We start from the raw sequence: 144,179 nt of genomic DNA on the forward strand, positions 1-144,179 counted from the left end.
CCAGGCACTCTGAGTCTCGGGGACCTCTCCAGATGAAGACCCAGCCACTGCACCAGAGCTCGACACCCCAGAAGAAGGTAGACCATACATCCGTAGTCGTTCCTCTGAATCCGTGAAGAAGAGCTATGCATCCAAGGCAGCATCCTGCTCTGTAGTGCCCAAGAGATCAACACCTGGGACAGAGGGACCAGTGGAGGGGGAGGCCTGAAAATAAAGAAACAAAACCAATAAAAATACAGGCAGAGATATATACAGAATATGCAGGGAAATGAACAACTAAAATGGAAATGCTTACCCTAGGAGGTGTCGGAGGGCGTGCAATCTCAGGCTGAAAAGATCATAGAAGAACCAATCAAAATAGAATACCTATGAACATACCATCTCAGCCTGAAAAAGAAAGGAAATAGAAATAACATACCATCTCAGCCTGAAGTCGAGACTCTCGCAAGGCCATCTCAAGCTCTAGCTCTTGGATGCGAGCGACCTATGCCTCAAGGCGAGCCTCCTGCTCCTCCACCTCAGCTCTAGAGGCCCTCCACCTATTCTCCATCTCCATTGCCTTCGCTGCTTGAGCCTCAAGCACATCGTAGCCCTCACAGAGACGATGAAGATCATCGGCCTGAAAGTAAAAAACCGACCAAGTGAGAATGATAAGAAGCAGGGAGTTCTAAGGAAAAAGAGACAACAATAGAATATGTACCGTTATAGCATGCTCCTGTAACATGACCCTTCTGATCTCAGTAATCCTGGCCCAAGTAGTGACTGCAGGCATGATGCACCCAATAGAGGCCTTTCGGAACCAAGCTTGATAATCACCGCCTCTCACCAGCCCAGCAACATCTACACCCCTCACCTGGGTAAGATACTCATCCACTGTCATAGCCCCCGAGATGGGCTCAAGTGGAGTGACAGGAATATGAAGACTCACATCGTGCTGAAAGAACAGGCGCTCCCTTAGATAAAAGGTGTACCTCTGTTTTCCGATAAAATAGGGGTAGCGCTGTCGTCTGGTGTTACGCCTGTAGGTATTCCTCACCTCCTGCCTCCCGCTGAAAGGGCAGGGAAGGTCTCGAAGCGTAACAAAGAAGATCTGCAAAAGAGACAATCAGATGACAGATACAGATAGCTTCAAAGTCGAATAAAGAGAAAAAGTTCAAGTACTCACGTCTCGGAGACGACATCAATCGATGTGGGCCCGGGTACTCCTAGGGCTGCTCCTAATAGCCCTAGCATCTCTAGTGGCCCAGAAGGCACCCAATAGATAACCCTCATCAGGGTGGCGACGAGTGGGTAGATAAAATGGGAAGTAGACATGAACAAATATCTGGAAGAAAGTGCAAAGTGTCAAACAATGAACGAGATATTAGGGAAGAAACAACTGAAGAGTAAAGTCAGGATCTAATTTACTTCAATAAACAGCCAGAAGAATCGAGTGGAGATACCAGCTCCACGAGGTGCAATGATGCCCTCCACTACCCGATCAAGTCCAGCAAGAATGGTGCCATAGATAAGACTCCCCCAATCAAAGTCACTAATGTGGTCAATATCGTGCATCACTGAAAGGAAGGTGGTAGAAACAGAAGAGTCGTCCTCAAGAAAGAAGTAGCTACCGATAAGGAGAAGGAAGCAAATACGGAAGACTGTGTCAAAATCCTGATCTCCAAAATGGGCCGATCTCTTCCTATAAGTATGGGGAACCCCATCCTCCCCCTCTATCAGCAACAGTCCCATTAGCACCTCTGTACTAATCCTGCCCATCTTCCCTACCATAGAGGCAGGGACTCTAGTAATGCCCAACAAATCTCCCACCTTCCGTATAGTCAACATAGCTAAGGGCAGAGGCTCTCCATCCATCGTTATACCCGTGATCGCAACAAAATCAAAAGGCCTGATGCCTATCTCCACCTCCGACATATGAAACGAATGCGTCACTGGGAACTATCTCTCCACCATGGCTAAAAACAGAGGTCGATCTGCTCTAAGAGCCGGTATCTAAAGAAAAGTCCTAAAGCTCACTGTAGCAAACTGCGTCCAGATGTCATCAGAAAATAGGGCATCAGTAGAAAGAAACGAAACTGGCTGAAGGATAGGGAGTAGGAATATCTAATCGTACTAGGATCGACACATGCCTCCTTAGTTCACGAAGAAGAGAGGTATCCGGAACCCTCTCACTTTCCTCTCCAGGGATCTCGACCCTGGGAACATCTTGGCCCACTCTGCCCGCTCCTATGGCCTTATCTGCCTGACCTCGGCCACCACGACCACCTATCCCACCACTACCACTGGGAAGGTCCTCAGCTGGACCATTTTGAGAAGTACTAGCCTCATCTGCCCTGCTCCCAGAAGAAGAACCAGCAACAAAAGAAGAATCAAGCCTCCGCAAAGGCCGTCTCGACCTACCGTACTCGGTCTCTACACCGGACCCCAAAGCAAAGCGGGTCTGGGTCCTAGGTCTGGCCTCTTCCTCCTCTTCTGAAGAATATCATGCCATTCGAGTTCGTCGCTCTCTACCCATCTACAAGTCGCCAATCGATCAAATCGACAATGCAAAATCCTATGATCATGTATCTCGGTGAAGCCAACCCTACCTATCCATTTAGCACATTCAAAACCTAGTCAACTTAGTCAAACCCAGTCCAACTCAGTCAAAACCCAGTCAACCCTAATCAACCAAGTCAAACCAGTCAACCTAATCAATCCAGTCAACTTAGTCAAAACCTAGTCAACCCAGTCAAAATCTAGTTAACTCAGTCAAACCTAGTCAACCTAGCCGATCCAGTCAACCAAGTCAAAATCCCGTCAATTCGATCAAAATCTAGTCAACTCAGTCAAACTAGTTAAAACCTAGTCAACAGTCACAATCTAGTTAACTCAGTCAAACCTAGTCAACCAAGTCAAAACCCTGTCAATTCGATCAAAATCTAGTCAGCATAGTCAAACCCAGTCAAACCCAGTCAATCTAGTCAAACCTAGTTAACCCAGTCAAAACCCAGTCAAACCTAACAAACCTAGCAAACCCATCAATCTAGTCAAACCCAGTCAATCTAGTCAAACCAGTCAATCTAGTCAACCCAGTCAATCTAGTCAAACCCAGTCAAAACCCAATCAAACTTAACAAACCTAGCAAAACCAATCAATCTAGTCAAACCCAATCAATCTAGTCAACCCAGTCAACCCAATCAACCTAGTCAAACCTAGTCGACCTAGTCAAAACCCAGTTCAAACACAAGTAATACCCGCCCCACCTAATCAAACTCATACCCATGCACCATCACAATCATGTCAAGATATTATTTGAAAAGAAGCAGAAGCGTGGGTGCCCAGAGCAAGTCCAAATGTTCATAATTTAAACAAGCAAAACGAAACTATGACCTTCCAACAAGCCCATCCTCGTTCATATGCCACCAAAACAACAATCATCAACCACCTTAAAAGCCACACCAAATAGCCATCTTCCATCTTCGCAATTTCCAACCAATCGCAAAACATCGTCTATCAATCCACACCTATGACCTTAAAACCCCAAACTCACAAACCAATCCACACCCAAAGTTCCCAAACGTCCTTGGAAATTCTCACCCAAATCCACCACCAACCAATCAACCATTCATATACCCATATACAATAAAAAATGAGAAATAAAAATACAAAGGTCAAAACAAGGCAGTCAAAAAATGGTAAGAATAAGGGACAACAATGTACATTTCAAAAGGGGAAATCTGAGGTAAGTACGTTTATCTCAGATGATCATAAAATCACAAAAGCATCATGATATAAATAAATCCAAGTGAAAGCAACAAAATGATAAAAAGAGGTGTCTATGTCCAGGGAAGATTCAAAATATTCGTTATCATTCCAATAGGCAAATAAAAGCAAGGAAAAGAAAAATGAAACGAATATAAAACTCGCCTCAAGCATGTATAATCGTGAGCACCCACACAAAAGCTTTCCGAAACTTTAAGTTGCTTCCACGAACGCCCAAGTACTTACTAAAAACACTTCAAATCTTTCGGAGCAATCCACCAAATGCCCAAATCAATGAAAGCAAGAAGAAGATGAAGAAAAGGGGAGGAAAAATCGACAGAGAGAGAAAATAAATCGAAGAAGACGAAGAAGAAATGAAAATGGAAGGGCGCGCAGGCTTTAACGTTTGAAAATCGTATTGGTCCGTGTTACCAGTACGGGTGAAGCAAGGTTTTCTCTATTTGTGTCACCAGCACGGATAAATAAGATTTTGTCATATCCGTGCCCCAAATATGGATGAAAGAAACAAAGGTGCTATCCATTTTTCAAATACGGATAAAATGCAATCAAAATCCATCCGTGTCTCAAGCACGGATCAATAAAAAAAAAAAACCAAAAATAATTTTAAAAACCCTTTTCGAGTTGAACTCAACTCATATTTGTCAAAAGCACGACTGAAGAAACATCCAATTTTCAAAACTCATCAAATTTTCACTAAAATCCAAGGTCTCACACGAGATCAAGGAATTAATAAGGCAAAACTCTGTCAGATCCCATGCTTGAGTAGCCATTTTCTACACAAATCATCAATTCAATCGATAATCCGAAGTCGCGTTTTACAAAATTTTCTAGCCCGTACAAATAGGGGTTTAGTCTATTCTTTGTAGTGCAAGCAATTCCTGCAAAGAAAGGCAGCTGTAGACACCCCAATTTAAACGGGCCCATACTTGAAAGGGGTCCAAAAATAATAGTTTTTCAACAAAATGTGCCAACGGGCCTCAAAGGCTCAAATCACAAAAAAATTGACATTTTGATTGAATCGAGGCCCCTAAGACCTCCCTACGGTTTAGTAGGCCCACCAAAAGGATTCGGCAAGCTCCCATCTACCCCATTCCACTCAAAATATCGATTTTTTGACAAAGTTGGTCAACGGGCCTCGAAATTCCGAATCACTAAGAAGTGACATGTCGATCGAACTGATGCCCCTAAAATCTCCTAATGGTCTAGGAGACCGACAAAAGGGGTTTGACTTATCCTACACTTTTCCAATCCTCACCGCTCTGCCCTTGCTTCCAAGGATACCCGAATGCTCGATAAAATTCTCCAACAGGCCTAAAAAAGCCCGATTTACCAACACGTGACATTTTTTTTTATCAAACCAATGATTGCAAAAATCTCAAAAAATTAGTAAATTAAAAAAAGTGAGACTTGGGATGCCTACCCTTCCTCTACCTTCACCGCTCCATCCTCCAAACTCACAAATACCTTAAACCCGTTTAAAGCCCATGAACCCTCAATTTTTCAAAAACCAATTTGCCACCTTACCCCCTAACCTAAAATTAATCCCATATCACCTAAATCCTAAAACCTACCCACCCTAAAAAATCCCACCCAAAACATAACCCTACCCAATCCAAAATAACTTACAAATAATCTCTAAAACCCAAGCCCAACACTACAAAGCCCACAAGACATTATCTATATCCAATTCATTATCCAACCCACAACCGTAACTCATAAACCATCATCCACATCAAACTAATCACCAATTTATCATCAAAAGGTGACACATGTTATCATCCCCTTTCACCTCCCTCATCTAATTACCTACCCCCATCACCTTTCTTTAAACAATTCATCTAACCTATCACTTCTCTCCAAAATTACCTCAACCCATACCTTACTGTAGACACCCCATTTTCGCATTTGCCTAGTTAATTAATTCGTCAACCCGATCGCGATGATTCCCAATAATGGTTGATTATTTCAATGCTTTATTTGTTATTAGATATGTTTCAAAAATTCGGATGAGGTATATCAAATTAATAAAACTGTAGAAACCACGCTACGCTAGGAAAATATAACTCCAAAAATAAAGAAATCATCATCTTACAAACAAAAAGAAGTTTTACGATAAAAATCACTAAAAAATGATCAAATTACCAAAATACCCCTAACCTCGAAAACATCCCTAGAGCCTACATTACGCATAGGAAAATCTTTTCAAATACATAAAATAACAAATCAAAATCAAATAAATCATTTTGCTAATTTTCACTAAATTTAATAAAATTATGAAAATACCCCTCATAAAGTTCACTACCATTTCGCACAAAAAATGTCATATATGACACAAACTAATATTCCCATTGAATTCCTTACGAAAAAATCATTTCAAAACATCCTGGAACATCTAAAAATGACTTAAAACGTAAAAAGTCCTCTCCGAGGATAAAATGGTAATTTTACAATTTTAATAATTAAAAATTCTGAAATTAATAATTAAAACATTCATTAATGTAAAGTAAAATCCTAATTAAAATTAAATTTTTTTAAATCTAGTCAATCAAGTAAGACTTAAGTCAAAATCCTAAAATCAAGTCAATCTAATAAGACTAAAGTCAAACCTTAATCAATCTAATAAGACCAAAGTCAAATCCTAACCCTAAAAGAATTTTTATTAAACTCTAAAACTACCTAATGAAATTCGAATTAAACTCTAAAACTATCTAAAAAAATTCTAATTAACATTTAAAATTACCTAATGGAATTCTAATTAAACTCTAAAACTATCTAAAAGAAACATAATTAAACTCTAAACTTTCTAAAATAAATATAATTAAATACTAACTCTATCTAAAAAGTACCTAAAAAAATCTTTAAATAAGGGTCTCTACAACCTATTTTCGTATCAAAAAGAAAATCCTAGAAAAAGTAGGTCAAGAAGCCTCCCCAACCTTCCCAAAACCCTAATTTTGAAGTCCTAACTCCTTACCTAACATCCATACCCCAACGCCCAAAAATCATTCTAAAACACCTTGAAATCTATAAAAAAAATGAAAAAATTCATAGATCTAAGAAGAAGATACCTCAATTTGGAGATCTGAAATCAGATCCAGTGACGGAAACGTAACAATGTATCACAAACAAAGAATCTCTCCGCCAGTTCTGAGGAAAACATTGTTGCGATCATCAGGGTAAACTTTTTATTTTATTTTATTTATTTATTTTTGGTCTACTGTACAATGTAATCATTTTTGAGAATTAGTAGAGATCGGCGTTTACCGGACGGAGTTGATGCCTAACACCTTCTAATCCCGTAATGTGATCCCCGGACCCGTATTTTCTTCCGTAAATTAGTATTATTTGCATTTTAGAGTCAATATTCAATTTCTAGACCGTAATAACTAGGTGGCGACTCCCAAACCTCAAAAATCAAAAGTGGATCCGCGTACCCCGCGGATCGAGGACACTTTCAGTGGCGACTCCACTGGGGATTATTGAGGATCAAACTTGAAAACCCCTAAGTATGGAAACATTGCCATTTAGACCTAGTTTTTTTTATATGTTTGTTTTGTTTATTTTTAGTTTATTTTTGGGATTGTATTATATTCTTTCGGCATCATTTTTAGCGTATTATTATGGAATATTATTTGCTATGATTTAATTTAGGGTCATTTGGGATGACCCTAAATAATGTAGGATATTGAGAGGATGATGATGTGAAAAAATGGGTGTTGACCCATTTTTATTTAGATTCTTTTTTAGGTTTGCATTATCCTTTATTGATATCCTTTGGTTCAATTTTGGTTACTTTGATTCATATAATTTTTTTTATGATTTAATTTAGGGTCATTTGGGACCCTAAATAATGAAATATTCAAATTGACATATGAATTGAGGATGGGATGATGCTGAAATTGGCTATAAAAGTTTGAAGAACATATTCTTGGATGTTTTTTTGTAGTCCCAATTATAGGTTGATTTGGGAGACTCCCAAATAATCTAATGATTTAAAGGAAAATAATGAGGTAAAATGGAATAAAGGTTGTTGGATCATAAAGATTTTTTTTTAAATAATAAAAAAAACTTTTTATTTATTTATTTTTATTTTTATTTTTTAGCTTTTTTAAAACGTTTAAAAAAAAAAAAAAAAAAGTTAAAAAAAACATTTTTTAAAAAAATAAAAAAAAAAATGTTTAAAAAAAATAAAAAATAAACATTTAAAAAAAAAAATAAACAAAAAAGTAAAATAAAAGTTTTTAAAAAAAATAAAAAAAAATAATTTTTTTTCTTTGTTTCAAATTTTTTTATTTTAAACAATATTCAATTTTTCTCTTAAAAAAAGGAATAATTTAAAAAAAAAAAACTAAATTCAGTTTTTCTTTATTTATTTTAAAAAAAAATTCAAAACTCTTTATCTCTAACAATTATCATTTCATACTTAGTTCAATATTTTTTGGAATCTCAATTCGGTTAGGGTCACCCAAAATAATTCTTGATTGGACCAAAAATATATATATATTTGGTTTGGACTAAGAATTGTATGCTTGTTCAAACAATCGAATCCGATGATTAGTCTTTGTGTTGAATGCTTATCTAATATTGCCATGATCTTGATATATGTGCTTATTTTTTATCTTAATGATGTGATTGGATTGATATATATTCACGTGGTATCAATATTGTGATGATTGATCAGGCCTATGGGCCTATTTGTTTGAAAAATGCCCCGGGCTCACCCTACCCTGTTTTGCACACCATTGGCATGTTTATTGCTTTGCACTCTTGCATGTCCCATATAGCCAACGTGACACTAGTGCGTGGCCCGGTCTCTTCGGAGATGCGACGTCATTCATGGAAACCACAACTCCAATCACGTACCTTAGGGTATATTAAATTGGGGAATCAGTACCGTCTGATCAGGTGACTCTGAAAGGTATATCGATGCACCCAGGCTGGAGTGACCTGAGCCTTTGACCTATTGTAAGCAGCACAGCCACATATCCCGTTTGCAAATGTAGTACTAGTACGTGGTTGGTCCCCTCATGGGATGCCAAACCATTTATGAAAGCTACAACTCTTGACTCGTACCCATAGGTATATCAAAGATAATATAAGAACATCAATTGTACTTCTTGGTCAAAATCAGTGCCTAAGCGAGATCCTGCTCCAATGTACTACGGTACTAAGAGGATAGACTATGTTTATTCTAGAAAAGAAGTGATTTAAGAGTGCCTTTGCTCAAGCAACGCGCGCCACCTCTGATATGGGGATTAAACTGGCTGCTTTTGACTTCAGAGAAGTGAGTTGGAGTTTTATATTATCACTTATACGGTATATCAAACCAAGTCACCACTTACTGTCTGATTGAGTACGCTCGAGAGGTATATAGGTGTACTTGGGCAATGGTGACCAGATAAAAATGCATTGCACGTAGTAAGCCTAGAGTCTAGAAACCTCCCCTATAGGTCATGACTTGACCTTATCGTGGGTGTTCCTAGGTTGTTTATTAAAATTGGGCCTTATGAATGATGAGATCAGGAATGTGCGGGTTTATCCTCAAGGATAATTTTTTTTTGTTTAACCTGATTTGAAATTACAGTATCACTGGGTGCACAAACCCAATAAAAAATCCATTTTAAACTTGACCCAGTCCATCTTAATCCAACGATCATTATGGGCCAAGTCATTTAAATCAAAATGAAATTCAAACTTTTTTCTAATTTGGATTTTTAACCCATTTTAAAAGAAGAAAAATGTTTTCTAGAAATAAAATATTTTCCAGAAGAGAAATGCTTTCCAAAGTAAAATGTTTTCCAGAAGAATAAGATTTTCCAAAAGGAAATGCTTTCCCAAAAATTTTTTTCTAAAAGAAAATGTTTTCCAAAGAAAAGAAAAGGAAGAAAAATATTTTAAAAAAATGATTTATAAAAGTTCTATTTTTGCATGAAAATTACTGAAATATATTTGTTGGAAGTTGTTATTCAATGAAAACATTATTTGTCAATATTTTTCAAGAGTGCAATAAAATTAGTTTCCTTCTGAATAATCATTACATTAATGAATTGTTTAATGGATTGGTGCACAAAATTTAATAAAATCTCTAAGTTTATTTAAAATGTTATTACGGGATAACACTGAAGTTGATTAAATCTACATTCGATTAGATTTAAGGGTTATCATTGCACCTAAGCTCAATCGTCCACCGCCTAGTTAGGATTGGAAGTCCAGTCAGTTAGAATAAACATACCAAGTCAATAGTTAAAATGGCCTTAAAATTTATCAACATTGCCCAGTTGTTCCCTGAACATCACAGTGCTTCAGTCTTGCCGGTTGTAAGCAATGTCTCGAGTCCTCAGTCCATAATCAAGTTCGTTGTGATTACTTGTCTTGAGTTTTCATAAGTCATTTGGGTTAGCTCGAGTCCATTTTTTTTATCAATCCATCAAGGTCATGTTTCCTTTATATCGAGTCAACTTTTTTTCTGTTGAGTCAGGTTAATTTGTCAAGTTTATATAGGTGTCTATCGCTCCATCTGAATAAATGCAATTTTTTAATACCTCGAGCGTATTAACGAATTAACTAATAATCTGGCTTCAAGGATAGATTCCTCTCCTGAACAAAAAGATAAGAGTCAGGCTCAAGCTTTAATCGAGAAATCAAAGGTCATTGACCTCGGAACAAAAAAATAATTCTCAAGAAATTCGGATTAAAACTATTCTATCCTCAAAAGAACACGAGGGGGTAATGAATTACTCAGAAATTTCAAAAGACTTGAGGTGCAAGCTTGGGTATTGTTCAACACGGAATAGATACTCGTCCATATCGATGAAATCATAGAAGATGTTAGAAAATATATCAGTGCTATCCTCACGGCATCTTGAGTTGTAAAGTTCATTCAAGCACATATTCTCAGTCGATATGGAGGTACCTTTTGAGCTGATCTTTGATAATGGGTCGTACTTCAAAGCTTAGGTTATTCTTCCGTGTTCAAAGTTTAAAATCTTGCACCACAAATCATCTCCTTACTGTCTTCAGACCAATGGGGCAGTTGAAGCAGCCAATAAGAATCTGAAGACAATCATCATGAAAATGTGTCAATCACATCGAGATTGGTCAGAAAAATTGTCATTTGCACACTATGGGGGTGTCGTACTTCAAATACAGTCTTCTACTATAACTATTCCCTACTCTCTAGTATATGATATGGAAGCAATCTTACCAGTTGAAATGGAAATCCCGTATCTCAAAGTCTTGACGGAAAGTCAATTGCTAAAAACAAACTGAGTCCGACATCAGTACACCGAACTGAACCTGACTGAAGAAAATAACTTAAAAGTTCTGTACCACGTGTAAACTTATCAGAAAAGAGTCACTCACACGTTTGACAAAAAGGTCAAAGTTTGTTATTCACAAGTCGAGGATTTAACCATCAGACTTCAAAGAAAATTAAACACCCCTCTTTGACCATAGGAGGAAGTCTGAACCCAATTGTAAATATTCATACTTCAAGATCATGATAGAATTGAACTACCAGAGTCAACCAACCTTGACAAAATCAAGTGGTACTACATTTAAAGAGGCCATCTTTGGTCGAATCAATTTTTCTTGCTACCCAATTCAACATTTCCTTTCTTAGCCCTTTGCAGTCTTTTTAAAAAAAAAAGACATTTTTTTTCTCAGCCCGATTACCTAACTTAGGGGAGGGAAAAATTCGAACTACGTTTTGGTCTGATCCCAAAATTCTGGGGTACATAGGCAAGCTGAGAAGTTACTTTAGGCCCGACCACATCAAAATAAAAAAAATAGATTCCCCTAAAAATATCCAAAAAAAGAAATATTGTCAAAGTGGAGAAGAAAATTAAAAAAAAAAAAATTTAAAAAGAAGTTCCACACAAGGGACATTTGAGTTTTTGAGCTTCAAAATTCCTTTCTTTTTATGCCCAGTCCTAAGCCTACCTATAAAAGTCCTCCTAAGTACTATGTGAAAAAGTCAAGGTAGGAAAGCATGATCAGCCAGTAACTCCAGAAGTTCAAAAAGGAAAGAAAAAGAAAAAATGGGGTCTACTAGGTTGAAAACCCAAAAGGGCGATTTAGGCAAAAATTAAGGTAAGCTCATAATGTGGAAAATCCGAAAGGACGGCCTTGGCAACAATTAGAGTAAATAAAAAAGCCTAGGTTGAAAATCCTGAAAGGGCGATTTAGGCAAAAATTAAGGCAAACTCGCAAGATTGAAAATTTGAAAGGATGACTTTGGCAACAATCAAAGCAAAGTAAAAAAGAAAAAGGCTCGCTAAATCGAAAACCTGAAAAGGCAATCTAGACAAAAGCTAGAACATGCTCGCTAAATTGAAAATCTGAAAGGGCAATCTAGACAAAAGTTAAAGCAACAAAGAAAAACGGAAGGAAATCTCCATTTAGTTGAAAAGCTAAAAAGACAGTCCAAACTCAAATATCAGAAGTACAAATAACCAAATTCAGTACTCAGCTTAAATCAAACAAAGTCTCAAAAGCCACAAATATATTGTCTACGATTGATCTGAAAATTTCTTGCTTCCCTAAGTGAACCAAAGGGAGAAGGGTGAATTCTATGATGAATCTCAAAAGGAAATGTTTTGTTCTCTTGAGCTTGACTTAAAATCTTCAATATAAAAAAATCAAAATTAAAAGTTGAATCTTTATTGCGCTTGTGGTAATCAAATATTTAAAACAAGGGGTATTTTTTTATAGCATGTAGCTTTCCCATTTACATTAGGGGCATTTATTTTTCGAGTTGTGTTCAATTATCTCCAGTGCAATGTTTCTTATTAAACTATGGGCATTTTGTTTCCAAAGTTGATCAATGATAATCTTAAAGGATAATGGGAACCTTGAATTCAAGGTTACCCTCTTGATAGTAAATTTTTGGAGAACCCCTGAGGTTCAAAGGAAGTTAAAATTTAGATTTTAAATTTATAAAATTTTTGAAAAAACCCTTGAGGTTCAAACAAAAGCATTTCTGATCTCATATTTATTGTGCCCAGAGTTTAACTCATTACCTTTTCACCTAGAATAAGAGATAGGGCATTCTTTCTTTCCCAGATTCAAACATTCTTTCTCTGATCTATTCACTCCCAGATTCAATCATTCATTTTCAAACATTCTTTCTCAGATCTATTCATTCCCAGATTCAATCATTCTTTTCCAGATTCATTTTCAGAGTTATTCATTCCCAAATTCAATAACTCTTTTCCAGATTCATTTTCAATCATTCTTTCCCAAATTCATTTCTTCATTCGCAGTTTTACTCAATCAGATGCCGCCGAGGGTTTTCTCGGAATTATGCTCAGATACCGCCGAGGGTTTCTTAGAATTATGCTCAGATGCCGCCAAGGGTTTTCTTGAAATTATGCTTAGATACCGCCGAGGGTTTCTTGGAATTATGTTCAGATGCCGCCGAGGGTTTTCTCAGAATTATGATCAGATATCACCGAGGGTTTTTTTAAAATTATGCTCAGATACCGTCGAGGGTTTTCTAGAAATTATGCTCAGATACCGCCGAGGTTTTCTCGGAATTATTCTCAGATGCCGCCGAGGGTTTTCTCGGAATTATGCTCAAATACCATCGAGGGTTTCTCGGAATTATGCTCAGATGTCGCCGAGGGTTCTTTCTGAATTACGCTCAGATGCCGTCGAGGGTTTTCTTGGAATTATGCTCAGATACCGCCGAGGGTTTTCTCGGAATTATGCTCAGTTATGCTCAGATTTTGCTTAGATTTTACTCAAATTATGCTCAGTTTTTACTCAAATCACATGAGATTTATCTCAAATACACACGTGCACATTTGTTCCATTAGTCAAGAAGAATTTTCTAAAATTCAAGGATCTAACACTGTCAGTGAGAGCTCATGCTCGAAGACCTAACAACTTTTAGTTCGAGGAGAGTTTTACACTCAAGGATCCGAACGCCCCGACGAATTGCTAAATCAGGCTATAAAATGAACTATCACTAGTTTTGGCATTTGGATATCACATTATCTACCAAAATAGATTTGCTATCTTTTTTGCTTCAACCCTCTGCCAAAGAGGGGCATCTGTAGACACCCCATTTTCGCATTTGCCTGATTAATTAATTCATCAACCCGATCGCGACAATTCCCAATGATGGATGATTATTTCAATTCTTTATTTGTTACTAGATATGTTTTAGAAATTCGGATGAGGTATATCAAATTAACAAAACTGTAGAAACCACGCTACGCTAGGAAAATATAACTCCAAAAACATAGAAATCATCATCTTACAAACAAAAAGAAGTTTTACGATAAAAATCACTAAAAAATGACATAATTACCAAAATACCCCTAACCTCGAAAACATCCCTAGAGCTTACATTACGCTTAGGAAAATTCTTTCAAACACATAAGACAACAAATCGAAATCAAATAAATCATTTTGCTAATTTTCACCAAATTTGATAAAATTATGAAAATGCCCCTCATAAAGTTCACGACCATTTTGCACAAAAAATATCATAAATGACACAAACTAATATTTCCATTGAATTCCGTACGAAAAATCGATTTCAAAACATCCTGAAACATCGAAAAATGACTTAAAACGCAAAAAGTCCTCTTTGAGGGTAAAACAATAATTTTACAATTTTAATAATTAAAAATTCTGAAATTAATAATTAAAACATTCGTTAATGTAAAGTGAAATCCTAATTAAAATTAAAAAATTTCAAATCTAGTCAATCAAGTAACATGTAAGTCAAAATCCTAAAATCAGGTCAATCTAATAAGACCAAAGTCAAACCCTAACCCTAAAAGAATTCTAATTAAACTCTAAAACTACCTAATGAAATTCTAATTAAACTCTAAAACTATCTAAAAGAATTCTAATTAAACTCTAAAACTATCTAAAAGAATTCTAATTAAACTTTAAAACTACCTTATGGAATTCTAATTAAACTCTAAAATTATCTAAAAGAAACATAATTAAACACTAACTCTATCTAAAAATCACCTAAAAAAATCTATAAATAGGGGGTATCAAAAAGAAAATCCTAAAAAATGTAGGTTAAGAAGCCTCCCCAACCTTCCCAAAAGTCTAATTTTGAAGTCCTAACTCCTTACCTAACATCCATACCTCAACTTTAGCTAAGAAAACACCCAAAAACCCTTCTAAAACACCTTGAAATACATAAAAAAATCAGAAAATTCATAGATCTAAGAAGAAGATACCTCAATTTGGAGATCCAAAATCAGATCCAGTGACGGAAACGTAGCAATGTATCACAAACAATGAATCTCTCCGCCAGTTCTGAGGAAACCATTGTTGCGATCATCAAGGTAAATTTTTTTTTATTTTTTTATTTTATTTATTTGTTTTTGGTCTACTGTGCAATGTAATCATTTTTGGGAATTAGTATAGACCGACGTTTGCCAGACGGGGTTGATGCCTAACACCTTCCAACCCAGTAACATGATCCCCGGACCCATAGTTTTTTTCGTAAATTAGTGTTATTTGCATTTTAGAGTCAATATTCGATTCCTAGACCGTAATAACTTGGTGGCGACTCCCAAACCTCAAAAATCAAATGCGGATCTGTGCACCCCGCGGATCGAGGGTGCTTTTACTTACCCTAACCTAATTTATCACCATTCTCTAACACCATCAACTACCCATATCTCCTACACCCTAACCCATTACTTTTCCTAAAACACTCCAACTAAATCACCTCAACCCATACCTCCCATCATCATTAACAAACTAACCCATACCCTTCTCTCTAATCAAACAACCACCCTTACCAATCAACCAATATAAAAACCTCTCCATTTGTCACATGTCATCATCTCCTCAATTCTCTCAAAATCCAACCAACCAACCTCTTACACTACGCATACCTTCAAATCTAAACACCTTACTTCTTCCATCAACCCAACACTCAATCAAATACCTAACACCTTATACCCCTATTCTCTCCATCAACCATTACTCATCTCATCTCACCAAACACTCTACCCAAATGGATTTGGGTAAGATCCAAATCACTTGGGTCAAAATACAACCCATTTCCATTCACACAATTACCCTCTCTTCATCCTATTATACCCTCAAGGTATTCTCCAAATACTATAAATACCCCCCTCCTTTTATCAAAATGGGTGACAAAGTCTGTGGCACCCCGCCAAACCTTAACACAAATCCCAAGGCCACCTCGAGGCATTAGGTGGCGCCTCAAAATTTTGGCATGGTTTCCTCTGTTTATGTTAGCATTCAACGGAACACAAAACCTGATAATCTAAGTTATAATAAAACCTGTATATAAAGATGTAGATACAGAAAAATAACAGTGAAAGACTAATTACATCTAACATGTAAATAGATCAGAGTGCGGAAGTTTAGCGATATACATGATTACAAAAATTTAGCCTCACTCTAACACAACCCTAACACTCAACTTCAAAATATGTATACACCTGGACGAAACTGACTACACAAAAGGGTATGGCCCTAGTGTTCATCGTGCAACAAATTCTGATCGTCGATCTGACCGACCAGGTACTCCTCACTTATTGACTCTACGCCTGCTTCCATAACTGCAAGTGCTGAAGCTAAAAAAAATAGGAAGGAAAGGGTGGGTAACAATGGTTACCCAGTAGGTCCACAAACAATTCCTACTAATAACCTCACCTAACGTGATCGAATAATCATTCTGCATCGTTTCAAAACATGCAAGTTTTACAATTGAAACTACGATTAACTGGTAAATACGGCCAGAGATAAGCAACTAAACAGTTTAAAAGTTACACATAACATCAATGATTCATACTCATTATACATTTGTCCTTTTATACAAATACAGTTGACAACATTGAAATTATAGACATGCTCTGCAGTTTATAATTCGAAATATAACAACAAATACATAATACAAGTGGTGGAGTAAAGGAATTTGAGCGTTGGGATTCACGACTGGATCGGTCCCAGTCGGGATATGATGCTACTACGTAAGTCTGTCTTTTAGTTCCTGATTTTGTGGCTGGTCGTGTCTACCATGCTTGCGAGACCATTTATCTGGTTCAGACTGGCCGTTTGATGTGACCGTAAGCAATGGGTGTCTTTTCGATGTGTCAGAACGTTCGACTACTACTAGAGTATTAGTGATCACTGACCAATCATCTTCGTCTATGCCTATCAGGCGTGCATGTGATTCCCAAAATAGTACTCCACTCGTATACGACCACCTTTACAATACACGTTCACTGGTAAAGATAAGAAAGGAATGGACCCGGATTCCAGTTGTGACTCCACTCTCATACATGTCCCATACCACGTATGAGCTTGGTGGTCCCTACCGTACATCCCAAGATAGTGCACCCCTCCGGATGATGTGACGTACTATCCCTTCAGGCATTCACAAACCCTTTAACAGCTCACAAAATAGTTACATATATATATATATATATATATATATTATTTTTCATTTGAAATAAAAGAGAAATTAACAGAATAGGGTTGAGAATGGATATCCAGTCCTACCATGCAACCGTGGCCACCTGGCCTAAAAATAAATAATAGTACTCAGCGCACGCGCTAACATAATCGTAAATAAACATGCAATCCTTTCATTAATAACCTGGATATCCTTTCACCAACCTACATACAACATACAATGTAAAATACAGACGTCACCGTTTGGGTGTGATTCTGACATTTTTTCGATTCATCCCTTTTCCCATTCACTCGACATTTTCACTTTTCGTCTCTTCAAATCAAATCATCAATTTCCAATCTTTCAAAGTCATTTTTGGTCTTTTTATCAAAAACCATCAAAGTTTATTCAAAATAAGGTCCCGACAATGCACGAGACCAAAGCTGTTAAAAATAAGGAAAGCTGGTGAAAATTTGGCCAAGTGTCGGAAACTCAATTTTTCAAAATTCTTAAAATTGAAAATGGGTTTTTTGAAATGAAAGTCTTGATCACGAGATTCGACACCATATAATTTTTGTAATCTGATTTAAAGAAATACGAAAGTTATTACATTCTGAAAATTTATCGAAAACGTCGAAAACTACGTTTTGTTCTTGAAACCAAAATTTGGATTTTGATCCTTTGAGATTCGGATCTCGAAATCATTCCCATTGTTCCGAAATGGGGGGTAAAACCTTAATTTCATTAAAGAAATTAAAGTAAATGGACATTTACTTAAATGTTTTTAATTAAATGAAGGGTGGGAAATCAAGTTTAGGCAATGGGGAGGTCAATGCAAAAATCAGAACTCAGTTCTAAAGAGAACTGTTTCTGTCTGTAGCAGAATCAGGATGCTGTCGGTGGAATCGACAGAATACTCATCGACAGGTGTTGGTGGGACCGATGGCATCTGTCGACAGAATAAAATTTCTCGTGGTTCTTGATTTTGTCGGTGGCAGAAGCCTCATTCTGTCGGTGGCACCGACCCTTCCCGCCTACATCCTGAACCTCATTCGAACCTTCGAGTTTTTAATCCCTTTTTCGATTTCTTCTTCCATTCTTCGAACCATTCGACCCACCCACGAGTTTGTAGTTAGAACTTGATAAAACATCATCAAAACATCTACTTCTACTATGAATTTGAAATCAAAAACAAATTTCTACGATTTAAATGCAAACAATAAGTTTTGTTTCAAAACCTAAATGCACATTTCGAAAATCTAAAGTTACCAATAGGAATTGAAAGTCCCCTACTTGTTTGTGGACACCAAAGGTGATGAACTCGTACAAGGATCAAGGTTGGTGGCAAGAGACTCAACATTGGGTTGAGTTTGATGCAAAGTAAGCGAGGGTTTGCACCTCCCTTGACGACGGCACTCTCCTTTACTTCTACACTTGAAGACGAGTCCCTACTAACAAGGTGAAGCTCCAAGTGGGCAAAATCAAAACCCCTATTGCTGATTTTTAGTGGGAACCTAAGAGAAAAGAAAAGCAAATGGAGGTTGGATGGGGTGAGGACGTAGAGCTTGACAACGCCGACAATATTGCCTTTTTCGTCGAGGTTCAACTCGGTTCCGTTAGCGCTAGAACTTGATGGAAACGAGTTCAAACCCTTTGGTTGGAAAGTGGCTGCCGTTTGGTTCTTTGGAGAAGAAGAGAAGGAATGAAATAAAAGAAAATCAGATTTCTTTTATAACAAAGCTGAGGGCATACTTGAAATTTTCCCATCATTTCTAGTTTCGATCATAACTTAACTATTCGGACTCGAAAATTGACAAGTGAGTATACCATTTCGAATAATTTTTCGTTACAGACCTAATGGTCTCGTCAAATCTTTCTGATTCTTTCTCCAACGAATCTTTACTATTTTGGGTCCCACTTAACGTAAAATTCGAGGATTTGTTAACTTTTTCCTCCGAACTCGAATTCGAACTTGCTTACAGGCTAATGTATAAATTCCGATCCTTTTGAATCTAATGGCGAAGTCGGTTTTCTTCGAAATTAATCATAGCAATAGTCGAGTATTTTACTCTAAGTCTCTCATTCGACATTTTCCTCCAAATCTCACCATTTAATTTCCTCGAGATATGAGTTGAAAATTCGGGGTGTTACAAAGTCTTACTAGTTCTCACTCACCAACTCTCACTAAAAAATTTCACCAAGTCTTACTAATTCTCACTCACCACTTCTCATTTACCAATTCTCCACCAAGTTTCACATAAAAAATCACTCTATTCTCTACTCTTAACTCTCTACTCATCACTTCACTACTCTCTCACACTAATCTCAAAAGAGTTATATTCTCATAACTCATTAAGGACTCAACTCAAAAAGACATAGAAGAAGAAGAAAGAAGAAAAAAAAATAAAAAAAAGAAAAGAAAACCTTGAAGCTTCAAGGTGGGTTCAACAAAACACCCCCCCTTCTCTTTTGCTCTATCCTCTACATTCCCCTCTTCTGTTATCCCCTTCATTTATTTAGTTTTGTTTTAGCATGCCTCTAGGATGTGATGCTACCATCCCTTATCTTCAATAGATTGGACTTCGGTCCAATTGAAAGTATAAGGATTGTAATTCAGATCCTTCTCTATCCATGAGAATGGACCCCTATCCATTAGCCATTACTTTTTAAAAGTATGTCATGTGAAGGCTAAACTTCTATATGGCTCATCCCCTTCGATGAGATGTTCCCTATAGTCTAAGCTGACATTAAATCCTACTTAGGATATATATGCACGACACATGACATTTTATTTTTTTCACTTTTTAATTGAAATGACCGAGTCTTTGAGGTTATCACCACTTGGCAGGGAGAAAAGGGTGCCTAACACCTTCCCTTTTCTCCAATCGAGCCGCTTACCCCAATCTCGAGGTTGATCGGTACCTTATTCGTTGAGAGTCACTACGTGCTAAAAATGACATTTTTTTCCTGAAAAATGGACATCGAGTGACCATTCACACCCATTTACAATATGAATGGTGACGACTCCAAACCTTAGTAGATGTGGCCATCGTAATCGCGAAACCATGTATCTATAACATGTAAATAGTGAGAGTACACACTCTCGTTTATAACATAAAGGACATTGCATCTACAATGTGCTCCTTTAAAGTGGGCACATGGTCAATCATTTTTACAAAATTTTCAAAATTTTTAAAATTATAAATTTCTTAACAAAATTTTTCATTTGGTTTTTTTTTTTTTTGCAATAAAGGGGATCAAAAGAATCAAAGTGTCAAAACTCAAAGGCCAAGGTGGCACCTTCACCGTACCATGGAAAACTCCCACCACGGCATGGTAAATCTGGTATCAAAGGTCATGAAATTTTGTGGGTAGGCTTAGCAAAGCCTCTAAGTTGTAAAGGTGCTAAAAATTATTAAAAATTTACAAAATATTTTCTATTGGTAGAAAGGTTAAAAAATTGAACTTTTTGAAATGTCTAGGCAAAACAATGACTATTTTCAGGAAACACACACACACACACAACACACATACACTGCCTCTGCAATCCACTAGATCTCAGGGCATCCCAAAAATTTGAAAAACACATAGAGGATTCAGGTTCACCATACAACGATCAAATTGGAAAGTTGAATCTTCGGGTTTTGATTGAGGTTTTCTGATCAACCTTTTATTGTAATAGACTAGTATGTTTTTCATTTTTATTGTTAAAATTATTTTGTTCAACAAAAAAAATCATGAAAAGTAAGCTCGATATGCAAGATAAATAATTGAAATTGTTATATTAAACATGGATTTTGAAAGAAGTATCATCTTTACCTAATTTAACATAAAAGTATTAGGTTTTTTGATTAAAAAACTATATGCACAAAAAACTACAATTATCAGAAGGATCTAGAGGTTCCCTACTATAGATCTAAGCCAAACAATCACGAAGAACGTAGAAACTGTGTTGTTCCAAAGCTTTCCTCTACGGTGTAATTGAAAATCCTAGTTTTTCAGTTGTTCTTGAAGCTTAAGACGAATTGAACAACTTTTTTCTCCTACGACGAACCCTATCTATAAATTTTTCTTTAAGTTGTATTTATAGAGTCCTAGGGATGTAACGATCATTAATAGTTTTGTTTTCTTTTGTTTAATAAGTCTATGTTCTGAACTTCGATTTGCGCGATCTTATAGTCTATCTTAGTTAATTTTTTGGTACGAATCTAATGGTATAGTCGGATTTGTCAGAATCAAATTCTAGAAAACTTTCTATTTGTTTGACCTATGGATTTTCTCGAGATATACATAAAATCTGGGACATTACATTATTTCCCCTTAAAAAAATTTTTATCTTTAAAATTTAAAGTCGTACCTTAAACCGTGAATAGTTCAAGGTATCGCACTCGTATGTCTGACTCCTTCTCCCTTGTCGCTTCTTCGATGTTGTGGTATTTCCACAATACCTTGACTAAAGGAATGAAGCGAGATCTCAGCTTCTTTTCCCATCTATCAAAAATCTGAGTGAGCTTTCCTCATATGATATATCCTCATCAATTTTAAATGACTTTAAGTCGACCATGCATGAAAGCGCCCTTGGCTATATATAAGTAAGTATAGATCCAGGTATTTTTAAGAGTTGCCACCTAGTTTAGGTTTAGGAACCAAAAGTTGACTTCGAATGGAATTTGGATTTTTCTATGGAAAAAATAATGGGTAAGGGATCAAATTACGAAATCCGGAAGGTGTTAGGCACCGATTTTGCCCTATCGAGGTGATGATTCTCTATTATAATCCAAGACTATTCTACGGTCAGCGAGTGAGACTAAAGTCGAAATTAAAGGTCAAAGCCACCTAAAGTCAAAGTTCTAAGGGGATTCATCACCATGTTAGGCCAAATTAGCCAATCAAATCTAATGGCCTAGATTCTTTAAAAAATTGAATTTAGCAAATTTTCCAACTTATATGCCTTAATGAATCTTAGAAAAAGCCTTAATGCTCACGATCAATGTTACAAGACTTACGTGGCACAAGACAATACATTGATTCAATATGCAAAAAAAATTGAAGAAATTTCAGGTTTTTGCTTAGCACAACCCAAAATCAATGCATTAATTTGTTAAAACAAATTAATCTTGTAGCCCAACAAATTGATAAGTTAATTCAAAAAAGAAAGTTGATCGATCTAATAACTATGAAAGAATGAGTCAACTCGTTAATTTTGTGATGTAAATCCAAATCTAAACAATCTAATACCCACCCAAAAAATCAGTGGATCAACTCATCAAACCTTACGAGAGTTTTTCAATTCATTTGATCTAAAAATCAGTAAGTTAACTCATATGACATGCTTTATAAGAAAAATCAATTTTTGCTTATTTATAAACATGAAAAATTAGTGAGTCACCCATGCATATTTTATAAATCAAAACATTACTCAACATGTAAAAGAAATCACTGAGTAGATTTGGCATCCTCGAAACATTAACAAAAAGTCCCATGACAAATCTCGAGGTACTAGGTGGTGCCTCGAGATTTCAACATGGTTTCCTCTATTTATATTAGCATTCCAAGGCACTAAATACTTATTTCACCTAATAAACAACATACATAATATCCTGCATATACATACAAAATAAAATAATAGTGAAAACCTATATACATCTAATAACGTACGTTAGATCAGAGTGCGAAAGAAGAAATTAATATATATGATTATACAAAAACTTCTCACTCTAGCAAAATCCTAACGCTCAACTAAAATTTATAATATAACCTGGATGAAACTGACACAACTAGTGGCTATAGCCCTAATACTCACCAAATAAAGGACCCTAGTAGTCTATCTGACCTACTAAATAATCTTTGTTGAAACTGTTCTATATCGACCTCGTCAAGTATAGAACTTGAAACTAAAAAAAATAAGAAGGAAAGGGTAAGTAACAATGATTACCTGGTAGGGAAGAAAATAATTCCTACCAATAACTTCATCCTAGCATGAACGAGTAAGCATTCTAAATTATTTCAATGCAGTTTTATAAAATAAACTAAGGTTAACTGGTATATATAGCTAGGGATGAGCAACTAAATATTTTAAAACTCATATTACATCAATCAGTAGTACTCATTATAGCATTTTATTTTTATACAAATCTAATTGGTAAAATTGAAATAGTAAACATGTTTTTCATTTTATAATCCAGAATAAAGTAATAGATACATAATACACAATGGTGGAGTAGTAGAATTAGAGAGTTAGGATTCACGATTGGATCACTCTTAGTCGAGACATGATGTTACAATACTTTACTAGTTTTTAGTTATTGATTTTGTGGTCGTTTGATGCAACGTACCACGTTTGATTAATCATTTATCTGGCTCAAACTGGTCATTTTACATGACCGTAAGTAATGGGCCTCTTTTTAATGTGTTAAAATATTTGACTACTATAGATTGTTAATAATCATTGACCAATCATCTTCGTATATGCCTATCAGTCATGCATGTGATTCCCAAATATACAATCCCATTCGTAGACGACCACTTCTATATTGTGACTCTATTCTCATACACGTCTCATACCACGTATGAGTTTGGTTGTCCCTACCGTACATCCCAAGATAGTATATCACTCTAGATGATATGATGGACTATCATTTCAGGTATTCACAAGCTATTTAACAATTTACAAAATAACTATATATATATATGTATAAGAAATTAACATTACAGAGTTGAGAATGAATATCCAGTTTCTTACCATGCAATTGTGGTTCACCGGCTTAAAATAAATAATGATACAAAAAAGTAAATAAACATACACGTCACTGCATGACAATAGAAAGTAAATTAACCCTGGATATCCGTTCATCAACCCATACATGACATCACAATGTAAAATGCAAACATCACCTCTCGGTTATGATTCTAACATTTTACTATTTCATCTATTTTTTTCATTTTTCAGATTTTTGTAGTTTTCAATCTTTCGAACACAACATTTATTTTGCGATATTCATCAACTTAATATAAACTTTGAAATTTATTTTTATCAATTAAATTAAAAAATTATAAATCTTGAATCAAAACAGGATCTAAATAGTGCACATGACCCAACTGACGGAACTAACTTGATGAAATGTCTTACTTACATATAATTTGTTATAAAACATAATTAAATCCATCAAACATGAAGATCTTAGCATGAATTTGAACTAATGAAAAGAATTATACATTTTTTTAAATACATTACAAATTTTCGTTAAAAATCCTAAATGCAATTTTCACAATCTACAATTACTAATAAAAATTGAGAGTCCCTTACCAATCTCTATGCGGTAGGATTGAAGAGTATGAGCGGAAATCGAGGTGATTAATATGGAAATCGAGGCGAATCTAATGTCGAGGCGGCTGATTTTTGAATCGGATCGATGGTTTTGAAGATTTCAATGACGTTGTCCTTTTTCTCTTCTACGACGGAGGACGATTTAGACTCAAAGTAGATAAAATTTGAGGTTGAATGGTCGAAACTCTCGTTGTATTTTTGACAATTTTTCAATGAAACGAGAAAAAATGAAGAGAAAAAGAAAATAAAATGGTTGGGTTTGTAAAGTTTGATGCTGCAGACATTTTTCTCTTCTTCGTTAAGCGTCAATGGTGTCCCGTTTGTGACGTATCGACAATGACAAGACGTTGAAAATTAACATTTTCTTTTTTAAAATGTCGGCTGATTTTTATGCATTGGAGAGATAATGAATAGTGATTTTCATTTAAATTTGTTTTTATAAGTTGACAGGACGAAATCGGTATTTTTGACAATATTTTATTTGACGATAACTCGACCGTTCGGACTCCAAAAGTGATAGTGACGAGTGAATACTCTATTTTCTAAAAAAATTCATTACGGATCTAATGACATGATCAAATTTTACAAATTTTGTCTCTAACAAAAATTTACCTTTTTAGTTTGGTCAAATCCGAAAATTGACGTTGCTTTCGTGTTTTTACTATAATTAGACTTTCTAGGCTTCAAAAATGACGAGTAAATACTCCATTTTCTATAATTTTGTTTTGAGGATCCAATGGTGTAATTAAAATTTTAAAATTCTTTCTCTAGAAAAAATTAATTTTTTTAGCCTGGTCCATCTAAAAAATCAAGGATTTTGCAACTTTTTCGTTTGGACTTGTATTTAAGCGTGCTTATAGGCTAAAATATGTTTTTCAACTATTTTGAATCCAATGAGGTTAGGTTTCATTAAAAATGATAATTTTTTTTAAGTTTTACCTTAAATCTCACTTTTAGAATTTTCTCAAAATTCCACTATTTGTTTTTCATCGAGAAACGAATAAAAAACTCGAGATTTTACAGTCGACTTGATAGGTAAAATTTTTTTTTGAATAAAAATTAGTTTAATCCATCCTAAATAAACTCATAACTAAAACTAGGAAATAAATAATAAAAGAAGGGTGATTGACTCACCTTAATAAATAAAAAATTGTTTGCCGAGCGTCCATTTAGAATTCGAGTGAAAAGTTGTGACGGATTGGGCACAAAACCGAGAGTACGAGTACTGTAGGTTACTAGAACATGAATTTGCATGACTAATGGTTGCTACCAAAGAGTGCTAAAAATGAAGGTGATTAATTATGTGGGTTGTTATAAACAAAGGTAAAGATGTGGATGTTTTGAGCTATTGTAGGGTCTTTTAACAAAAAGTTAGATAAGTTGTTTGGGGATATTTTAATGGAGGTGAAAGGGATGGTTTAAGGACTGTGAAGAGGACAAGTGGAGTTTAATGGTTGAGGCGATGGTGAGACTCAATTTAAGTGGCAGGACCAAGGGTGAGGCTCGGTTTGAGTAGAAGGATCAAATGCGAGGCTCGATGGAGGTTTGTACACATAAATAGAGGAGAAACAATGGGACTGATGGGTCGACAACAAGGATAAGGTCTTCTAGTTTGGTTTTAATGGTGAAGACAAAGTGGTCTGGTTTTGTTTTGAGAAAGAAAGGCTAATGAAGTTCGATTGAGTTTTGGTAGGTTGAAGTGTTAGTTCAATGGCATAAACAACAAGGAAAAGGGTCTAGTGTCGAGGTCAGTGACTCTCCCTCTGTCCTCTCCTTATTTTTTTGTATGTTTTTTTGTTTGCCGTGTTTTCTGTTTGTTTTCTTCTTCTTTGATTTGATGCAGCTTTTTTGGTTGACCTTATTGTTCCCTCTAGCCTTTTTATTTGATTCTTTTCCACGTCTTGGGAGAATGTTCTATATATAAAAGAACAAGAAAGGAGTCCTAGAAGAACTTTTCTTTATTTTCATGTTTCAGTCAAACTGAGATGATGATGATAGATTGAGTTCTTATTGGACTTTCTCTCTTATTCTTTGCTTCAAACGAACCTAAATGGGATGAGATTAACTTGGAATTCAAGTTCCCTCTTCTTATAGAATTCAGACTTGGTCGAACCAAACGTGGGAGTATTCCTTTATAATTGAAATAAATGGACCATGATACCATGTATCTTAAGTGCATAGTAATAATTCCCTCCTATAATTTGATCAGTTAATTATTGCATCGAGAGGTGGATTTTTTGATTGGATTATCATAATTGGTTGATTGATAGGTTGATTTATGATTGGTTATAATTTTGATGATCGACTTAATTTTTTAAGATCGATTGGCTCAATGGGCCAATTTATGATATTTAGAATTGATGATCGGTTTAATTGGTAAAATCTTGGAATTTTGTTTGGGATTTAAATTTTTTAGTTTCTTTTTATTTCAATATTTTACTTTTTAAATTTAATTTGAATTCTAATTTCCTGATCGTGGGTTAATTTTCACCATTTTATGTGATTGAGGGTCGTTATTCCATGTACCTAGAAAACATCATTTTATGTGAGAATTTAGTTATTTTACGTGAATTTTTCTCATTTTATGTGAAAAATTCACATCATTTCATGTGGATATTTTTAGTCGTCCTAAGCACAGGATCTCTAAATTTTCTTGAAGTGCATGAGTATTGTTGAAAATTTAATTTTCAATCACGTTTTCCTAGGAATCAAGGTTTCTAAGTAAAAGTTAACGTTTAGAGGCATTTTGATAATTTTTACAATTCTTTGGAAACTTCTCTATTTTAGTCTCGTTAGACTTAAAATCACATTCCAAGAGTTATGACGGTACTCTAGAGACATTTAAGAGGTGTAGAGTCTGCAAGGTGTATTTTCATCATTTTTTTAGTTTTTCTGAAATTTGACAAACAATTTCATTTGATAGTAATGTGATTCTTTCTAAGTTTAAATGTTGATTTTCCTAGCGTTGCGACGTTTTTGGGTTATCGACAAATGTAGTGATCATGAACGTACGTACGTCTCTATGTCAAGTATAAAATGTATGACGATCCTAAGGTGCGTACTTTCTAAATTGCAAGTTAAGAGAAAAGATAAAATAGAGTAGGACAAGTAAGGGATTAAAGAAAAGAAAAAATTGAAGGATGACCTCTCACAAGCTTTCGACTCTTGCATATATCATGTTCTCATCATTAGAGATCCTCAACTACCAGGGTGATGAGTTGTCGGATCAGGCAATCACAAAAAAATGATAAATCCGCTCCAACTATGAGGGCAATACTAATATGTAAGCTACCAGCTCGATCCTCTCAGATATCTCAAATGGCCCTACATATCGTGGCTACAGCTTCCCCTTCATACCAAATCTAAATAACCATTTTTTGGATAATATCTTCAGGAATACTATGTCTCCTACCTCGACCTCCAAAGGTTTTTGCCTCTTGTTTGCATAACTTTTCTGTCTGCTCTGGGCCGTCTTCAATTTCTCCCTAATTGTTTTAACCTTCTTTGTTATCTCTTCAATCAATTCTAGACCCATAATAACTGTGTCTCCAACCTCTATCCAACATATCGACGATCTACATAGCCTACCATACAGTACTTCGAATGGAGCCATGCCTACCTATGCTAGCTTGATAACTATTGTTGTAAGAGAATTCTACATAGGGTAAGTACGTCTTCCAACCGCCTCCAAAATCTAAAACATACATTCAAAGCATGCCTTCTAGTAATCTATATTACCCTCTCTACTGTCCATTTGACAGAAGATGAAATGTAGTACTAAAACTTAAATAAGTACCAAGAGTTGTGTAAAGGCTCTTTTAGAAATGTGAAGTAAATTTGGGGTCTTTGTCAGATATCGTGGATGCTAGTACTCTGTGAAGTCTAACTACCTTCATAATGTAGATCATACTTAGTTTGTAAATCGTTTATGTAATACTGATCGGTGTAAAGTGAGACGTCTTCATCAATCTGTCTACACACCCAAATCGTATCAAGACTGCCACTAGTCTTTGGTAACCCAACAACGAAGTTTATGGTTACGTGTTCTCACTTCCCTTTCGTTATAGGCAATGGCTTTGACTTGTTGACAGTCAAACACATGTTCACAAAATTTACAATGTATATTTTCATCCCTGGCCAACAAAAATGCCTCCAATGGTTCTTATACATCTTTGTACCACCTGGGTGGATCGAATGCCTTGATTGATGGGCCTCACTCAGCATGTCTGCATTAACTGATCATCTGAAGGTATCCAATATCTGTCATGAAATCTAGGGCTCCCATTGGTGTCTACTTTCCACTTTTGGTTTCCTGTGTTGTCCACTCACAATTGATATTTTGTCGAATTCACATCTATTATTTGAAGTTATATAATAACCAACGAATTCTAAATCCTCATCGTGACCATATAACTGTATTGTTCCCTCTAGTGCCTCAAACCCAAACTTTACTATTGTCTCCAACTTCTACCAATCCTGTATCATTATATGAGTTAACATGTTCCCATCCTTTCGACTAAGTGCATTGATTACCACATTCACCTTTCCCGTGTGATATTCTAAAATAAAATCGTAATATTTCAAATACTCATCCAACGCCTATGTCTCATATTCAGCTCATTTTGTGAAAAGTTGTACTTGAAACAAAAAGTGCCCTCGATCCCCAGCGTGCGTGGATCCACTTTTGACTTTGAGGTTTGGGAGTCGCCACCTAGTTATTACGGTCTAGGAACCGAATATCGACTCGAAACACATAAACAAATAACTAATCTACTAAAAAAAAATACTGAGTCCGGGGATCACGTTACGGGATTGGAAGGTATTAGGCACCAACCCCGCCTGGCAAACGTCGGTTTCTACTAAATCTCAAATAAAACTACATTGCTAAAAAGACCTAAATAATAAAAAATAAAAAAAATAAAAAATTACCTTCACAAGCACAATGGTTTTGTTCCTTTAGATCTGATAGAACAGCTCCTTATGCAGCACTCCTCGTTTCGTTTTGTCACCGGATTTACTTCAGATCTCCAAAATGAGGTACTTTCTTCTTAGATCTGAATTTTCTGACTTTTTCTGAATTTTTGGGTGTTTTTGAAGAGTTTCTAGGTGTTTTTTGATCTAAAGTTGGGGTATGAATGTTAGGTAAGGAGTTAGGACGCCAAAATTAGGGTTTATGGGAGGTTAGGAAAGCTTTTCAACCTACTTTTCTTAGGATTTATTTTTTCATACTAAAATAGGTTATAGAGACCCTTATTTATAGATTTTTTTAAGTGCTTGTTTCAATAGAATTAGTGTTTAATTAGAATTATTTTTGGTGAAGTTACTGTTTAATTATAATTGTTTTAAATGGAGTTATAGTTTAATTAGAATTGTTTTAAATAGAGTTATTGTTTAATTAGAATTGTTTTAGAATTTTGACTTTTAGTCTCACTTGATTGACTTTAAGATTTTGACTTCAGTCTTACTTGATTGACTTTAATTTTGACTTTAGTCTTACTTGATTGATTTTTATTTTAATTAGGATTTCACTTTACATTAATTAATATTTTAATTATTAATTTCAAAAATTTTAATTATTAAAATTATAAAATTATCGTTTTGCCCTCGGAGAAGACTTTTTGCATTTTACGTCATTTTTCAATGTTCAAGGATGTTTTGAAATCGATTTTTCATAAGGAATTCAATGGGAATATTGGTTTGTGTCATTTATGAAATTTTTTATGCGGAATGGTCGTGAACTTTTATTTGGGGCATTTTCGTAATTTTGTCAAATTTTGTGAAAATTGGCGAAATGATTTATTTGGTTTCGATTTGTTGTTTTATGTGTTTAAAAGGGTTTTCCTAAGCGTAATGTAGGCTCTAAGGATGTTTTGAGGTTAGGGGTATTTTGATAATTTGGTAATTTTTTAGTGATTTTTACCGTGAAGCTTCTTTTTGTCTGTAAGATGATAATTTCTATGTTTTTGGGGTTATATTTTCCTAGCGTAGCGTAGTTTCTACAGTTTTGTTAGTTTGAGATATCTCATCCGAATTTTTGAAACACATCTAGTAACAAATAAAGCATTGGAATGAACATCATCATTAGGAACCGTTGTAATCGGGTTGACGAGTTGATTAATTAGGTGAATGCAAAAATGGGGTGTCTACAGATGCCCCTCTTTGGCAGAGGGTTGAAGTAAACTAAATAGCAAATCTATTTCGGTAGATAATGCGATATCCGAATGTCAAAACTAGTGACAATTCATTTTGCAGCCTGATTTAGCAATTCGTCAGAGCGTTCGGATCTTTGAGGGTAAAATTCTTCTCCACCTAAAAAGTTGTCAGGTCCTCGAGCACAAGCTCTCAGTGGAAGTGTCAGATCCTTGAATTTTAGAAAATTCTCCTTATCTAATAAAATAAATGTGCAAGTGTGTACACTTAAAATCTGAGATAAATCTCTGTAGGTCTAAGTGAAAACTGAGTAAAATCCGATAAAACCCTAGGCGACAACTGGCTGAGCATACTCTGAGCAAACCCTCGATGGCATGTGGCTGAGCATAGTCCGAGCAAACTCTCGGTGATAACTAGCTTAGCATAATCCGAGTAAACCCTCGGCAGCATCTAGCTGAGCATAATCCAAGTAAACCCTCAGCGGTAACTGGCTGAGTATAATCCGAGCAAACCCTCGGCGGCAACTGAGCAAAATCAAAGTTCACCCTTGGCCGCATCTGAGCAAAATTCAAGTTAACCCTTGACGGCAACTAAGAAAAATTCAAGAAATTGGTGGTAACTGAGCAATATAAATCTATGAGAGAATGGATGAATCTAAGAAAGAATGAATAAGGAAAAGAAGGATTGTATCTGGAAATGAATAGATCTGGGAAAGAATGATTGAATCTAGGAATGAATAAATCTGGAAAATAATTAATGAATCTAAAAAGAATTAGGAAATAATGAATGAATCTGGGAATAAATCTAAGAAATAATAAATTAGGGAAATAATGAATGAATTTGGAAAAATTTTGAGTAGAATAAAACTTGAAGGTTGAGAAAACCTCTAGGAAAAGATCTGAGTTATCAACAAGTTTGACGATACTTTTATCCCAAAACAAAAAAAATGAATAAATACTAATGAAAAGAAAGTTTAAAAAGAAAAACCTTGAAAACTTCTGTTCAAAACATATTAGGCATCTCATTCTCTTTGGGCATATGTTCCAAATCGATCTTTAAATCAGAATTTCTTTCTTTTTAATAAACCTGGTTTGACAATATCTGGATTTATTGAGATGGTCAATTTTTATTAGGTCAAGATTGCTCAATGGACAACTTGAACACATGAAACATAACAAGAACTTCTACAACTGAGATAAAAAATGCCCTTATTTAGAGATGACAAAGAATAGACGAACATGCTTGACTCAAATGACCCCATCCTTTGAAATTCTGAGACTCTTAAGAGCATCATATGTACAACTTTGAATAAATGAACATTGTTTGAAAAATTCAAAATTTGATGAACATTGAAAGTTTGGATTTTTCTTTTGAAGTTTGAAATTAATCTGTCTTTCTTCCTTTCAGATCATTTAATCAGATGAACATTCCTTCGAAAAGATGATTTTGATGTCTTTTGAGTTTTTAGCAACTTTGACTTTGATATTGTCCTTCATCTGATCTTTCTACTGCAGCATGAACCTTGAAGGAAGTTTCTTAGATTCTCCTCTCGGACTCTTCTTTGATGGTACCTTAACTTTTGCCTAGATAGTCCTTCTAGGTTTTCAATCTTGCAAGCTAGGAATTTTTTTATTTTTTTATATGCTCTTCTTTTTGCTTAAATCGCCCTTTCGAATTTTCAACCTAACGAGCTTTGATTTTTTTTCTTTTTGCCTTGACTTTTGCCTAAGCGCCCTTTGGGGTTTTCAACCTAGCAGACTTTTACTTTTCTTCATTAAGAGATCCTTATTGGCGATATCACGAACTTCCCTTGACAATTTTGCGTAATACCCAAGAGGACTTTTTAGGTGGGCTTAGGAGGGTTTAGAAAGAAATGATATATGGTTCAAAATCCTAAAAAAATGCCCCTAGTCTAATGTACTATCCATTTCTAAGTATATTTTTTCCTTCTTTGATTTTTTTATTTTATTTTTAAAAAAATGCCCCTAGTTTGGCATTTTTGATTTTTTTTCTTCTATACTTTGGATGAAAGATTTTTCTTTGAAAAATACTCCCTTCTTTATTCATTTTTTCTTTGTGTTTATACTGGGAGTAGAGATCTTTTTTTTTTTTATTTATTTAAACCAGGCCTGAAGTAACTTCTCAGGTTGCCTACGTACCCCAATTTAGTTTGGGATCAGGTCTAAACGTAGTTTGAAATACCCTCCCCTAGATTGGTTGGTTGGTGTGGTTTAGAAAAAAAAATGGTTATCTTTTCATATTGGATAGAGGGGCTGGCAAAGGAAAATATATATATATATATTGAAAAAGATCGGAAAAAGTGCATCGGTCAAAGAAAAGCCTCCTTAAATGGGATATCACATAATTTGATTGAGGTTAGTTAATACTTTGCCTTGTAAGGTCTCTTTAATGATAACTGATCTGCCTTAGTTGGGCTCAAACTTTCTTTGGTGGAACTCTACAAGTGATTTCATTTTCAACGTTGAGTACTTGAGCTGGTCTTCTCTTATAGTGTTGACTTTCAATTCTGACTCTTAGAAATAGTAAAGGAAAAAATCCTTACCCCTTATTTGATGTCCCCTTTTTGGCATCCATTATATAATGTTCCTTTCCTTGATACCTGGGATGATAAATTTTGAACATTATAATGGAAAATTCATTATCTTGAAGTGTTTAATCCACTTTGATGGATTACTTTGAGTATTTGAACTCATTGGTGACATTCAATTATTCTGAGTGTAATTCATGCTCTGAATTTCTATCTCTTGATTGTGACTCCCTCGAGGTGTTATATGTCTTCGAACTGTCAGAATAACCTTCAATTCTAGAGATATATGCCTTGCCCATATCATTAGACCAAAGATTCATTGTTGAAAAATATTAGTGCTCACATTAGGCGTATCCTCATAAGATCATGTGAAAACATCTCTGAACTCCTGAAGTAAGTCCATTATTTTCTCATGTTCCTCTAGGGATTGGACAGTTTTAATTCACACTTCTCAAGAATTATCTTTATATTCAATTTTTAATCAAATTCATTTTCAAAAATTTGAAGAATCTTTTTATTTCATTGGAATGGAAGGATTCCATTATTAACCTAGAACAATGACTTTTGCAAAAAGAAATACTCTTTGAAGCTTGACACTACTTGAAAAATAATGGAAAAACTAAGATAATTAGATGGTGTTTTATCCAACAGACTCAACATTTCACTTAAAGGTTATCTTTCCTGCGTCGATGAGGTCTTGAATAGCATGGCGGAGAGATATACATTTGTCGGTGTAATGACTTGTAACTTGGTGAAACTCGCAGAACTGGTAACTTTCGGCATTACTTTGAAGGGCATTGGGTACAGACTTAGGCCGTAATAATCCTTTCTTTGTTAACATCCTCAAGGCGATGCTCAAGGTCATCCCGAGATTATCAAATTTTCTTCTAGGCTTGGATCACTTAACAACATTAACTGTCGATTGTGTTGGATTTGAGTTAGCGACCTTCAGACTAAAATGCTTCATAAACTCTTCCATGATTTCTTCCCAAGTATAAAGTCGAGACTGTATTAGTAATGTAAGCTATTCAAGAGCGGGTCCTTTGAGAGTAGTGCAAAATAATTGTGCCATTTGTTCACTCTCTAAACCTCGAAAATGCATGTCCCCGACATACGAGCATAGGTGAGTTCTTGGACAGGAAGTTCCGTCATATTTAGGCATGCTTAGTAATTCATATTTTTCTGAAGTATTGATTCTAGTCGTTGAATCCCCTTTATGTCTGTCTTCGTTATCTTGGCATGCCCCGATCGGATGGCATTGGCAAGCATGATTCATCTGATTCACAAAATCTTGTATGATTTGACGTAGATTAGTTGTGTTGAAGATTGATGATCCTTCGAAAATAAATTAGAGATCACGATCAACAAGGGCAAATGATTTGACCAAACAATAGAGACCATGCTTAGACTATAAGTTAGATACCTTGATAGAATGACCGGGGTAAAGACACAAAATAGGATGATCTAGAATGTCTTAGAGCAATTTCGACCAAATAAAATATTTTCTTCTTTATTGAATTCGGATCCATCCTTTATCATTACCAGGTTTATCAAAATAAGAAATTAATATAATGACTTACAGTCCGATGGGCAAAGTGATGTGACCAATTTAATTCATTTGATCAGATACAATAATAGAAACCCGTTGATTTAACTGGTTCCATGAATGAAACCACGCGTCCAATCAAGTTGTTAGTTCTATTTAGACTGATCTAGTTTAATGGACTAAATTAGACTTTTCCTTGCTTATAATCAATTGATCCATTTGATTTTGTAAAAGTTGATCAAATTGCTTGTTCCAAATGGGCCAATTGATTAGTTACGAACTATTCAGATCCATTGGGAGGAATGGAGTAGTTTATTACCAAGAACCAATCGGTCTAATTGATTCGATGTAATTCAATAAGACCTATTTTCAATTGGGCTGACTAGTTGGTTTGATGCAAACTAAGTTCAACCCAATGGACCGGCATAGTTAATCGATTAAGTTGATTTTATTGGGTCGGACCGATATTGCAGGTTTAGTTTGAACAGTCCGGATCGGTTCGCCCACTTACCTGTTGGTTGGATTGAATAGAACAACCCGGAAACACCAATGATAAGTTCGAGTTGTGACTTATGAGGAGGTTTTCTAGACTCTAGGTTTACTATGTGCAATACAATTCATTTGGCCACCCTTGCCCCAAGTGCACCTATATACCTCTCGAGCGTACTCAATCAAACGGTACGTGGTGACTTGGTTTGATATACCGTATAAGTGATAATCTAAAACTTTAACCTACTTCTCTGAAGCCAAAAGCAACCAGTTTAATCCCTAGATCAGAGGTGGCGAGCGATGCTTGAGCAAAGGCACTCTTAAATCACCTCTTTTCTAGAATAGACGTAGTCTATCCTCTTAGTACCGTAGTACATCGGAGCATGATCTCGCTTAGGCACTGATTTTGACCAAGAAGTGTAATTGATGTACTTGGATCATCTTTGATATACCTATGGGTACAAGTCAAGAGTTGTAGCTTTTATAAATGGTTTGGCATCCCATGAGGAGATCAACCACGTACTAGTACTACGTTGGCAAACGAGACATGTGACTGTGCAGCTTACAATAAGTCAAAAGCTCAAGTCACTCCAACCTGGGTGCATCGATATACCTTTTAGAGTCACCTACGGTATTGATGTCCCAGTTTAATATACCCTAAGGTACGTGACTGGAGCTGTGGTTTTCATGAATGACGTCGCATCTTCGAAGAGATCGGGTCACGCACTAATGTCATGTTGGCTATATGGGAACATGCAAGCGTGCAAAACAATAAACGTGCAAGTGGTGTGTGCAAAACAGGGTGGGGTGTGCCCGGGGCCTTTTCAAACAAATGGGCCCCTGGGTCTGATCATATTATCTCAACATGGGTACTACATGAATATCAATCAAAATAATACAAAACCCATCACATCGAAATTAAGATAAAAGCAAACATATCAAAAATATATATGTAGAGATCATGGCATAATAGATAGGCAATCAATCAGGATATAAAAAATAATCAATCATATCCACCATTGAAACAGGCATAATATATATATTTTTCATGGTCCAATCAAGGATCGCTTTTGGGTGATCCAAAATAAATCGACACTTTCATGAATATTAAATCGATAATAGGATGATAGTTGTTGAGATGGGGAGATGACTCTTTTTTTTTTTTTTTTTTGAGAAACATGCAAAGAAAATCCTTTGAGAACATAGGCTAACTTGACAAACTCATAAGATTTCAAATTTAACTAAGAGTCATTAAGCCAACGTGGTTCGTTGCATCGATAATCCAATAACATGGTCCTTTTAGAAGAGTTTGGATCTAAAAGTGAAATTCACATTTTTTTATTTTTACTTTTTACTTTGATCCAACGTTTTGAAAATGAGCGGCTATAAAATCAAATTTAAAATCAAAATGAAGATTAATTTGTATGAATTTTCTTTTAAATTTTTATTTATTTATTTATTTTTAAATATTCTTAAAAATTTTTCCAGCATTGGACCATGCTCTTGGATGCCACGTGGAGAGGTCAAAATTCCAAAACATGATCCGATGGCACATGGTTATAACGCACAAAATTATGAGATTTTAGAAATATAAAAGTTAATTTTTCGTCGTTGAATTTCAATTTTAAGTTTGGGGGATCGTAGCCATCCATTTTTTTATACCCGTGATCAAAATCAAAATAGTTTTTTTTTTTTCTAAATTTTGCTTTTAAATTGGAGATTTTCCATGAAATAAAGAAATAGTGGTATTGGATTTTTAATTTGATAATCCCAATGGACCTAATGACACTTAGAAAGATTTAATATTTTACTAAATTAGTCATGAAAGCATGACCCATAAAGTGGATTCTATCTCAAATTTTTATTTTATTTTTTTATTTTTTATTTTATTTTATTTTATTGTTGAGGTTGCTAACAGCACATACAATTTCTTTCTTTCATATGTGTTGTTGCCAGCAACACATAATTCACTTTTTTTTTCGTTTCATATATGTTACTACCACAACTCACAGCAAAAAAAAAAAGAAAAAAAACTGTCTTTTTTATATGTTGTTGCCCGCGCACCCAGCCCACGTGTCACGGCCCTATTCTTTCGAAGCGGGGTCGTGCGGCGCAAGGGGGTCAAATCCACTTGCAAGCCTGTAAAATGATCGTACACCACACACACGTAGCTAGCAAACAAGTAAACGAGGCAACACGAGATAAAGCCCGAAGGCAACTTTGTTGATATAATATTGATTACACGGTGTAACGCGGTATAAAAGCAAATAGATGCGTTACAAGCAATTGATGATCCTATGACACGCGGGACCTCCACGGAGCTGGGCTTCAAGGGCTTCAACAACGTGGGTGTAGGCCGGGGATTGGGACAGCACTGACACCCTTCCTACAAAGTGTATGCTAAGTCTTTACTAGATTTCCAGAAGGGAACATCAAAAGTAGAGGCCGGTCATACTCCCTTATTACGAAAATGCCACTAAGCTGACAAGGATGCCCTGGCACGGGGCTGACACGTACCCTAAGCTAACAGATATGCCCTGGTACGGGGGCTGACATGGCTTCATAACGAGCCTTACATAGTGTTACATAGGGGCTCCCGGGTGACTCCGGGGCGAGCTACACCGAAACTCTAGGTGTCAGAGTACATGGCCGTTACAGTCTCCCCCACCTATTCTGCAGACGTCCTCGTCGCATTGTCCCTGACAAACTCTTCAATCTTCTGCTTGAATGGTTGTAGGTTCTCTGCTCTTTCCCAGGTGGCTTCACATTCTGGCAAGTTCTTCCAAGTGACAAAGTACTCCATGTGCTGCTGCTTGCTTGAACTGCTGCTGACTTGACGCTCGACGAGAACTTGGTCGACAACACGTTCCGGCTGGATTGTTGAACGAGAAGGTGAACGTGTTGGAATGTTGCGTGCTGGATCTGCATGGAATGGCTTGAGACAGCTGGCATGGAAGACAGGGTGGATGTTGCGTAACCAGTGCGGTAACTTCAGCTTGTAGGAGACCTTGCCGACTCGAGAGAGGATGAGCATTGGACCTTCATAACGCTGTAGTAGACCCCTGTGTGCTCGCTGTACTCGGTTGAACCTTCTCAACTGATCTGTCTTGAGTAGAACTAAGTCACCAACTTTGAAACGATCTGGTCGACGATGTCCATCAGCCCATTTCTTCATCCGCTTTGACGCTTTTTCAAGGTAAGATCTGGCAATTTCATTGTTGTCCTGCCAAAACTTAGCAAACTTGTACGCCCTTGGACACTGTCCCTGATATCCTGAAACAATAGTATGAGGAGTTAAAGGTTGTTGGCCAGTAATAAGTTCAAAAGGACTCTTGTTGGAGGAAGAGCTCTTCTGAAGGTTGAAACAGAACTGTGCGACATCAAGTAGATTCGCCCAATCCTTTTGGTTGGCAGTGACAAAATGCCTGAGATACTCCTCCAACATGGCATTAAATCTTTCAGTCTGCCCATCTGTTTGTGGATGTCCACTGGTCGAAAAGTCAAGCTGAGACCCAAGTAATCTGAACAATTCGGTCCAGAATCTCCCGGTAAATCTTGAATCTCTATCACTGACAATGTTCTTGGGCACACCCCAATACTTGATGACATGCTTGAGGAACAAGTGCGCTGTTTCTTCTGCTGAGCAATATGTCGAGGTCGGTATAAATGTAGCATATTTGGAGAAACGGTCCACAACCACAAGGATGGATCCATACTCTGCAACCTTCGGCAAACCTGTGACAAAGTCCATAGAAACACTTTCCCAAGGCCTTTGGGGGACTGGAAGCGGTTCCAGCAGCCCGATAGGTTTGTCGCGCTCGATCTTGTCTTGCTGGCAAATGAGGCAGGTCCTCACATAGTCTAACACATCATCACGGATGTTCGGCCAGTAGTATCCTCGTTCCAAGAGAGCTAATGTGCGGCGCCAGCCCGGATGGCCAGTCCATGGAGTATCGTGACACTCCCTCATCAGTTCTCGTCTTAGCCCGTCTGCACGTGGAACAAACATGCGGCTCTTGGTGGTATATAACAACCCATCCCGAAGCCAGAAACGGCGTGCTTTCCCCTTCTGCACCATATCCACTATGGCCTTCGCCTGGGGATCACTGTTCAAACCATTCTGAATTCTCTGCTGTAAAGTGCTGGTAACTTGAGAAACTTTTCGCTGAAGTGCTGCTAGCTCTGCTTTGCGACTCAAGGCATCGGCCACGTTATTGTTCTTTCCTGGCTTGTAATCCAAGGCCAAGTCGAACTCTGCGAGGAATTCTTGCCAACGAGCCTGTTTTAGTGTCAACTTCTTCTGAGTCAGGAAATGGCTCACTGCCACATTATCAGTCTTCACATGAACTTGTGATCCTAACAAATAATGTCTCCAAACTCTCAAACAGTGGACGACGGCTAACAACTCTTTCTCCTGTGCGGTATAGCGTCTCTCAGCATCATTGAGCTTCCGACTTTCATAAGCAAGCGGATGCCCATCCTGTAACAACACTCCTCCAATAGCAAAGTCAGATGCATCTGTCTGAACTTCAAACGGCTTGGTGATGTCGGGTAGAGCTAAGACTGGGTCTTGACACTTGTCAGGACACTTGCAACAGGTCTGTGAGGTCTTCGAAACGCCTTTGACCTGAGTTCCATGTTCCATTCATCAATAGCTCGCACTTTCTCCATGTCCATCCGGATCTGTCCATTCCCACAACGTGGCCAAGAAACATAATCTGCTCTTGAGCGAATGAACACTTCTCTAGCTTGACATACAACTGATTGTCCCGAAGCACTTGGAATACCTTGCGTAAATGTTGAACGTGCTCTTCTAAGGTAGAACTGTATACTACGATATCATCAAGATATACCACAACAAACTTGTCGAGGTATGGTCTGAAGAGGTCGTTCATCAAGGTGCAGAATGTCGCAGGTGCGTTCGTAAGGCCGAAGGGCATGACTAAGAACTCATAAGCACCATACCTGGTAGAACAGGTAGTTTTCGGCTCATCACCATCTGCAACCCGTACTTGATAGTACCCTGATCTCAAATCCAACTTGGAAAAGTACTTGGCTGCCCCAAGTTGATCAAACAAATCGGCAATCAGTGGAATCGGATACTTATTCTTGACGGTAACCTTGTTCAGCGCTCGGTAGTCTACACAAAGTCGCAATGACCCATCGTGCTTCTTCTGGAATAAAACAGGCGCCCCATAAGGTGCCTTCGAAGGTCTGATAAATCCAGACTCCAGAAGTCCATCAAGTTGCTTGCGTAGCTCAGCTAGTTCCGGAGGACTCATCCTGTATGGCCCCTTTGCAGGAGGCTTGGTACCAGGTACTAGTTCGATTTGATGATCAATCGGCCTACGTGGCGGTAGGGTCTTCGGAAGCTCTTCCGGCATAACATCATCAAATTCAGTCAAAACCTGTTTAACCAATGGGGGAGTTGAACTATGGTCCTGATCATCAGGTTCAACTCGTAAGGTAGCAAGAAACGTTTGCTCACCTTTCTTCAACCCTTTCTTCAGCTGAAGGGCTGAGATCATCTTTCCCTCTTCTTTACCTGTAGAGAGAGGAATGAAGCTTGGACTTTCACCTAGCAAGCCCAAAGTGTTGGCAAATGGCATCGGCACGGCCCTGTTCTGTCGTAGAAAGTCCATCCCAATGATAACTCGGAACTCATCGAGTGGAACTGCGAGAAGATCTAGCTTACCCTTCCATGGACCTATCTTGATGGCCACGGACTTGGCCGACCCTTGTATAGGAGTGGCCTCGGAGTTAACAGCTTTCATACGGCTTGAATCCTTTTCGAGCCGGATATTGAGGCGCTTTTCCTCTGCAGGGGAAATGAAGCTATGCGTAGCTCCCGTATCTACCATTGCCTGGGTGGTCTTACCACCAATCTCCATATCAACATACATGAGACCCTTACGCTGACGGATTGTCTTAGTCTCAGAGGTCTGTTTCATTGCATTCAACAGATGCATAGCTCCCATATAAGAAGATTCATCCTCATCTTTCTCACTTGAACTCTCGTGACTAGGGTCACTCTGGGAAGCTAACAGTGCATTCAACTTGCTTCTCTGCGGGCAATTGAACGTCTTATGAGGACCACCACACAAGTAACACTGGATCTTGTTGCGGTGATTGTTGGACTGGGTACCGGTGTTCTTCGAAGGGGAGGAATCCCGATGGGATCTCCTGCTTGGACTGTGTCTAGATCCTCCATTTTTAACCTTTGGAAGACCCATGGGTGCGTTCACTCTGCTGAGAGTACCCTTTCGACTGATTGGATACCTTCTTCTTATTCCCATCCACGGGAGAATAATCCGTCAACCGCTCAGCTGCGGCGATAGCAGTCGTGAGGTCTTGCACACGTTGCCTCTGTAGTTCTGTCTGAACCCAAGGCTTAAGCCCTTCTGTAAACGAGAACAGCTTGTCTTTCTCTGACATATCACGGATATCAAGCATCAATGCGGAAAATTGCTTGACGTAGTCGTGCACGGTACCAGTATGTTGGAGTTGCCTCAACTTCCTGCGGGCAATGAACTCCACATTCTCGGGTAGAACTGATTCTTCAGCTCCCTTTTGAGGTCTTCCCATGTATCGATGGAGCATTGGCCACTCTCCATCTCGGTGTACTTTGTTCGCCACCATAGCTTAGCGTCACCTGCAAGATACATAGAAGCAGTTGTTACTTTTACCTCTTCTGAATCCGGTCGAGCTGCACGGAAGTACTGTTCCATATCAAACAGGAAGTTCTCGAGCTCTTTCGCATCGCGTGCACCACTGAAAGTGCGTGGCTCGGGGACTCGCAAGCGCGAGGGAGGAGCATCACCACCGGTAGGCCGCTCGTTACCAACGGCTCTTACCAGGAGGCCTACCTTAGTAGTGAGCTCCGTGATCTGTTCCTGTAATGTAGCTATGGATCCTCGAGTATCTTCCTCGAGGTCAGTCACTCTGGCTCGGAATGTCTCGGATCTTTCCTCCAGCGTGTTCTGTCGATCATCCAATTGCGCAATACCATCAACTATCCCGGATAGCATACCTACCTTTTCCTCTAATACCTCAATGCGTTCCTTGTTTGTACGTGGTGCTGGTGTGTTTGGAGCGGGTTGATCCGCGGTACTAGTAGTTCCTCTTACCATTGTTCGCGTGAACCAAATGGAATCTCGGGGGAATAACTAGGGGGAATACCTACTGTGCTCAAACAACTGCTGCTCTGATACCAACTGTCACGGCCCTATTCTTTCGAAGCGGGGTCGTGCGGCGCAAGGGGGTCAAATCCACTTGCAAGCCTGTAAAATGATCGTACACCACACACACGTAGCTAGCAAACAAGTAAACGAGGCAACACGAGATAAAGCCCGAAGGCAACTTTGTTGATATAATATTGATTACACGGTGTAACGCGGTATAAAAGCAAATAGATGCGTTACAAGCAATTGATGATCCTATGACACGCGGGACCTCCACGGAGCTGGGCTTCAAGGGCTTCAACAACGTGGGTGTAGGCCGGGGATTGGGACAGCACTGACACCCTTCCTACAAAGTGTATGCTAAGTCTTTACTAGATTTCCAGAAGGGAACATCAAAAGTAGAGGCCGGTCATACTCCCTTATTACGAAAATGCCACTAAGCTGACAAGGATGCCCTGGCACGGGGCTGACACGTACCCTAAGCTAACAGATATGCCCTGGTACGGGGGCTGACATGGCTTCATAACGAGCCTTACATAGTGTTACATAGGGGCTCCCGGGTGACTCCGGGGCGAGCTACACCGAAACTCTAGGTGTCAGAGTACATGGCCGTTACACCACGGCACCCTCTATATTGTTTGCTCCAAAGATTAGAAGGTTTGCCACGAGAATACCATGGTGAGCATTAATTGGGAAAAGATGTTGAGCGCACCATGACACTACTGATCTGGGTCCAAAAAATCGATACCAAGTAAAATACGACAAGTAAAAAGCATAAACATATTAATAGCGTAAAATACGAAAAGTAATAAGTATATACATATTAATAGCAGCAACAACAAAACAGATGAGACCAGTTGCCAACATTAAAATTTTTAGTCCAGATTTCCTTTTAATAAACCAAGAACCGCCCAAAATAGATCGGTTGAAGCAACCATTGTCTATAGGAGTCCTTCATGAGTAACTAGATCCTTAAATTTGGGAGCGAAGATCAAAGGTAAGATTTTGTTGGCGAAGTAGACGAGATCACAATGCTTGGTTTGATCTCGAACCGATCTTTAACAAATTGATTTGAAATTGGGGTTGAAGAAGATGATCAAAGAAAGGTTGATGGTTGAGAGGAAATCTAAAAAAAAAAAACTCCTAAAGTCTCTGCAACCTGAGGTCTGCAATCTGGGTTTTTGGAGATTCAAAATCAGAAAATCGAAATGTTTCACTTTTGATTTCGTTTCTTTTCTTTCTCCTTTTTTGCTTTTATGCTTTTTTTTGTTGCTTTTCTTATCGATTTCGATTAAGAGGGAGAGAGAGAGATAGAGAAAGAGAGAAACATCTCTCTCTGTTTGCTGATTTTCGTCCTCTTCTTTGTGGAGAAGAAGATAGAAATCAACAAAAATGGATTTCTGCTAATGGCACACCACGTGTAAAATTTTTTTGTTCTTGAAGTTTTCTCCTTATCACAAACAACATTAAAAAAGGCAATTTTTTTTTTATTTCCTGCACACATCACTCACAAATAATTTATTTTCACAACTTGCCACTTATGCCTAGTAAAGCACTAAAAAAATTCATGAAAATTAATTTTAAAAATAAAAAAATAAAAAAATCAAAAAATAACTCTCATCCCAACCACCATCATTCCATCATCAATTTATATCAATTTGAATCTTTCATTATTTAGGGTCATCCCAAAATGATCCTAGATTGAATCATAAAAAGTGATACTCCGAAATGACATACCCAAAATCAATCCAAATAATGTCAAGAAAAGATAATACAACTCAAAAATATAAAATAAACCAAAAAATGAAAATGGTTCAATAACCATTTTTTTAGACTATTATCCTCTTGACATCTTGCATTATTTAGGGTCATTCCGAATGATCCTAGATTGAACCATAAAAATGTGCCAAAACAAAGTATTCAGAATCCAAACAAATGATCAATAATCGAGCCATAAAAAATAAATAAATAAAATAAAATAAATCGAACTAAATAAAAAAAAACTAGGTCATCCTGACAATGTTTCCATACTTGGGGTTTTTCAATTCTGATCCTCAATAGTCCCTAGTGGAGTTGCCACTGAAAGCGCCCTCGCTCCGTGGGGTGCGCGGATCCGCTTTTGCCTTTGAGGTTTGGGAGTCGCCACCTAGTTATTACGGTCTAGGAACCGAACATCGACTCGAAATGGATAAATAAACAACTAATCTACTAAAAAAATAACTGAGTCCGGGGATCACGTTACGGGATTGCCGTCAAACGTCGGTCTCTATTAATTCCCAAATAAAAATACATTGTTAAAAAGACCTAAATAATAAAATAATAAAAATAAAAATAAAAAATTACCTTCACAAACACAACGATTTTGTTCCCTCAGATTTGATAGAACAGTTCCTTGTGCAGTATTCCACGCTTCGTTCTGTCACCGAATTTACTTCAGATCTCCAAGATGATGTATTTTCTTCTTAGATCTAAATTTTCTAACTTTTTCTGAATTTCTGGGTGTTTTTGAAGAGCTTCTAGGTGTTTTTTGAGCGAAAGTTGGGGTATGGATGTTAGGTAAGGAGTTAGGGCTCCAAAATTAGGGTTTATGGGAGGCTAGGGAAGCTTTTCAACCTACTTTTTTAGGATTTATTTTTTCATCCGAAAATATGTTGTAGAGACTCCTATTTATAGATTTTTTTAAGTGCTTGTTTTGATAGAGTTAGTGTTTAATTAGAATTGTTTTAGGTAGAGTTAGTGTTTAATTAGAATTGTTTTAAATAGAGTTATTGTTTAATTAGAATTATTTTAAATAGAGTTATTGTTTTATTAGAATTATTTTAGGATTTTGACTTTTAGTTTCACTTGATTGACTTTAAGATTTTGACTTTAGTCTTATTTGATTGACTTTAAGATTTTGACTTTAGTCTTACTTGATTGACTTTTTAGATGTTGACTTTAATTTTACTTGATTAACTTTAAGATTTTGACTTTAGTATTACTTGATTGACTTTAATTTTGACTTTAGTCTTACTTGATTGACTTTAAGATTTTGACTTTAGTCTTACTTGATTAAATTTAATTTTAATTAGGATTTCACTTTACATTAATTTCAAAAATTTTAATTATTAAAATTATAAAATTATCATTTTACCCTTGGAGAGGACTTTTTGCATTCTAAGTCGTTTTTCAATATTCTAGGATGTTTTGGAATCAATTTTTCATAAGGAATTCAATGAAAATATTGGTTTGTGTCATTTATGAATTTTTTTGTACGAAATGGTCGTGAACTTTATAAGGGGCATTTTCATAATTTTGTAAAAATTGGCTAAATGATTTATTTTATTTTGATTTGTTGTTTTATGTGTTTCAAGGGTTTTCCTAAGTGTAATGTAGGCTCTAGGGATGTTTGAGATTATGGGTATTTTAGTAATTTGATCATTTTTTAGTAATTTTTATCATAAAGCTTATTTTTGTCTATAAGATGATGATTTATATGTTTTTGGGATTATATTTTTCTAGCGTAGCATGGTTTTTACAGTTTTATTAGTTTGAGATACCTCATCCGAATTTCTGAAACGCATCGAGTAACAAATAAAGCATTGTGATGAACATCATCATTAGGAACCGTCGCAATCGGGTTGACGAATTGATTAATCAGGCGAATGCAAAAATGGGGTGTCTACAGAAACTCTTGTGATAAAAAAATATTTCAAATGTTTTGCCATAAAGGTAATGTCTCTAAATCCTTAAGGGAAAATAATAAATGCTAACTCCAAATTGGGAATTGAAAATTTCTTCTTGTGTACCCTCAACTTCTTCGATACATGGGCTACGATATTCTCGTTTTGCATCAACACACATCCCAAATCTATCTCAGATGCAAATGTGTAAATAGTCAACTTCTTCTCAGCAATTGGAGATATCATAATTGATACAACCATCAATCTTTTCTTTAATTTTTAGAATGCTAATTCACACTTGTCGTCCTATTCAAACTTTACGTTCTTCTGAGTCAATTGTGTCAAAACTGCTGCAAGGGTGAAGAAACCCTCAACAAACCTTTTGTAATGCCTAACCATTTGAAGAAAGCTTCCAATCTCTATAACTGTCTTGGGTTATTTCCAATTCCATACTGCTTCTACCTTTGTAGGATCTATTAAAATTTCTTCTTTCGATACCATGTGGCCCAAAAAGTTTACCTCGATTAGTCAAAATTCACATTTGTTGAATTTGACACACAATTGATGTTCTCTCAAAATTTGAAGAATAATCCTCAAATGTTCTTCGTAGTCTTCCTTCGTTTTGGAGTAAATTAGAATGTCATCTATAAACGCGATCATGAACTTGTCGAGATGCTCCTAAAATACATTATGCATATAAAGTCCATAAATGTTATTGGTGCATTCATTAGATAGAAAGGTATCACTAGATACTCAAAGTGTCCTAACCTTGTGTGAAAAATTATCTCTGGAATATATTTCTCCTTTATCCTCAATTGATGGTACCCAGATCTGAGATCGATCTTGGAAAAGTGTTATGCACATTGCAATTGTCTAACAAGTCCTCTATTCAGGAAAAAAGTGTATTTATTCTTGATAGTTACTTGGTTCAATCTCTTGTAGTCAATGCACAATCGTAATAAATCATCATTCTTCTTCACAAATACAATTAGAACTTCCCAAGGTGAGAAACTCAGTTTAATAAAACCAAACTTGTAAGCTCATCAATTTGTGCCTTCAACTCTCGCGTTTCCACTTGTGCCATCCGATATGGTGCAATGGTTATCGGTTATGTGTCGAGTGTCAAGTATATAGAGAACTCTATCTCTCAGTTTGGTGGTAATCCCGGTAACTCTTTTGGAAAGAAATAACTTTGTTAGTGTTATTCACAAGAAGTTACTTTTAAAATAATAATTAAACTTAAATAAATTTGGAGCTTTTGTCGTTGTTCTTGTTGTGTAGGGTGGTTCCGATAGTAATCATTCTTCTTCTCGTCCTCACGTAGAACCTGTTCGATACATCCTGGAGCCACTACGTGTATTCACACCCTCTTGTAATAATAATTTTTATCCAGGTGGATATACTTAATACCAGACTACAAGCGATATTACTTGAGGCATGGCAGGATCGGCTTCTACTAATTTTATTTCAAACGAGTTTTGACTTCCGAATCCTTTTATGTCTTTGATTGGTTTTGTTCTTGAGAAGACTAAGCCAGTATTCAAGTCTCGCTTTGAGTCTACTCACAAAGAGAGAGAGAGAGAGAACTTGATCATGATGATGTCATGCATCTCGGGACTTGATGTGAATATGATTTTAAGGTGGTATTGAGACAAAATTTATAATTTATAATTTATAATTGAAAGCATACCCGATCCGCGTGAAGATATGTTTTTATATTTGGGGGTCGCCACCTAGTTTTACTGTTTAGGAATCGAAACACGATTTAAAATAGATATAAAAAACCTATGAAAAGAATGGGTCCGGAGATCACGTTACGAGATTGGAAGGTGTTAGGCACCAATCCCGCCCGGTGAACGTCGATTTCTACTTTTCTCAATAATTTTACATTGTAAAAATGACCTAAAAATTAAAATAAAAAATAACCTTTTTATTTGGGTGACTACGACAGTCAATTTCCTCCAAACTGGCGGAGAGCGTTCTTCTTGTGAGTTTTCCTACTTTCGTCTCCGTTATTAAATTCGCTTTTAATCTCCGAGATGAGGTATTCTTCTCCTAGATCTGAATATTTTTTTTTAGTTTTTCTAGGTGTTTAGAGGGTTTCTAGGTGTGTTTTAGGTAAAAGAATAAGATTTTGGAGTTAAGTAAGGACTTGGGACTTCAGATTTAGGGTTTTGGGAAGGTTTGGGAGAGTTTTTGGCCTCTCTTTCCTATGATATTTCTTGAGCTGCGAATTTAGGTAGTGGATGCTTCTTTTTATAGAGCTTTTTGGGAGTTTTTGGGTTTAACTAGGTCTTTTAAAGTTGTTTAATTAGGATTTTGAATCTTACGTAGAATGAAAAAATTTAGTTTTTGGAGAAACCCCCTAATGGAGGATTTTTTATTAGATTATATTTTTTGGGACCCCCCGATGGAGGGTTTTTTTAATAAATATCATGTGGGCCCTACTTAAATAAATGGGTCACCACTTAAAATTTGACATGTGGGCTTAATTAATTAATTTTATTCGTTTAAAATTTTAAATTTAATTTATTAAGACTTCACTTTACATTAATTAATGTCTTAATTATTCGTTTGAAAATTTTGATTTTTAGGATTTGAAAAATTACCGTTTTGCCTTCAAAGAGGGCTTTTGAGTTGAAAGGTTGACTTTCGACATTTTGGGATCTTTTGAAATCAATTGATCATAAGAAATTCAATGGGAGTATCAGTTTGTGTCACTTATGGGTTTCTAGCATAAAATGATTGTGTGCCTTATGAGGGTGTTGTAGACACCCAAATTTGATCGAGCCCTTGATCCAAAATGCCCCAAAAATCCTAAAAATTGGAATGGGCCCCAAAGCCCAAACCTTCAAAAATCTTTATTTCTTTCAATAAATAGCCCAAGACTTTTCACGTGGCCCACGGACCAAAAACCCACCCCCACTCCTTTATATTCCTCAATTCATCTTAAACCAAACCCAAGCCCACTCAACTCAACTCTCAAACCCATTCTTATTCTACCTATTACCCAAGCCCATTCAACTCATCCCAAATCAATTCATATTCAACCCAACATATTACCCAATCCCAATATCACAACCAATTACCCAGTATCATCAAGGTATGACACATGTCATCACCCTATCTTACCTCCCTAATCAAACCACCAAACTTCCATTACCTTTCTCTAAAAAATTAACTATCCCATTACTTTTCTCTAAATATCATCTACCCATACCTCCAACCTACACCTCCTCCTTAACCTATCCTATCCATTCTTTCAAATCAAACACTTACAACCTACACCTCCCCCTAATCTACCCTCATCATTCCCTACAAAACCCACATCTACAATCTAATCATACACCCCTCCTCTCAAATCAAGCACTCATCCTCTCCCATCAACTCATCTCAATCTTTCATTTCCACCTATTTTTAACACATGGCATCATCTCCCTCACATTCTTGAACCAAGGGTGAAGAGACTGACATTTTTAGTACAGACAATAAAAAACAACAAAAGGAAAATAGGAAAAAAGAAAGAAAGAAGATTAAAGAGAGGAGTGCCCAGCAACTTGGAGATAACTTTTTTTTTCTCTTCTTTCTTCATCACGTATAGCCACCTTCGTCATCCATAATTCTTTCACCATCACCTTCATCCTGCAGCAACCCATTACTTTCTTCCTCCTCTCTTTTCAGTAGCTACAATCACCCTCCACTTCTTCTCTATTGCTGTCCCATCTTCTTTTCCATGTTGTGCCGTCATCGTCTCCATTAAAACTTGCAACCTCCCCGTCCATTACAACCACTCTTGATATCCCATTTTCTTTTCCATTAAGCAAGCAATAGCCTTGTTGTACCAACGCCCCAATCCCCCCACTGTCTCTGTTGCACCAACGCCTTCACTATCATATCAGCTATAGTAGCCACACTGTCATCATCTCCCTCATAACAACAGTTACACCAACGCCCCCACCATTACAACCCCAACCTTGAGCCATTGATAGCCCCAAACTCCCTTTATAAGCAGCCCCAAACTCCATCCATTAACAACCCCAACCGTAGTCCATTAGCAGTCCCAAACTCCCTCCATTAGCAGCCCTAACCGTGGTCCATTGACAACCCCAAATTCCCTCTATTAACAGCCCCAAACTCCTTCTATAAGCAACCCCAAACTCCCTCCATTAACAGCCCATATAGCAGCACCGTTAACACCCTCTCCTACTCTCCTACTCTCATCTTTTTTCTAAATTCTCTTGACATATCTTTTTTTGACAGCAGCAATTTCATTTTTCTCATGCATTTGGGCAGCGAGTATTCGAGTAATTCTGAAGGAATCCCAAGCAACCCAATTCTTGCACGTGGTATGTGTATTTAGTTATTTTTTTATTTTTTTTTTCCTTCTTCTTCTCTTTTTTAGTCGTTATTTCAATGTAAGGATTTTCTTTGTGTGTTAATTCGGGAATTCATATGTACACTCATTAATTTTTTGTGCACATTGGGAATTCAAAATTGGATTTTTCGATAAAACGGACATTGAATTGATTCACTGATTCGTGTGTGCATAAGAATTTCAAGATCGATTTTTTAATAAAGTGGCCATGTGAGTCAACTCACTGATTTGTGTGAGTATGGGAATTTCAAAATTGATTTTTTAATAAAATTGCCACGTGAATCAACTCACTGATTTCTAAGTAAATCGAAATTTCAAAATTGATTTATTAACAAACTAGACATTGAGTTAACTCACTAATTTGTATGTGTGCATAGGAAACTAAAATCAATTTTTTGATAAAATTGACACGTGAGCCGATTCACTGATTTTTGGTGTACATAGAAATTTCAAAATCAGAGTTTTTGATGAAATGGACATGTGAGTTGACTCACTGATTTTGGTGGACATTGGGAAGTGAAAACTTATTTTACTTTTCAAAATGTTGTCAACGAGTCGACTCGCTGATTTATGTGCACGTGGCATTAAAATCAATTTCTTCTGTTCCAAAGTGCGATCAAATCAATTTAGTTTTTTCTGTGCCATTATCAAACGTGAGATTCTACTATGTAAAATACGAAGAATTCACGTGGTAAAAATGGATTCTTGAAAATTCACAACTTGCTAATTTTGGGGATGTACGGGTTTTTCATTGATTTGGTGATTTTTCTAAAATCATGATTTTCTATTTTTGAAAAATTAATGTTTGTAAATTTCTAATTTGGAAAATCCAATAATGATAATTCTCTAATTTGGAAAATTCTTTTGCAAATTTCTAATTTGGGACTCTCACATTTGAAAATTTCTATTTCGAGAAGATTATGTTTCCAAATTTTCAATTTGGAAGCTTTTCATATTTTTATAAACTCTCAATTTAGGAAATTTCAAATTTTTAATTTAGAAATTTCATGAATTCCCAAATTAGAAGTTTCATATTCCCAATTTTCCATTTTAGAAAGTTTTTACAAATTCCTATTTTTAGTTGATTTGAAAAATCTTCACATATTTGAATTTGTAATTGAAATGTTGCCATGTGGACTTTGGAGCATAGGTCTGAATTAAGATTTTTTCAAATATTTCTATTTTTATGCGAAATTCGAGAAATTATATGATATTTGGAAAATATTGGCCTTGAGATTCGTTTAGCACATTCGATATAATTTGATGATGATGGTGATGATGATGATGATGATGATTGGACCATAATCTTGACTTTAGTCTTTACCCGTTAACCGTAGGATAGTTTGGATCGTAGTAGAGATCGATCATCTCGATCGGGCGGGTTCGATGCCTAACACCTTCCGAAACCCGTAATCTGACCTCTTACCTATTTCTCTGATCCGTGGACCAACCCGATCCATTTCTGAGTCATTTATGATTCCTAAACCTAAACTAAGTGGCGACTCCTTATTCCTTAAAAATCCCCAATTAACCAATCGGACCCCTATCCACTATTTAGTGGAAAAAGGGTCGAGGCGATTTCATCCCCGAACTAAAAGTCTTAGGTCTTTGAGAGCAAGTTCTCACTAACAACATCAGATCCTTGAATTTTAGAAAATTCTCCTTGACTGATGCAAATATAATGAATATGCATGTGTGTGCAATTATGTAATGAAAAACTGAATACGATAAATCTGAGTAAGGTCTGAGTAAATCTAAGTAAGGTCTGAGAAAAATCTCAGAGGGTATAAGCAAAATTTGAGATACATCTCAGTGGGGTCTAAGCAAAATTTGAAAAAATTTCAATAGGGTCTAAGAAAATCCGAGAAGAATCTCAGTGGGGTCTCAGCAAAATTCGAGAAGAATCCTGATGGGTTTGAGCAAAATCCAAGAAGAATCTTGGCGAGTTTGAGCAAAATCCTTAAAGAATTTTAGCGGGCCTGAGCAAAATCCGAGAAGAATCTCGGTGGGTCTGAGCAAAATCAAAGAAAAATCTCGGTGGGGTCTGAGAAAAATTTGAGAAGATTCTCGACGGGTCTGAGCAAAATCTGAACAGAATCTTGGCGGGTCTGATTAAAATCCAAGAAGAATCTCGACGGGATTCGAACAAAATTTGAGAAGAATCTTGACAGGTTTGAGCAAAATCTGAAAAAGAATGAATAAATTTGAGAAAGAAAGAATACCTTACTCTACTATTCTTGGTGGAAGGGTGATGAACTATTCTTTGGGCAAAACTAAAGCTGAGATAAAAAAAACGTTTCTATTTGAACCTCAAGGTTTTTAAAATTTTTTATGAATTAAATCCCAAATTTTAACTTCCTTTGAACCTCATGGATTTTCAAAAAAATTGTTATCAATAGGGTAACCTTAAATTCGGGGTGCTCATTATCCTTTAGGGTTATGATTGATCAAGCTTCAGAACAAAATGCCCCTAGTTTGACAGGAAACATTGCACTGGAGATAATTGAATACAGTTTGAAAAAATAAATGCCCCTAGTGTAAAGGAGAAAACTACATGCTATAGAAAAAGAAAATGCCCCTTGTTATGAAGGTTTGAAATATTTGATTACCACAAGCATAATAAAGATTCAACTTTTAATTTTGATTTTTTATATTAAATATTTTGAGTTAGGCTTAAGAGAACAAAAAATTTCCTTTAGAGATTCATCGTAGAATATAACCCTTCTCCCTTTTGGTTCTCTTAGGGAAGCAATCATAGAGTCTTTGCTTGGTTTAAGTTGGGTATTGAAATATGGTCATTCAGACTTCTGATGTTTTGGCTCGGGCCGCCCTTTTAGCTTTTCAACTCAACAGAGATTTTCTTTTGATTTTTGATTGCTCTAACTTTTGCCTAGATTGCCATTTCAAGTTTTTGATCTAGTGAGTTTACAATTTTTTTTTTTAATTTTTTTTTACTCTGATTGTTGTTAAGACCGTTCTTGCGAATTTTTGCCTAAGTCGACCTTTCGGATTTTTAACCTAATAAGCTTTTTTATTTGCTCTAATTATTGCCAAGGCTGTCCTTTCGGATTTTCAACTTTGCGAGCTTGTCTTAATTTTTGCCTAAGTTGCCCTTTCGAGTTTTCAACCTAGCAAGCCCCATTTTTTTCTTTTTGTTCTCTTTTAAACTTCTGAAATTACTGTCTGATCTTGTTTTGCTACCTTCCTTGATTTTTTCACATGGACTTTCATGGGTAAGCTTAGAACTGGACATAAAAAGAAAGAAAGTTTAAGGCTCAAAAACTTGAATGCCATTTGTGTGGCATTTCTTTTGAATTTTCTTCCTTATTTTGATATCCTTTTTTTCTTTTATCTCTTGGTAAGGGAATATATGTTTTTTTTTTTAATTTTCTTTCCCATTTTGATAATATCCTTTTTTCTTTAGATTTTTGTTTTGTTTATGGGGGATATATATTTTTTATTTCAACGTGGTCGGGCTTGAAATAACTTCTTAGGTTGTCTACATACCCCAGAATTTTGGGATCACACCAAAACGTAGTTCAAGTCATTCCCTCCCTTAGGTTAAGTGATCAGGTTGAGAAAGAAAAAGACATTTCTTTTTTATTTTTTGAAAAGTACTGCAAAGGGCTGAGAAATGTGATGTTGAACTGGGTAGCAGGAAAATTGATTCGACCTAAGATGGCCTCCTTAAATGTAGTATTACTTGATCTGGTCAAGATTTATTGATTCCGATAGTTCAATTCCATCATGATATTGAAGTTTGATGGCTTTTCCAGGTAATATTTCTTTGATAAGGAAAAGACATTTCCAATTAGATTTGAATTTCCTTCTAAGGTCAAAGACAGGTGTTCGATTATCTAAGTCTCAAATCCCCGACTTGCAAGTAGAGAACTTTGACCTTCTTGTCAAATACGTGAACAACTCTTTTCTGACAAGCTTGTACGTGTTACAGAGCTCCAAGTTGTTTTTTTTCAATCAGGTTTAGTTCTTCATACCGTTGACGGACCCAATCTGCTTCTAACAACTGACTTCTCATTAAAATCTTGAGAGACGGGATTTGCATTTCAACTGGTAAGACTACTTCCATACCATACACTAGAGAGTAGGGAATGGGTCCTGTGAAAGATCGTATCGAGGTGTGATAAGCTTATAATGCGAATGATAACTTCTTTGATCAATCCCGGTGTGATTGACACATTTCCTTGATGATTGTTTTGAGAATCTTATTGATTGCTTCAACTATTCCATTGGTTTGAGGATGGTAAGGAGATGATTTATGATGTGTGATCTTGAACTTTGAACATAATGTAATAAACTCGGCTTTGAAGTGTGACTTGTTATTAGAGATCAATTTTGAAGGTACCCCGTATCGACTGATGATATTTACTTGGATGAATTTTGCAACTCGAGATGCAGTAAGGACAACATTGATACATTTTGTAACATCTTATTTGATCTCATCGATATTTTCATTTTATTTGACGAGTATCTATTCCATGTTGGACAACACCCAAGGCTACACCCAACATATCCTCATAAGACCACGTAGACAAGTCTTTTGAAATTTCAGAGTAAATTCATTATCCCTTTGTGTTCCTTTGGGGATAGGATGATTTCTATCTAAATTTCTTAGGAATTGTTTTTTTCTCGAGGTCAATAACTTTTGCTTCCTTGATTAGAAGTTGAGCATGACATTTATCTTCTCATTCAAAAATCTTTCATTGAAGCTAGATTATTAGTTAATTAGTTAATGCATTCAAGGTATTCAAAAAATTTCTTTATTCAATCAAATTTAGATGGGGCGATAGACACCTCTGTAGACTTGACAAACTAGCTTGACTGAACCGAAACAAAAGAGTAGACTCAATCTAAGGAAAACATGACATTAATGAATTGATAAAAAAATTGGACTCATGATTCATGAAAGACAATTACCCACTGAAAGCGCCCTCGATCCGCGGGGTACGCGGATCCGCTTTTGACCCTTGAGGTTTGGGAGTCGCTACCTAGTTATTATGGTCTAGGAACCAAACTGACTCTAAAATGGATAAAAAAATTAATCTACTACAGAAAATCTGAATCCGGGGATCATGTTACGGGGTTGGAAGGTGTTAGGCACCAACCCCGCCCGGCCAATGCCGGTCTCTACTTATCCCAAGTAAGACTACATTGCTAATGACCAAAACCTAGATAAAAAAATAGAAAAATGTTACCTTCGATACGCAAAGGTTTTATTCCCTCAGATCTGGTGAAACTGCTCCTTGTACTGTACTCCTTGCTTTGTTCTATCTCCGGATCTGATTTCTGATCTCCGAGGTAAGGTATCTCCTTCTTGGATCTGGATGCTTTGAATTTATTATGGATTTTTCGGATGTTTTTGAAAGATTTCTAGGTGTTTTTTAGGCTAAAATCAAAGTAGGGGTGTTAGGTAAGGAGTTGGGACTCCAAAATTAGGATTTTGGGGAGGTTGTGGAAGCTTCTTCACCTACTTTTTCTAGGGTTTTTTCTTTGATACGAAAATAGGGTGTGGAGGCTCCTATTTATAAATTTTTTTAGGAGAATTAGGGTTTGATTAGGGTTTCTTTTAGGGTTTCAATTAGGGTTTAGACTTTGGTCTCATGAAATGGACTTAATCTTTAGGGTTTTAATTTAGGATTTTGACTTTTAGTCTTATGAGATTGACTTGATTAGTTTAGATTAGGGTTTTGACTTTAGTCTCATGAGATTGACTTGATTAGTTTAGATTAGGGTTTTGATTTAGGGTTTTGACTTTAGTCTTATGAGATTGACTTTAATATTTTGACTTTAGTCTTTCTTGGTTGGCTTTTAATATCTTGACTTTAGTCTTTCTTGGTTGACTTTTAATATCTTGACTTTAGTCTTACTTGATTGACTTTAATGTTTCAATTTACGTTATATAATGATTTATTTATTAATTTCAAAATTTTTAATTATTAAAGTTGTAAAATTACCGTTTTGCCCTCGGAGAGGATTTTTTACGTTTTAAGTCGTTTTTCAATGGTCCAGGATGTTTTGGAATCAGTTTTTCATAAGGAATTCAATGGGAATGTTGGTTTTTGTCATTTATGAAATTTTTTGTGTGAAATGGTCGTGAATTTTATGAGGGGTATTTTCGTAATTTTGTCAAATTCTGTGAAAATTAGTGAAATGATTTATTTGATTTCGATTTGTTGTTTTATGTGTTTGAATGGGTTTTCCTAAGCGTAATGTAGGCTCTAGGGTTGTTTTGATGTTAGGGGTATTTTGGTAATTTGGTCATTTTTAGTGATTTTTATCGTGAAGCTTCTTTTTGGTCTGCAAAATGATGATTTCTATGTTCCTGGGGTCGTATTTTCCTAGCGTAGCGTGGTTTCTAAGTTTTGTCAGTTCGAGATACCTCATCCGGATTTCTGAAACATATCTGGTAACAAAATAAAGCATTGGAATAAACATCCATCATTGGGAACCATTGCGATCGGGTTGACGAGTTGATTAATCAGGCGAGTGCAAAAATGGGGTGTCTACAGATGCCCCTCTTTGGCAGAGGGTTGAAGCAAACTAGATAGCAAATCTATTTCGGTAGATAGTGCGATATCCGAATGCCAAAGCTAGTGACAGTTCATTTTTGCAGCCTGATTTGGTGGTTCGTCAGGGCATCCAGATCCTTGAAGGTAAGTTCTCCCTGGACTAAAAATGTCAAATCCTCGAATTTTGAAAAATTCTCCTTGACTTCTGCTAACATGCACGTGTGTGCACTGGTGTGATGCTCACGAAATAATCTATCGAATCATTGAGATTAATCCCTCCTCGATAACAACAAATGTCAGGTCCTGGAGATCTTCTCTCGCCGACAATGATGATTCAAATTGGAATGTATATATGCAATGAAATCAATCATACGATATTTGAATTATGACAAGTTTGAAAAAATGAGATAATCATAACACAATCAGAATCAGGTGATGTAGGAACTTCATTAAATCCTATCAAAATTCTTTTTTTTTAGAGTAAGAAAAAGTTTGAGTCTCGTTTATCGGACTCGCGTTAAGGTTGATAGGAACTTAAAAATCCTGTTAAAAATTGGAGTCTCGTTTCTCGGACTCAAACTGAGGTTTATAGGAACTTAAACAATCCTATTTCAAATGGTTGGAGTCTCGTTTTTCGGACTCGAGCTGAGGTTTACAGGAACTTAAACAATCTCGTTAATTCATTCTATGATTCAAACAAAGCTGGGGTCTCGTTTCTCGGACTCTGGCTAAGGTTTATAGGAACTTAAAAAATCCTGTTAATTCACAGTCGGAGTCTCGCTTGTCGGACTCGAACTTGCTGGAGCCACGTTTCTCGGGCTAAGGTTTGCAGGAACTTAAACAATCCTGTTAACTCATTTTATGATTCAAAAACGGTTAGAGTCTCGTTTCTTGGACTCGAACTTGCTGGAGCCACATTTCTCGGGCTTGGGTTCGCAGGAACTTAAACAATCCTATTAACTCATTTTATGATTCAAAGGAGCTGGAGTCTTGTTTCTTGGACTTGAACTCAATGGAACAACGCTTCTCGGGCTTAGATCAATTACAGATTCAGTATTATCGAACTCAACGATTAAGAAATTGTTGGCTTATCATGCATCTGGATTCATAATTATGATTGGGCTTCGCCGAACTTTTAAGCTTTTGAATAAGATTTTTCCTTTTGATCATGGGATCAAGAATACAAATTTCAGAATCGAAGTTAGTCTCAAAAATGCCCCTAGTTTCAAGGTTGACTTACATCTGAAACTTGACTGTGAAACTGATGGGCTGGATTACATTTGAAAAGTATGGAAAAGGGACTACGGATTCCAATAAATGAAAGACAAAAGAATTGACATTCCTTTAAATTTAAGACTCTTGAGATTATCATATGTGCAATAAGGAAATGATCATTCTCTTTCGAATTTCTTTTTGAAAAATGCTTGAGCTGGGCTTTGATAAATATTGAAATATAAGATCTTCCTCTTTAAAGTGGTCAATGAATCTACATTTCCCATTAGCAGACGCTACTAAAGATCTTGCAATGTTCAAAAGAAAGGCTTCTGAGTTTCTTCAACTTCAACATTGTCTTGAACAATTTTCTACATTCTCCAACTTCTGTGTAAGCTTTTATTCTGAATTTTCTTTCTTGGTGGGATCTTTCCTTCGATTTGATGATGCCCTAATTTTTGCCTAGATCGCCTCTTCAGGTTTTCAATCTAGCGGGCTTTGTTTTTCTTTTTTTGAAGATGCCTTGATTTTTGCCTAGATCGCCTTTTCAGGTTTTCAACCTAGCAGTCTTGTTTTTTTTTTGTTATGCCCTAACTTTTGCCTAAGTCGTCCTTTCGGATTTTCAACTTAGCGGGCTTCTTTGTTTTTGATGATCTTGGATACTCAACTTGACAACCTTTGGTTCTCTGGACCTTAACCAAATCAATTAACATTCAGGAGGACTTAGTAGGTGGGCTTAGGACATGGTTTAGAAAGAAAATGTATAAGGCTCAACTTCCCAAAATGCCCCTAGTATGACATTCTCTTTTTTAGACAACTCTCTTAAGTCTCTTTCTTTCTAATGCCCCTAGTTAGGCATTTTTGTCATCATTTTTTTATTCTTTTTTTTTCAATGCCCCTAGTTTGGATTTCTTTTCTTTTCCTTCAATTCTTTGATTCTCTTCTTCTAATACCCCTTTTTTGGTATTATTTTCTTTTGCACATTTCAACAGGGGGTTTTCCCTTTCGATGACACTTTCCTTAAGAGAATGTATATTTTGTTTTTTATTGTGACCGGGCCTGAAGTAACTTCTCAGGTTGCCTACGTACCCCAAATCATCATTTTTTTTCTTTTTGGGATCAGGTCAAAACGTAGTTCATACAAGATTTCCCTCCCAAGGTTAGTTGGTATGGTTTAGAAAGAGAAAGACTATTGAATTTTTTTAGAGGCTGCAAGGGGCTAAAGAGGGTCATTTTTCTTTCTTGGCAAGATAAGAGAATAGTTTGGTCAAAGAAGGCCTCCTTTAGTGAAAGTTACTTGATCTGGTCAAGGTTCTGGGAACTCAATGTCTTGATTACTTTGTCGAGCGAGATCTTCTTTTGAGAATAAACCGCTTTCAATCTTCTTTTGAGAATGAACTGCTTTCAATCTTCTTTTGTAAAATATGATTAAGTTTTCCGCATTCGACTGTTCACTTCTTCTATAACTCCGAGAAAATCCTTTATCCTTTATGAGGGATTCCTTCTTGCAAATCTTGGCATCTTTGTCGACGGTTTCAATTACATCATTCCTGATGATCTTTGGCTTTGATGTTCACTCTTGACAGTAAGTTCTGATCCATTTTGGTGCAATCCGAAAGGTAAAATAGTGTTCGCATTTACCATATCCTCATGAGATCATGCGAAAACACTGTTGAATTTCTTAAATGAATTCATCATTTTCTCATGTTCTTTTGAGGATAATGTAGTACCAATATGCACTTCTTGAGTGTACTCTCCTATTCCAATATTTATCAAGTTCAATTAGTGAGCTCTGAGTCATTCTTCATGTTAGATTTTATGTTCACATTATTATTGCACGCATGATAATCAAAAGCTTCTTTACTTTATTGGAATAAAAAGACATAGACCTACCAACTTGACTAAAAAATAAATCTTAACATAATGGAACTGACCGACTGAATTTAAAGACTGACGCAACTGACACTTAAGGAAAAAAAAATTGAAAATAGGGATATGATTCTGAATGGAAGGACACAGCGCTAGGGTCTATGCCACTTTGGATATCTTCATGAGGGATGATTCAGGCTCGTCCGCTTTTGCCATACCTTCATGTTCTGATTCAAGCTTGTTTGACGCTAAATAACCCATTACTTTCATATTGTCCTTTCTTTTCAGTTCTGTCATTATCTCAGGGCAGATGAGCCCATTCTGGCATGATAAAGATGCACTATCAAGACCAATCAAGCGGATAAAAGAAGCTGGGTCAACTGATTCAGGTTTGGACATGGATATTAGATTCAGAGTAGGAGGGGGTTGATTTTGAAAAGTAGGCAAAGGGTTAGTTTTGACATTAGGCGCGGTAGGAGCAGGTATGGTAACTTTCCCTTGTTCGATAAGGTCTTGGATAGCATGGCGGAGGGTAATGCACCTATCCAGAACATGGCCGGGCATTTGATGGAATTCACAGAATTGCCCATTGTCCAAGTTTGGAGGGAGAGGGTTAGGCAACGGCTTGGGTTGTAACGGTGTCAACAGTCCCCTTTTCATTAGTTTTTGGTAGGCAACACTAAGGGACATCCCGAGATTGGAGAATTGTCTCCTAGGCTTGGCTTGTGAGGATTGAGTGGCTTGAGGAGCTAGGGCAAAAAAGGTGTGGGCCACTTGCAAGGAATTTGTACTGGGTTTGAAGTGTTTGGGTTTTGACTCAGACGAGTTGCCAAAAAGTCCCGAAGAGTAGGCATCCTCGACTTGGTTTCCGGCTTCAAGAAGAGATTGAAATGTAGGCAAGTATTGAGGCATCAAGTACTTGGCATAATTGGGAGTAAGATTCCTGAGGATGATCTTAACTTGCTCTTTTTCTTGAGGTCGGTCCCATAACTGAGCGGCTTTAGCTCTCCATCGAGCAATGAATTCTGTGAAGGTTTCCCCAGGCTTCTGCTTAGTTGTTTATATATCTCTTCTTGTAAGTTCAATGTCTGTGTTAAAGGAGTATCGACCAATGAACTCTTTCATCAATTCATACCATGTTCTTACTCGAGACGAGTCTAGTGACATTAACCAGCGTAAGGCAGGACTTGTAAGGGTTCTCTGAAAAAGTTGGGCCATCTGTTCTTCACTCAGATCTTGAGACTGCATGATGCCGACATATATTTTCAAGTGAGTCCTAGGGCATCCAGTCCCATCAAATTTATCCACATCTTGCATTGTGAACTTTTCTGGCAGACGGACTGTAGGAAATAATGTCATTGCCCCTAATCCAAGGGCGAGATCGTCAGGATCCTTGATATTCTTCAATGCAGTTTCTACCCGAGTTATTCGATGAGCTAATACGGGGTCAAAGGACACTTGATCATCTTCAAAATCTTCCTGAGGTTCTACAACTTTATCTTTTTTCTTTTCAGTCTTTAGGGCCTCAATTTGTATCTGAACAGAAGCAATAATCTACGCTTGAAAGGAGTCCAAAATCTGACGGAGTGTTGCTTCATCCATTGTACTTGTTTCTTCTTGTGGAGAGTGTTGACTACTTGGGCTTGACAAAGGTACTCTGGCGAAATGACTCTTTTCACGGACCCAAAGTGGCACGGTTGGTTTAGAACGGCGAGGAGCAATTATTACCTAATTAGAAGTAAATCAGGATCAACTATTGACTCGGAAGGTTGGATTCTTAACCACATGATAAAAAGAAATTTGACATGATTTAGCCCAAGTCCGGTTGTAAACATTAAGTCCAAATGCATTATAAGTCTATAAAGACCACAAGGGTGAAAGAAGTTAATTACGGGTCTACCCCTGGTTGGGGTTGAACCTTGGGTCAGACTAATTAGTTTGACCTCCTGATTGCATCTTTTCGATATGAGCTAGGTTGAATCTTTGAACCTAAAAACCAATTGGTCTAACCGATTTGATGTTGTTCAGTTAGATCCATTTGTCAATTGGGCCAACTGGTTTAATTGGTTCAAATTGATTGGTGCATTTTACCAATTGGGTCGGACCGATATTGCGGGTTTAATTTGAACGGTGTGGATCGGTCCGCCCACTTACCTTTTGGTTAGATTAAATGGAGCAACCCGGGAACACCCACGATAAGTTCGAGTTGTGGCCTACAGGGAAGGTTTCTAGACTCTAAGCTTACTACGTGCAATGCATTTTATCTGGCCACCCCTGCCCAAATACACCTATATACCTCTCGATACGTGGTGACTTGGTTTGATATACCGTATAGGTGATAATCTAAAACCTCAACTCACTTCTCTGAAGTCAAAAACAGCCAGTTTGATCTCCAGTTGAGAGGTGGCGCACAATGCTGAGCAAAGGCCCACTTAAATACCTCTCGTCTAGAATAGACGTAGTCTATCCCCCTCGTACAGTAGGGTACAGCGGGGCAAGATCTCGCTTAGGCACCGGTTTTGACCAAGAAGTGCAATTGATATACTTATACCTACGGGTACGAGTCAAGAGTTGTAGCTTTCATAAATGGTTTAGCATCCCACGAGGGGACCGACCACGTATTAGTACTACGTTGACAATCGGGACATGTGACTGTGTGGCTTACAATAGGTCAAAGGCTCAGGTCACTCCAGCCTGGGTGCATCAATATATCTCTCAGAATCACCTGATCAGACGGTATTGATGCTCCAGTTTGATATACCCTAAGGTACGTGACTGGAGTTGTGGTTTTCATGAATTACGTCGCATCTCCGAAGAGACCGGGCCACGCACTAGTGCCACGTTGGCTATATGGGACGTGTAAGTGGGTAAAACAGTAAACGTGCATGTGGTGTGTGCAAAGCAGGGTGGGTGTGCCCGGGGCCTTTTCAAATAAATGGGTCCATAGGCCTAATCAAACCATCACAACATGAATATCATATGAATATTACCCACATAATTCATCACATCAAGATTAAGATCAAAGCATGCATATCAAAAAATATCTATCAAGATCATGGCAAATCAATTAATGAGCATGGCATATAATAATTAATCAAACAAACATTGCAATAGGCATAATATTTATAATTTTTAAGGTCCAATCAATGATCACTTTTGGGTGATCCAAAATAAATCGAGATTCCAATAGATGTTACATTGATGATAGAATGACAATGGTTGAGATGAGCTCACTCTTAGGAACATTAATTGTGCTAACATTAGATAAATTCGGATTTTCTGTGAATTAGGAAAATACAATCCGAACTTGCATCGATGATATCTAAGGCTTTCGATAACGAAATCGAGTGAACTCAGGTTCTAAATTAATCTACTCGATGAGATCTACATTTTATTAATAGATGCCTAGACTTAGTTCTCACTAGAATATTCTGTAAAAACGTTTTAACATTGCTGTCCCAACCTTCATTCAGAAACAATTCCAGATTTACAGATTGAACTTGCATCGATGATATCTAAGGCTTCCGATAACGAAATTGAGTGAACTCAGATTCTAAATTAATCTACTCGATGAGATCTACGTTTTATTAAGAGGTTCCCAGACTTAATTATCAGTAAAATATTCTGTAAAAACGTTTTAACATTGCTGTCCCAACCTTCATTCAGCAACAATTCCAGATTTACAGATTGAACTTGCATCGATGATATCTAAGGCTTCCGATAATGAAATTGAGTGAACTCAGATTCTAAATTAATCTACTCGATGAGATCTACGTTTTATTAAGAGGTTCCTAGACTTAATTCTCACTAGAATATTCTGTAAAAACGTTTTAACATTGCTGTCCCAACCTTCATCATTCCATCATTTTCATATGTCAATTTGAATCTTTCATTATTTAAGGGTCATCAAAAAAGTGATCCTTAATTGGAAAAAAAATGCAATACCCAAAATCATCTACAATCAAGTCACAAAAATAAATAAACAGAAAAAATAAATAAAATAAATCGAACTGAATAATAAAAAAAAACTAGGTCATCTTGGCAATGCTCCCATACTTGGGGTTTTTCAAGTTTGATCCTCAATAGTCCCCAGCGGAGTCGCCACTGAAAGCGCCCTCGATCCGCGGGGTACGCGGATCAACTTTTGACCATTGAGGTTTGGGAGTCGCTACCTAGTTATTATGGTCTAGGAACCAAACTGACTCTAAAATGGATAAAAAAATTAATCTACTACAGAAAATCTGAATCCGGGGATCATGTTACGGGGTTGGAAGGTGTTAGGCACCAACCCCGCCCGGCCAATGCCGGTCTCTACTTATCCCAAGTAAGACTACATTGCTAATGACCAAAACCTAGATAAAAAAATAGAAAAATGTTACCTTCGATACGCAAAGGTTCTATTCCCTCAGATCTGGTGAAACTGCTCCTTGTACCGTACTCCTTGCTTTGTTCTATCTCCGGATCTGATTTCTGATCTCCGAGGCAAGGTATCTCCTTCTTGGATCTGGATGCTTTGAATTTATTATAGATTTTTCGGGTGTTTTTGAAAGGTTTCTAGGTGTTTTTTAGGCTAAAATCAAAGTAGGGGTGTTAGGTAAGGAGTTGGGGCTCCAAAATTAGGATTTTGGGGAGGTTGTGGAGGCTTCTTCACCTACTTTTTCTAGGGTTTTTTCTTTGATACGAAACTAGGGTGTGGAGGCTCCTATTTATAAATTTTTTTAGGAGAATTAGGGTTTGATTAGGGTTTCTTTTAGGGTTTCAATTAGGGTTTAGACTTTGGTCTCATGAAATAGACTTAATCTTTACGGTTTTAATTTAGGGTTTTGACTTTTAGTCTTATGAGATTGACTTGATTAGTTTAGATTAGGATTTTGACTTTAGTCTCCTGAGATTGACTTGATTAGTTTATATTAGGGTTTTGATTTAGGGTTTTGACTTTAGTCTTATGAGATTGACTTTAATATTTTGACTTTAGTCTTTCTTGGTTGGCTTTTAATATCTTGACTTTAGTCTTTCTTGGTTGACTTTTAATATCTTGACTTTAGTCTTACTTGATTGACTTTAATGTTTCAATTTACGTTATATAATGATTTATTTATTAATTTCAAAATTTTTAATTATTAAAGTTGTAAAATTACCGTTTTGCCCTTGGAGATGATTTTTTACGTTTTAAGTCGTTTTTCAATGGTCCAGGATGTTTCGAAATCAGTTTTTCATAAGGAATTCAATGGGAATGTTGGTTTTTGTCATTTATGAAATTTTTTGTGTGAAATGGTCGTAAATTTTATGAGGGGTATTTTCGTAATTTTGTCAAATTCTGTGAAAATTAGTGAAATGATTTATTTGATTTGGATTTGTTGTTTTATGTGTTTGAATGGGTTTTCCTAAGCGTAATGTAGGCTCTAGGATTGTTTTGATGTTAGGGGTATTTTGGTAATTTGGTCATTTTTAGTGATTTTTATCGTGAAGCTTCTTTTTGGTCTGCAAAATGATGATTTCTATGTTCCTGGGGTCGTATTTTCCTAGCGTAGCGTGGTTTCTAAGTTTTGTCAGTTCGAGATACCTCATCCGGATTTCTGAAACATATCTGGTAACAAAATAAAGCATTGGAATAAACATCCATCATTGGGAACCATTGCGATCGGGTTGACGAGTTGATTAATCAGGCGAGTGCAAAAATGGGGTGTCTATACCCACACACAACGGGCTTGATTATAGACAGAGAACTTGGGACATTGTTTCCAACCAATAAGACTGAGGCATTCTAATTTTCAAGGAATAACTTGGCAATGTTGAGAGATTTTGAGGTCATTTCTAATGATTCACTTGGTGTTGATGTTCGTTCTAATTGATCGAACTAATGACCCTAACAAGGCAGTGAACGATTGAGCTTAAGTATAATGATAACCCTATAACCCTATCGAAAAGAAATTACTAGTTGTAGACCCGATTATAGGTTTTTAGCAATAAAGGTCCCTCTTAATAACATTGGTTAAGTTAATCCCTTAGATTTAAATTCTTTAATGGATGAAACATTCCGAGTAATAAATATTACATGAAGATGATTTACCGATTGATCAAGAATCTTTAGAAAATTTTGAATCATGATTAAGGGTTGTACGATTTTCTAAAAATAAGATCCAGATTGTGCTAATTGGTACATCCCTTAATATGATTTTTTACTGACCCCAAACTTATTAAATATGAAATATTCAATCCATTAAATTAAACTTGCCGATACATGGTGAGTGGGACTACGTACCTATTTGAGTTTGGGCCGGTTCAATCCAATGGATCTGAATATTCCACTTGAATGACTTCAACTAATATTTTTAAGCCAATTAGTCCAACTAGTCCTTATGTTGATCCATAAGATCTGTTTATCAATTGGGCTAATTGGTTTAACTTGATATTGATTGGTATGTTTCATCGGTTACGTTTATTAGGTTGGATTGGTATTGCGGGTTCAATTTGAGTGGTGTGGACCAGTCCACTCACTTACCTTTTGTATGAATTGAATATAGCAACCCGGGTGCACCCATGGTAAGTTAGGGTCGTGATCTATAGGAAGGTTCCTAGATACTATGTTCACTATGTACAATGCAATTTATTTAGCAACCCTTACCCAAGTGCACCTATATACTTCTCGAGCGTACTCAATCAAACAGTACGTGATGAATTGGTTTGCTATACTGTATAAATATGAGTTTAGGGTTGTAACTTTCATAACCATAAGGGGACTGACCACGTATTAGTATTGCATTGGCAATCGAGACATGTGACTTTACGGCTTACAATAAGACAAAGGCTCAGGTCACTTCAGCATGGGTGCATCGATATACCTTTTAGGGTCACCTGATAAAATGGTAGTGATGCCTCAGTTTTATATATCATAAAGGTACGTGACTGGAATTGTAATTTTCATGAATGACGTCGCGTCTCATGAGGAGATTGGGCGACGCACTAGTGCCACATTGGCTAAAATCTAAAAAAAGACATTATGATCCCAAATTTATGATAATGCAGTTATGAAAACAGTAGAGAAAAAAAACAAAAACCAATTTCTCTTCCTTCTCTTCACATAATAACTTCTGAAATTGAGCACGAGCTCCATGACCACCAAACTTTTTTGGCTAGCAGCATCTTGGATCAACGACAAGGAGAGTTCGACCTCTTTAGTCCAGAACACAGGCGATTCGCAAGAAGTGTTGTTAAATCTTTCTTAAACTCCAGAACAAAAATCAGATCTAAACAAGAGCAGAAACCAAAAAGAAAATTGAGAAATAAGAGAGGAAAAAAGAAAAAAAAAATGAGGAAGAAAGGTAGGTGGACTTGGCGAAGAAGAAGATAAGGTTCAATTGTTAAATTTCTTAACATTGATTCTCAAAAATGTGGAAATAAAACATAATAAAGAGAATCGAAATTTGAAAAAAATGCCTAAAAGTCATACCTCCAGCCATTGATTATCACGTACTTCTTCCCACTAGCGTATCAAACGACTCAACCTCTCTCAGCACTTCCAAAACTTGGATACACTCTTTTAGATGGTGTAAGACTGAAGGAGATTGAGAGAGTATGTGGTTTTGGGGACCAAACAAAGTTTTTTTTATAAACAAACTTGGTCGAAGCGTCCATCAAGCACTCGACCACATCTTGGTTCGTTGCCACAACTCAGATCTATAGTGGGTCACGTTTCCTAACTACAAGAACGTGTTGGAGACAAAGTGGACCACTATAAGGAGCTTCGAAGAAAAGGGGTTTGAGATTTGTTGTTAAAATCGGAGCTAACATTCTCCCACTTGGTCCACAATACAAACGTCTTATCTTAAACCCATCGATAATCTGTAATAAATACATGAATCATGGCGATAAGTCCTTTAATGACGAGTATTACCTTCCATGTATTACAATGTATTTATTTCTTAATATTATACTTTATGTGGTAACATTTCTTAATGAATAAACCCTATGTTTATTCTGGTCCTACACAAATGAAGTTTCTCAAAATTAATTAAGGTGCACATAAATATGAGAAAACATCACAATCATAAGAGTTTCATTAAATAACATTATACATACAATGAAAAATAACATAATAGAACCAAGTCCCATATTCACTACATGATCTTTGAATTTCAACGATGGCATGCCTTTAGTCAAAGGATCAGCGATCATCAATTCAGTGCTAACGTGAATGACCACTTTATTTTCTTTAACACGTTCACTTATGGCTAAATACTTAATATCTATGTGTTTACTTCGACTTCTACTTTTGTTGTTCTTAGCCATGAAAATAGTAGATGAATTGTCGCAATACATTCTCAATGGCCTAGAGATAGAATCAATAATTCTAAGCCCAGATATGAAATTCTTAATCCATGCACCATGCGAAGTAACCTCAAAATAAGAAACGAACTCGACTTCCATAGTGAAAGTGGCAATCAAGGTCTGCTTGGCACTTCTCCATGATACAACTCCACCGGCCATCATAAAAATGTCATCGGATGTTGATTTGTTTGAATCACCACAACTAGCAAAGTCTGAATCTGAGTAGTCAATCACTTTCAGATTATCCGTCCATCTACACATAAGCATGTAGTTCTTAGTTCATTGAAGGTACCTCATCACTTTCTTTGCAGCTCTCTAGTGGTCTAAACTTGGATTACTTTGATATCGTCCCAACATTCCCACAACAAATGCAATGTCAGGTCTTGTGCAGACCTAAGCATACATTAGGCTTCTAACAGTAGAAGCATATGAAATATTTTTCATTTGTTTCTTCTCAAAGTTGTTCTTCGAGCATTAGTTCAAATTGAACCTATCACCCTTTACAGTGGAAGTAACACTTGGTGAACAATCCTTCATCCAAAATCTCTCTAAAACCCTATTGAAATAGTTTTCCTACGACAGACCCAAGATACCTCAAAATCTGTCTCTATGGATCTTAATGCCAATGACATAAGACGGCTCACCCATATCCTTCATATCAAAGTTTTTAGAGAGGAATTGTTTCACCTTATGCAGTAAATCCTAATCATAGGTTGCTAGCAAAATCTCATCCACATATAAAACAAGAAAACAAATTTTACTTCCACTGACCTTCTAGTATATACATGGATCCATAGTATTTTCTACAAAATCAAATGAAGAAATTACATTATGAAATTTTAAATACCATTGGCAGGATGCTTGTTTTAAACCGTATCTGGATTTCGTGAGCTTGCAAACCAATGGCTCACCATCACTAAAGGGGAATCCTTTAGGTTATTTTATGTAAACCTCCTCCTCTAGATCTCCATTAAGAAATATCATTTTCACATCCATTTGTTGCAACTCCAAGCCAAAATGAGTTACTAATGCCAAAACAGCACGCAAGGAATCTTTCTTAGATACAGAAAAAAAGGTCTCCGTGTAATCAATTCCTTTTTTTTTAGTAAACCCCTTAGCAGCAAGTCTTGCCTTGTAACTCTCAATGTTGCCTAATGAGTATTTCTTTTTCTTAAAGACCCATTTACAACCAATGATTTTGTTACTATTAGGCAATTCAACAAGGTTCCAGACTCCGTTACTCTTCATAGAATTCACCTCTTCCTCCATGGCATTGTACCATAATTCTGATTCTTTGCAACTCATGGCTTGTAAAAAAAAACTCGGGATCATTTTCGGTTCCAATGTTGTAGTCAGATTCTTGCAGATACACAACATAATCACCAAAAATTGTTGACCCTTTAGTTCTAACAGATCTTCTTAATGTTGCACCATCATCTTCCTCGAAAGTATGAGGTTCAACTCGTAGTTCAGAAGTCTCGGGCAACTCTTAAACAATCTGATCTACCAGAATATTGTTAACAGCTTGTGGAGCTTCAATGATTAGTTGTTCAACACCAGTTTATGCTTGAGAGGTGCTATGAACAATAACCAATCTATCACTTGAAGTGGAAGGTTGAGACTCTGAGTGATTTTTCTTAAAACCTATAGTCCTGATTTGATCGCTCCCACTGATTAAGTCATTTTTAAGAAACTTTGCATTTCTTGATTCCACAATCCCAGTACTGTAAGATGGATAAAAAAATCTGTAACCTTTATACTTTTCAGCATATCCAATAAAATACCCACTAATGGTCCTTGGGTCCAGCTTTTTTTCTTGTAGATTATAAATTCTTACTTCAGACTAGCATCCCCAAACGCGCATATGTCGCAAACTCGATTTCCAACCTTTCCATAATTCAAATGGCATTTTAGGAACAGTCTTGGTTGGAACTCGGTTTAATATTTACACTACCGTCTTAAGTGCTTCAGCCTACAAGGAATTAGAGAGATTGGAGTTGCTTAGCATACTCCGCATTATATCCAATAATGTTCGATTTTTTTTTTCTACTACACCATTTTGATCCGGTGAACCAGGCATGGTGTAATGGGCAACAATCCCATGCTCTTGAAGAAACTTTATGAATGACCCAAGTGCTTGTCCATCTTCTGTGTATCTACTATAATATTTTTCACCTTTATCTGATCTCACGATCTTAATTTGCTTGTCGCATTGTTTCTCTACTTCAACCTTAAAGATTTTAAAGACGTCTAATGCTTCATTCTTGTTATGAAGTATGTAGAGATATATATATATCGTGAATAATCATCTATAAAAGAGATGAAGTATTTTTGACCATTTGAGTCCATGTCTGGACTACATATATCAGTGTATATGATTTATAATATGACCAAACTCCTTTTAGCACCTTTCTTTGACTTGTTGCTCTGTTTTCCCTTTATGTAGTTCACACAGGTCTCAAAATCAGTAAAATCCAGAGTACTAAGTATCCCATCATTTGCTAATCTTTTAATTATTTCTATGAAGATATGACTTAATCTCCGGTGCCGTAATATAGAGGAATCCTCATTAATAACACATTCTTTAGTACCAGTATTAACATGCATAACATTATGAGTGACATTATTTTGTAAATTAATGCAGTAAAGACCATCAGACAAAATACCATTCCCAACACAATCAAATTTGTAAAATAAACTAAAGGATGTTTTTAAAAAATTAAAGGAATATCCAAAAGGTACAAGTCTTGAAACTGAAGTCAAGTTTCTAAAAAAACTTGGAATATAAAAGGTTTTTTCTAAGTCTAAGACAAAATCACTACTTAAAGTTAAACACCATGTCCCTACAGCTTCCACATGTAAGCCCATCTTGTTTTCGGATAAGATGTTTTGCTCACTTCCCACTGGCTTCCTTAAGTTTTGCAAACTCTACAAGAAGTTCGAAATGTGGATTGTTGATCTAGAATCAATCCACCATGTGTTAATATTTACATTAACTATATTATATTCATAACAAACAAGTGAAATTGAATTACTTATGTCCTCAAGCCATTTCTTAAATTTGGTGCATTCCTTCTTCACGTGTCCCGTCTTTTTACAGAAGAAACACTTAAAATTTTTCTTGATATTAGCTTGGGAAGATATTTTACCTTTTCCTTTCTGATTAACCTGAGATTTACCCTTTTCTCGTGTAGCCAGCATTGCACCCTCACCCAATTCCATCATTAACCTCCCTTTCTCTTGAACACACATGGTCAAAAGTTCATTAATTGACCATTTGTCTTTATGTGCGTTGTAAGAGATTTTGAAGACCCCGTATTGATGCGGAAGGGAATTCAGAATGTAGTGCACCAGAAAGGACTCCGACATTTCAACCTCGAGATTCTTTAATTGAGCCGCAATATCCCTCATATGCATGATGTGCTCGCGCACACCTTTAACACTAGTAAGCCTTAGGGATGAGAACTTCATGATTAGGGTACTTGCGAGTGTCTTATCTGAAGTGGCGAATTGATCATCAATGGCTTTCAACAAATCTCAGACATTATCATACTGATCTACAGAACCACGAATACTAGTAGAAATTTTTATCTTAATGAACATTACGCTGAGGTGATTAGATCGCTCCTATTTTTCATAAAGTGTAATGTCTGCTGTAGAGCTGGTATCGAAAATTGCAGGTAGTTCATCTATCCTAATAGTATAGTCAATGTCCATCCACCCTAAGTGAAGAAGAATTCTCTTTTTTCATATTTTATAATTATCATCCTTTAATTCGGGATTATCACATCAGATATCAGAAAAGTTCATAGTTTGTGAAGCTACATAAATTAAAAATTACATGTTTATGTTAAAATTGATACCTAAATAAAATTTTATGTTTTACTAATGTAAATCATGTTTAAAAATTGAATCGAATGATAAAAAATTACCTGTGGGTTAAATTTTTAATTCAAAAGATTCAATCACTCCTTATGATAGAATTTATCAAATTATTTACTTAATTTGTAATTATAAAGGGTATATAATTTGATATATATATTCTATCTTATATTAAATTTTATGATAAAACTACTAAATTATTAATTCATAATTCCTATGGGTAAGTTATAAATAATTTGATATTTTATCCTAATTAATTATATAAATATAATAGAAATTCTTGTGGGAAAAAATTTATTATATTAAGTATAATTAATTATAATTAATGTCTAAATAATCTTTATGTAATCATAATTAATTATAGTTTTATTTAATTAAAGATGTTGTGGCTATTCTCTAATTAACTGAAATTATATGGATCACTTAGATATTATTCTTTTGTCCTTAAAATTTAAGTTTTATGAGAATATATTGCATAGTTTAACTATAATTAAATGTATATTATGTTAATCTTATGCATTTAATTATTCTTATAATAAAACTTAATAATTTACATAATTAGACATAATATTATGTAAAAATAATATTTTAAACATAAATATTGCATAATTTAGAAACTATATATTATGTATATCACTTAATTACATGCTTTCAAACCATATACACTCATCCAACAATTTGCATTATTAATTCAAACAAAATAAGTAATTCATACAGATATAAATGTGAGCATAATTATAATTAAAATTTGCATATAACTAAATAAACTTAATATCATATGCATAAATAAATAAATAAAATAAATTAAAAGGTAGGCATGTTGCTAAATAAATGCCTAATTTTTTTTAACATTTATTTTATTTTATTTATAGAAATTGGTCTTCTTCAACCTTCAGTTGATCCGATGCAACTCATCAGATAAAACTAGTCCGAAAATCACCATTTTAACGCCAAAAATATAAATATAGGTTAAAATATAGAAAATTTAGAAATCCAATATCCTAATGATTTCTAACCTTAATAAGCATTAAACTAAAAAAATTTAAAAGAAAATTTCAGCTTAAAATAGAGAATCACATATCTCCGAATGCAATAAAATAAATAAAAATAAAAATAAATATCAAGGTAGAGATTATTTAGGCTCTGATACCAAATATTAAATTTCTTAACATCGATTCTCAAAATTGTGAAACTAAAACTTAATAAAGAGAATCAAAATCTGAAAAAAAAAATGCCCGAAAAACGTACCTCCGGCCATTGATTCTCACGTACTTCTTCCTACTAACGTAACAAGTGACTCAACCTCCCTCGACACTTCCAAAACTCGGATACACTCTTTTAGCTAGTGTAAGATTGAAAGAGATTGAGAGAGTGTAGTTTGGGTATCAAACGGAGTTTTTTTTATAACCAAACTTGGTCGAGGCTTCCATCAAGCACTCGACCACGTCTTGGTTCGTTGCCACTACTCAGATCTATAATGGGTCCCATTTCCTATCTACAAGAACATGTTGGAGATGAAGTGGACCACTATAAAGAGCTCCGAAAAAAAGAGGTTTGAGATCTACCGTGAAAATCAAAGCTAACATCGATCTCTTTACTCAACCAAAAAATGGATTTTCTTCAATAATTTCTCTCTGACTCGATCGATCAAAACGCTTTGACTGAAAAAACATATGGGTTTGGTTTCAACAGAGATCATTTTTGTGATTCACAAGGTTATTACAAATGGAGCAGCTCTGATCGTTTGAGCTCATATATAGATTGTTGGATCCTCAAATCTGAAAAAGATATGAAAATAATATAGATCGAGAAGATTTGAAAGCTCCGACTCGATCAATGGTCATTGGAGATTGAACAGGGACAAACTGGATCGATTCAAATGTTCGAACAATTTGCCAATTAGATGAAAAATATCTTATAAGTAGAAAACAAATTCTGATATTTGATTGTGATAGACATGGTGACTGATTTCTGCTTTTGCAGAGAGAGACGTCTCTTTTTTTTTTGCTACCCTTTCAGCACATATGAGAAGAAGAAAAAAAAATTTTTACTAGCAGCACACCACACATAGTAACGCTATTTTTTTAGTGATTTTTTTTTTTGAAATCCCTTCTCATCACGCATAACAGAAAAAATAATTTTTTTTTTCTTTTTGGCTGTTACTAAACACACCAGTCATGCATAAACATAAAAATCCTTTTCATAGCTTACAACCCATGCATTAGTAGCACGCTAACAATTTTTAAAATTTAAAAAAAATAAAAATTTCATGACTCCTTATTTCAATTCTCATCATTTCATCTATAGATGCGTGATTCTCGATTACTAGAACCACATATACTAAGGTTTGGAGTCACCACCATTCATATTGTAAGTGGGTGTGAATGATCATTCAAAATGTACATTTTTTGAAATAATGCCATTTTTGGCCTTTAGTGACTCGATGGATAGGATATCGATCTAACGTTGAGATCGGGATAAGCGGTTTGATTGGAGAAAAGGGAAGGTGTTAGGCACCCTTTTCTCCCCACCAATTGGTGGTAACCTCAACTCAACTCAATCATTTTGATTGATAATGCCGATGAAGTAAAAGTGCCACGTGTTGATGGCTTGTACCCTAAGTAGGGACTCAATATCTACTTAGACTATAGGAAACATCTCATTGAAGGAGATGACCCATATGAAAGTTTAGCCTTCACATGACATACTTTTGAAAAGTGTTGGCTAATGGATAGGGGTTCATTCTCATGGGTTGAGAAGGACTCAAATGCCGATTGCCACAAAATGGTTTGACGGGTTAAAATAGTTTTATTTTGAAAATGGTTACAACCCCTATACTTTCAACCAAACCGAAGTTCGATCTACCAGAGATAAGGGAGGGGAACATTACATCCTATGTCCTTCTAAAAATAAAATTAAAGAGAAAGAGGGGATAGTAGAATAGGGATAGGAAGGGGATTCCTTTGACCCACTTTGAAGCTTCAAAGATTTATTTTCTTTTCTTCTTTCTCAAGCTTCAAAGAATTATGAGAGTAGGAGAATTGAGAGAGGATTTTTTTGTATGAGACTTAGTGGGGGTTTGATTTGAGAAATGAAAGACGTATTTATAGGTGTTGGGAGGATACTTTAAGGATATTATGGGATGAAGTATGGAAGTGTAGAGAATGGCATAGGTTTTGAAGGTGGGGGGTATGAAATTTAGAGTTGAGATAAGGGTAGTTGTGTAATGAGGGTAAATGGGTGATATTTGATCCAAATGATTTTGATCTTATCCAATCCATTCGGATGGAGTGTTTGGTGAGGTGAGATGATGGGTGTTTGGTTTAAAAGAATAGGATGTAAGGGAGTGATGTGTTGATGAAGTGTTAGGTTTGTTGAAGATGTGAGGTGTTTAGATTAGGAGAATGAGTTGTGTAAGGAGTTAGGTGTTTAGATTTTTGGAAAGGTTAAAGAGATGATGACATGTATTAAAAAGACGGGAAGATGAAGTGATTTAGATGGATTGATTGGAGAGAAGGAGTGTTAGATTGGAGATGAGGGTTGTGGGTTTGATTTGTAAAAATGGATTTGTAAGTGATGATGAGGGGAGGTGTGGGTTGTGATATAAGTTGGTGGAGTATTTAGAAAAAGGTGATGGGTTAGGATGTATGGGATATGAGTTGTGATGTGGGTGGTTGGTTGTGTTAGAGCAAGGTAAGGTGGGTAGGTTAGGGAAGGGTATGGGAGGTGAGATGGGGTGATGACATATATCATTTTTGATGATTAAAATGGTGATTGGTTGATGTGGATAATGGTTTGTGAGTTAGGACTATGGGTATGGAGGTAGATTGGATATGGATAATAGTTTGTGGACTTTAGTGTATTGGACTTGAGTTTTAGGAAGGATTTTGAATTATTTGGAATTGGTTAGGGTCATCTTGAAATGAGTTTTTTAGGGTGGGTAAGTTTTAAGTTTTAGGTGGTATGGGATTGGATTTAGGTTAAGGGATAAGGGATAAGGTGAGAAATTAATTTTAGAGAGTTGAGAGTTCGTGGGCTTTAAACAGGCTTGGGGTAATTCAATTTTGAGAGTGGAGTGGTGAAAGGTGGGGAAGATGGGGGGTCCAAGTTTCATTTGGTGAATCCCTTAAAACTTTAGGGGATTTTAGGGACCTTAAATCGATGAAAGTGCCACGTGTTGACAAATTGGGCTTTTTAGGCCCGTTGGTAAGTTTTATTAGAAATTTGGTATTTTTGGTTTTGGGAGCGGAGCAATGAAGGTGGGAGTAGACCAAATCTTTTTGGATGGGCCTATTAGGCCCTGAGGGGGGTCTTAGGAGCCTCAAAACTGATCAAAATGCGCATTTTATTAATTCAGGCTTTTGAGGCCTGTTGGCAAATTTTGTTGAAAATCGATATTTTTGGGCCCTTTTAAGTGGGGGCCCGTTCAAATTTGGATGTTTAAACCATCCTCAATTTTTAAAAATTTAAAATTATTGTGGGTCATCAAACATGACCTCGATTGCACCATAGAAAATAAAATACCCAAAATCCAATCAAATGATCCACAATCGCGCCAAAAGATCAAAAATAATAAAATATAAAAAAATGAATGAATAAATAAACAAAATAAATAAAAAACAACTAGGTCGATTTTGAAATGCACCAATATTCAATATTTTTCAAGTTTATCCTTAAACAATCTCCAACAGAGTCTCCACTGAAAATACCTTCGATCCACGTTTGCAAATCCTTTTTTTTTTAAATATTTGAGAATAGCGACCTAGTTTTACGGTCTAGGAATCGAACATGACTCAAAATAAATAAAAACATATTGATCTATGAAAAGAATGGGTTTGGGGATCACGTTACAAGATTGAAAGGTGTTAGGCACCAATCCCGTCCAATGAACGCTGGTTTCTACTTTTTCCAAAAGTTTTACATTGCAAAAAATGATCTAAAAATTAAAATAAAAAAATACTTGTTTTACCTAGGTGATTACAACGGTCGATTGCCTTAGAACTAGCGGAGAGCGTTCCTCATATGAGTCTTCTTACTTTTGTATCCGTCATTAGATACGCTTCTGATCTTTAAGATGAGGTATTCTCCTCATAAATCTAAATAATTTTTTTGGCTTTTTTAGGTTTTTAAAGGGTTTCTAAGTGTTTTTCAAGTAAAAAAATATGATTTAGGTGTTAGGTAAGGACTTGGGACTTTAGATTTAAGGTTTTGGGAAGGCTTTGAAGAGTTTTTGGCCTCTTTCCTATGATTTTTCTTGACCATCGAATTTAGGTTGTGGAGGCACCTTTTTATAGAGCTTTTTGGGTTTTACTAAGTCTCTTTAAGTTGTTTAGTTAAGATTTTAAATCTTACGTAGAATGAGAATATTTTTTAGCTTTTTGAGAAACACCCCAATGTCGGGTTCTTTATTTAATTATATTTTTTGGAACCACCAGTGGAGGGTTCTTTAATAAATATCATGTGGGCCCCACTTAAATAAATGGGCCACTACTTAAAATTTGACCCTTGAGCTTAATTAATTAAGATTTTACTTTATGTTAATTAATATTTTAATTATTCGTTTTAGGATTTTTTATTTTTAGGATTGAAAAATTATCATTTTGCCCTCAAAGAGGACTTTTGAGTTGAGATGTTGATTTTCAACATTTTGGGATGTTTTGAAATCAATTTTTCGTAAGAAATTCAATAGGAGTATCGATTGTATCACTGGCATGAAATGATTGTGTGCCCTATTATGGTATTTTCGTAATTTTGTTAAATTTTGTGAAAATTGGTGAAACAGTTTATTTGATTTTAATTTGTTCTTTTATGTGTTTGAAAGGATTTTCCTAATCGTAATTTAGGCTCTAGGGATATTTTGATGTTAAGGGTATTTTGGTAATGTGACCATCTTTTAGTGATTTTTCTCGTAAAGTTTCATTTTATCACAAGAATGATGATTTTTACGTTTTTGATCATATTTTCTTAGCGTAATGTGATTTCTAAGGTTTGCTTGTTTGAAATATTTTATTTGAATTTTAGAAACACATCTAGTAACAACAAAAACTTTAGAATATTCATCCATTACTGGGAATCGTTCCAACTGGGTTGACGAGTTGATTAATCGGACGAGTGCACAAATGGGGTATTTACAATAATACCTTAACTTGGTAAGTAAATGTGACATCCCGCCAAACGCTAACACAAAGCCCCATGTCAGATACGGGGGTTTTGTAACTTCGACCTCGGATTTTGCCTATTTTGAGGTTAAACTGTCCTCCGTCGCAAAAGGGAGAAATGACGAAATAGAGTATTTATTTGTCACTTGTAGAGTTCGAATGGTCAAGTTATAGTCAAATGAAACAATAGCTAAAATATCGATTTCGTCCCAAAAACTTATATAAATAAATTTTTTTAGTTTTTTTACTATTCATCGTCATTTTAACTCATCAAAAACCAGCCAATGTAATTCAAACGAAATTTTTTTTTTCTTCAAGACTTCAACTTTAGATTCGCTACAAACGGTCCGCCTTTGACAATCGACGTAGAAGGGAAAAAGGTCCGCAGCCTCGACATCTACAAAACCCATCCAATATCTCTTCATTTCATCTTCTTTTTCGTCTCATATCATCAAAAATCAGTCGTATATATATACGGGGATTTCATAACTTCAACATCGGATTTCGCCTATTTCGGGGTCAACCTGTCCTCCATCGTAGAAGGGAGAAAGGATGACGGCATTGAAATCTTTGAAACCACCAGGTCAAATTCAAAAATTAGCCACCTTAAAGTTCAATCCACTTCAATTTCTGTGTCGATCGTCTCAATTTTCATGCACGTACTTCAATCCTCTTGTACAGAGATTGTAAAGAACTCTTAATTTCTATTAGTAATCGTAGATTGTGAAAATTGCATTTAAGATTTTATCAAAATTTTGTGATATATTTTCAAAAATATAAAATTCAATTGATTATTTCAAATTCACGTCAGAACTTGCATATTTGATATGTTTAATTGTATTTTATAACAAATTATACGTGGGTAGGATATTTCACCCGAGTTTTGTGTTGGCTAATTGGGTTCTGTGCACTTCTCGGACCTCATATTGATATAAGTTTTGTAATTTTTCAGTTTAATTGATAAAAAATAAATTTTAAGATTTGAAAAATGATTTAATATTCAGTGAACTCGTATTGAGTTGATGAATATTAGAAAGTGAATATTTTTTTGAAAGATTGAGACTACAAAAATTGAAAAAAAAAGGGGGATGAAACAGTAAATTGTCAGAATCACACCCAAGGGGTGATGTTTGTATTTTACATATGAAAATATGGGATGTCACACTTCGTACATGTGCCAAACTAGGCCCGTGATTAACTGGGATAGCGGTATGGTAGTAGTGCTACACATGACAGGATCCATGAGCTGACACGTGGTTGCGGACAGGAAATACGACCAATGAGTGATGTCTACATTTTACATTGTATGTTGTATGTAGGTTGGTAAAGGGATATCCAAGGATAATAATTGGTTTCATATTTATTTAAATTCTGTTGGCACAGAGACTCCAAGTTTTGTTATTTATTTTAGGTCGGGTGGACACAATTGCATGGTAAGAAATTGGATATCCATTCACAATCTTGTATTGTTAATTTTTCTTTTGTTTTCAAATGAAAATAATATATATATATATATATATATATATATATATAGTTATTTTATGAGTTGTTGAAGAGTTTGTGAATGTCTGAAAGGATAGTGCGTCATATCATCCGGAGTGGTGTACTATCCTGGGATGTACGGTAGGGACAATCAAACTCATACGCGGTATGGGACGCATATGAGAGTGGAGTCACAACTGGAACCCGAGTTTATTCCTCTCTATCTTTACCAGTGAACTTGTAATGCAAAGGTGGTCGTATACAAATGGTTTGTATATTTGGAAATCGCATGCATGCATGCCTGATAGTCATAAACGAACATGATTAGTCAATGATCACTAACAATCTATAGTAGTCGAATGTTCTGATACATCGAAAAGATATCCATTACTTACGATCACGTTAAACGGCCAGCTTGAACCGGATAAATGGTCAACCAAGCGTGGTAAGTGCAGCGACCAGCCATAAAATCAAGAACTAAATGCTAGTAAGGAATTGTAAGATCATGTCCTGACTAGGAGCGATCTAGTCGTGAATCTCAACTCTCTAACTCCACTACTCTATCATTTCACCATAAAGATCATTCTTACAAAAACTCAGCTCAATCCAAAACTTTTAAGCTAATAGGACAAAAATTTTGTCAATGTTTTGCCATCCTAAGAACACTCCCCTATATATGTAGGGGAATGTAAACATCCAAGACGTTATGGGGATGTTAGAATTCTCCAACACTTTCACTTTCCAAAAATATCTCTACTAATTTTATCTTTTAGTGAAAATATAAAGGCATGTTGGTCTTTTATATAATAAATGTTAAAGACATTTGTGTCGTTAGATTTAAGTACTTTATTTTGTAACTAACACTTTGACAATTAATGTCAATATAATAAATGTATTTATTAAAGAAATAATAAATGTATTTATTATGTAAAAGACTAAGATGCCCCTTGTATTTTCAATAAAAAATAAAAAGGATAAGGGTATGTTTGGAAAGTGAAAGTATTGGAGAATGCTAACGTCCCCATGAAGTCTTGGACGTGAGCATTCTCCCCTCCACATATATATATATTTGTGTGTGTGTGTGTGTGTCACGTGCATACGATTGGAAGCTCAAGATCATTCTCGAAGTCTCAAGGGGTATAAGAATATAAATGTTGGAGAAGAAGGCTGAAGAAAAATAATATCAAAGAGGAGATCACTCAAATATGTTTTGTGAAACCATTCAAAGACATTGACGAAGAGGGACACGTCTTTGATGTTTGCAAGCATTATTGATCGAGATTAATCAAGGATTTCTCTATCTATTATTATTTTCAAATAGCCGATCAAGGTGAGATGTTTATCTAGTTAAATTCTAGATTTCTAATCATGTTAAGATAAGTGAGTTCAAGATCCTGTGCTTTATCGTTAACAGGATTATTTCGATTTATCGATATTTTAAAATTTGATTTTCCTCATTAATCTGAAATAATTTGCCTTAAGTTGGGATCTTTTGTAAGAGTCATAATCCAAAGGAATAAATAGAAAAGAAAAATACCTTATGATATACCAAATCTAGCTCAATTATTGATAGAGTGAATAAATCCACCATTTTGTGAAATCACTTTTTTTATTTAAAATCGTGGTGTAAGGTATATCCCAAATGTAGGCTTGAGGTCTAACTCAAGTAACCCTCCGATTGGGAGGCTAAGTTTAGGAGGATCCAATGAGTAATGGTTCAAATCCTTATCTGAAAAGATAATATAGATGACAACAACTAGTTGTGTCCTAAGAGGCTTAACCTAGATTTAAAGCAATGGTTGAAGTAGATGAAAAGGATAAGATCATTTCATTTAATGATAACAATAGGAAGATAGGGAAAAGCCAACCTAGATGTTGTAGAGTAATCAACATACCTCTTGATGCTTGACAATCCGAAAAAAACCCAAGTTAGAATCGAAAGACATGATTACATACAAAATTAAGCCAGAAGGAATAAAATAAATTTGGTATTGGCACTTGAAAACTTACCCAATATGACAACCAAGTAAGGTTAGTTTACTCGGGTCAATCATGCCCTTAATTTATAACGGACCTAAACATCCTCGCCAATATGTATTGTCCCTTTCTTTATTCAAGCATGCAATTCCAAATGCCTTTTAGCATAATTTTCTTATGAGATCCGTCATAGCAATTTAAAACACGTAAGTGGTGGAGCTCCAAACAATGCAACCACCTCAAATATGAAGAAAACAAGGAGAAATATAGACAAATTAGGGTAAAGAAATGGGATGAACCATCTTTCTTTTCTATTTGGTTCGTAAAACAAGAAAAACTCCCTTGGCAAAGGTTTTTCAAAATATTTTAAAGCCTTAACAACTTAGATCCTATCCATCCAAATGCTACAATATGGACCGTCAAAAATTAAAATACATAGATAAATAAAAAAGAAACAATCGTTGCCCTCCAAAACAAATCAATCTGGACCATCCAATCACTTTGCTTTGTTGCTGGCTAATCTAGCACATTTTGGATCCTCCCATCTTTCCAAGAACCTCTCAATGTTCCCTACTATTGGATTAGTCCCCCCAAATTGAGAGAAATTTGATCTCGAATTGCAATTATCTTTTTTGGTTGAGTGTCCGATATCCAATCTGATCTATAAAAAAAGGATTTGGATCAAGATTTTGGCTGTTCAGATTGGATTTGATTTAAAAATTATAGACCTAATAAAATTTTGGATCAATAGATATCCGAATCGTTAAAAACTCGAACTGAATGTAATTTGCCGTATACATCATATAATCTCCTATGAAATTTAAGGTTTTTCTCCATCATCTCCTCTAACAACACAACTGAAGTAGAAAGCTTACATTACCAAGAAAAAAATTCAGAAAACTAGAAAATCAACTTGCCCCTATTTACAGTGGTGAGATTCTCAGTCCCAAAACCCTAAAATAATTGAATAAGATGAAGATATGTTGATCCAAAACCCTAAAATGTTAGAATAAGATGAAAGTTCTCACCTAAAAACCCTAAAAGGATCATAGAAGAAGAAGACTTGCAGATTCAAAACATTAAAACTATCGGCAAAGAGAAAGAGTTACAAATTTAGAATCTTGAAATGAACAAAGAAGGAAAAGAAAAAGAATAATTGTTATTACAAAATCCTAAAATGATAGTGGAAGATGATGATTTACAGATTGAAAATCATAATTCAGTCCCTGAAGATCTACAGATTCAAAGCCCCAAATTGATCTTAGAAGAAGAAAAAAAAAGGAAAATCTCAACAACCTCAAAACCAAACTCATGATCTCGATCAAGATTGTGATCATCAACCACACCAACAACATGAACTAGAAGAACCAGAACGTATGGATATCTTTCATCAAGACCTTCATTTACCTATTCCTAATGTCTTTAGAAAAGATACCAAAGAGAATCGTCAACCCATCCCTTTTGTTCCTAACATAATCTTAGATTTCTCCAAACACGGGAAGCTCCTCAAGCGTCTAGGGTTATGGGACTTTGTTCACCTTGAATTTGATCTAGAGATCCATAGAAAACTCCATCTAATTGACCATCACCTATAATCAAGACTCCAAACTTTTGTAGCGGATACAAGATAGAAGGTCTCAAGCGAGCTCAGATACAAATAAGAATTCCAAAGACATATTTACCTTTTCTAAACGATTATATCATCTTGATTTCAGGTAAGTTAAACTTTGGACTATCTCTCTCTCTCGTTACAAATTTAGAAAATAAATTTAAGGTTTTGTTTTGGGGAAGAATAAGAGATCTTGAGTTCTCCTCGAGGTGCTTTGATGGGATTGGTTCAGTTTCAAAGTCATTAAATTTTTAATAAAATCGGATTCATTTACAATATTCATTGATCTGATGGGATCTTGATCAGTTGAAATTTTTTTGGATCGGTATTGGGTTTGTAGATACCCTAAAATTGTGCACCAATATTTTCGGTACAAAATGGCAGCATTCTGAGGATGGTTGAAGGTAGAGAAGAAGCCAAAAATCCACTCCTCAAATCCCATCCAAAACTGAAAACCTTAAACTTCAAACACACTCCCAACCCTTCCGGAAGCCCAAAAACCTTTTCCGAACCTTCCCATAATCTTCTTGAATCCGAAATTCCTTATTATTAATTATCGTATTAATTCCCCAAACTTTCCCAGAAAACAGGATTTTCTCGATTTTTTAAAACCTTTCTGAACCATTAAAAGGCCCACCGATAGGCCTAATGGGCCTTGAATACCTTGCTCAACAACCAAGTCAATTGCCCAGCCATTTCTAGGGTCAAATCAATCAAATTTGGCTATTGACTACCCAGACCGACCTACAAGATTGGTTTAGTTAGTCTAGAATTATATCTCAGCCACCCCAAACTACCCCTAGCATGCATGCAAGCATGTTATTGATGGAACAATATTCAAGATCGATTTTTGTTGTGCCCTATAAAATGGGCACTTCTTACTTCATTTCAATCACACAATCTTAACACCCTCAAGCCTACTATTCCCTTAAGCTCACACCTTCTCCCTCGTCATTTTTTATTATCCTGATGACTTGACCCACTAACCCACTCCCCGAACCCCTAAAGCCTCCCAGAAACTTATACTCTCGAATCCCATTTGAAATCGAAAACCTTAAACCCCTCTAGACACACTCCCGACCTTTTCGAAAGCCCAAAAACCCTTTTTGAACCTTTCCATAACTTTTTTGAATCCAAAATACCTTTATCATTAATTATCATATTAATTTCCCAGACTTTCTCAAAAAGCAGGATTTTCCCAATTTTTTAAAACCCTCTTGAAACTTTAAAGGGCCCACCAACAAGCCTATTGGGCCTTTAAAACCTTGCCCAACCACTTCTGGGGTCAAATCAATCAAATTTGATCATTGAATGCTCATACCGATTTGCAAGATTGCTATATTTATTTAAGAATGATATCTAAACCACCCCAAACTATCTCCAATATGCATGCAAGCATGTTATTGATGGGACAATATAGACCGAGATTCAAGGTCGGTTTTTGTTGTGCCCTATAAAATGGGCAGTCTTCACGTCATTTCAAACACACAATTTTAACACCCTTAAGCCTATTACTCCCTAGAGCTTGCACCGTATCCTTCGTCATTTTTTATTATCCCGATGACTCAACTCGTTGACCCAACAACCTAACCCGATAATCTAACGATATTAATCTGATGAATCGATCCATTAAATGGCATTATATTAGAAACTTACATAAATAGTGGAGGTAGTTTTGGGATTGGTTATGATGAAATTTATGTACATGATACTCCTCACGCAACTATGTTGATAGAATATTCTAAACCACCTATTAGATCAAGAAAAGCTTATAAAAAAGCTTGCAATCTAGTAAATAGATTGTGTAGGCCACATCTAGAAGATGTGGTTATCCAAAGAGAAAAAAGAAAAGTTCCCACACAAATCATGTCACGTCCCAAATTCAACACGAATTCCAAGTTTTTCCTCTACTAAAGTTCATATTCTAATTATAAGGCAGTCTAAAAATATATCTAATAATTGTAATCAGCATTGCGGAAGCTAATATCAACCATAATCCATATCCATAAACAAACGTAAAAAGACATAATCCTTCCAAACTACATAAGGACAAAATAAGTAATAGTACCAAATATGATGGCATACAGTGCCATGACATAAGTTTTTCAAAATCAAAACAAAAAGAAACCTAAAACTCTACTATGTCTAAAATGGCAAGAGGTTGCTGCTCGTCAAGATACTCTTTTTTAGAACTTCTTCATAATACTTTTGTAGATACGTGGTTTCACGATTACGATGGCCACATCTACTAAGGTTTGGAGTCGCCACCATTCATGTTGTAAGTGGGTGTGAATGGTCACCCGATGCATATGTTTTAAAAAAATGTGTCGTTTTTGGCACGTAGTGACTCTTGATGGATAAAGTACCGATCAAACCTTGAGATCGGAGTAAGCGGCTTGCTTGGAAAAAAGGGAAGGTGTTAAGCACCCTTTTCTCCCCGTCGAGTGACGGTAACCACAAAGAACTCAATCATTTTGATTTTAAAAAATGAAAAATGAAGTGCCACATGTTGTGCATTTGTACCCTAAATAGGGGTTTGCTTTCGGTTTAATCATAGGATTGTAGACACCTCAATTTGAACGGACCACTTCTCGAAAGGGCCCAAAAATATCGATTTTTCAAATAAATGGGCCGACGGGCCTTAAGGGCCCAAGTCATTGAAAAGTGACATTTTTACCAAACCGAGGCCCCTAAGATCTCTCAATGGTTTAGGAGGCCCACCAAAAGGACTCGGCCTACCTTACGCTTTCCCAATATTCATCGCTCCGGTTCCAAAATAAAAAACGCCAAATTTTCGATCAATTTCACCGACGGGCCTAAAAAAGCCCGATTCGCCAACACGTGGGATTTTTTATCAAACTAATGATTGCAAAAATCTAAAAAAATTAAAAACTTAAAAATGTGAGACTTGGGATGCCTACCCCTTCTCTACTACCACCGCTCCGCCTCCGAATCCGTAAAAACCATAGGCCCACAAGCCCTCAACACTTTCCTAAATCGATTTCTCACCTTACCCCTAGCCTAAAATCAATCCCACATCACCTAAAATCTAAAACCAACCTATACCCTCAAAATCCATTCCAAAATAACCCTCAACTAATCCTTAAAACCCAAAATCATTTCTAAAACCCAAGCCCAATACTACAAAGCCCACAAATCATTAACCATATCCAATTCATTATCCAACCCACAACCCTAACCCATAAACCACAACCCACATCAACCAATCACTCTTTTATCATCAAAAGATGACACATGTCATCACCTCATCTCACCTCCCTCATCCAACCACCTACCCCATTAATTCTCTTTAAACCTCATCTACCCATCACCTTTTCTCTCAAATCAAACACATCAACCCACACCCCTAACCTATACCTCCCCTAATCTACCCTCATCATTCCCTACAAAACCTACATCTACAACCTAAACCTACACCATCCTCTCAAGTCAAACACTCAACCTCTCCCATCAACCTATCTCAACCCTTCATTTCCAACCACTTTGACACATGGCATCATCTCCCTCACCCTCCCAAAATATCATCAACCACCTCTTTAAATCCTCCATTCTCTTAAACCAAATACCATTTAATCTCAACCACCATCTTAAACTCACCTCACCAAACACTCCACCCAAATGGGTTGGGTAGGATCCAAACCATTTGGGTCAAAACTCACCCATTTAACCCCCCTTCCCTAAATACCCTCCAATCTCCTCTAAATTACACCCACTTCTCTCTCAAACTCATAACCATTCTATCATTTTTTTCACTTCACCCCATTATATCCCTAAAATAACTCCTCAACATCTATAAATACCCTCATCCTCTTTCCAAAAATCCCTCCCAACTTTCACTGCAAAATTATCTCCACTCTCACTACTAACAACCATCACCAATCCTCCTCAAGTCTCATATACAAAAAAAAATATTATACTCCACTCATCTCTCTCATCATCTCTTCTCTACTCCTTCAACCATACAAGAATTGTATTTTCATAAAATACTAAGGACTCAAGAAGAAGAAAAGAAGAAAGAAGAAAGAAGATACAAGGTGGGTTCAAGGCAATCCCCCCCCTCTCTCTTCTACACCCTCTCCTCCTCCATCTTCTATCACCCTCTCCCCTTCATTTTATTTTTTAGGATGAATGGACCCCAAGGCTAAAGGTCTATAAGGGTCATTTCCATCAATGGAATGACCCTATGATCAAGCCGAAAATGAACCCCTATATAAGGTACAAATGCACAACACGTGGCACATCATTTTTCGTATTTTTTTTAATCAAAATGACCGAGTTGAGTTGAGGTTACCACTATCTAGTGGAGAGAAAAGGGTGCCTAACACCTTCCCTTTTCTCCAACTGAGCCGCTTACCCGAATCTCAAGGGTTGATTCATCTTTATCCATCGAGAGTCACCAAATACCAAAAATGTCACATTTTCTAAAAAAAATGCACATCGGGTGACCATTCACACCCACTTACAAAAATGAATGGTGGCGACTCCAAACCATTGTAGATGTGGTCATCGTAATGACGAAATCACGTGTCTATAGCTTGGCGACTCCACTGGGGACTAAAGGCTCTACCCTCGTGTCAACTCGATTATTTTGGAAAAAAAAGAAAGGTTTCAATTTTTTTTATTTTTTTTTATTTTGCAAGCTAACAATACTTGTTGTGTTTGTTGTATTTATTTTTTAGGTAGGTTTCCTTTATTTATTTACTCACTTGAAAAAAAAAATAAAAAAATCCGATTTTCAATTTATTTCTCGATTATGTCCTTTTAAGCATGCGTATCATCAAACAAATGAAAAAAAAAATTTCTTTTTTGGCCCAAGCCAAAAACCAGAAAATGGGTATAAAAAATAAAAAAATAAAAAAATAAAAAAAAAGTCGTTTTTCTTCTTTTTTGGCCGAATGAATAGTCGAACTTAAAATGATCATAACTTTCTCGTCCGATCTCCGATTAGCTATTAGTGCATATCGATTTGGGGTAGAACAAAATTTTCTACCAAATGTGACATAGTCAACAACATTTTGACAAGTCAGAATCGATTTTTGAGCTCATTTACTATCGTTTACGCTATCATTTCCGTTTGACGTCTCGTCGCGATACAAAATGAGTAGGAAAAAAGAGCATAAAAAAGGAAAAAATTTGGCCCAAGCCAAAAACCAGAGGCAATGTGCCTCAAAATGAGCACAAAAAAAAAATAATTAAAAATAATAATTAATTAAAAAAATAATAATAATTAAATAAAAAAAAAAAATTTTTTTTGCTCAACTTGTTCATTACATCAGTCTTAGAAACTTTCCTCTTGGAATTTATTTTTATTTTAAGTTTTAAAGCTTCAAAAGATCAAACGGATCATCTTTTTCAAACTCAGGGCGTACCGCTCGCCACTTTTTGATTGATCAAAATGAAAATTCAAAGTGATCATCGGTTGGACTATAAAAAAAAAAGAGAAGTCCTTTTATGATTAGTTCATTCTTAAAATTGAAAAAAATGATTAAAAAAAAAAAATCGATTGGTTGATGCTTAACTATGAATGTGCAACCTTTATGGACAAATTATCTAAAAAGTTATGATCTGGCCAACGGGCCCACTCATCTGGAAAATGCCCCAGGCATACCCTGTCCTATTTGCACACACTACTAGCACGTTTACTTTACTGTATTGTACGCTTGCATGTCCCTAATAGCCAACGTGGCACTAGTGCGTGGCCCGGTCTCCTCGGAGATGCGACGTCATTCATGAAAACCACAACTCCAATCACGTACCGTAAGGTATATAAAACTGGGGCATCAATACCGTTTGATCAGGTGATTCTGAAAGGTATATTGATACACCCACGTTGGAGCGACCTGAGCCTTTGTCCTATTATAAGCCGTACGGTCACATGTCCCGATTGCCAACGTAGTACTAGTACGTGGTCGGTCCCCTCGCGGGATGCGAAAACCATTTATGAGAGCTACAACTCCTGACTCGTACCTGTAGGTATATAAAAGATAATCCAAGTACATAAATTGCACTTCTTGATCAAAACCAGTGCCTAAGCAAGATCCTGCCCCACTGTACCCTACTGTATGAGGGGGATAGACTACGTCTATTCTAGACGAGAGGTACTTAAGTGGGCCCTTGCTCAGCATCGTGCGCCACCTCTCAAGTGAGGATCAAACTGGCTGTTTTTGGCTTCAGATAAGTGAATTGAAGTTTTAGATTATCACCTATACGGTATATCAAACCAAGTCACCACGTACCGTCTGATTGAGTACGCTTGAGAGGTATATAGGTGTGCTTGGGCAAGAGTGGCCAGATAAAAATGCATTGCAGTAGTAAGCTTAGAGTCTAGAAACTTTCCTGTAAGTCACGACTCGAACTTATCGCGGGTGTTCCCGGGTTGTTGAAATGAAACCTGATGATTGATGTATGTGAATGATGTGAATAATGAGATCAAAGTGTATGATTGTCCTCAAGGATCAAAATTTTGTTTTAAGAAATTAAAATGGGTACACCGACCCAATAAAAAATCCATTTCTTGCAAAAATTCAATAATGACCCAGTCCATCTCGATCCAATGATCATGATAGGCCGGGCCATTTAAATCAAAATGAAAATCAAATTTTCAAAAAAGAAAAGTATTTTCAAGAAAGTGTTTCAAAAGAAAAGTAATTTTACATAGACCTTGGAAATGTACTGAACTATTCTCTTGTGTCAACTCAATAACCCAATCGACCAATTGGTCAAAACAACCATCACGGGGATGCACACCGTAGAGAAATTCAACTTTGTAAAATTCATGTTGAGATGCGCCCTGTACTTTCACGAGTTTGAGATAGATTGGAATTTTTTGCGCGCTATGGCTAAGCGTTGGAACCCTTATCTTCACATCTTCCACATTGGGCATATGCACTTGTGTCCTACCCATGAAGACTATTGTGGCATCATGGGGATATCTACTTCAGGTCCTCTAGTCAGGCCTTCATTGAAGACAGGATATTCGGGTGACCTCGCCACAAGCCTAAACATTTCAAAGGAAGAAGCCAAAGCCTTAGTCCGTAACGGGAGATTGGATTTAGTACCCTTATTGAGTTCATACCACTCTCGTAGTCATCCCATCAATGTAAAGCCAGAAGCTTGGAGAGCCACTAGAGACTATCGATTGTGTTTAGGAATCTTAGCCCAATATATACTGACCTCCAAAAGTGAGGGTCAAACTGTTCCTGAGTCTTTCATAGACATAGCTTCCTAGCGCTCTAGAAAAGCCAACCCTGTACCTCTCATTTTAGTCAAAACTTTCTCAGGTTTGGATGCCATAAAAAATGGTGAGGGAAGGGATTTCAAAGGAAGCCCTCACCTACTTTATATGTGGCTCTGCGACCGTCTCAAAATTATGGACATTCCTTCAACCCTCGAGTATAGGCCAGAGCACTTTTCCAGGAGAAACATGTTAGTGCGTCACAACTCAGTCAAGGCTTGGGACAAATGGTTGGATTCTCGCCTTGTCCGTCATATTGGTTTGAGATTCCCTTGGTGGATGACGGACTACCCTGTTTTAGGTACCAAAGGATCCTATTATGTCCGTTTGATTGGACTGGAGGAGACAACTTTTTACCAACCTGCCTTGATCCCAGAACAGTATGGAGTACCTATAGATTTTTCGCTACCTCAACACAAACAATTCTTTTCTCCCGAACCATTGACTGAAAAGTTAGTGCATCTCATTGAGAAGGCTTGGAACAAGCGCACCTTAGGGTATCCAGATGGACCAGCAGAGTTTAAGGAGCTAGTTTTTAGAACCAAGAGAAGCAAGCCTAATTGTCCTAGCAATCCTGATGACGATCAAAACAAATCCAAGCGTCCATGTAAAAAAGTTTAAGTCAGAGTTATTGAAAGTTGTTATTCAATGAAAATCCTATTTGTCAAATAATTTTCAATAGTTCAATGAAATTTCTTTCAGTTTATTTGTGGATAATCATGGCATAAATGAATTGTTTAATGGGTTGGTGTTCAAAATTCAAAATGTAATCTTCTTTTTCAAAATGTCTTACCGACTCCGTGTCGATGCCAGCTCCGTGCTGATGTAATCATTTTTAAATTTTATCGACTCCGTGTCGATGCCAGCTCCGTGCTGATGAAATCGTTTTTAAAATTTTACCGACTCCGTGTCGATGCCAGCTCCGTGCTGATGTAATCATTTAAAAAAAAAAATTTACCGACTCCGTGTCGATGCCAGCTCCGTGCTGATGAAATCGTTTTTAAATTTTATCGACTCCGTGTCGATGCCAACTCCGTGCTGATGAAATCTTTTTAATTTTACCGACTCCGTGTCGATGCCAGCTCCGTGCTGATGTAATCATTTTTAAGTTTACCGACTCCGTGTCGATGCCAGCTCCGTGTTGATAAAATCGTTTTTAATTTTACCGACTCCGTGTCGATGCCAGCTCCGTGCTGCTGAAATCGTTTTTAAATTTTACCGACTCCGTGTCGATGACAGCTCCGTGTTGATGTAATCATTTTAATTTTACCGACTCCGTGTCGATGCCAGCTCCGTGCTGATGAAATCGCTTTTAAATTTTACCGACTTCATGTCGATGCCAGCTCCGTGCTGATGAAATCGTTTTTAATTTTACCGACTTCGTGTCGATGCCAGCTCCGTGCTGATTTAATTCTTTTTCAAAATATTTTGCCAGTCCCGTGTTGATGTCAACTTTGCGTTAATGTCGGCTCCAAACCAAAGAACTCTTTCTTTAAAACTCGTTCGCTTTAAAATAAATAACTTTTACCCGACCTAATAAAATGTCAGGCATTTTTCTTTTTGTAAACAAGATAGTAATGCTTGGTCTTCTGTAACCAAAGGTGGCCAAACGAAAGAAGTACAAACACCCTGAGAAGCCTCCGTATTTCCTTCGATCTACATCAACTATGAGCAACTCAGAGGACCCACAACCTGCGACAAGTGAACTTGCTGAAGCTAATGCAATGATAGCGAAGTTAATAGAAACAACGAAAAGACAAGAACAAATGTTGATGGCTGTTTTTAGTAATACTAACTTCCTACAAGCGCAAGCCGCTCAGCACCAAGCATCTGGATCAAATCCGGAACCCCTTGAACAGACACGACCAGATCAACAGACCACCACACCTCCTACGGTGCCAATGTATCAGGGCCCTCCACTTTACATCCCATAGAATCAACCACCTCCGGTGGTAATCCCAGATGATGAGTGTGACTTCAAGGTGCCTGAGGCCAAAAATGCCACTGATAATAAAATGGCCCAGCAGATAGAGTCTCTCCAAGAAGAAATGAGATAAATAAAGGGTACAAATACTTTAGGAGGGACAAGATTCAGGGACCTTTGCTTTTATCCTAATACACAGTTGTCGGCCAAATTCAAATGTCCGGAGTTTGAGAAGTACAGTGGGGTGGGGTGTCCTCTGTCACATCTAAAACTATACTACGGATCCATGTGCCAATACAGCCAAGATGACAGGCTACTGGTGCAGTTGTTTCAAAGAAGCTTGACAGGGCCAGCACTCAAATGATTTTCTGGATTGGACCATACGCTTATCAAAAGTTGGCAAGACTTGGCTGAAATGTTCTGGCATAATTATCGGATCAACACAGATGTAGGTATGGATCGAAATGATATGGCAAAGATGACTAGAAAGCAAAGGGAAACAGTAAAAGAGTACGCCCAGAGATGGCGGGAGTCTACTTCGCAAGTAAGGCCTGCAATGACTGAACAAGAGATGAACACCATGTTCATCTCAACACTAGGGTATGCCTTTTATACTCATCTGGTTGGACACACCACAGGCACCTTCTCAAATTTAGTTCAAGTGGCAGACCGGGTTGAGGACGGGATCTGGACTGGTTTAATATTTGACTTCACAGCCCTAAGTGCAGCGGCAGGGACATCGGCACAGAAAAAGTTCATGCCTTTTGTCAAAAAGAAAGAGGAAACTCAAGTCAACAATATACAACCCAGCCAACCTCTTTTCATTCAGGCACCAGTTCAGAGGCCGCAGGCACCACAAGCCCCTTGGGCGCCAGTACCTCGAGCTGCTTGGGCTCCAGCACCGCAGAATCCCTTTCAGACAGTTCCTCTGCAAGCACAACCAGCACCACAGTATGGGCAAAACCAGCAGGCACGACCTAACAGGATAAACAGAGTATTTACCAGATTGCCCATGACACTATCAGAATTACTGCCACTCTTACTCAGAGGAGATATCTGGTAAAACGTCCACCAAATCCTGAGGCTGCAAAAGGACCAGGGTACAACCCTAACCTGTTTTGTGAATTCCACATGGGTGCACCAGGGCACTCCACAGATCAATGCTGGCAGCTCAAGCATAAAGTACAGAACCTGATCGATAAAAAGGCCCTCATCCTGGATGGACCTGCCAACCCGCCCCAACAACAGAACATCAATCAAAACCCCCTACCTACTCACAATGGAGAGGGGAGTGGGCACAGGGTAAATGTTGTCTATGGAGAACTTGACTTCAATCCCTCAGAGTTAATAGCGCCTATCGGAGCAAAAATCAGAGTCTACTTAACAAAGGAACCAAAAGCACCTACGGTTAACACAGTCGACCACCACACGACAAACTCATCCCAAAATTTACTACCACCTCTCAGATTGTCTGACCTCACCATCTATCCCACTCATCAAACTCCCAATACTGCTACTCGACCGCCTCTTATTATACCATATGCATCACAAGGTTCTCAATATATGATTCGACGACCCCTTCACATACCATACACCGCATCTTCACGTCCACCACTCATCATCCCATACACTCCATCGACTACTCCTGCTACCATTTCATCCAAATCATCGCCACCACCCCTCATTCTCAATGTAAAACCCGAGCTGCCTCCCATGACTATACACTCACCTAAACCATTCCCCTATAGCTCCAACCAAGCAATTCCTTAGAGCTACGAGACTACCATCACCACAACTGCAGCGGTTGAAACCATGAAGAAAGCAATAGTAGCTGACATTGGCCATATGACAAAGGCAGGGAGGTGCCAAAAGTTACTAGAAAAAGGGGTAAGCATCAGGGAAGAAACAAAAGAAACAGTGAATGAGAAAAAAAGAAAGGAAAATGGCAAGGACAAGATAAACGAAGAGGACAAAGAAGAGAAAACAGGGAAGGTGACAGACAAGGAAGCAGCAGACTTCATTAAACTCATTCGTAAGAGTGAGCACAATGTCTTGGATCAACTAAACAAATAGCCGGCTCAGATCAGCATCTTGGGTCTGCTACAAAAGTCAGAAGAACATCAAGAAGCATTGCTGAGAATTCTGGGAAAATCGCATGTACCTACAACTACTTCGCCGGCACAGTTAGAACAAACGGTGGGTCAAATCATGGCTCCCAACCCCATCATCTTCACAGAAAGTGAGTTCGTGCCAGAGGGACGGGGGCACGTCGAGCCACTAAATATCATGGTCATGTGCAAGGGCATGATGGTTGCTAGAGTGTTAATCGATAATGGTTCAGCCCTCAATGTATGTCCTCTCGAAACCTTTCGAAAACTTAATGCAGACTGGTCGCATGTTAAACCTAACAATAAGGTTGTCCGAGGTTTCGACAGCTCGAGAAGAGACTCTCTGGGAGAGATAAATTTACCAAGCACTATAGGACCCTGCACCTTCGAGGTAACATTCGAGGTCATGGAGATACCTACAACTTTCAACTTGCTGCTGGGCAGGCCATGGATTCATATTGCTGGGGCAGTGCCTTCCTCTTTGCATCAAAGAGTCAAATTTATTATGGGACAGAGGATGATATCTGTACTAGCAGAAAACTTGATTCCAGCTGGGAGAGCTCCGGACGTCCCCTTTATTGACATAGAGATGACGAAAGACAAGGCGTTATATCATTCTTATCAGTTTGCTGCTGTTAACCACGTTGAAAATGGGAAAGAGAAGGTGAAGGCAGAATTATCAAGGGCAAATCTGATGATTGGTCGGGTCTTGAAAAAGGCAGGTTATCGACCCAAGCAAGGGTTAGGACCTGGAGGAAAAGGGAAAGCTACACCAGTTGAAGCAAAGAAACATACTCCTTATTTTGGTTTGGGATTCAGGCCCACGAAAAAAGATATTATGGAAATGAACGACAAAAAAAGGGAACTCCGGTTAGCTAGAAAACAAAATCGTGAGCCTAATGTTTGGAATCTGGGTAGGATTCCTCATATCAGCGTCAGTTTCCCGAAATCACAAGTCAGACCCGACAGTCCTTCAGAACCACTATCAACAAAGCCAGCCAGAAAGAAGAAAGTGAGTTTCAAACCCCAGCACAGTCAAGAAGACTTGGTCGTTGAGTCCCAATCATCCTTCATAGAAGGCATTGATGTCTTATTCAATGGGGATTCCGATGAAAGTCTATAAGAAACAACTCCAGAATCCACCGACATGAAAACCACCGTGAGCCAAGAGAAAAAATCACCCTTCCCCACTGGCATCGACTGGCATCAGTCGTCGTCCCATCGAGTTTGGGAGGGACTATGCCCCCATCTGACAAAAATCAATCGGAGATCATGGTTATCTCCGAACCACCAACCAAATCACCCAACACATCACTTTCACATCTCATCCGCCCCCTCAGAGAAGGTGAAGTTCTGAACAATTGGAAGGAATTTCCATTGACCCTTGAGGCTGTTGAGGCCTAGAAAAAAAACGCCGTTAAACGAATCTAGTTTGCCCGAGGATCATAACGAGCCCTCGTCCTCTGGTAAAGACTGTTTTGAGGGCTCCCTATCTTTATTAATGAATTCGCATGATTGTTCTTCTTACTTCAGGTATTCGAAAAGCAACAAAAAAACAAATATTCCTCAAAAAATAAAAAAATCAAAAATATCTCAAAAGTCAAAAAAATCAAAAAGCTTTCAAAGTTACAAAAAAATAGATATTTTCCAAAAGCCAAAAAAAGAGTTTTCAAGGGATATGTCTCAATCAAATGAGTACCCAGATAAAACAGAATTTGAAAGGGACGAGTATGATTTCAATCTTGAACTCGACTTTGACCTCATGGGGATCGAAGAAGAGTCTGAGGACGAAACGGAGTACCCGCCTAAAGAAATCAAAGACTTGGTAGAACGTCACGAGAAATGTGTTCAGCCAAACATTGAGGATACAGATTCAATAAATCTTGGTACCGAAGAGGACCCACGAATTGTCAAAATCGAAGCCTTATTAACGTCACAACAAAAGGAAGAAATGATCAAACTCTTACAAGATTATCAAGATGTCTTCGCATGGTCGTACAGGGATATGCCGGGATTGGACACAGATCTTGTGGTACACAAGTTACTAATTGCCTCCGGAAGCAAGCTGATCAAGCAGAAATTGAGAAGATTAAAGCCAGAATGGACCTTGAAGGTCAAGGACGAGGTCATGAAACAGTTCGAAGCCGGATTTCTTGCAGTCTCTACGTACCCTAAGTGGTTGGCTAATGTCGTCCCAGTACCCAAGAAAGATGGGAAGGTACGTATGTGTGTTGATTATTGGGACCTAAACAAAGCCAGCCCTAAGGATGATTTCCCACTTCCACACATCGACACTCTAGTCGATAGTACAGCAGGGCATGGCATGTTCTCGTTCATGGACCGCTTTTCAGGCTATAACCAGATAAAAATGGCGGAAGAAGATCAGGAAAAGACTGCATTTATCACGTCATGGGGTACTTTCCATTATAAAGTCATGCCATTCGGGCTGAAGAGCGCAGGGGCGACTTACCAACGGGCAATGATCGCACTATTTCACGATATGATCCACAAGGAAATGGAGGTCTACGTAGACGACATGATTGCTAAATCCGGCATTGAAGAAGATCATCTGGTAAATCTAAAGAAGTTGTTCGACAGGCTGAGGAAATACAATTTAAGGCTAAATCCTGCAAAATATGTATTCGGGGCAACATCGGGCAAACTACTGGGTTTCATCGTCAACAGAAGAGGCATCGAGATAGATCCGGCAAAAATCAAGTATATCCTCGAGATAAAAACACCCGTTTCAGAGAGAGATATTCGGGCATTCTTGGGAAGAATACAGTATATTAGTCGTTTCATTGCTCAGCTCACGCCTATCTGTGAGCCAGTCTTCAAGCTACTCAGAAAGGACACACCGAAGAAGTGGAATAAGAACTGTCAGGAAGCTTTCGACAAGATTAAACAATATCTGCTCAATCCACCAGTCTTAGTCCCTCCTACTCTAGGGCGACCTTTGTTGATGTACATCTCGGTGCAAGAAACGTCAATGGGGTGTGTGCTAGGGCAACACGATGAATCGGGACGGAAAGAACAGGCCATCTACTATCTCAGTAAGAAATTTACCGAGTACGAAGCAAAATATTCAACGCTTGAGAAGACTTGCTGCGCATTAGTCTGGGCATCTCAACGACTACGTCACTATTTGCTGAGTTACTTGACTATGCTAATAGCAAGGATGGACCCCCTGAAATACCTATTCGAGAAACCAGCATTAACAGGTCGCACTGCAAAATGGCAACTATTATTATCTGAGTTTGACATCACCTATGTCACTCAAAAAGCCATCAAAGGGCAAGCAATCGCCGACCACCTAGCCGAGCACCCGTTGCCTGACTACAAGCCATTAAAAATGAACTTTCCTGATGAAACCATATTGATCACTGAGGTTGAAGACGATAATGAGGAACCAGGATGGAAAATGTATTTCGACGGAGCAGCCAATCAGAAAGGAAATGGAATAGGGGCAGTTCTGATCAAGCCAGATGGATCCCCCGTGCCAATCGCAATCAGACTAAAATTTCAATGTTCCAACAATGAGGCTGAATACTAAGCATGCATAGCAGGGTTGAAGGCAGCACTGGATCTCGAAGTAGATGAGATTGATGTTTTCGGAGATTCAAGCTTAGTAGTCTATCAGACAACTAGAGAGTGGAAGACCCGAGAACAGAGATTGGTTCCTTACCACGAGTATCTAGAAGAACTAAGCTCGCGCTTTGATAGGATTTCATTCACGTACATGCCGAGAGCTAAGAATCAGTTTGTAGATGCGCTAGCTACACTTGCCTCTATGATCAGTATCTCGGAAGACTTAATCATCGACCCTATCGAGATTGGAATTCAAGATGAGCCAGCTTATTGCTTACCCGTTGAAGTAGAAGAATCTGAAGAAAAGCCATGGTATTCTGACATCAAGGCATATCTTGAAGATCGAACGCTCCCCTCAGATGCAACGCCAAATGATCGAAGGACCATTCAGAAGCTAGCGGGGCAATTCTTTTTAAGCAACGGTATTCTGTACAAGAAGTCGCACCATGAGGTCTTACTTAGGTGTGTGGCAGAAACAGAAGCAAAACGACTAATTGATACTGTACATGGGGGAGTCTGTGGACCTTACATTAATGGTCATATGCTTGCTAAGAAGATCATGAGGATGGGATACTATTGGTCGACAATGGAGAGTGACTGCTATCAGCATGTCCGCAAATATCATCTATGCCAGATTTATGCCAATAAGATCAACACTCCACCTTCAGAACTGCATAACATGACCACTCCTTGGCCTTTCTCGCTCTGGGGCATGGACGTCATCGGTCAGATCTCGCCAAAAGCTGCTAATGGGCACCGTTTCATTCTAGTGGCCATCGACTACTTCACCAAATGGGTAGAAGCGGTGTCCTATGCTAATGTCACCAAAAGCAATGTCTTGAAGTTTGTCAAGAGTAACATCATCTGCCGGTATGGACTTCCCAACGGATTGATAACTAACAATGCTAAAAACTTCAAAAACAAGGACATGGTCAAGATATGCGAAGACTTCCAGATCACTCATCACAACTCTGTACCCTACAGACCTAAGATGAATGGAGCAGTCGAGGCAGCCAACAAGAACATCAAGAAAATCATCGAGAAGATGGCAGTTACGTACAAAGATTGGCACGACATGTTGCCCTTTGCACTACACCCCTACCGAACCTCTTTCAGAACTTTGACTGGGGAAACTCCGTATTCATTGGTCTATGGAATGGAAGCAGTCTTACCCGTAGAGGTTGAGATTCCCTCCCTCCGAATCTTAAAAGAAGCAGAGTTAGATGAAACTGAATGGATTCAAGCTCGGTTCGATCAGCTGAATCTGATTGAAGAGAAATGCCTTGCAGCCATTTGCCATGGACAGATCTATCAGCGACGAATAGCTCGTGCCTATAACAAGAAAGTTAAGCCTAGGGATTTCTCACCAGGAGACCTGGTCTTAAAGAAGATTCTGCCAATCCAAGAAGACGCCAGAGGAAAGTTCAGACCAAACTATGAGGGACCATTCATCGTGCAAAAGGTAATGACGGGAGAAGCTCTGATTCTCACAGAAATGGACGGACAAGTCTTCCCCCAACCAATCAATGCTGACACTGTCAAGAAATACTACGCCTAAAACTGATCCTGAGACGACTAAAGGCCATCTTTGCTATTCTAAACCAACAATCAACCTTAGTCAACCCTTTTGAGCCATCACATTCATTTCTTAACCTAAGACTGGGGCAAGTCAACAACTATAAAATGATACAAAAAAAAAAAAAAAAAAAAAGACAAAAGAAAAGAAAATCAGAAAGATCAAAGCATCAAAGTACTCCTGGCCCGCATGAGGATAAATTGTGAACGGCTAAAAATACAAAAAAATCAAGAAAGTCAAAAACTCGAACACTTGATCTTGGCACGATCCAAATCTCCGGCTTAAACAAGTTCGAGAGACGTTGGGAGGAGACATAGATCATTTTTTTGAAATAAAAATAGATGAGCCCCATGTTTATAAACTAAAATCCAGACCTTAACCTTTTTGTAACCTTCCACTACCATAAGCCTAAGCCAACGTTTCGTCCTACTTAAAGTCCTTTTTGATCAGGAAATGTTCTAGGGTAACATAACGATAGTGGTAGCACCAATGATCTTGCAACTTGGTCCGGACCTCAAAGTCTTGTTAGTCGTTGGAAGACTCGAGAGGGGAATCCAGATCGAATATTCGAAAAAAAAAAGAGTACTCGAAGTGTAGAGTAGCCGATCTCGCAGCTCAACTTGAGTTGCCGAACCCGAATAGTCGTCAGCAAACTCGAGAGGGAAATCTAGATCTATTACTCAAGAAAGAGTGCCACTACAAGAGTAGAGTCGTCGATCTTGCAACTCAACTTAAGTCACCAAGCCACAAAGACACAGAGACTCCGAGTAGAATTGTAGTGAAAAATCTAGAAAAATACAAGTATGGTCTGAAAGGGCATGGCGAAAACCTGAAAGGGCGCTATGAGTAAAAGAATCAGACTATGGCAAGATCAAAGCCACTAGCACAATGAAAATCCCAAAAAGGACATCGATGAGTAAAAATGTGGAAACCGGGTCTGATGAAAACCGTAATTGGCATCAGGGGCAATAAAGGTTAACAAAAAAAAAAAAACTCCTGGCCCGCAAGAGTATAAACTGTGAACGGTAAAATCTTTCCAAAATCCCGAGACCCAAACAGATAATAGTCTTCCAATACCAGGGCACTGGGAATGACTCTAAAGGAATCAAAAGAGCAATTGACGTTTATATCCTCTGTGATTGGCAAAAATACCAAGATCGTCGCAACCAAAGATTTTACAAACTCTGAATTTATCTTACTCATTTGATAAAGATATTTCATAAAATTTCAAAAAGAAAAACTACTATTTTGAGCCGATGATGAAAAAATCTAGGACTTATTCAAAACTTCAAGTTTTCAAAGCATTAGATACACCTGAGGCCAAGTAATTACAAAACCTATTTTCTTTGCATTTAATCTTTCAATGTTTTGCAATAAAAAGAAAATACAAAAAGAGTTAATACAACACAGTCAATCAAACATCATGAAAAAAGAGTCAAGGCGTTCCTCCAAAGCACGGATCCGGGCAGCATGACTCATCATCACTTTTCCAGAGTTCGAAGCATTACGACTCACTAGACAAGACGAGAAGGCATCGAAGCAGGGACCCCAAGCAAGCTCCTCCTGAGATCACTCTCCGAGCCTACTGAGGTAGATAAACAATTGATCATCGAACTCGCAGTTGTAGCAATGGAAGAGTTTATAAGAATGACCCAACTAAGGAAACCTTTATGGATGCATAGCCTTGATCATGCTTATGAGATTCTAAGTGAAGATGAGTACGAGTGAACATTCCCGAGGGGAGTTGGGCCAAAACCATTTGGATTGAAATCAGAAGCTTCTCGAGAAACGACCGTTGTTATCATGAATCACATTAACCTTGTTGAGATCCTTATGGATGTGAATCAGTGGTCTACCGTGTTTTCTAACATTATTTCAAAAGCAACAACTCTTGAGGTAGTATCAACAGGCTAGCAGAAAACTATAATGGAGCTCTTCAAGTGATGACAGCAGAATTTCAAGTCCCTTCACCTCTTGTTCCGACTCGAGAGAGTTTCTTTGTAAGGTATTGTAAACAACATGCTGAGAGAATTTGGGTGGTGGTCGATGTTTCCTTGGATCATTTGCGTCCTAGCCCGATATCGAGATGTCGAAGAAGGCCATCAGGTTGTTTAAATCCAAAAAATGTAAAATGATTACTCCAAGGTTATATGGGTCGAACACGTAGAAGTGGATGATAAAGCAGTTCATAGTATATATAAAACACTGGTTAACTCCAGCCTTGGGTTTGGCGCAGAGCGTTGGGTTGCTACCCTAGATCGACAATGTGAACGCCTTGCAAGTGTTATGGCTAGTAACATGCCCGCTGGAGATGTTGGTGTGATCACAAGTCAAGAAGGGCGAAAGAGTATGTTGAAGTTAGCTGAGAGAATGGTGATGAGTTTTTGTTGTGGTGTAAGTACTTCTACTGCTCACACATGGACAACATTATCGGGAAGTGGCGCTGAAGATGTAAGGGCCATGATTGGAAAAAACATAGATGATCCCGACAGGCCTCCTGGTATTGTGCTAAATGCAGCTACTTCTTTCTGGTTTCAAGTCCCACCAAAGAGAGTTTTCAATTTCCTTCGCGATGAGAACTTTAGAAGTGAGTGGGACATTCTTTTTAATGGCGGTGATGTTCAAGAAATGACACATATTGCTAATGGCAGAGATCCTGGTAACTGTGTTTCTCTACTGCGAGTTAATACTCCAAATTCCAGTCAGAACAACATGTTGATATTACAAGAGAGTAGCACCGATGCAATAGGCTCGTTCGCAGCTTATGCTCCTGTTGATATTGTTGCACTAAATGTGTTCTAAATGGAGGTGACCCAGATTATGTAGTCCTTCTGCCTTCAGATCTTGGTCGACTCGGCTCCAACTGCAAAACTCTCTCTTGGATTTGTGGCGACTGCTAACAACCTCAGTGCTTGCACCATTGAAAGGATCAAAGGTATCAAGGGACAATGCATGAATTGAGAGGTTTAGCTTATGATAGAAACAGAACAAGATCAACAAAAGAAGGCAATGAAGAGGAAATAAAAAAAAAAAAAAAAAAAAAAAATCAAAAGAATTTCAAAAACCTTTCGAGTTGCACTCAACTCCGATTTGTCAAAACACGATCGAAGAAATAGTCAGATTTCAAAAACTCATCAAATTTTCATCGAATTGAAGATCTCACACGAGCTCCGCACCATCGAGATCAATGAATTAATAAGGCAAAACTCTGTCAGACCCCGTGCTTGAGTAGCCATTTTTCACAAAAATCTTCAATACAATCGATAATTCGAGATCGTGTTTTTTACAGAATTTTTCTGGCCCGTACAAATAGGGGTTTAGTCTATTCTTTGCATGCAATTCCTGCAAAGAAGGGCAGCTGTAGACACCTCAATTTGAACGGGCCACTTTTAGAAAGGGCCCAAAAATATCGATTTTCCAAATAAATGGGCCAACGGGCCTTAAGGGCCCAAGTCATTGAAAAGTGACATTTTTACCAAACCGAAGGCCCCTAAGACCTCTCAATGGTTTAGGAGGCCCACCAAAAGGACTCGGCCTACCTTATGCTTTCCCAATATTCATCGCTCCGCTTCTAAAATCAAAAACGCCAAATTTTCGATAAATTTCACCGACGGGCCTAAAAAAGCCCGATTCGCCAACACGTGGCATTTTGGATCAAACTAATGATTGTAAAAATCTAAAAAAATTAAAAAATTAAAAATGTGAGACTTGGGATGCCTACCCCTTCTCTACTACCACCACTCCGCCTCCGAATCCGTAAAAACCATAGGCCCACAAGCCCTCAACACTTTCCTAAATCGATTTCTCACCTTACCCCTAGCCTAAATCAATCCCACATCACCTAAAATCTAAAACCAACCTATACCCTCAAAATCCATTCCAAAATAACCCTCAACTAATCCTAAAACCCAAAACCATTTTTAAAACCCAAGCCCAACACTACAAAGCCACAAAGCATTAACCATATCCAATTCATTATCCAACCCACAACCCTAACCCATAAACCACAACCCACATCAACCAATCACTCTTTTATCATCAAAAGATGACACATGTCATCACCCCATCTCACCTCTCTCATCCAACCACCTACCCCATTAATTTTCTTTAAAACCTCATCTACCCACACATCAACCCATCACCTTTTCTCGCAAATCAAACACATCAACCCACACCCCTAACCTATACCTCCCCTAATCTACCCTCATCATTCCCTACAAAAACCTACATCTACAACCTAAACCTACACCATCCTCTCAAGTCAAACACTCAACCTCTCCCATCAACCTATCTCAACCCTTCATTTCCAACCACTTTGACACATGGCATAATCTCTCTCACCCTCCCAAAATATCATCAACCACCTCTTTAAATCCTCCATTCTCTTAAACCAAATACCATTTAATCTCAACCACCATCTTAAACTCATCTCACCAAATACTCCACCCAAATGGGTTGGGTAGGATCCAAACCATTTGGGTCAAAACTCACCCATCTTACCCCCCTTCCCTAAATACCCTCCAATCTCCTCTAAATTACACTCACTTCTCTCTCAAACTCATAACCATTCTATCCTTTTTTTTCACTTCACCCCATTATATCCCTAAAATAACTCCTCAACATCTATAAATACCCTCATCCTCTTCCCAAAAATCCCCCCCAACTTTCACTACAAAATATCTCCAACTCTCACTACTAACAACCATCACCAATCCTCCTCAAGTTTCATATACAAAAAAAAATATTATACTCCACTCATCTCTCTTATCATCTCTTCTCTACTCCTTCAACCATACAAGAATTATATTTTCATAAAATACTAAGGACTCAAGAAGAAGAAAAGAAGAAAGAAGATACAAGGTGGGTTCAAGGCAATCCCCCCCTCTCTCTTCTACACCCTCTCCTCCTTCCTCTTCTATCACCCTCTCCCCTTCATTTTATTTTTTAGGATGAATGGACCCCAAGGCTAAAGGTCTATAAGGGTCATTTCCATCAATGGAATGACCCTATGATCAAGCCGAAAATGAATCCCTATCTAGGGTACAAATGCATAACACGTGGCACATCATTTTTCGTATTTTTTTTAATCAAAATGACCGAGTTGAGTTGAGGTTACCACTATCTAGTGGGGAGAAAAGGATGCCTAACACCTTTCCTTTTTTCCAATCGAGCCGCTTACCCGAATCTCAAGGGTTGATTCATCTTTATCCATCGAGAGTCACCAAATACCAAAAATGTCACATTTTCTAAAAAAAATGCACATCGGGTAACCATTCACACCCGCTTACAAAAATGAATGGTGGCGACTCCAAACCATTGTAGATGTGGTCATCGTAATGGTGAAATCACGTGTCTACAAGGATCATCTCATTGAAAGAGATGATCTTAACAGACATGAGCCTTGAACATAATTCATATTTGAAAAATGTGGGCTAAGGTCATGGATCCATTCTCATGGGTTGAGAAGGATTCAATTTCCAAATGCCTTAAAACAGTTTTAGGATAAAACTGATTTTATTTTTAAAAGGGATTACAACCCTTATACTTTCGATCGGATCGAAGTCCAATCTACCGTAGATAAGGGAAGAGAACATTACATCTTAAAGGCCTTCTAAAAATAAAAATAAAAAGAGGAATGGGGTAATAGAAGAGGGGGATGTAGAGGGTAGAGAAAAAAAGGAGGGTGGAGGTATACTTTGAACCCACCTTGATGCTTCTCATTTTCTTCCCTTTCTTTTCTTCTTCTTCTTCAATGTCTTCTTAGGTCCCAGTAAAATATGAGAGTATATTTTTTCCTTTTAGAATATTAGCATGAGAATAGAGAATAGATAAGTAGAGAAAATAATTTTTTTATATATTAAGACTTGGTAACCATTTTTGAAAGGAAATGAGGGGTATTTATAAGTGTTTGGGGAATACTTTAAAGGTATGATAGGGTGAAGAGTTGGGAGAATGGATAATGGCATGGGTTTTAAGGGTGGGGAGTATGAAATTTGGAGTTAAAAGGAGGACAATTATGTAATGAGTGGAAATAGGTAGTGTTTAGATCCAAATGGTTTGGATCCTACCCAAATCCATTTGGGTAGAGTGTTTGGTGAGGTAAGATGAATGATGGTTGATGAAGAGAATGGGGATGTAAGGTGTTAGGTGTTTGATTAAGTGTTAGGCTGGTTGAGGAGATAAGGTATTTTAGATTAGAGTAATGGGTTGTGTATGAGGTTGGTTGGTTGGATTTTAGGAGAATTGAGGGATGATGACATGTGAAAAATGGAGATGAGAGAGTGAGGTGATGAGATTGGTTGATTGGTGATGGTGGTTGTTTGGTTAGAGAGAAAGGTATGGGTTATTTTGCTGATGATGATGGGAAGTGTGGGTTGTGATGTGAGTTGATAGAGTGTTTTGGGGAAAGGTGATGGGTTAGGGTGTAGGAGATATGGGTTGTGATGTGGGTGGTTAATAATATTAGAGAATGGTGATAGATTAGGGTGTAAGAGATATGGGTTGTGATGTGGGTGATTGATGGTGTTAGAGAGGGTTGATAGGTTATGTTAGGGTTGGGTATGGGTTGAGGTGTTTTTTGGAGAGAAGTGAGGTGGTAGATGAAGTGTTTAAAGAAAGGTGATGGGGGTAGGTGATTAGATGAGGGAGGTGAAAGGGGATGATGACATGTGTCACCTTTTGATGATAAAGTGGTGATTGATTTGAAGTGGATAATGGTTTTTGGGTTAGGGTTGTGGGTTGGATAATGAATTGGATATGTAGAATGACTTGTGGGCTTTGTAGTGTAGGGCTTGGGTTTTAGAGATGGTTTTGGGTATTATAAATTGGTTAGGGGTTTGTTTTGTTATTGGATTTTTGAGGGTGGGTTCGTTTTAGGGTTTAAGTGATATGGGATCGAATTTAGGTTAGGGGTAAGGTGAGAAATTAATTTAAGAAAGAGTTAAAGGTTTGTGGGCTTTGGATTGGCTTAGGGTATTTGTGGATTTAAAAGTGGAGCGGTGGAAGGTAGATGACGTGATAGGTGTCCCAAGTTTCATTATTTAACTTTGTTTATGTTTTTAGGAATTTTTGGAATCATTGGGTTGATCAGAATGCCACATGTTGGCAAATCGAACTTTTTAGGCCTGTTGGAGAATTTTATCGAGAATTCGGGTATTTTTGCATACAAGAATGGAGCGATGAAGGTTGGGAAAGTGTAGGGTAGGTTCAATACCTCTGGTGAGTCCCTTAGACCGTTGGGAGGTCTTAGGGGCCTTGGTTCGATCAAAATGTCACTTTTTAGTGATTTGGACTTTCGAGGCCCATTGGTCAATTTTGTTGAAAAATTGATATTTTGAGTGGAGGGGGATAGATGGAAGCATGCCGAGTCTTTTTGGATGGGTCTGTTAAACCCTTAGGGGATTTTAGAGACCTCGTTTTTGACAAAAATGCCACATTTCAATGATTTGGGCTTTTAAGGCCCGTTGGCATATTTTGTTGAAAAACTGTTGTTTTTGGGCCTTTTCGAGTAAGAGCCCGTGCAAATTGAGGTGTCTACAGTTATCCTTCTTTGTTGGAATTGTATGCAAAGAACTACAAAAAATAGACTAAACCCCTATTTGTATGGGCCAGACAAAATTATGCAAAACACGATTTCGAATTATCGATTGAATTGATGATTTCATAGAAAATGGCTACTCAAGCACGGGATTTGACAGAGTTTTGCCTTATTAATTCCTTGATCTCGATGGTGCGGAGCTTTTGTGAGATCTCGGATTCGAAAATTTGATGAGTTTTACAATTTGGCTATTTCTTTCGTCGTGTTTGACAAATCGGAGTTGAGTGCAACTCGAAAGGTTTTTTTGCTTTCTGATTTTTGACTTTCTTTTTGTATATAAAGTTTTTTGTATTTCTTGATTTTTGATATTTTTTCTTGTATTTTTATTATTATATTTTTATTATTATTATATATATATATATATATTCTTTATTATATATATTTTTTATTTTTATTTTTTTATATATATATATATATATATATATATATATATATATATATTTTTATTTTTTTATTTTTTTTTATTTTATTTTTTTTTTGTATTTATTGACTGGTCTGTGTTTGAGACATATCCGCTTTGGGTCCCATCTTATCTGTGTTTGAAGAGCGGATGGCACTCCTTTTTATCTCATCCGTTCTTGGGGCATGGATGCAACGACATTTTCTTTATCCATGTTGATGACACGGATATAATAAACCCTGCTTCACCTGTATTGGTAACACAGACGAATTTCAAACGATTTAAACCTCGCGCCTCTTCCTTTTTCATTTTTCTTCGATTTTTCTTCTTCTTCCTCGCGATTTCTCTCCTTTTTCTTCAGCTTCTTCTTGCTTTTGTTGGTTTGGGCTTTTGGGTTTGTTGTTTGGAATGACTTGGATCACGTGTGTTGCTTGTGAAACTTACTTAAAGCCTCGAGGATTTCGTGAGTGATCCATACGATTTCGTATCGAGGTAAGTTTTCCATTCTCTTCCTTTTCCTTTTCTTTACCTTCCTTGCCCATTTTTTGTATGGAAATACAAACACTTCTTTTTGCCCCCATTTTTGTTGCCGTTGTCTACACCATTCTTTGAACACTTGAGATGAGTACTCTGGCCTTTTGAAATGTCATCATGCTTCGAAAACAATGTAAATTGTCATTTATTATTGGTTATTGTCTTTTTATCTTGCTTGCTTCATCTCGATTGATAGTGCATTATTTGATTGGTCTTGAGTGTATGGACTGTTGGCGGTGGTGGGTTTGTGAAATTTTGAAGGGTTGGGGATTATTTTGGAGGAGAATTTCCCAAGATGTTTAGAAATTTAGGGGTGTGGTTTTGGGATTGTTTTGAAGCAGACGTGGAGGTGATTTAGAGATTATTTTGAAGGGGAATAAGGTGGTTAGAAACTGGATTGGGATTGGCTTGGGTGGGAAGGAATGTTGTTTTTAGGGACTGTCTAGGTTAGGATTTTAGGACTATTTTTAGGTCAAAAATAGGATTGTTGAGGGTGAGGAACAGGGTGGTTTAGGTGTTGTTAAGAGTGAGAATGGACTATTTTGGGTGAAGCATTGGGGATGGTTAGAGTGAGAAGGGATAGGTTGGTTAGGTGCTGTTTTGAGTGGTTAAGAGGCTGGTTTTTGGCTGGATACTTTGGCGATTTCAGAAACCAACTTAAGGGTAGTTTTGAGTGATTAAGGGCTTGACATTAGGACTGTTTTAGGTAGGAGTTGGTGGTCTTGTTTTAGGGGCTGGATTTGGCGAGATGGGAGTGGTTTAGGGACCGACTTGGGACTAAAATGGGGAATATCTGACGTAGTTAAGGGACTGTTTGGGACTGGCTTAGGACTGTTGGGATTGAGTTGGACTATTGGTAATGGAAGGCTTAGGTGAATTGATTTTTCCCTCATTTTCTTTTCCTCTTTTTAACATGCTTTTGATTTGGAAATGTTTGTTTATTATCTTTGCTTCTCTTCGCCTAAACATTATGACTTGTATTGAACGCCCATACCTAACATCTTAACACGTTGTAATGATTGACTGGCTAGGCCTGGGCATAAGCTTGATTGGATAGGAGGGGGTTGCGTAGGTTTGGGCTAGTTTTGGCTAATTTTGACTAGGTTTGACTCTATCAGAATAGATTAAATGGGTTGGAATGGGTTGAGGGGGTTTGACTAGGCTAAATGGGTTAAATTGGGTTGACTGAGTTGACTTGGGATAAGCAAATAGGATACTTCTCTTTGTCGAATCAACAACCTATTACCTTGTAGATGGGTAGAGAGCGGAGGACCTGAGTAGTGAGACATTTTTCCGACGAGGAGGATGAGGTGAGACCTAGGACCCGGACCCGTTTTGCTTTGGGATCCAGTATGGCGACGGAGTATGACTGGCCGAGATAGCCTTTGTGAAGGCCTGATTCATCTTCAGTAACTGGTTCTTCTTCAGGCAGTCAAGCGGAGGAGGCCAGTACCTCTTAGAGTGGTCCGGCTGAGGACCTCCCCGGTAGCAATGGTAGGAGAGGCAGACGTAGTGGCTGAGATCAGACAGATAGGGCCGTAGGCGCGGGCAGAGTAGGTAGAGAGGTTTCCAGGGTCGAGATCCCTGCGGAGGAGAGCGAGAGGGTTCCAGATACCTCTCTTCTTCATGGCTTGGGGATGCATGTATCGATGCTAGTACGCTTGGATATCCCTACTCCCAATCCTTCGACCGGTTTCATAGGGAGATGGAACGCGTTTCTTTCCACTGTTGCCCTGTTCTCAGATGATATCAGGACGTAGTTTTCTATTGTCGGCTTCAGAGCTTTCTTGCAAATACTAGCTCTCAGGACAGGCCTTTGATCCTGGCTATGGTGAAGAGATTGTATCTAGCAACTCACTCATTCTATATGCCTGAGGTGGAGATAGGCATCAGACCTTCCGATTTTGCAGCTATCACGGGCATTGCTATGGATGGAGAACCCCTACCCCTAACTATGTTGACTGTTCAGGAGGTAGGCGAACTACTAGATATTACCAAAGTCCCTGCCTCCATTGTAGGGAAGATGGGGCGTATTAGCACGGAAGTTTTGATGGGGTTGTTGTTGATAGAACAAGAAGACGGGGCTCCCCCTACCTATCTAGAGAGGACGGCCAGGTTTGGAGATAGAGATTTCGATACAATTTTTTGGATCTGTTTCCTTCTCCTCATTGGCAGTTGCTTCTTTTTGGAGGATGACTTTTTAGTCTCTACCACCCTCCTTTCAATGATGCATGATATCGATCATATTGGTGACTTTGACTGGGGGAGTCTTATCTATGGCACCATTCTTGCTGGACTTGATCGGGTAGTGGAGGGCATCACTGCACCTTGTGGAGCTGTTATCTCCACTCGATTCTTCTGGCAATTCATTGAGGTAAACTAGATCCTGACTTTGTTCTTCAGTTGTTTCTTCCCCAATATCTTGTTCATTGTTTGACACTTTGCACTCTCTTCCAGATATTTGGGTGCCTTCTGGGCTACGTAGGAGTCTCTATTATCTTCCATGTGATTTTAAGGTTTCGAGACATGAGGTGACTGTTACGTGGTCCCGAGTTTCTCAGAACTCTTATGATTCAGGGCCCTAGTGCTAAAACGTTATGGTCCGTGATTTTAAGACGATCACCTTACCAAGCTTTCATCCGTGCCTTAAGCACGGATAAGCCACATTTTACTTTATCTGTGCTTGTAACACGGATGAACTGGTTTTGATTTCATCCGTACTTTAGGTACGGAATAGTCAACTTTAAATTCATCCGTGTTTAAAGCACGGACTAGTACAATTTACCCCATACTTTAAGCCTGTTTCCATTGATTTTGCCCTAACATTTCATTTTCACGATTTTTCACTTTCCTCTTTCACATTTTGGGTAGATTTTTGCTCTCATTCTTCCTCAAAGCTTATTCTCTAGCTCCACGGAGGTACCCTCTATTATTCCTAACTTGAAAAGGTATAGCATTGTCGATCATTTCTTGAGTAGTTGGATAGATAGCATGGATAATAATGAGAAGGCTCAATGGTGTTTGAATAAGTTGGGATTCACTATATCCTTGTCCAAGGTCCCATTGCAATGGGGCTTGATCGAGGCAATGCTAGGGTATTGGATCCTCGAGCTCAATCTCTTTTGATTTAGGGAGCATGAAATGACTCCCACCATTGAGAAATTTGAAGTGTTATTGGGACTTGAAATATCGGGTGTGATTGTAGTTCCACCTTTGCATGATGGGTATTGAAGTGAGACTTCTGACTTCTTAGGGATAAACCTCAAATTTTTGAAAATTCGGGATGGTGGATCGGTTTTGAAGACAATGTCCAAATCCTTCTTGATTGAACGCCTCACGGATCCCTCGAAGCCGTTGATTCACTTTAATGCTCTCACTCTGATGGTGGTGAGTCAACTCTTGTTTCCAGGTGGCGGAGACATCATGGACCTTTCTCTCATTCATGTGATTCAACAAATTCGGAAGGGACACCGGTTGGCACCGATGCTTTTGAGCGAGATGTTCCAATCTCTCACGGCTTGTTCTTCCGGTCGTAATCAAATTTTCTGAAGATGTGCTCTATTCCTGCAGGTAAATTCTAAACTTAGCTTGGATTTAAATTTAAATTTAAATTTACTAGTTTCCAAAGTTGAGCATGCTCCTATTATTGTAGCTTTGGTTTATGGATCACATGGCTTCAACTGAAGTTGTTAATCGTTCATTTACGTTAATGCTGATCTAGTACTTATGATGTCAAGATGAGTTGTTCCCTTCGTCTCAAGTGGCAAAGAAGAGTGGTATTCCTCTATTGGAAACCTTGATGATGAAGAGGTGAGATGGGTAGGTGCATTCCAACCTCGAGGGTCTCCCGTGATTGTATTTGATGGTGCCCATTTTCTCGGTTTGATTGGTCTTCATGGGGCAACTCATTATATACCACTTCGGGTTCTCCAGCAGTTTGGTCATGATCAGGGTGTGCTCATCCCCGAGGATTTTAATGAGTTGGTTGGTCCTTTGTCAACTGCCCTTCTGAGTCGACTCATAAAATAATGAAGTCGAGTTGAGGCTCTGAATCAACCATTTTCACAGTACACCTATTCCCGGCATACTTACATTGGATTCGAGAACTCGTCTCTAGGAGGCCATCGATGTCGATAGTTCCCCGAACATGCCCAGGTGCTTCATCCTTCTTTGATTATCGAGATTGAGTGAAGGAGTCTCAGACTGATCATCGTCAAATTTAGGCTATCTGGCTTAAATCCAAGAAGAAGATGCAGAAAGAGATTGCTTGACTAACATCATCCCTTGCCTAGTTTGGATCTAGTGATAGTGGCAAAGTGGCTAGGCTTTGAGTTAAAGTTGTTGAGTTGAGGGACAGACTTGCCCAGTGTCCTCATTTTGATGACTTTGGAGCATATTTGGTGAGTCACGATGCTTCTGATGTTGAAAAAGTGATGATGAGTCAGGCTACCCAAATTCGTGCTTTGGAGGAACGCCTTGACTCTTTTTTCATTTCTTACCATGATGTTTAACTGACTGCGTTGTATTCCCTCCTTTTGTATTTTCTTTTCATTATCTAAATGTATGCGAAATGTTGAAAGATTAATGCAAAGAAAATAGGTTTTGTACTTACTTGGCCTCAAGTGTATCTATTGTTCTTGAAAATACGAAGTTTTGTTGAATGAGACTTAGATTTTTCGTCATTGGCCAAAATAGTAGTTTTTGAAATCTAACGAAATATCTTTATCAAATGAGTATGATAATTCAGAGTTTGTAAAATCTTTAGTTGTAACGGTCTTGGTGTTTTTGCCAAACACAGGGGATACAAGTATCAATTATCTTTCGGTTCCTCTAAAGTTATCCCTAGTGTTCTGCTGTCGGAAGACTATTTTATATTCAAGCCACGAGTTTTCTTGGAAAGATTTAACCGTTCACAGTTTATACTCTTGCAGGTCGGAGTTTTATTTGTTTTATTTTTTTATACCCTTATTGCCCCTAGTGCTAGTTATGGTTTTCACCAGACCTGATTTCCACAATTTTGTGCATCGATGCCCTTTTTGGAGTTTTCATCATGCTGGTGAATTTGATCTTGTCATACTCTGATTCTTTTACTCATAGCGCCCTTTTGGATTTTTACTATGCCCTTTCAGATTATGCTTGTATTTTTTTTTTTTTTTTATATCACAGTTCTTACTCGGAGTATCTGCGTCTTTGTGGCTTAGTGACTCAAGTCGAGTTGCAAGATCGACGACTCTACTTTTGTAGTGGCACTTTTTTTTTTATAGTAATAGATCTATATTCCCATCTCGAGTTTGCTGACGACTATTTGTGGTTCGACAACTCAAGTTGAGCCGCAAGATCGGCTACTCTACACTTCAAGTACTCTTTTTTTTCGAATATCCGACCTAGATTCCCCTCTCGAGTCCTCCAACGACTAACAAGACTTTAAGGTCCAGACCAAGTCGCAAGATCATTGGTGCTGCCATTGTTACTATGTTGCCCTAAAACATTTCTTAATCAAAAAAGACTTTTGTTGGGACGAACGTTGGCTTAGGCTAATGGTAGTGGAAGGATACAAAAAGGTTAAGGTAGGGTCTTAGTTTATCTAAAGTGGGCTAGACTTGGGGTTCGTTTATTTTTGTTTTGAAAAGGTGATCTATGTCTTTTCCCAGTATCTCTCAAACTTATTTAGGCTGGAGATTTGGGTCGAACTTGTTTTGACTTTTTTTTTTATTGTTTTGTATTTTTAGCCATTCACAGTTTATCATCTTGCGGGCCAGGAGTAATTTGATGCTTTTGATTTTTTTGATTTTCTTTTGTCACTTTTTTTTTCGTAATTGTTAACTTGCCCCAGTCTTAGGTTAAGAAATGAATGTGATGGCTCAAAATGGTTGACTAAGGTATATAGTTGGTTTAGGATAGCAAATATGACCTTTCGTCATCTCAGGGTCAAATCTCAAGCGTAGTAACTTTTAACAGTATCAGCATTGATCGGTTGTGGGAAGACTTGTCCGTCTATTTCTGTAAGGATCAGAACTCCTCCTATCATTACCTTCTGTACGATGACTGGTCCCTCATAATTTGGTCTAAATTTTCCCCTAGCATGTTTTTGGATTGGCAAAATTTTATTCAGAACAAGGTCTCCTAGTGAGAAATCCTTAGGTTTGACTTTCTTGTTGTAGGCACGGGCTATTTGTCGCTGATAGATCTGTCCGTGACATATAGCTGCAAGACGTTTTTCCTCTATTAGGTTCATTTAATCAAAATCGAGCTTGAACCCATTCAGCTTCATCCAACCCTACTTCTTTTAAGATCCGGAGGGAAGGAATCTCGACCTCTACAAGTAAAACTGCTTCCATTCCATAGACCAATGAATACAGAGTTGCCCCAGTCGAAGTTCTGAACGAGGCTCGATAGGCGTGGAGTGTAAAAGGTAACATGTCGTGTCGATCTTTGTATGTAACTGCCATCTTCACAATAATTTTCTTGATATTCTTGTTGACTGCCTCGACTACTCCATTCGTCTTAGGTCTGTAGGGTACAGAGTTGTAATGAGTGATCTGGAAGTCTTCACACATCTTGATCATATCCTTATTTTTGAAGTTCTTAGCATTGTCAATTACCAGTCTGTTGGGAAGTCTATACCGACATATGATATTATTCTTAACAAATTTCAAAACGTTGTTTTTGGTGACATTGGCATAAGACGCTGCTTCTACCCATTTGGTAAAGTAGTCGATAGCAACGAGGATGAAGCGATTCCCATTTACAGCTTTAGGTGAGATCTGTCCGATGATGTCCATACCCCAAAGCGAGAAGGGCCAAGGGGTGGTCATGTTATGTAATTCTGAAGGTGGAGAAATGACATTTTCGAACGTGCTGATAGTAGTCATTCTCCATCGTTGTTCAGTAATATCCCATCCTCATAATCTTCTTGGTTAACATGTGACCATTCATGTGGGGCCCATAGACCCCCCCATGTACAGTCTCAATTAGTCATTTTGTTTATGTTTCTGTCACATATCGGAGTAAGACCTCGTGATGCGATTTCTTATACAAAATATTGTTACTCAAGAAGAATTGTCCTGCCAATTTATGAATAATCCTTCGATCATTAGGCATTGCATCTGAGGAAAGGGCTCGATCTTCGAGGTATGCCTTGATGTCTGAGTACCATGGCTTTTCTTCGGATTATTTTACTTCGATGGGTAAGCAATAAGTCGGCTCGTCTTGGATTCCAATCTCAATTGGGTCAATGACTAGATCTTCCAAGATACTGATCATAGAAGCAAGTGTAGCTAGTACATCTGCAAACAGATTGTTAGCTCTCGGCATGTATGTGAATGAAATCCTATCAAAACACGAACTTAGTTCCTTTCGATACTCGTGGTAAGGGACCAGTCTCTGCTCTCGGGTCTTCCATTCTCCAATCGTCTGATAAACTACTAAGCTTGAATCTCCGAAAACATCAATCTCATCTACCTCGAGATCTAGTGCTACTTTCAACCCTATTATGCATGCTTCATATTCAGCCTCGTTGTTAAAACATTGGAATTTCAATCTAATGGCGATTGACACGTGAGACCTATCTGGCTTGATCAAAATTACCCTTATTCCATTTCCTTTTTGATTAGCTGCTCCGTCAAAGTACATTTTCCAACCTGGTTCATCATCCTCAACCTTAGTGAGTAGTATGGCTTCATTCGGAAAGTTCTTTTTAATGGCTCGTAGTTAGGCAACAAGTGTTCGGCTAGGTGGTCAATGATGGCTTGTCCTTGGATGGCTTTTTGAGTGACATAGGTAATGTCAAACTCGGATAATAATAACTGCCACTTCGTTGTACAACCTGTTAATGTCGGTTTCTCGAAAAAGTACTTTAGGGGGTCCATTCTAGCAATAAGCATAGTTGAGTAACTAAGCAAATAATGACGTAGTTGTTGAGATGCCCAGACTAATGCACAACAGGTCTTCTCAAGTATCGAATATTTTGCCTCGTACTTAATAAACTTCTTGTTGAGATAGTAAATGGCTTGTTCTTTCTATCCTGATTCATCATGTTGCCCTAGCACACACCCCATTGACGTTTCTTGCACTAAGATGTACATCAGCAGAGGTCTCCCTGGTATAGGAGGGAGTAGGATTGGTGGATTGAGCAGGTATTGCTTGATTTTATCGAATGTTTCCTGACGGTCTTTGTTCTACTTCTTTGGCGTATTCTTTCTAAGTAACTTGAAAACTGGCTCACAGATAGGCGTGAGTTGAGCAATGAAACGACCGATGTACTGTATCCTTTCCAAAAAGCCCCGAACGTCTCTTTCTGAAACAGGTGCCTTCATTTCGATGATATACTTGGTTTTTGCCAGATCTATCTTGATGCCCCTTCTGTTGACGATGAAACCTAGTAGCTTGCCCGATGCTGTCCCGAATACGCATTTTATCGGATTTAGCCTGAAACTGTATTTCTTGAGTCTGTCGAACAACTTTTTTAGGATTACCAGATGATCTTCTTTTATACCGAATTTAGCAATCATGTCGTCTACGTAGACTTCCGTTTCCTTATGGATCATGTCATGGAACAAGGTAGTCATTGCACGCTGATAAGTAGCCCCTGCATTGTTCAACCCTAATGGCATGACTTTGTACTGGAAAGTACCCCATGGCGTGATGAATGAAGTTTTCTCCTGGTCCTCTTCTGCCTTTTTTATCTGGTTATAGCATGAGAAACCATCCATGAACGAGAACATGTCGTGCCCTACTGTACTATCGACTAGAGTGTCGATGTGTGAAAGTGGAAAATCATCCTTAGGATTGGTCTTGTTCAAGTCTCGATAATCAAATACACATGTGTATTTTTCCATCTTTCTTAGGTACTGGGACGACGTTAGCTAACCATTTGAGGTACATAGAGACTGCAAGAAATTCTGCTTCGAATAGCTTCTTGACCTCATCCTTGACCTTTTGGGTCCATTCTAGCTTTAGTCTTCTCAATTTTTATTTGATCGGCTTACTTCCGGGAATAATTAGCAGCTTGTGGATGACCAGATCTGTATCTTACCCAAGCATATCCCTGTATGACCATACGAAGACATCTTGATAATCTTGTAAGAATTTGATCACTTCTTCATTTTACTATGATGTTAATAAGGTTCCAATCTCGACGATTCGTGAGTCCTCTTTGGTACCAAGATTGATTGAATCTGTATCTTCGATGTTTGGCTGAACACATCTCTCGTGACATTCTACCAAGTCTTTGATTTCTTTGGGTAGATATTTCATTTCGTCCTCAGACTCTTCTTCGATCCCTATGAGGTCAAACTTGAGTTCAACATCAAAATCATACTCGTCCCTTTCAAACTCAGTTCTATCTAGATACTCATTTGATTGAGACAGATCCCTTGAAAACTTTTTTTTGGTTTTTGAAAAATATTGATTTTTTTTTGTAATTTGAAAGATTTTTTATCTTTTTGTCCTTTGAGAAATTTTTTATTTTTTTACTTTTTGAGTAATATTTATTTTTTTGTGATTTTCTGAATATCTGAAATAAGAAGAACAATCATGCAAATTCATTGATAAAGATAGGGAACCCTCAAAACAGTCTTTACCCGAGGATGAGGGCTCATTATGATCCTCGGGCAAACTAGATACATTTAACGACATTTTTTTAGGCCTCAACAGCCTTGAGGGTTAACGGGAATTTTTCTCAATTGTTCAGAATTTCCCTTTCTCTGAGGGGGTAAATGAGATGCAAAAGTGCCTTGTTGGGTTGTTTGGTCGGTGGTCCGGAGATGACCATGATCTCCGATTGATTATTGTCAGAGTGGGGCATAGTTCCCCCTAATCTTGGTAGGATGATGATTGATGCCCAGTGATGAGTGTTTCCAAACACTCAATTATACACACAATTTTCGGATATTTATCTTGATTTTTGTACCTATTTATCCATATTAAGATAATAATCATGATAAGCCTCAAATCACCACGTTGCATGTTAATTAGGCTTAATTATATATAAATAAATTTATTTACAAGATAAATCTAATTACGTGTGTTTCTTGTGCAGAAAATCAACAAATTGGAATCAAAATCTCAAGAAAAAAGTATTTGGGCCCACTTTGGAATGCCCTAATCCTTAACTCATATTCTCCTCTTTTGTCTTTTTGTGCAAAGAAAAGTTGAGACTACTTTTAGACTCTTCTACACACATTTTCTCTATAAATAGAGTCTTCATTTCTAGAGAAAGGGTCCCATCTTGGTTCTCTTATCCAAGACTCCTTTAATCTAAGGCTCTTAGCCTATTCTTTTATTTTTTTGTATTTTCATCTTCTAGTTATTTTCTTTTGGTTAAATAGTTTTGTAAGAAGTAGAAGAAGAAGAAGTTGTAATTTTCTTCATGAAATGAAGAAAAGTTATTTTATCTCTTATCTTCCCTCTCTTGCAATGACATTAGGCTAAGTTCCCCTCCATTGGAGAGTGGAAAAGCCTAGAGCAAGTTCTTGTGTTATTTCTAATTTTATGTTTTTCTTTTATTTAAAATACTTATGAATTCTCTTTAAGTTTCTTGCACATTTTATTCTTAATATAGATACTTTATGCTTAGATTAGATCAAGATAAAGTATGCTTAAATTAGATAATTTGTAGTAAAAAGTTTTCAAAGAATTCTACTTTGTTTTTGTTCCCTTATTTCATTTTATTTGCAAAACTTTTCGATCTAAGGAGCTAACACCAAGCCCTTATGATTAAGTTATAAAAAGGCTAGAGACTAGGAATTGCTCATTAACACGTTTTAGGTAGATCCACCTCCAATGGTGTTTTAATTCATAAGTTTACTTTCTTTTAATTCCATTTACTTTAGTTTATTTTCTAGCAATTTTACATCTTCTTATAAGTTCAAAAATAGAAAGAAAAATAGTTTTAATTCCTTTTAGTTAATTTGGATTTTATCTTCTTAGCTTAGCTCTATTCATCCTTTCTCTTGGGTTCGATCCCCTACTTGCCCCACAAGTAAGGTAAAACTAAGATTATTATTAACTCCGGTGAGAAGAACAACGATAGTCTCATCAGAATTTTGGCGTCACTGCCGGGGAAAGGTAAAGGTATTAGTGGTAAGTTTTGATTTAAAATTAATTTCTTTCATTTTTATTTTATTTTATTTTTTGTTTTGGTTTCTTTCTATAAGTTCAAGTGTTCTTGAGGTTTTAAGAGAGAAGAAAGAAGAAAAAAACATTGAAAAAAAAAAAAGTCATTCCCGTTTATTTTTTCACTCTTGACAGCAGAACTTAAACTGACTGTAACTTTCTACTCTGATCTTCGATTATCTATTATAATATATCGATTTGGGGTAGAACAAAATTTTCTATAAAATATGATAAAGTCAGCAAGATTGTGGTAAGTCAGATTCTGTTTTTGAGTCCGTTTACTATCATTTCTGCTAATATTTCTGTTTTGCTTCTTGTAGGTGAACATTTTTTTTTCTTTTCTTTCAATTTCCTTGAATCTTTAGTTAGGTTTATTTTTCTGTTTTAGAAACACTTGTATAAGATTCTTTGTAATTTTTTTTAATTATCCAAGAAGGCTTGGATTGTAATAGACTAAGGAAGGACGACGGGTGGACAATACCGTCACGGCTCCTTAGGTTCGCACACCAAAATTGGAGTTGGTGGCCTAAGTCGACTCAAACTGTCTTCACCCCGTTTAGCACGGGAGGTAATCTCAAAACACCCACGCCTCTCTTTGCTAGTGGGTTACTCCTTGCCTTTGTATGTTATTTTTCCAATTTGCACACACTTGGAATAGTTAATTAAGTAGTAAAGAGCACCCCTCTCCTAGGGATGGCATGATAAGATAAGGATTGGAAGTCATTACCAATTCCTTACTCTAATTAGGATAATCAACTCACTAGTCATCCAATCAAATTAATTAAAATCAATTAGACTTGACTATAGGGCCCACGAGCTCAATAAGAGAAATTCCGCTTCAAGTTGTGCCAATTGCGTTTTTTGATCATTTTTTTATCTAGTAAGATCTTGCCCTTTGAGGGGATAGACTCAGTCTATTCAAGAAAGGAGGTATTTAAGAGTGCCCTTGCTTATGCATTGTGCGCCTCCTCCGATCTGGAGATCCGAATGATTCAAACTTGACTTCATAGAACCGAGTTGGAAGGCTAGTTGCGCTATTTCTACCCAGTTAGGAGCTGTCTAGCTTTAGGCAACCTATCTAGGTCCAGTCTTTTCTTTTTGTGATTGTTTGATCGACTGTGTGATTTGCATGCTTGGTAGACGTTCACAAAACAACGTGTTAGAACCATTTGATCCTGAGATCGAACGTACCATCAGTAGGATACGCAAGACACCATCAGTAGTTATGATGGGTGATCGAGAGCGAACTCTCAATGAGCTCTTCGCTCCAGCTTCCGCATCTCCTCCTACATGCATTGTTTTACCATTGAACAATGCACCTCAGTTTGAAATTAGGGCTGCCACCATTAATATGCTCCCTAAGTTCCACGGTTTAGAGCGTGAACAACCTTACACCCATCTTAATCGATTCTTGACTATATGTCAAACTTTTAGAAATCAGAATCTAGATGAGGAGAGTATCAAGCTTATTCTGTTCCCGTTATCCTTGGAAGACCACGCAGCTGCGTGGTTGAACTCCCTAACACCCAATTCCATATCTACCTGGGATGTTCTATCCAAGAAATTTATGGCCAAATTCTATCCCGTGGCCAAAACTGAGAAAATGAAGGACTCTATTAGAAATTTTAGAGCCCGTCCTGATGATGAATTTTCCCAAACTTGGGAAAGATTCAATGATTTATTGGTCAAGTGCCCACACCATGGCATTGACAAAGCACAGTTGGTGCAAAGTTTTTATAGAGGATTAACAATGAATCAACGTACCTTAGTCGAGTCAATGCATAAGGGTCAGTTCATGAACCAGACTCCCAACCAAGCGTATGATTTCCTCGTAGAGTTAGCCGAGAGTGCTCAAAATTGGAGTACTAACCAAGAAGAATTTGATAGAGATGATCCGATTAGAAAGACAGGCATGTATGAGATGAAGGCAGACCCTGATCTCAAAAATGTTATGTCTAGTCTAGTGAGTGGGATGAACAATCTCACGAAGAAGTTAGATGCCTTTACCATCTCAGCATCCAAACCTCACCTAGACCCTCGTGCAATTTCGCAGGTAACTATCAAACCGAGTTCTTTGTGCGTCATATGTGACGACAACGACCATTTGGTCGAGTGTTGTCCCACCTTGCCTCAAATCAAAGCTGAACAAGCAAATGGGATTAATGGCTATAGTACTTTTAGGAAGCCAACTCCAAACTCTTTTAACCAAACGTATCACCCAGATAATAGGTTCCATCCTAATTTCTCATACAGACAGAACGAACCTATTCAATCTAGTGGTCCGTCAGGTTACAATAGAGTTTTCCTAGGCAATCTGGTTCTTCCACAAACCAAGCTATTGTTCCTCAAGTCCCTTATCAACCCCAACAATCTACAGATTGCAGAGCCATCATACCAGATCCCATGACCAATTACCAGCAGCCTGCCCAACAACAGTCGTCCTTAGAATCTATGATTGCCGAGTTGATGAGACAGCAACAGCAGTTCATCCAAACTCAACAGCAAACCCATCAAAATCAAACTCAGATTAACCAGGTCACTGCGCAATCCATAGCTAAGATGGAAGTTCAGTTGGGGTAGTTAGCTCTCTCCTTGAGTGGGAGAGAGAAAGGTCAATTTCCTAGTCAGACTATCCCTAACCCTAGAGGTCAACCTTTGATTCCAAACGGATCGAAAGGTCAATACGAAGTAGGAAGCCATTCTGAAGCTCCACAAGACTCAGTCCAGGCTATCCACACCTTGCGTTCGAAAAAAAAAGTGGACAACAAGGTCCAACCTTTTGACATGGGAGAAAAAGTCCTAGAGAAGGACAAAGTTCAAAAAGAAGTCATAGAGTTTCCAATAGAGAAAGAGAAAGATTTGGAAAATCCTCCTATCATTTTGCCAATTCCAAAAGCTCCATTTTCCCATCGCCTTAGAGATTCTAAAAAAGATAAGCAATTTGAGGGTGTCTTAGAAGTCTTTCAAAATGTGCATATCAATATCCCATTCCTAGATGCCATTAAGCAGATACCTTCTTATGCGAAATTCCTAAAGGATTTGACCACAGCTAAAAGAAAAATACCATTTCCTCGAGAAGCTATCATGGCAGCCCAAGCTTCGTCGCTCATCCAACAAACGATTGCACCAAAATTTAAGGATCCTGGATGTCCAATAATTTCCATTCATATTGGAAATCAAGTGGTCAAAAAATGTCTCTTAGACTTAGGGGCTAGTGTGAATCTTTTACCATATTCGGTTTATAAACAATTAGGTTTGGGGGTTTTGAAACCCACCGATATCACGTTGAGTCTAGCCGATAGGTCCATAAAAATTTCAAAAGGTATAATTGAGGACGTGATAGTTAAAGTCAAAGATTTCTATTTCCCTGTTGATTTTGTTGTCTTAGACACAGAGCCAGTCATCAATTCGAACAGTTATATTCCTATCATCTTAGGACGTCCATTCTTAGCCACGTCTGACGCAGTCATTCATTGTAGAAACGAAATTATGACTTTAGCATTTGGAGATATGAAAGTGAAACTGAACGTCTTCCACAATTTCCAAGGAATTGATGTAGATGATGGTATGGAGGAAGTGAACATGATAGATACGCTAGTCAATCAAACGTATCAAGAGTTAGGGTACTCTGATCCCCTAACAAAATGTTTGGCTCACTTTGGCCTTGACTTGGACGTCGAAGAGTCTATAAGCGAAGTCAATGCTTTGCTTGAATCTGTTCCACTCTTAGATTCTGTGCGGTGGCACGCAAAAACTGAAAGTCTTCCTGTGCGCACATCCAATCTTGTTCCTTCTTATATCGAGCCTCCAAAATTAGAACTCAAGTCGCTTCCAGAGACCTTGAGATATGCATTTCTTGGTAAGAATCAAACCTTGCCCGTGATCATTTCCTCTCACCTTAATGAAGTTCAAGAGGGAAAGTTGTTAGGAGTATTAAAAGAACATCAAGAAGCTATTGGTTGGAGCATAGCTGACATCAAGGAATTAGTCCATCTGTGGTAATGCACCATATTCGTTTAGAGATTTCGCTAAGCCTTCCTTAGAACCTCAGAGACGGCTAAATCCTATCATGAAAGACGTAGTTCGGATGGAAGTGATGAAATTGCTAGATGCGGGTATTATCTATCCTATCTCTGACAGTCGTTGGGTGAGTCCTATACAAGTAGTTCCTAAGAAGTCTGGTATCACTATGGTAGTGAACCAAGACAATGAATTAATCCCCACTCGAGTCCAAAATAGATGGAGAGTGTGTATTGACTATAGGAAACTCAACTCGATGACTCCTAAGGATCATTTCCCCTTACCTTTCATTGATAAAATGTTAGGGCGTCTGGCAGGACATTCTTACTATTGCTTCTTAGATGGTTATTCCGGGTACAACCAGATACCCGTTGCTCCAATCGATCAAGAGAAAATAACTTTTACCTGCCCTTTCGAAACTTTCACGTATCGTCGCATACCTTTTGGATTGTGCAATGCACCCGCTACTTTTCAACGGTGCATGATGAGTATATTTTTCGACATGCTAGAAAAATATCTCGAAGTATTCATGGACGATTTTTCAGTTTTTTGGATCAAGTTTTGATGAATGTCTCCATCACTTGACTTTGGTTCTTGTACATTGCAAAGAGGTCAATCTAGTCCTCAATTGGGAAAAATGCCATTTCATGGTAACATCGGGGATTGTGCTAGGGCACATTGTTTCTGCTACGGGGATTGAGGTAGATAAGGCAAAGGTAGGTCTAATTGAAAAATTACCACCTCTTAGAACGGTCAAAGAAATTAGATCATTCCTAGGCCATGCAGGTTTCTATCGTAGATTCATTAAAGATTTTGGAAAAATCTCGAAACCTTTATGTGAGCTATTGGGAAAGGATGTTCCTTTCGACTTTTCAGAGTCATGTCTTTCTGCGTTCAACAAGTTCAAGTCTGACTTAACCTCGGCACCTATTATTCAACCTCCAAACTGGAGCATTCCATTCGAAGTTATGTGCGACGCTTCATATTATGCAATAGGCGCTGTTTTGGGTCAGCGAATTGAAAAACAACCTCATGTTATCCAATATGCTAGTAAAACCCCAAACGATGCTAAGCTTAATTACTCTACAACAGAGAAGGAAATGCTAGCAGTGGTCTATGCCATTGAAAAATTTCGCCCCTACCTCATAGGATCTAAAGTCGTAATCTACACAGACCACGCAGCATTGAAGTACCTTCTATCAAAGAAAGATGCTAAAGCAAGGTTAATCCGTTAGATTCTACTTCTACAAGAGTTTGATCTCGAGATTCGAGACAAAAAAGGGACAGAAAATGTCGTAGCTGATCACTTGTCTATGATAGTTAACAAGTCATCCGAGGAATCCTTAACCATCTCTGAATCCTTTCCCGATGAGCAATTTATGCAAATCTCTCAAGCCAATGCTCCATGGTATGCGGACATTGTCAACTACCTAGTTACAGGTCAATTCCCAGTCGAAATGACTAGTCAAGAGAAACTCCGTCTTCTGTCAAAAATAAAATGGTATTTCTGGGATGAGCCATACTTATTTAAGTATTGTCCTGATCAAATTATTAGACGTTGTATTCCAACCTATGAGCAAGTCAGTATCCTAGAATTTTGCCATAATCATGCCTGCGGAGGGCACTTCAGTGGTAAGAAGACCGCCATGAAAATCCTACAATGCGGTTTTTTCTGGCCTAGTATTTTTCGTGATGCCCACGAGTTTAACAAATTTTGTGATAGATGTCAAAGATTAGGAAAAATCTCTAAGAGAAATGAAATGCCTCAAAATCCTATGCTGATCATCAAAATTTTTGACGTGTGGGATATAGACTTCATGGGACCCTTTCCTATCTCCCAGGGTTACCAATACATCCTAGTTGCCGTTGACTATGTGTCAAAATGGGTCGAAGCTGTGGCATGTAGAACTAATGATCACAAGGTTGTGATAAAATTCATCAAGGAGACGATTTTTTCAAGATTTGATACTCCGCGAGCTATCATAAGTGATGGTGGCTCGCATTTTTGTAACAAGATCTTTCCTGCGTTGATGAAGAAATACCTTATAACGCATAAGGTTGCCACACCTTACCACCCACAAACAAGTGGACAAGTGGAGATTTCTAACAGGGAAATAAAGACTATCTTAGAAAAAACAGTCAATCCTTCAAGGAAAGATTGGTCTTTGAGATTGAGTGATTCACTCTGGGCCTATAGGACTGCATTCAAGACACCCATAGGGATGTCTCCCTACCGGTTAGTTTTTGGCAAGGCCTGCCATCTCCCTGTAGAACTAGAACATCATGCATATTGGGCGATTAAACGCCTCAACTTTGATTTTGATAAAGCCGGTGAGAAGCGAAAGTTACAACTAGACGAGTTAGAAGAGATTAGAAATGACTCGTATGATTGTGCCAAAAGGTATACAGAGCGTACCAAATTCTTTCACGATAGGCACATTCTTAGGAGGAATTTCATTCCTAATCAAAAAGTTTTGTTGTATGATAATAGACTCTACCTTTTTCTAGGAAAACTTAAGTCTCAATGGACTGGCCCATATATTATCCAAACAGTTTACCCGTATGGTGCTGTTGAAGTCCTAAATCCTAAGGACGGATCCACTTTCAAAGTGAATGGCCAACGTCTCAAACCGTTTCTCGAGTATGTTCCGCAGGACGAAGTTCTTTTTCTCGATGATCCCGTCTATCAAAATTAACTATGTTTTCGTCTAGCTAAAGACGTTAAACTTAGCGCTTCTGGGAGACAATCCATGCACTTCAAGGGACATTGTGTTAAATATCAACATGACTATAGGGTCTGTCTCAGGTACTATCTAACCCACTTCATTTCATTTTGTCAATTTAAATTTTACTTTTGCATGTATATGTTGAAATATTGAGGACAATATAATGTTTAAGTTTGGGGGTATATGGGTCGGATTTCCACTTATTATTTTCACCTCTTAAAAAAAAAAAAAAAAAATTTTTTTTTAGTTGGCGACTTTGTTGTATTTTACTCAAAATCTTAGCTTGTATCTTTAAGCACTTAGTTAAAAATATTTAATCAATCTTTTATTGGAAGCTATGATCTGGAGTCTCCATTTGTGTTTCTCTTAGGCAAAAATTAGAACAAAGTTATCTTTTGGTTTATAATCACTTCTAATAAGGTTACCAAGAGTCTAGATTGTATTAAAAGAGCTTATTACCTTCTTTCTACCTAGAATTTAAGGAAAAATTAGGTTTGATGAACTTTGACTTCCTTGTTCAATTGGTTGGCTGATTAGAAGAAAAATAGAACTGGGTTGTATACACCTTGTACAGCAACTATTGAATTAGACTGGGTACCTTGAAAAGGGTTGCCTACTTTTCTTAGAAAATGAATGAAGAAGTAATAGAAAAAAAGAGACCTTTCAAAAAAATAAAAAATAAAATAAAAGATCTAAAAGTTTATGTAAAGTTTTAGTAGGGTGAAAGCCATCAAGTGTAAAAATGTGAATATACTGGAATATCACAGATAAAGCCCCTTAAAGGTATTAAAGTGAATATCCACACTTCTCACTACCCCAGACAGGATGCTAAGTTTAGAATTAAACCCTAAGTTACTCCAGCTATTCTTGAGTAGTTAGAAGGTTAAAACTCATTTGAGGAAATCGAATCTCTTAAATTTCTAAGTTAGAATCACTATAGCTCAAAGGTCAATTTAAGTCTAAGTTTTGTCATAGAGAAATAAGGGTTGGAACTCTATACCAAGCAGTACTTCCAATTGATTGAAAAAAAAAAGACTTGTGCTTTTCAATATAAGTTTTGATTTTGACTATTTTATTTCAAAGTTGTTTTCAAATTTTGTGGGTATATTTTCTGCAAACCCTCACGAGTCAAACTCATCCACTAGGGGTAACCTAGAGGTTCAAGGGCTTGCTGCATTCGCTAAATGCAGTCGAGGTACCTGCAAAAGTGACAGTTTTATTTTCTAGGGACTAGAAAAAGGTAAGTTTGGAGGTGTGATGAGTGTTTCCAAACACTCAATTATACACACAATTTTCGGATATTTATCTTGATTTTTGTACCTATTTATCCATATTAAGATAATAATCATGATAAGCCTCAAATCACCACGTTGCATGTTAATTAGGCTTAATTATATATAAATAAATTCATTTACTAAATAAATCTAATTACGTGTGTTTCTTGTGCAGAAAATCAATAAATTGGAATCAAAATCTCAAGACAAAAGCATTTGGGCCCACTTTGGAATGTCCTAATCCTTTGGAATGCCCTAATCCTTAACTCATATTCTCGTCTTTTGTCTTTTTGTGCAAAGAAAAGTTGAGACTACTTTTAGACTCTTCTACACACATTTTCTCTATAAATAAAGCCTTCATTTCTAGAGAAAGGGTCCCATCTTGGTTCTCTTATCCAAGACTCCTTTAATCTAAGGCTCTTAGCCTATTCTCTTATTTTTTTGTATTTTCATCTTCTAGTTATTTTCTTTTGGTTAAATAGTCTTGTAAGAAGTAGAAGAAGAAGAAGTTGTAATTTTCTCCATGAAATGAAGAAAAGTTTTTTCATCTCTTATCTTCCCTCTCTTGCAATGACATTAGGCTAAGTTCCCCTCCATTGGAGAGTGGAAAAGCATAGAGCAAGTTCTTGTGTTATTTCTAATTTTATGCCTTTCTTTTATTTAAAATGCTTATGGATTCTCTTTAAGTTTCTTGCACATTTTATTCTTAATATAGATACTTTATGCTTAGATTAGATCAAGATAAAGTATGCTTAAATTAGATAATTTGTAGTAAGAAGTTTTCAAAGAATTCTACTTTGTTTTTGTTCCCTTATTTTATTTTATTTGCAAAACTTTCCGATCTAAGGAGCTAACACCAAGCCCTTATGATTGAGTTATAAAAAAGCTAGAGACTAGGAATTGCTCATTAACATGTTTTAGGTCGATCCACCTCCAATGGTATTTTAATTCATAAGTTTACTTGCTTTTAATTTCATTTACTTTAGTTTATTTTCTAGCAATTTTATATCTTCTTATAAGTTCAAAAATACAAAGAAAAATAGTTTTAATTCCTTTTAGTTAATTTGGATTTTATCTTCTTAGCTTAGCTCTATTCCTCCTTTCTCTTGGGTTCGATCCCCTATTTGCCCCACAAGTAAAGTAAAACTAAGATTATTATTAACTCCGGTGAGAAGAACAACGATAGTCTCATCACCCAGTCGATACCAGTGGGAAAGGGTGATTCTTTCTCTTGGCTTGTGGTGATTTCCATTTTTACAAGCCCTTGAGTTTTTTCTGATAGATTTTTGTCGGAATTCCCATTGAATAAAACATCAATACCTTCTACGAAGGATGGTTGGGACTCAACAACTGAGTCTTCTTGAATGTGTACAGGTTTGAAACTTTTTGTTCTCGACTTTATAGTTGGTTTTGTTGGCAGTGGTTCTAATAAACTGTCGAGTTTGACCTAAGATTTTGGGAAGCTAATGCTGATATGAGGGACCTTGCCCAGATTCCAGACATTTAGTTCACGATTTTGTTTTCTAACTAATCGAAGTTCCCTCTTTTTGTCGTTCATATCTGATATATCCTTTTTCGTGGGCCTAAACGTCAAACCGAAATAAGGAATATGTTTCTTTGCTTCGACTGGTGTATATTTCCCTTTTCTTCCTGGCCCCAACCCTTATCTGGGTCGGTAACCTACTTTTTTCAAAACCCGTCCGATCATCAGATTTGCCTTTGATAACTCTACTTTCACTTTCTCTTTCCCCTTTTCAACATGATTGACAGTAGCAAATTGATAAAAATGGTAGAGTGCTTTGTTTTTCATCATTTTGATATCAATAAACAGCACATCCGGAACTCTCCCAGTTGGAATAAGATTCTCTGCCAATACTGATATCATCCTTTGTCCCATGATAAATTTGACTTTTTGGTGCAACGAGGAAGGTACAGCCCCTGCTATGTGAATCCATGGTCTACCTAGGAGCAAGTTAAAGGTTGTCGGTATTTCCATGACCTCGAATGTTACTTCGAACGTACATAGGCCTATTTTGATCGATAAATCTACCTCTCTCAATGAATCCCTTCTCGAGCTATCGAAACCTCGAACAACCTTGTTATTGGGTTTGATATGCAACCAGTACGTATTGAGTTTTCAGAAGATTTCAAGAGGATAGACATTGAAGGCTGAGCCATTATGGATCAGTACTTTAGCTACCATCATGCCCTTGCACATGACCATGATATTCAGCGGTTCAACGTGTCCCCGTCCCTCTGGTACTAACTCACTTTCTGTGAAGATGATGGGATTGGGGGCCATGATCTGACCAACTGTATGTTCTAACTATGCTGGCGAAGTGGTTGTAAGTACGTGTGATTTTTCTAAGACTCTCAGCAATACCTCTTGGTGTTCATTCTATTTCTGTAAAAGACCCAGAATGCTGATCTAAGCAGGCTGTTTGTTCAGCTGGTTCACAATGTTATGTTCACTTTTACGAATAAGCTTAATGAAGTCTACCACCTTTTTATCTATTACTTTTGCCTTCTCTTCCGTCTTGTCATCTTTATACATCTTACCCTTTCTTTTTTCTTTCCTTTTTTCTTCATCTATCACCTTTTTCGTGGTTTTTTTATTTCTTCCCTAATGCTTACCCCCTTTGCTGGCAACTTTTGGTACCTTCCTGCCTTTGTCATATGACCAATGTCAACCACAATTACTTTCTTCATGGTCTCGATCCCTGCGGTTGCGGTAACGGTGGCCTCATAGCTCCAATGAGCTTCTTGGTTGGAATTATAGGGGAATGGTTTAGGTGAGCATATGGTCATTGGAAGTGGATCAGGTTTTACATTGAGAATGAGGGGTGGTGGTGATGATTTGGATGTGGTGGTGATATGAGGAGTTACGTGAGGGGTTGGTGGCATGTATGGAATGACGAGTGGTGGGCGTGCGGATGAGGTATACGGTATATGAAGGAGGGGTCGAGTCATATTTTGTTGATTTGGTGATGCATAGGGTATGATGAGAGGTGGTCGAATAGTAGTATTGGAAATCTGAGGAGTGGGGTGGATGGTGAGGTCAACCAATCTGAATGGCGATCGTGTATTTTGATAGGGGTTTGTTTTGTATTGGTTGACAGTGCTGACTGTAGATTAAATGGATTCTGACTTTTGACCCGACCGGTGCTATCAACGTTGACGGGTCGAAATCAAGTTCTCTGAGAATAACATTTACTCTATGCCCTCTTATCCCTCTATTGTGAGTAGGTAGGGGTTTTGGTTGATGTTCTATTGTTGGGATGGGTTGGCAGGTCCATCCGGGATGAGAGCCTTCTTATCGATCAAATTTTGTACCTGATATTTACGTTGTCAGCATTGATCAGTAGAGTGCCCTGGTGCACCCATATGAAATTCGCAGAACAAATTGTGGTTGTACCCTAACCCTTTAGTAGCCTCAGATTTTGGTGGACGTTTTATAAGATACTCACCCCTGAGCAAGATTGGCAGTAATTCTGATAGTGTCATAGGTAACCTGGTAAACACTCTATTTACCTTATTGGGTCGTGCTTGTTGGTTCTACCCATACAATGGTGCTTGCTGTGCAACTAGTGGAGGATTTGCCCTGAATTGGTTTTGAGGTGTAGGGTTCCAAGCTGGTGGAGGTGTCAGAGCCCATGAAGTTGACAGTGTTTGTGGTCTTGGTGGTAGTAAAGGGATGAAAAAGGGTCGGTTTGGCTGTACGTTGTTGGCCTGTGTTTCTTCCCTCTTCTTTCCCGTAGGCACTAACTTTCTCTAAGAAGGGATTCCTGATGTTGCCCCTAAACGTGTAAAATCAAAGATCATATCGATTTGGATCCCGTGCTCAACTTGATCTACCACTTGTACTAGATTTGAAAATGTGCCTGTGGTGTCCCCCACCAGATGAGTATAGAAAGCGTGGCCTAGTATCGAGATAAATGTGGTGTTCATCTTTTGCTCGGTCATTACAGGCCTTACTTGTGAGGCTGATTCTCTCCACCTCTGTGCATACTCTTTCATCATTTCTCTCTGTTTTCTAGTCATCTTAGCTATGTCGTTTCGATCTAGACCAACATCCGTATTGAATCGATAATTGTGCCAGAACATTTCTACTAGGTCTTGCCAATTTTTAATGAGAGTGTGGTCTAACCCAGAAAACCATTTGAGTGCCGGTCCTGTTAAGCTTCTTTGGAACAACTGCACCAATAGCCGGTCGTCCTCGCCATATTGACACATAGATCCACAGTATAATTTTAGGTGTGACAGAGGACACCCTACTCTACTGTACTTCTCAAACTCCAGACATTTGAACTTAGCCGGCAATTATGCATTTGGGTAAAAGCAAAGGTCCTTAAACCAGGTCCCGCTCATAGTATTCAGGCTTTTCATCCTTCTCATTTCTTCTTGTAAAGACTCGATTTGCTGAGTCAATTTTTTATTTGTTGCATTTTTGGCCTCTGTGGTCCCGTACTCACATTCGTCATCAGGAATGACCATAGGGGGTGGTCGATTCTGTGAATATAAAGTGAGGGCCCCTGGTATTTAGGCACTGCATGAGGCATAGTGGTCTGTGGTCCCTGCGGAGGTTGCTCGGGTAGATCCTGATTTGATCCGGACGCGTGTTGTTGCATTATTTGGGCTAGTATGATGCTCGCGTTGGCTAACACGACACTCAACATCTTTTCTTGCCTCTCAATCATTTTTAGTAGTACTGCTATTCATGGATCAACATCTGACGTTTTAGCTAATGTGGGTTGTGTTGGTTCGGAAGAGCTCATGGTGACGGTGGAAAATTTGAGAAAACACAGAGGTACCTCTGACTGATCATATTTCATTCATTTGGCCACCTGTGGGTACAGAAGACCAAGCATTACTATCTTATTTGCAAAACATGAAGATGCATGATGTTTTTATTAGATCGGGTAAAGTTGTTTATTATAAGGTAAACAAGTTTTAAAGAAAGAGAGGATTTCTCGGCGCGAAGTGGGCATCAACACGGAGTTGGCATCAGCACGTAGCTAGATTGTGTATTTTTGAAAATAATTAGATCAGCACGGAACTGGCTTCAACACGGAATCGGTAAAATATTTTTGAAAAATGAATTATCTCAGCACGGAGCTGGCATCAACACGGAGTCAGTATCAGCACAGAGTTGGTATCAGCACGGAACTAGCGTCGACATGGATTCGATAAAATATTTTGAGAAAGTAATTACATCAACATGGAGCTAGCATCGACACGGAGTCGGTAAAATATTTTGAAAAAATAATTACATCAGCACGGAGCTAGCATCGACATGGAATCAGTAAAATATTTTGAAAAGTAATTTCTGAGATAAATCGAGTTGGAATAACCCATGTTTTTGTTAGCCTCCAATTCAGTTCCTTGAAACCAAGGTTGGCCAGTTAGAACCCACGGAAGAGGCGGCGCACAATGCTTTTGCAGGGGCACTCTTAAATCACCTTATTTCCTTGAATAGACGTAGTCTACCCCCCTCGTATTAATAGGGCAAGATCGTTTCTAGGCACCAACTTTGATCAAGGACTACAATTGACGCTTTAAAATCTTTTTTTTGTTGAACAAGATTGAATTCGTTTGAGTTGATTGATCGGTTGTTAGCCTTGTTAGATCATAGATGGATCATGGACTTGATTCGATATGGGTCATGGGCCTGGTTTGTAGTGGATTTACGTCGTAGTCCCAATTAAAATGGATATGGGTCATGGACCCAGTTGAAATGGATCTGGGTCGTGGACTTGGGTGTAATGGATCTAGGTCGTGGACACAGTTGTAATGGATTTGGGTCGTGGACCCAGTGGTAATAGATCTGGGTTGTGCACCCAGTTGAAATAGGTCTGGGTCATGAACCCAGTTGAAATGGATCTGGGTCGGGAACCCAATTGAAATGGAACTGGGTCATGGACCCAGTTGTAGCGGATCTGGGTCGTGAAATCAATTGAAATGGATCTGGGTTGTGAATCCAGTTGAAATGGATTTGGGTCAGGGACTAGTTGAAATGGATCTAGGTCATGGACCCAGTTGTAGCGAATTTGGGTCATGAACCTAGTTGAAATGGATCTATGTTGTGAACCCAGTTGAAATGGATTTGGGTCTGGGACACAGTTGAAATGGATCTGGGTCATGGACACAGTTGTAGTGGATCTGGGTCATGACCCCAATTGAAATGGATCTTGGGTGGGGAACCCAGTTGTAGTGGATCTGGGTCGTGGACCCGGATCAAAGCAGATATGGGTAGGGTACAAGATTGGTTTGATTTAAATAAATTTCACGAACGCTTTTTTTTTTTTTTTGAAATCCTTGTTTAGAAGACCCATTTTATTCAGTTTTCCAAAAGTTAGGGACACATTTTTGTTTGTTTTTGTCTTTTTATTTTTTGTGTTTTTTTTTTGAAAAGTGACATTGAAGTGTAAATAGCAAGTGGGAACTCTATTTTGACTATGGTTGAAACCTCCACTGTTTTATCTGTGTTTCCAGAACGGATGGGACATGCGATGTTTGATCCGTGCTTTCAACACGGTTAAAATGTCCATTGTTCCATCCGTGTTTCCAGAACGAATGAGACACATTTATGTCTATCCGTTTCAGGGACACGGACCAGAAAGAAATTCAGTTCCCGAACCTTCACAAAAACTGGTTCCCTGGTTCATGCTGTGAATATCCTTCACTAGTTGTTATTTTAATCACTCACTTTACTATTTTTTTTATTTGATGCAATGTGCATTCCTCCCTTTTACCTAAAGGAAGATAGAAAGAGAACAAAATAAAAACCTACGATCTAATTGTCTCTTTGGGCTTACAACTTGGGCTTCGAGACCTGAATACATCAAACACATACATATTGCTCTGGGGGTCGATTGTAAATTTCAAAACTTGTGTCCTATAATTGTCTAATTGGGCACATGCATGCGACTAGTAGGTGGCTTTACGGTTATCCGATCTTCAAACCTCGATGCATACCGGAGTACGCATGTCGTTGGTTGGTGATCGGATTTGATGTGTTCATCCCCGACACTTGAAATAAATATCTCAAGCCGTAGAACTACTAGGCATCGGGGCTAAATATATTGAGGGTGGGGTGGCTTGTAAAGTGGGCTATGTTCGCGAGTGCATGTGCAACAAGATTTTTCATTTCTCTTTTCTTTTCATCGACCCCCTTATAAACATGTAATGAAATCAACAAAAGTAAATCAATATTACAATTTGGACATGTGAAAACTAAAAAAGAAAACATAAGAAACAAACATGTTAGTAAAAAATCTTTTCATTTCAAAATGACCGAGTTATCATGAGGGATAAGCCATGGTTCTCCAGCGGAGTCACCCAGCTGTAGATACGTGGTTTCACGATTACGATGGCCACATCTACTAAACTTTGGAGTCGCCACCAGTCATGTTGTAAGTGGGTGTGGATGGTCATCCAATGCATATTTTTTTTTTAAAATGTGTTGTTTTTGGCACGTAGTGACTCGTGATGGATAAGGTACCGATCAAACCCTGAGATCAGGGTAAATGGCTCGATTAGAGAAAAGGGAAGGTGTTGGGCACCCTTTTCTCCCCGTCGAATGGCGGTAACCTCAAAGAACTAGGTCATTTTGATTAGAAAAAAAATGAAAAATAAAGTGCCACGTGTTGTGCATTTGTACCCTAAATAGGGGTTTGCTTTCGGCTTGATCATAGGATCATCTCATTGAAGGAGATGATCCTAATAAACATGAGCCTTGGACATAATTCATATTTGAAAAATGAGGGCTAAGGTCATGGATCTATTATCATGGGTTAAAAAGGATTCAATTTTCAAATGCCTTAAAATAGTTTTAGGATAAAATTGGTTTTACTTTTAAAAGGGATTACAACCGTTATACTTTCGACCGGACCGAAGTCCAATTTATCAGAAATAAGGGAGGGGAGCATTACATCTTAAAGGCCTTATAAAAACAAAAATAAAAAGAGGAAGGGGGTAATAGTAGAGGGGGATGTAGAGGGTGGAGAAGAAGAGGGAGGAGGTATACTTTGAACCCACCTTGATGCTTCTCTTTTTCTTTTCTTTTTTTTATTCTTCTTCTTCTTCAATGTCTTCTTAGGTCCTTAGTAAAATATGAGAGTATATTTTTTCTTTTTAGAATATTAGTATGAGAATAGAGAAGAGATAAGTAGAGAAAATAAACTTTTTTTTATATATTAAGATTTGGTAACCATTTTTTAAAGGAGATGAGGGGTATTTATAAGTATTTGGAGAATACTTTAGGGGTATGATGGGGTGAAGAGTTGAGAGAATGGATAATGGCATGGATTTTAAGGGTGAAGAGTATGAAATTTGGAATTAAAAGGAGGGCAATTGTGTAATGAGTGAAAATGGATAGTGTTTAGATCCAAATGGTTTGGATCCTACCCAAATCCATTTGGGTAGAGTATTTGGTGAGGTAAGATGAATGATGGTTGATGAAGAGAATGGGGATGTAAGGTGTTAGGTGTTTGATTGAGTGTTAGGTTGGTTGAAGAGATAGGGTATTTTAGATTAGAGTGATGGGTTGTGTAAGAGGTTGATTGGTTAGATTTTGGGAGAATTGAAGGGATAATGACATGTGGCAAATGGAGATGGGAGAGTGAGGTGATGAGATTGGTTGATTGGTGATGGTGGTTGTTTGGTAAGAGAAAAAGGTATGGGTTAGTTTGGTGATGATGATGGGAGGTGTAGGTTGTGATGTAAGTTAGTAGAGTGTTTTAGGGGAGGGTGATGGCTTAAGGTGTAGAAGATATGGGTTATGATGTGGATGGTGGATAGTGTTAGAGAATGATAATAGGTTAGGATGTAGGAGATATGGGTTATGATGTGGGTGGTTGATAGTGTTAGAGAGGGGTGATAGGTTAGGTTAGGGTAGGGTATGGGTTGAGTATTTTTTAGAGAGAAGTGAGGTGGTAGATGAAGTGTTTAAAGAAAGGTAATGGGGGTAGGTTATTAGATGAGGGAGGTGAAAGGGAATGATGACATGTGTCACCTTTTGATGATAACGTAATGATTGGTTTGAAGTGGATGATGGTTTATGGGTTAGGATTGTGGGTTGGATAATGAATTGGATATGAATAATGACTTGTGGGCTTTGTAGTATTGAGTTTGGGTTTTAAAGATGACTTTGGGTTTTATAAATTGGTTAGGGGTTTGTTTTTGGATTGGATTTTTTAGGACGGATTTGTTTTAGGTTTAGATGATATGGGATCGAATTTAGGTTAGGGGTAAGGTGAGAAATTAATTTAGGAAAGAGTTGAGGGTTTATAGGCTTTGGATGGACTTAGGGTATTTGTGGATTTGGCGGCGGAGTGGTGGAAGGTAGATAACGTGATAGGTGTCCCATGTCTCATTTTTTAATTTTTTTTATCTTTTTAGGAAGTTTTGGAATCATTGGGTTGATCTGAATTCCACGTGTTGGCAAATCGGACTTTTTAGGCTTGTTGGAGAATTTTATCGAGAATTCTGGTATTTTTGTATACAAGAGCGGAGCGGTGAAGGTTGGGAAAGTATATGGTAGGTCCAATCCCTTTAGTGGGTCCCTTAGACCATTGGGAGGCCTTAGGGGCCTTGGCTCGATCAAAATGTCACTTTTTAGTGATTTGGGCTTTCTAGGCCCGTCGGCCAATTTTCTTGAAAAATCGATATTTTGAGTGAAGCAGGATAGATGGGAGCATGCCGAGTCTTTTTGAATGGATCCATAAACCCTTAGGGGGTCTTAGAGACCTCGATTGTAACAAAAATGTCACATTTCAATGATTTGGGCCTTTGAGGCCCGTTGGCATATTTTGTTGAAAAACTGTTGTTTTTGGGCCCTTTCGAGTAAGGGCCCATTCAAATTGGGGTGTCTACAATTTTTATTCATAACTTGGATCTTCCACAGTTGAGTAATATGAAATAATGAATAATAGAGTGATTAATGGGGAGTTACTCATCAAGAAATATATCATTCTAATATCTAGTCACAACATGCAACATTAAATCATACTAAACATTTAAAAAAATGTAGGTTTTCTCATAACATAATATTCGAATAAAAACTAAATGAAAAGTATAAACCTTTATAATAGTCATCTATCTATTAGTTCTATCATCAAAATATCTATCATGCTTCAAAAGTTTTAAAGTAAAACATCTGTCAACATTACATCACAATTTTTTTTAAAAATACATAATATAAGATAAGAGAGTTGAGGGACATACTGATATAACTGCTTCGACAATGGAAAATCGATATTTCAATACTTAACCTTCGATGTAGAATCCCACCGTTCTTATCTAATTTTGTGACTGGTTTAACATACAACAGTTAGGTAACCATTTATCCAGCTCACATTGGCTGTTGATCAAGAATCCAATACTGAGTTCAACTAATGGTGATTTTGACCGTTTGACGATAACGAACTCTTAATTATCATTAACTAGCCAAGAGAGACTCATCGCATCTATACCTATCAAGAAATAATACATCCGAGCCTTGAATATTTCTATACTATACAAAGATCATCTTTAAATGCAAAAGTTCATCAAAAAAGGAGAAAAGAAATTCTCAAATTTTATAATTTGTGCTACTTCCTTAGGTATCCCATACTACGAAAGAGAACAAAATCACAAATGTTATCCAAGATTGACCCACTATTTCTAGAAATATAGCAATGTATTATTCTTTTTATGATTTCTACAACCCTTTTCTAGTTGATATAATAGTTTTATTTTACTACATATATATATATATAATTTATTTTTATAAAAAATACAAGTAATGGTAGTGTCCTCCAGTCATTTTTGTTAATCCATTCATCCATCCATCATATCTTAAGTGATTGTGGGGAACATGAGATGTTTATCCATTTATCTATCTGTCTGGTAATAGTGATGGCCTAAGCTACTACATACCTTTTGAGTCACTGTCCCATTCTATAAGGGGAGAACATAAATTCTCATTATCCATCCATCAATCAGTCAATCAATCATTTATCATCGTAAGTATCTATCAAAGTACGTATTTTTAGAAATATTTGTGTTCTTATGATATCAACAAAATCCATATGATGGTCTTGATTAAGTATAAATTTTGATTGACTATTTGTGTACGTTTATCGAGGCATAAGTTAATTTCTCTTAACTTTCTTCTCCAAATATTTTTATAAAATTAATTCTAAATATTTATTAAAATTCTTAGATATGCGCATAGTATATCAATCAATCACCTCGAGCTATGAAATAGTTTTTTAGACATTACAAGTTCCTCCACTAATGAAAATTTCATCATCAAAATTAGAACGTATGTCGATTGAAGAATAAGTCTGGGTATTGAGCTCTTATCCTGCTTCTTTTTCCCAAGTCATTTCTTTTACATTGTGATGTCTCGAAAACACTTTCACTAATAAAATGATCCATGATCTCAACTTCTTTTCTGTATGATCAAGTATCTATATTAGTCCTTTTTCTTCTGATATATCTTTTTCCAAGTTCAAAGATTATCAATCTATAATATGAGAAGGATTTGGTTCGTACTTCCTCAGCATTGACACATGAAATATGTCCTGAACATTTGCCAATTGATCTCGTAACGCCAATTTATACTCAACTACACAAATCCTTTTCATGATCTCAAATGGTCTGGCATACCTCAGTTTCAATTTTCCTTTTATTCCGAATCTTTTAATTCTTTTCTTCGAAGACACCCTCAAGAATACAAAATCACTTATCATGAATTCTAATGATCATCTATGGTTATCGGCATAACTGTTCTACCTACTTTGTGCTGTTTGCAATCATTCTCTAATTATTCTTATATGTTTAATAGTCTTAGAGTCTATTTCTAGTCCTAACAGTATACTATCCCCAACCTCAGTCCAATAATTCTGTAAAACCCCAAAATTTTGATACGTATCTCGAGGAAAATAAATAATGAAATTTTGAGAAAATCTTGAAAGTGGGACTTAGGGTAAAATTTTAGGATGTTTCTAAATATTTTTAATGGAATCAAACCTCACCATTGGATTCAAAATGATTGAAAAACATACTTTATTTTGTAAGCACGCTCAAATGCGAGTCCAAAAGTAAAAGTTACAAAATTCTCGATTATTAAGTCGGACCCAACTAAAATAGAGACTTCTTACTAGATCAAGAATTATTAAGATTCAACTACACCATTGGATTCGTAACGAAAAATTATAGAACATGGACTATTTACTTGTCACTTTTGGAGCCTAAAAAGTCAAAAAATCGTCAAAAACGAAAATAATGTCAAATTTTAGGATCCCATTGGGCCAAAAATATAAATTTTGTTAGAGATAAAATTTATAGAAATTGACCATACTATTAGATCCAAAATGAAAAATTAGATAAAATAGAGTATTCATTTGCCATTTTTAGAGTCCGGATGGTCAAGTTATCGTCGATCGAAACAATAAATAAAATACCGATTTCGTCCCAAGATTTATATAAATGAATTTTTTTATTTCTTTTTCACTATTCATCATTTTAAACCAACCAAAACCAGCCAACCTATTTTTAAAAAAAAATTCATTTTTTCTCCGAATTTCAACCTCGGATTCATCGTGAACGGCTTGTCGTAGACTTCCGACGTAGAAAGGAAAAACGTCCACAGCCTCGTTCTCTACAAAACCCACCTAATTTTCTTTCGTTTTCTCGTCTTTTTTACTTCGTATCATCAAAAATCAACCGTATATATATACGAGAGTTTCACAACTTCAACCTCGAATTTTATCCGTTTTAGGATCAAATCGTCCTCCGTCGTAGAAGAGAGAAAGGAAGACAATATTGAGATCTTTGAAACCACCAGGCCAAATTTAAAAATCAATCATATTGAAGTTCAGTCTTTCTCCATTTTCGTGCACCCACTTCAATCATCTCCCATAGAGATTGTAATGAACTTTCAATTTTTATTAGTAAACATAGATTGAGAAAATTGCATTTAGAATTTTATCAAAAATTTGTTATATATTTTCAAAATATAGAATTTTTTTTTTGTTGTTTCAAATTCACGTTAAAACTTGCATATTTGATATGTTTCATTATATTTTTAACAAATTATACGTGGGTAGGATTTTTCACCGGGTTATTTTCGTCAGTTGGGTCCTATGCACCGCTCGGACCCTGTTTTGATCTAAATTTTGTACTTTTTCAATGTTATTGATAAAAATAAATTTCATAGTTGGAAAAATGATTTAATATTCAATAAACTTATATTGAGTTGATGAATATCAGAATGTGGATATTTTGTTTGAGAGATTGAAAACTGTAAAAATCGAAAAAAAGATATGAAATGGTAAAATATAAGTCACACCCAAGGGGTGATGTCTGCATTTTACATTGTTGTGTTGTGTGTAGGTTGGTAAATGGATATCCAAGGATAATGTTACTAGTTGCATATTTATTTACTTTCTGTTAAATCGAGGCGATGTTTACTTTTTCGTTCTGTTATTTATTTTAGGCCACGTGACTACAATTGCATGGTAGGAAACCAGATATCCATTATCAACTTTGTATTGTTAATTTCTCTTTTATTTTCAAATAAAAATAATATATATGTAGCTATTTTGTGAATTGTTAAAGAATGCTTGAAGGCATAGTACGTTATATCATCTGGAGTGATATACTATCCTGGGATGTATGGTAGGGACCACCAAGCTCATACGTGGTATGGGGCGCGTATGAGAGTAAAGTCACAACTGGAATCCGGGTTATTCCTATCTATTTTTACTAGTGAACTTGTAATGTAAAGGTGGTCGTATACGAATGGTTTGTATAGTTGGGAATCACATACACGCCTGATAGGAATTAATGAAGATGATTAATCAGTGATCACTAACAAGCTATAGTAGTCAAACGTTCTGACATATCGGAAAGAGACCCATTGCTTACGGTCACGTCAAACAGCCAGCCTGAGCTGGATAAATGGTCCTGCAAATGTGGTAAACAACGACCAGCCACAAAATCAGGAACTAATACTTTATTATAAAACATCACATCCTGACTGGGAGCGATCCAGTCGTGAATCCCAACTCTCTAATTCCACTACTCCACCATTGTGTATTATGTACATGTTACCTTATTTTAATATATAAAATGAAATGCATGTTTATACAAAAATATAATATTTTCATTTGACCAATTACATTTTTATAAAAAGAAAATGTTATAGTGAGTATTGTTGATCGATGTAATGTGAGTTTTAAAATATTTAGTTGCCTATCCCTGGCTATATGTACCAGTTAATCGTAATTTATTCTATAAAACTTTATATATACTAAAATGATTTAGTATGCTTATTCATTTATGTTAGAAGAGGTTATTGATAGAAATTATTTTCTTCCTTACAGATAACCATTGTTACGCACCCTTTCCTGCTCCATTTGTTTTAGTTTCAGATCCGAAGCTTGGCGATGCAGGTGTAGAAAACTAGTGAGAATTATCTGATAGGTTAGATAAACAGCCAGAGTTCGTCACTTAGTAAGTATTAGGGTTATACCCCCTAGTGGTGTCGATTTGTCTAAAAGTATTATAGATTTTTTTCTAAACGATAGGACTTTTGTTAGAGTGAGAAATATTTGTATAATCCCGTATATAAATTTCTTTTTCTGTACTCTGATCTATCGTACGTTATTAGATGTATATAGGCTTCCACTAGTTATTATATTTTGTATGTATATGCAGGATAATATATGTCGTTTATCAAGTGCAGGTTGAACACCTTGGAATGCTAACATAAACAAAAGAGACCATGCCAAAATTTTGAGGCGCCACCTAGTGCCTCGAGATCTGACATTGGGCTTTGTGTTAGCATTTAGCGGGGTGTCACAAGTTCGGTGATCTACATGCTTATCATAAAGTATTTCTCACAGTGCCATTCCTATGTTGGACTGATCGTTGTTGTTATACATAAACTCTGTGAAATCCAAGTGGTTCTTCCAATTACCTTTGAAATTCAACACACAAATATTTGAATAACTCATTCTGACTGTCCATCAATTTGTGAGTGGAAAGTCATACTGATCTTTAATTTCGTACCAAATGCTACTTGAAAACTTTATCAAAATTAGGAGGTAAAACGTGGATCCCTATAAGATATTATCAAGATTAGGACTCCATGTAACTTTACTATCTCTGATATGTAAATCCTACCTTGTCTATCAACAATATAAATCATTTTAATAGGTAAGAAGTGAGCTGATTTTGTCAATTTATTTACAATCACTCATATTGGACTGATCCATTGCCTTTGGTAAATGGTAAACAAAATCCATAGTTACATACTTTCATTTCGACTTCGAAATAGGAAGTGGTTGTAATAATTCTATGGGTTTCCTATGTTTAGTTTTTACTTGCTAATAAGTCATACATCGACTAACATATTGAGCAATATATTTCTTCATCCCTGACCATCAAAAAGTTATTTTCATGTTCTAATACATCTTGGTATTACCAGGATGAATATCAAATTGTGATTTATGAGCTTCATCCATGATCTCCTTCCTCAATAGTGGGTCACAAGGAACCCAAAGTATTTTCTTGAATCTTATTTTGACATCATCATGAACTATCCAACTACAATCATTAAAGTTTTTCATTTTCTTCTAGTTTTCTATCCATTTTCTGTGGATCAATAACGTTATTGATGATTTTAGGTTGTACCCTCAATTAAGTTATGAAACTCCTAATCTCAATAATCGAAGTTGGTTTCTATCATTTCATACCTGGTTCAAGCTTTGAAGGATCTACAAATATCCCTTTCTTTGAGACTACTTTTCCCAAGAATCTCACTTTATTGAACCAAAACTCATATTTAGAGAATGTTGCGTAAAGTTTCTCCCTATGTAGAATGTGAAGTGTGATATTCAGGTGATTTTCATGTTCATTACTCATCATTGAGTAAATCAAAATATCATCAATGAAAATAATAAATAATAGATTTATGTAATCCCAAAACACAAGTTGCATAAGTTCCATAAACATTGTAGGTGTATTTATTAAACTAAAATATTTTATCATGCTTCAATATTTTTAAAGTAAAAAATCTGCCAACATTGTATCACAAAATAAAAAAGTACATAATACAAAATCAATGGTTTAGTTGATAAAATAGTTGAGGGATATGTCGATATAACCACTCAACTATGGAAAATCAATATTTCAATACTTAACCTTCTGTGTGGCATGTCATTGTTCTTATTTAATTTTTTAGTCAGTCTAGCATATCACAGTTGGGTGGTCATTTATCTGGTTCAGACTGGCTATTAGCCAAGAACTCAATATAATTCAACAAACTTTGAGGTTGACCGTTTGACATCTACAAACTCTTAGTGATCACTAACTAACACAAGAGCGACTCCTCAGGTCTAAGCCTATCAAGAGGTAATACATGTGAATCTCGATTGTCTCTATATTATACAAAGATTACCTTTACACGTAAAACTTTATCAAAAAAAATTTCTTGGATTTCACAAGTTGTGTTATCCCCTAAGGTATCTCATACTACCAAGGAGAACAAAACAACAACTGTTATCTTTGATTGACCCAT

Source organism: Akebia trifoliata, chromosome 11 (genome assembly GCF_017979445.1).
Source record: "Akebia trifoliata isolate Shusen 1 chromosome 11, ASM1797944v1, whole genome shotgun sequence".
Classification (NCBI taxonomy): domain Eukaryota; kingdom Viridiplantae; phylum Streptophyta; class Magnoliopsida; order Ranunculales; family Lardizabalaceae; genus Akebia; species Akebia trifoliata.